Source organism: Emydura macquarii, unplaced genomic scaffold (assembly GCF_026122565.2).
Source record: "Emydura macquarii macquarii isolate MOO-44397 ecotype Brisbane River unplaced genomic scaffold, CSIRO-AGI_Emac_v2 contig_1451, whole genome shotgun sequence".
NCBI lineage: Eukaryota > Metazoa > Chordata > Testudines > Chelidae > Emydura > Emydura macquarii.
In genome coordinates, this window is record NW_027131588.1 from 5,051,232 (window position 1) to 5,173,127 (window position 121,896).

General features: G+C 39.9%; 4 protein-coding genes across 6 annotated transcripts; all 4 read right to left on the minus strand.

Moving 5' to 3' along the window:
- Positions 1-5,747: 5,747 nt before the first annotated feature.
- On the minus strand, positions 5,748-7,226 carry CER1 (cerberus 1, DAN family BMP antagonist). Its single transcript, XM_067553435.1, has 2 exons — positions 6,693-7,226; positions 5,748-6,038 (listed from the first exon to the last, which is right to left on the minus strand). Exons 1-2 carry the CDS (start codon positions 7,224-7,226, stop codon positions 5,748-5,750), a joined length of 825 nt encoding a protein of 274 aa, XP_067409536.1.
- A 5,709-nt stretch (positions 7,227-12,935) lies between these two features.
- LOC137156364 (FRAS1-related extracellular matrix protein 1-like) lies at positions 12,936-48,206 on the minus strand. 3 transcript variants are annotated; one of them, XM_067553111.1, is made up of 15 exons: positions 48,087-48,206; positions 41,798-42,265; positions 40,395-40,596; positions 39,634-39,778; positions 35,947-36,076; positions 34,240-34,312; positions 29,917-30,066; positions 27,753-27,991; positions 26,736-26,783; positions 26,293-26,475; positions 25,902-26,030; positions 23,253-23,368; positions 17,112-17,197; positions 16,034-16,195; positions 12,936-14,094 (listed from the first exon to the last, which is right to left on the minus strand). In XM_067553111.1, exons 2-15 carry the CDS (start codon positions 42,260-42,262, stop codon positions 14,036-14,038), a joined length of 2,187 nt encoding a protein of 728 aa, XP_067409212.1. In that variant the 5' UTR covers positions 42,263-42,265; positions 48,087-48,206; the 3' UTR covers positions 12,936-14,035. The 3 variants fall into 3 exon arrangements, with proteins under 3 accessions (XP_067409212.1, XP_067409211.1, XP_067409213.1); XM_067553110.1 differs by having other exon boundaries at positions 41,798-42,262; positions 48,087-48,171; XM_067553112.1 differs by lacking the exon at positions 48,087-48,206 and having other exon boundaries at positions 41,798-42,271.
- Positions 48,083-59,967, minus strand: LOC137156597 (FRAS1-related extracellular matrix protein 1-like). Its single transcript, XM_067553479.1, has 7 exons — positions 59,630-59,967; positions 57,502-57,698; positions 55,999-56,224; positions 53,997-54,141; positions 50,846-50,987; positions 49,043-49,238; positions 48,083-48,351 (listed from the first exon to the last, which is right to left on the minus strand). The coding sequence occupies exons 1-7, from the start codon at positions 59,808-59,810 to the stop codon at positions 48,083-48,085; spliced, it is 1,356 nt and encodes a 451-aa protein (XP_067409580.1). The 5' UTR covers positions 59,811-59,967.
- A 3,208-nt stretch (positions 59,968-63,175) lies between these two features.
- On the minus strand, positions 63,176-109,770 carry LOC137156599 (FRAS1-related extracellular matrix protein 1-like; the record flags this gene model as incomplete). The annotated part of the gene is made up of 16 exons (XM_067553480.1): positions 109,678-109,770; positions 91,420-91,925; positions 85,089-85,183; positions 82,547-82,848; positions 81,802-81,998; positions 79,929-80,252; positions 77,901-78,009; positions 76,781-76,912; positions 73,709-74,053; positions 72,927-73,069; positions 71,373-71,569; positions 69,213-69,303; positions 67,886-68,053; positions 66,478-66,686; positions 65,885-65,978; positions 63,176-63,289 (listed from the first exon to the last, which is right to left on the minus strand). Coding segments are annotated over exons 2-16 (2,751 nt in total), but the record flags the coding sequence as incomplete, so codon positions are not given.
- Between the last annotated feature and the right edge of the window lie 12,126 nt (positions 109,771-121,896).

A 121,896-nucleotide genomic window follows, 5' to 3' on the forward strand; every position in this document is an offset into this window, starting at 1 on the left:
TCTCAGGCCAGTGGACTGCATGGAGTCAGGGGGGTTAATTTCTAGCAGGATTCAAAGGCAGCTCAGGGAGGCATTGCTAGTTGCTCTCTAATTAAATACAGATGAACCTATTTAGACACAACACTTTCATCTAGGAGGAGGGGGTGAGTTGGGGCAGACTAGAAGACAGAACTGGGTGCGAGTTCATATTTTGCCTTTACCTGTTACAATCCAGGCCAATGACAAAATGTAAGATTTTTGCAACAGGGATTCTCTCTTTCAGTGTATGTACAGCACCTAGCACAATGGGGCTTCAATCTCAGGTGTTGCCCTGAGCTGCTGTTACAAGGAGGAATACTGCTAGAGACTTGTTAAATTGAAGTCAATTTTGGCAAACTAGCACACATACAGTAAACCCCACCCAGGAGAAAATGATCTTGTGTTCAAATGTGAAGCTCTGCTGTCCTTTCTCTTTCATTATTCTGTATCTCCTCCTGCAGCTGCTACAGTCTCCTGCCTTCCTCGGAGCAGTCAGGTTGGAAAGGTTAGGTGTTAGGTGATGTTACGATGGTTCTACATCTGTAAATGTTTTGTTATGACAATGCATTGTTAAAAGAACCTATATAAAAGCAAACACAAAGCCAGCACAAAGTACTTCATGCAACATCAGATTTCATTAGTTTTGTAGTAGGCTAGGTAGAATTTAGGTATCAATATAATATTGTGAGAAAAGAGGATTATGGGCCAGTGTTTGACAAGCAAATCCACTAAAACAGCCTTATTAAATTCTCAGTTAAGAAAACAGATACTTAAGATAGTGTTTCCTAAAGGCAATTAAAATAACCAGCACTTCCACCCATTTATTTTTAGGTATGGTGCAGAAATGGCACACAGTTCAAACTATCACAAATTAAAATAGAATGGAAAATTTCTGAAATGCTATTTACAAATTTCAGATGTGATTGAATTGAAGTTGCTGAGTTCTCTTTATGACCAGTGTACACTTGTCCTCTTTAAGAGAGCAAAGTCCTGTTAGCATCTGAGCATAACTTGCTCCTAATATGGAATTTTTAAAGACTCTGAAATCTGATCCAATTAACACATTCTTGATACTGCAGAATACAGTGCTAATTACATGCAACTGATCTCTGCTGGGTTAATTAAACAGTCACCCAAAAAACTATAGCAGTAATCTAATTAGCAGTTACTACAGCTGTCATTATCTCTTTGCACCTACTTTTAAGTGGTGCAAATTCACACCAAGGACCCAATCCTGGAAATTCTCCACATGCTGAACTCTCTTTGACTTCAATGGTATTTTTGCACATAGAGGACTTGTAAGATTGGGCTGTAGGTACTTCACTCTAAGGCCCAACAAGTACAGTGCATATCCTCAATATTGCCAACCCAAAGGTTACATTAAAATATCATGAGTCAGGCCCCAAAAAATCATGAGATTGGCTTAAAAATCATGAGATAAAAAAAATCAGGTACTCTTAGTTTGCCTCCTTGGTTTTGAGCCTTTAAAGTGAACTGGAGTCACGTCTTGATTTTTCTGCAACCAGGAGGGCTAGATGCTGGCTTTTTAAAAAAAATGAAAGCTGTTTAAGAAAAAACACCAATTTACTGTCAGATTCACAACAACATTGTGAGAGTTAGTGACACTGACAATGGCTTGATAATGCTCTCTGTTTCCTCAGACTTTTGTCTGACAGAGTGGGGGATAAGGTTTGGAATGCTGATGTTCTCTTTTATTTTGAGGGAATACATTTTCTTCCTTGAACTTGGTTAAAAATTAACACTAATGAGAGTTGAACAGCTACAATGTTGCATGGTGAGTTAAAGGACTGTACAGAGGTATTCCCTGATCACCAAAAAAGCATGGGGTTCACTCTTTGTTTAGGTTTCCCACATGTGTGCAGTGCATGGAGTAATGAAGAAGCAGGGCTGGGGATAAAAGGCACAACCAGGCACTCAGAAGGAACACAGGAAACCATAAAATACCGCTTCTGGGGAAGCAGAGAGAGGAGTCCTCTGAGCAGACAAAGCCTATACCCAGTACTATTCATGTTATGCAAAAAGCATGTCTTCCTTTTGTTATAACTTGCACTTACTAAAGCTCATAAATTAAGCCCTGGAAAAAGCACTTGTGGTGAGAGACTTAATGGCAGACTGCTAGCTCACTCCACCAGCTTACACCTTGACAAAGTTGGTTATCATTAAAAAACTCCGATGTAAAGTGTAAAATAAAATCTTATTAGTAACAATGCTTTTTAAACAGGATCATGAACCTTTATCACTCTGTATTTTGCTAGTGAGATCTGTGGCATACAATCAGTCCATTCATGGTTGGCCTGCCACCATTTATACATTAGACACACTGGTGCAACAGGAGGGGGAGGAAAGGTTTGCATCTAGTAGACACTGCTTTTCATATGATTTGGGTAAGCTGCCTCTTTAAAAGCTCATTCGTATATACAGGAGAGTAATTACATGCTAATTGTCTGGCTGAATGTATTATCACAAACTATTGCTACAGTTCAGATCCAGGATCAGCAATTGAGGGATCATTCAAACACAATTTTTAGTAAATGTGCGTTCAGAAGAGCTGTAGTCCAAGGATATGGTATTATTTTTTTAAAGATAAGATTTACAATAGCACTGCAGTTCGTGTGCAGATGAACTCACTACTGCATGGTCGAGGTTGGCTGAATTACTTCTGACTTCCAACTCCCGTCATCCAACAGTGAGCTGTCGGCAAGGCAGCAGCAGGGGGTCAGGTCTGAAGTTCTAGGAATAATACAGGAACAGACTGCCTGGTCCTCCCAAGGGAGTCAGGAAGGGTCGGAAATTGGATGAAGTCTAGGGTTCTGGAAAGCATTAGAGAAACGGCTGGCTGGCTGGGGAGCCAGGGCTGCAAGAAGCAGCAGGAGGGAGAAGAGAAGCCAGAAGTTGGGCTAAGAGCCATTGATGCTAAGTGGGCTAGGACTAGAGTCAGGTCTGGCCTACCTAGAATAGTTTTACTAGTTATACAAGCATAGTGTACTGCTATAGTCCCTGGGCAGACACACCTTTCACAATATAAGAGTGGCTTTTTGGCTTAACTTAAACCCATTCCCAAGCAACATAAGTGATAATGAAAAAAAAGTCATTCATATCAGAGTAACAGGGTTATAACTGTGGAACTGTATCAGTTTATATTCACGCCTTAGGTTATACCAAAAAAACTCTTCCTTATAGACAAGGCTTCAATCTTATGGTTGGTACAGTACAGCACTTATGCCTGTCCCAAGACAGCTACCAGCTCATTGTTTGTTTAATGATTAACCATTTCACTGATTTTCAGCAGGACAAGAATACACAGCTGGAGTGTGAAACCTTTGAGAAAGAGTAGGGGAAAGTTATCAAATCCAATTAGTCAATAACCATATCACATGTAAAGATTATTGGGTTTGGTGGCAAGTCCTTTTATTGAACATAATACTCAGAAAATATAGTTGAAAGATTTTCCAATTACTGGAGTTCATTTGGTCTGTTGCAGATTATTTTCCCCAGAGCTATCATGCCACGTAGTTCAAGGTACCAGTTCTCCAGTCCTGGTGGAGTAACAGCTTTCCATCATCACAGGATAATTTTTTGACTATCCACAAAACCCAAACTAGCCACCTCTCTTGTCGAGCAGGCAGCTCTAGAAATGTAAGGAATGTTTTCAGCAGCAAAAGTAAGGATGGCTGACATAGAGATACATAGAGAATCAAAGTGATTTAGGCATATGCCTGCTACTTATAAGGTTTTTTATTAAGGGCCTAATCCTGATTCACCATAGTTTTACATTGGTGTCATTCCACTGATTTCAATAGAATTACTTCTGATTTATACCAGCATGAGATCAGAGTCAGACTCTAAATGCTTTATGAGTCATGAATGAGTCACAGTTAAAACAAATTATTTAAAAAAATATTGGTTATAAATGTTGGTTCAGGTTTGTTTACTTTGCAAAAATAGATAACAATCAATCCCAACTTTCATAAATATTGTATTTTGCTTCTGCAAATTCATAACATTTTCTAAGTCACCTTTCATTGAATGGGGTATCCCTTACAGTTATTCATATAGCAAGAGAACATATTCAAATAATCCCATTGCAGGGAAAAATCCTGTAAATTGCCCCCATAGAAATGACAACAAAGTACATACAGCAACATTCTATTCCTCCTTGTCAGGTTAGCCTCTACTTTGCACAGTAACTCAGTGTTGAGAAACATCCTTGATCGTTTAAAGTTGATTCTGGTAGCCTTATTCATCTGAAATACTCTGTTGATTGTCCCATTGCAAGGTACTTACTGAACATGAATGAGTCCTTAAATGCTTATTTAATCTATCTCACTCCCACCCAGTTATTTAGCTGTTTTCCACATCACCAGAAAGTCCTCCAGTGCAAACAAGTCAACAGCTAGGCATCTGCTTCATACTTTCTAACATTTTAAAATAATCTATTAGTAGTATTTGTTAGATAAAGATTCTTTTTTCTCATGTATTAGCATTAATATATAGGACCTGGTTCTCCTCTTACACTAGTGTAAATCAGGATTGATTCCTTAGAAATCAATGGAATTACATGGCTAGATTAATATCTGGCCCTAGTGCCCATCTTCTAAACATTTCATAAATATAATTTAATCATAACATTCAGGGTTCAGGAACTACAGTCAAAATCCACTTAATTATTAGTTTTGGATACTTCAGCACTTCAGGTGTTATTCCTTAACTGTATCTCATCTTCAACCCTGTTGTTTATGCTATGGATATTTCTCAGAGATTTCCCACCATTACTAACAGTCACCTCTACCAATATTAGCAATATTAGGAATACCTCTCGGATAGACAAGGTCACCAATTGCTGCCAAGTTAAAATAGAGATGCTTAGAAAATGCCAGTTGTTTTTCAAGCGAAATTTTTGTTCATCAAAAACCAGAAAATTTTGACCAAAATGAAAATCTTCAGCAAAATTTTTTGTTTTAAGTTGTTTTTATTTAAAAAAAAGAAAAGAAAAACAAAAAATGTATCGATGAAAATATTTAGACCAGCTCTAACTTTAAGTTCCATTGTTGCTTAGACTTAGGCTTTGTCTTCAGTGCCAAAAATATATATATATATATATATATATATATATATATATATATATATATATATATGTTTTTACATTGAGATAGCTAACTCAAGATCACCATCTCAGTGTAAAATCCTAGTGAAGACAAGGCACTGTAGTTTTACCTCAATGCCACATGGGGGTTGAACTTGACTAGCTGCATCAGAGCAATAACAACCTGTGCTGTTAATCCATTAGGATTTTACACTGAGTTGATAATCTTGAGTTAGCTATCTCAATATAAAAACACACACCTCTTTTTGCAGAGAAAAGTCTTATTCTGAGCAGGTCTAATGAACATGGTGCTTAAAAACAGTGGTAGGTAGCTTTTGGCTCATATACACTAGGGATCTCAACATTGCTGACCCAGTGGAACTGACCCAGTGTAGCAAGAATGGGACATTTTTGAAGAGATTAGACTTCCACATCATGCTCCCCTACTCCCTCCCCCTCTCTTTCACACAGAAACATCTGATATATTTCAGGTAATATTATACATGATATAAAGAGATAATCTACTACAATAATCCATCAACTGTTGATGGAGGTAGACTAAAATAAGTTATTTTTTCCTTGCAGGTGCTAATGATTATGGAGTTTAAAGGTGTTTTTGAGCAGGTTAATTGTGCTCATATACATTTGAATGCAAGTCTGAATGTAGGGGTCCTATTTCAGAATCTTTAATCTTCTGAATCTCACACTTGCATTCCTCCACGACCATGACCGCCTTAACAACAACAGACCTGGTACAGTTCAGCTCCAAGTGTTTCATGGTGAACTTGGAAGGCAAGCAGTGGGAACAAAAGGCGTAAAGACGATCTTCTGGGCCAGGGCCATGAAAGGAATTACACTTCCCAAAGCACAAGTTGTTCTGCACCACCACCTTTTCACAGTTCTCATGCACAATACTCTGAAACAGCAAATAGGTTGCAGTTACAACATAGCATTGACATTTTAAACACATGTTGTCCCTGATCCTCCATTCTTTGCACGTTCAAAACTCCCATGGACTTTGCTGGAAGATATGGACACAAAAATAATGCAAGATTGGGCTCAGATAACTAATATATAAGTTTCTTCTCTTACTGTTAGTTACTGTATCATTCACACCATTTACATATTGTAAGTAGCAATAGAATTAAAACAAGATTTTCTGATACAGTCAGTTTTCTAGTGACATTTCCCACTTACTTGGGCAGTGTTACTGTAATATATAACTTTATATTTCAGTGTATCATATTTGGTTCAAAGGGCCTTTATGTTTGAAAAATTACCTCAAAGTTTGAGTCATATCTGTAATATTAAGCACTGGTTTATACTAGAAGTTGCTCATTGTGTATTCATTCCATTGGCTTCCAGACCTGTGGTCAGACAACGTGACTCAAACTAAAACAAAAGGGTTTTTTTTCAGTACCATTGGATGTCTATGAAGTGCTAGCAAGTGGAATTGACTTGTATTTCCTTAGTCAGGGATTACAGATGACTCATGGGAGTGAAGTTTGTGATGGCAGAATGAAGGGAGTAAATGCTGCTATTGGGTCTCTTGTCTGGGACCTGTTCTTACCTGGGAAAAAGGCAGAGTCCTGCAGGTCTCCTGGTACATCTCGTTGATCTTGATTGGCAGGACAACCCCCTCAGAAGCTGAATTTTTTTTAAACATGAAGTGGTCCCAGAATTTTTTAGCATCTTTCCTGTAGGGGGGCTCAGCTTCCGCCTTGTTGGACGAGTGGGAAGGTAGGAAGCTTCTCGTATTTTCTGAATGGGAGATGTCTTTTTGTGCAGTCCAGCTTCCCAGATCTCGGTGCACATCGAGCTCCATATAGGGAAGGATAAATCTGGATGATTTTTTTTCGCCTTGCGTCTTGCTCTCTGCTGCCAGCTCTGGGGCTGCTACAAATGGGCTTGGTTCTTCTAGGATTTCTTCATAGTCCATGGCATCTTCCACCAGCAGCTCGCTAAGGCCTTGTTTTTCAGGCAAATCTTTATCTTGATAGGAAAGATGCTGAATTCTCCTCCTCTTGTTCCTTTGCAGCTCTCCACCTTGTCCTATTGCTCCAAGACCTGAGATCACGAGCAGCTGAAGCAGCAGCAGAAACATACTAATTTTATTTGTGTGCACTTTTACTTTAAACTTCCTGCAGCTTCAGGTGAGTGAAGGAAGCTGAATGTAGTCTGCTAGCTTTATAAAGGAGACTGAAGTCATTCTGTGGATGCTGTGTGTGGGGGGAGGTAAAGGATGCAAAGGCAAGGACCCCAGGGTAATCGTTTAAACTCATTTACCGTAATTATGATAAGGGAATTTGTGTTAATTCAACCCGTCTTTTACTCCTACGGCTGTGTGTATTAGAAGTTTCTATTTAAAACCTGGTTCCCCACAGGGGGGTGACTAGTTGGAAAAAAATGTTTGGATAATTTGTTTAGCCTGTAGTCTGGAAATGAGGAAATGTTTATTAGCTCATTCAACATGTCCTTTATATTTTTTTTCCACATACCATCACAGCAGAATCAAAAAGTCTTATCTCAATGAAATATCAGAGAAAGCCAGAGCAATAAAACTATTTCAAAACATGAAGACAGATGTGTAGACTTACACAAAGAGAGACCCCTAATTTAGAGACTTTAGATTTTCAGATCTATCAACTAATTTTGGGTGCCTTGGATATTAAGGTACCTTCTCTAGGCCATAATTTTCTGACTTTCTCAGAACCTATGGAAAGTCAGGTCCCAGGTATCTCAAGATGGGCACCCAAAAATGGAGGCACCTAAATTTAGTGCACATTTTTGAAAATTTGGCCCTCGGTGACTTGTCCAAGTTCAAATAGTGAATCACTGGCATGGATGAGAATAGCGTCTTGTGAATTTTCCACCATACCACACTGTCTCTCTTGCATAAGGGAGTATCAGAAATAACATGTTTGTACATTAATTAAATGGACATATGATACAGTTTATCTGTTCATACACATTCACACCTCCACATTCAGAGTAGCTGTTCAAAGTGGTGACATACAATTCCTGTAGGGCCTAGTCCTTCAGCACATAATCCAAAATCTGGCAAAACTCTCATTGACAATTAAGTCACGTAAATCTGAATTTTTTTTGATTAATGAAGCAGAAAGTGTTGTACCACCAAGACCCAAAAATGCTGTTCTTGGCTTATGTCACACATGACCTTTAACTGTTCCATCTGAAGTTTGTTTTGCCTCTAACAATTTATACATTGGATTGGATTATAAGAAATATTCAGATAGCCTCAGTTTAAGACACCATTGCTGTTCACATAATTTATTATTTATTTAGCACCATTATTGTCAATATACACCATGCACAATTTAAACTAAAACCTGCATAGTTTTCACTCTCTCTCACATCTTTTGGCAATTCTTTTTGCAAGCTAAAAGAGTAAGAAAAAAATTGTCCTTGATAGATATTTCCAACATGCCTGTAGATCCCAAGTTAGAGCAATAAAACAGAAAACCCTCCTCAGACTATAACACCTCTTATTTTTAAAGAGGAACTACCAATACTTGCCATTTTAGTACTACTATTTAATGTCCACACACCCTTTATTCTGCTTGAATATCATCAATAAACTGTTAGACTGGCTTAACTCAAAGTGCTGCCAATCTGAACATTAGTGTTAAAGACATAGTTGATCTATGGTAAATTCATGTAATTATTTGTCTTTCACCTCAGAGGGCTTAGCTTATTGCCCTCTAATTGAACTAAACCAATTGCCCTGGAAAGTTCTTGTGGGGCACTGACTTGCAGCATTTATTGTTGCTATGCATGTGCATTACAACACGACTAGTGCAAAGCTATTTGAGATTTAGACCTTGTCTTCACTGCAAGGTTAACTTAAGTTTTCCCCCTAACTCAAGTCCCATCCACACACAAAAAAATCTGTAATTCAAGCATGATAGTGTTTTCAACTTGAGTTGGTCAGCCCATTAGGGCACATAGGCTTCAGCTTACAGTAGCACAACTCATTAGCTGCTAACATGAACACACTGTAGTGTGGACAACAGAGTTGCTAGAATGTTGCTAGTCCTCCCATGCTTTCCCACAATTCCACCTATGTGCCCAGAAAGGCAAGACAAGTTTTCCCACAATTCACTTGGAATAAGATCATAGAGTGACTCTGCTCACTGCAGCACAAACCACCATAGGATATGCCCCCAGACGTCTTAGCGCCACACATTAATGAGTGAAGCACTGGTGTGGCCATGGCAGCTCAAACGCAGTGCAGCCACTCTCACTTGAACTCGGCTAACTCAAGAGGGGTAACAAGCATAGAAAACTTAAGTTAACTCATCAGTAAAGACATACCCTAAAATTCAGTCTTAAATCTAATTTCCTATTTTTAGCATCTACTAACTTTAACCAAAATAATGTACTCACATTTTTATCTAGTGTAAATTAAATACTAACCATTACAAATTAATTAACACATTTTCTGACATTAAAAAAAATCAATTATTTTTTTAAGGTTATTCACCTTGCTACAGGACTGGACTGGTAATTAGATATATTTGTGTTTTGGCCAATACACCAAAGATTGAAATAGAGATTGGATAGGGACCTCCAGAGCTAAAAGCAGAGGTTTACTGCAGTTTGCGCTAAAGAGCCAAGACTTATAGTAAGGGCCTATAACTAGGGTTACCAATATTGATTGGAGGTATTCCTGGAGATTTCATCACATCACATAATCTTTAATTAAAGATTAATTTTTAATTCCTGGAGACTCCAGGATAATCCTAGAGGGTTGGCAACCCAACCTGTAACAACTCTCATTTTCTGTAGATTGGCACACAGGGCACATCTGTAACACACACTCCTCAGCGGGTTATATATTCACAAATAATTGTAGGATGTATTTGGAGATATTTTCAAATAAATTATTTGATCATTACAATATATATATTTTCATAAGTATCACTTCAGAATTTAAATAGACAAAGATAGATAGGAATGTTTAAAGAAAATCCATTCACCCGCACTGGAATTTTAGCCAAGAGACAAAAAGGAGTTTTCACCAGCAAAGCTATTTTTCACTTGCTTTGTTTAGGCTGGGATAGCTCTAAAACAGTTTGATTTAAAATGTCAAACTTTGGCCTTGCTCTTGCAAATACAATTTTATGCAAGTTTGCAGGAGAAAGAGAGAATGTGCCCTGATTTAACTCCCCTTGAAGTCAACAGAGACTGTCAGCAAAGAACATACAAATGAGCAAAAACAAAGTAATGTATACACGCTGTGCACTCTGCTGTTTTATTATTACAATTATTGATAGTTCAGTAGCACATACAGGCTCCAACTGCGACGCTAAGGTGCTAGGCACTGTAAAGATACAGAGACAGTTCCTGTCCAGAAGAGCTTATGTTATGAAAAGACAAAGCAGAAAAAGGATGTGGTGAAAATTAAGATACAGAGAGGTGAAATGAACAGCAGGTTAGTGGAGTAACTAATATCTGCAATGGATATTGCACTGGGGAGACTGTCATTATAACCCAGTAAAACAACTGTCACAGTCCTACAAAATGCAATACAGTAATATATATATATATACATACACACAAACTATATTTTTCTGCTTCAGTATTTCGGTAGTGAGTATTTTTACTCCATTTTGGATGTTAAATTTTGTGGGCTAAATACGGTGCTCCAATTTGAACAGACTTTGACCCCATAGCAGCAATTTATTTTTGAGTATACCACATTCACTTGAACTAGTCACCATTAATGCTTTCCAATCATTTAAAACACAGATTTACAGATGACAAGTGCTTTATAAATGCAAAGTATTATTATTCATTTGCTTCAGAGCTGGGATTTGTTCAGTCATTATGGACATAAACTGAATAATTAGTTACACTGCCTTTTGATGCCTAAAAATAATTCTTAGGCAATGGTGGAATTATTTTCCTTCAGTTGAGGGTCATCGTAGTATAAATTAGGAACAACCCTTTAAACTTTATCCAGATAAAGCTTTTAAAAAACCTATTAGAAGACCTCACAACTAATGAATTACTACTTTACAGTACATTCCGCAATTATTATACATTCCAAAGAAAACCATCTTTTACTTTGGTTTATTGAGTTTTTTAAATGTCAGAAAGAGTCACATTCGTGCCTCTTATAGCACAGTTACAATAACCAACCCAATAGGCTGCTGAGAGATATAACAGGACAAAATAATCTGGTGGCTTTTAGATCTTAAAATGTATATACATCACCTATTTCCATTGCAATGAGGTTCTTACTTTTCTTGCTAATTTGTATAGCAGAATTTCATCCACATCTTTATATTGTTTTTCTCTACATACTCATCCCAACAGGAATAGAACCAGCATTCCAAGCCGATGCCAAAATTTAGATGCCCAAGTTTGAAAATTATGGCCTGTATGTAAAATGGACCGAATAGAATTGGCATCTTAAACATGTTGGTCCTTTAGCCTTACCATATGGTAAAAACCCCAACAATCTACCCAGAAATATTCATTTGAGAATGAAAGTAACATGCATAGCTCTCAACCTATTGAAGCCCAAATACAGAACAAAATTCTGAAGTGGGGAATACTAAAAAATGAAAGAGGGAGAGAACATGCAGGAACAACAAAAATAATTAGGAAAGAAGTTTGAAAGTGTGGAATCAATATTTTTAACAAATACAATTTCTGGGGTCAATTTTGTGATTAAACATTTCTGAGATAAGGAATAAAAATAGCAAAAAGTAGCATAAAGTGGTATTTGTATTGCAGCTATTTTAGTCATACTATTATTTTAAGAGGCTGTGCAGCATGCAAATATATGTGACTTGATGGGACATGTTGCTTTTAAGAACCAGAAGTGCAACTGATGTGGTAAGAAGCAGCAGCTGTCTGAACTCCTCAGTAAGCTTAGATTGTACATAATTCACCAGATGTTATTAGTACCAGAAGAATTTGTTATATTTTCTTCTTGATATCAATAAAGGGAGCAGAGTGAAGATCAAAATGGACATCATGGGATTGCTGATGCAGCAAGGATCAATGAGACACATGGTTAGCTCTCTCTAAGTGTCCCAGCCTGTTAGATTCTGTGCAGATGTCCACATATGATAGCATCTCCTGAGCAACACATGGAGGCAGAATCCATGTTATCATTTAACTGAGAATCTAACTCATCCCAAACTCACTGTGAAGTGGGAAACCACACTAAGCATTTGATTGGTTGCTTTGGCTTGCTGTGAGATGGAAGATTAAGAGGGAAAAGCAAGACATCTGGAATAGTTTGAGAGAGATTAGAATCTTGGGAAAAAAAACCAAACCTTCTTCCTGAAATACATAAAAGATGAGAGGGAGCAGTGGAAATTCTCTAAAGAGCCTGAAAAGACACTCGGAAGCACACTCCAGCACAATCTAAGCTTCTGTAAGAAGACGATGGTAAGACTTCTTATAGCCATAGGTTTATTGTTATAGCAAAAGATATTGAGTTATTGGTAACAGCATTAAGTATACAGTATAATTACCCATTAGAACAATTTACCGAGGGACATGGTGGATTCTCCATCACTTGCAATCTTCAAGTCAAGATAATATTTTGCTTTTTAAAGATATGCTATAGCTCAGACAAGTTCCGGGCTTGATGTAGGAATTTCTGAGTGAGTTTCTATGGCCTGTGTTATGCAAGTGGCTAGACTAGATGATCATAGGGTGGTTCCTTCTGGCCTCAAAATGGATGCATCTATATATCCATTTTTAACCTGACAGCATGCCTTCATCTCACTTTCCCCTTTCTTATATCTGTTGGCAAAGCCTGTGCCCTTCTTTAGATTTATTTCCTAAAATAAATATGCCAGTGCTCTTCTGCTTAAAAATAGATGCAGACTCATGAGTAATCCTACAATAACAACTCAACGTATCCACTCAAAAGAAGTAAACACATTAAAGGGAAACGGATTTCAGTAGCTGTATATAGAATACAATAGATGTATTGTGCTTATTACTTATAAACACATTTTTAATATGCTCATCACCACTCTCTGGGTATTTATGAAACAATTCCACAGCTATGCTATAGGATTTATTTTTATTAGTATACAGTACATATTTAGGTATAACAGTAAATATAGTGCATGTAACATGTTATTTTTGGTACATGTATTAGATTAGCACCAGTCTAGTGATTTAAATAAGGTAGAACCACAGTGTCGACAGAATTATATACATCATTCTCTCTAGTATTTAGAAAGAATGAAAAAAAAAATCAAAATGTAAATAAACTTCTCAGTTTCAGTGCCAACTAGAGGGAACTGGAACATTTTCTTCCGAAAGTCTGTTACCAAATTATTTTTTAAAAAGGCAAACGTGATCTGTATAAAGTTAATTATAAATTTTTTAACACAAATTCAAAAAGTAGGCTTTTTCCCGAGGAATACATTAGATTTTTTTTTCATTGAACTTATTTTGCACATTTTTTATGCTTGTGAAAGGTGCTGGGTGGATAGTGCTGTATTATTGTATAGAAAAAAAATTTAATAGCATACACAGTTTGCAAAGCCCTATCTTTATTCACAAAACAGATGTAGCTTGGAGGGACTACATCTGTAGGTAAGTGTATAAATTAATTCCATGCCCATTCAGTTCTTGACCTTTCTGTTGGACTCAGAAATTCTGATGGCAAAGTTTGAGAATTGAACAAAGAGCTCCCCCGCATCTTTAACAGAGTCAAATCCACAAGCCATTTAATTCAATGAAAACAATCCTAGTAGACTTCAGTGGCCTTTGGGTCAGGCCCATTGTTCATTGAACATCCCTGAGATGATGACTTTCTGTCACTACTGACATGGGAATCTATTCAAACCAGTGACTTAGATGGAAACATTCTATATCCTTCCCACTAACAATCCCTTGGTTCATCCAGTCCTCTCAATGACTTGGTTTGGATTCATTACATTCTTTGAACCTCAAGCTGTTCAAACTGTATCCTGGAATTTAGGGAAAGCCCAAAGAAAATTCAGGTATTACGAAATTATTAAAATTTTTCTTATATCTTACAGCACATTTCAGTGTTCTGTCAGTTTAGAAACATTCACAACACAAGAAAACCAGACTTTTAGCTGTATTATTGTATAGAAAAAAATCTTAATAGCATACACAGTTTGCAATGCTCTCATCTCATACTATTGTTGATGGAGCCATCTTAAATCCTCTTCAGTTACTTTAAGGCTGGTTTTAAATGAGAGTATGACACAAATATAGGGCTAAACCCTCCCCCACTCTTACTCAAGCATAACTCCCTTTGAGATCGCTGGGGGCTTTGCCTGTGTAAGGACGGCAGGATTTGGCCCATGATATTTTTCCTCTCATGTTATTGTGCACTCTTATGCTGAAATCTAATTCCCCCTGCACAAAGCCTCAAGATTAGTGGAGGAAACAAAGTGTGGGTGGGTGATGGAATTTACACATAGGAACACTTACAAAACCACCGGAAAGGAGGCAAGGCTGCTGCACAGTCTCGTCCACAGTTACTTCCATCCATACTGCTACCCTTCCGCTCTCCCTCGAAGGTGGTGCTAGGTGATTAGATTTGGCCTGGCCCCAGCAGCCCCATCCATGTTGGCCTATTCCAAACTGGCACAGAGACCCCACTGCAGAATTCTGGGCTGTAGAGACCCTCTGTGAGGCCACTCCATCCATTCCTCTTCCCTCCACATGGTAATATTGGGGAGCTTAAATGGTGCACTTACACCCTCATTGTACTGCAGTATTGTTCACCTTTGATGTCATTTTGTTGGTATTGAGGCAAAAGATTTCCTTGAGAGATTCATTAGACTCAGCAACTTTATGGTGTATGCAGAATACAACATTAAGAAGTTATTTTTCTAGCAGGTTTTTTTCCTATTAAATTCTGAGTTTTTAAAACTTTCTCAGAAATAAACTCAAATCCCTAAGGAGGCCCCAATTCTGCAATCGGGTCCAGATGGACAGATCTAATTAGGATCTAAAGTCTTTGGGGACAGATTGTGGTTGATGGGGAGAAGACAAAAGCAACCTTCCTTCCCCATGGGTCTCCTTCACTGTGGGCCTGATCCAACTCCCACTGGGATTCTTCCTATATACTCCAGTGAGTGCTGGATCAGGTACCACAATGCAGGAGCACCACAGAAGCGCTAGCATCCCTATCAGAGGTACAGGACTTCATGGCCAGCTGCCCACCCAACCTACTCAATATCAGCAATAGCGCTTACCCTGCACATGAGCGCATGTCTGTCTCCTCCCCTCTCCCCCCCTGCCACTCCTCACCTTATAATTACAAGCAAAAACAAAGCTAACAGAACTGTAGTTTTTATTGCTGCTGAATTCAAACAACAGACAATTTACATTCACCAATGAGGGAACTTGCAATTTGACTGTTGTGTTAGTTTATTTTTGTTTAAAAATAAATGAATGAATTTACATAGCAATGAGGTGTAAGCCCTAAGGCTTTAGTCTTTGGTAGAACAAAATTTGGGCATCTCATTAAAACAAATGACAGATCCAAATGCTTTGGGGTGTTTGAAAACTGAAATTGGATTCAGGTCTGGATTTTGCAAGTGGCCCCTATTGTTATAATGAACTCAACCCAAACCCAAGATCCTAACATTCTGGAATTTGGTGGTGCTTAAATTCTAGATCTAGACTGAGGCTTTCTCTAATGAGAATCTATTTACCCAACCCTCCCTTGCTATGCTTAGCACTGTGCTTCCCCATTCACTTACCCATCTACTTGATTTGACTCTAATATACCACAACAGGGATATAATGATGGTTTCTACACTTATACTACAAATATAAGTTAAACCTTCTGTGCAGAGAAAGGCCAGATTGGTTTGAGTGTCAGTTTTGTTTACAGCTTTCTTGAACATACATAGTTGTGCAGATTACCCTTTCTACAGTCTTTTGCTTGCCATTTCCCTCGCCTCTGCACCAAAACACAATTCTTTCCTTGCTTTGAAAGGCGAGATGGACTTCTTCTCCAGTTTGTGAAAGTGACAGATTCTCCTCCATTCCACTCCCAGTGCCCAGGATTCACTTGGTCATTCAAGCCTAATATGAATCAAAAAAGATCAAGTCATGATATGCATTTCACCTCCAGTCTCAAGGCTCCTGGTACAAAAGAAAGCATATTCTTTTATTCCTCTAGTGAGAAGTACACATAAGACTGTGTTGAGGGATGAGACCACACCAGGACTGCAAGTAAAACACAGTATAACTAGCAACTAGCACCATCTGAGCAAAGATACAGCATCCTTTCCCTCACTATCACCCACCCAAAAATCTCTTTCCATTTTGCTACACTTTATGCCCAAGTTTTTCTTGTGATATTTATATTAATTTCCCTGGTATTCATATTCTATTCAAGAATGCAGCTTCAAAATTTATCCTAGCCCTCTTGTGAAAACAAATTCCTGTCAGCCTTTTAACATTCATATGGGCCTTGTCCAGACTAAGAAAATAGGTCATGTCTGAAAACGTGTTGGCTAACAACTTTAGACATGTCTTTTCACCTACTGCACCTTTAAACATGTTAGTTGGTTCACCCCAAACTCAGAAACACTGTTTAAAATAGTGTTAGCTAACGTTCAGACATATACTATTTTCCTAGTCTAGGCAAGGGGCCAGATTGAAATATATGAATTCATTAAATTTGTTCGACCTGATTCTCTGCTCCATTACAACAGCTTTACACCACTGAGGTCAATGGAATTGTGCTAGTGTAAAACTGATCATCAATGGGGGATCAAGATGAAATAACTCTCTATGATACAGAATTGCAGAACTGGACAGGTGCCTTACACCTTTCCTTTTATACATATCTCTGAAGTATTCAAATAAAGCAACTTAAGGAAAAAGGCTCATGGAACCGTTTGGTCTGTGTTCCTATGTTCCAAAATAAAGCCCATAGAAAGACATAGATAGTGCACTCCAGGAGACAGTCCTACTTAACATTTTGTATACTTGCCTATCCAAAAGGGCTTCCTTCCACATAAGTCCCACAGCCAATGCATGTGTTGTTTAGTGACTACACTTGCTAGACTTCCAAGGTATCTAAGCTCAAAAAGAGAGAATGGAGTAATCAGAATTATGCAGAGTCAGACATCTTTCCAATGAACTTTTCTGTAATGAGTGTTTATTCTACCATAAAATGCACATTACAATTTCACATGAAAACTGATGTTTGGATCAAAGAATACCTTTTACACATGTTTATTTTTAAAACCTGTGTGCATCTGGACAGAAGAATTTAGAGGCAGGGATTTTTGTTTCGATTGTAAAAAATTAAATAGACTGTGTAATCACTAACAAATTACTTAAAGGTAATAGATATTATATACTCATGTGATATTTTAAATCCAAATGTTAATTCTTTCACAAGAAATTCTTTAACGTGGCCTTAAAAGTACATGTAATTTTTGGTAGGTGGATTGTTTTGCAAACAAGAGCTGTCTTTTGTAATAGTAAGCTAAGGTCCATCTACCCTACAAATACAACCTGTGGAGGGATCTGGTCACTCCATTTTGTAGTCCAAACTCTCTTTTAACCATGTTCCCAGAACTATGCTAAAGCCTTGGATAAATACAGTCATTTACACTTCAAAATGGAACCTGTGTTATAACTGGATCAGGGACAACTGGAATATAAACAGATATATTCCTGACATGGTTAAAACTGTAGTGTAAATGAGGCTTAAATGTCTTCAGAAAAGTCCTAGCAGAAATTTTTAAAAGACTTGTTTGATTTACAGTGCTTTCCACTTACTTAATCAGCAGTTGAGCTGTCTGCTTATATATGTTCTAAACTTTGGAACCAAATAATTTAATTTAACAGCAGTATAACTCTATCCTTTGATTGGTTTATGAAAATTCAGTAAAATTAAATCACTGGCAGTAGAAAGTTGCTTCACCAAGTGATATGAAACCTGTGATATATACCCTGGTGATCATAGCGATAATGAGATCAGCCTGTTATTTCAATCCAAATGATAGGAGCACCTGGTTGCAGGGAGAAGAAAGCAGGGGTGTGGCTATAATAAAATCTAATCTCAAGAGGGGTCCCTTCCAAATACTGACTAAAAATCATGCTTGTATGAAAAGACATTTCTAATCATTAAGTGAAGTCAGGGCTCTAGACACACTGCGAGAAAATGAGAACTGTTCTGAAAGTACTAGTATGATAATAGCATTAACCTGTACCCCTAGGCAGGGCCCCAGACAGGCAGGAAATGACAAGATAATGGTATTTATGGAGCTAAATGTAAATCTAACCAACCCCTAATTAAAAAGTCTTTACTGAAGGGGACATACTGCTTTATTTAAAATATACACAACACTCATTCTGGTGCCAAATATGTCTATTTACAATTATTTCTGTAAAAACAACAAGAGTCCTGTGGCACCTTAAGACTAACATATTTGTTAGTAACAAAATTTGTTTGTAACATATTTGTTAGTCTTTAAGGTGCTACAAGACTCTCGTTGTTTTTGCTGTATACAGACTAACATGGCTACCCCTCTGGAATTATTTCTGTGTGCTTTAAAATCTATACCATAAACTCAGAAGAATCCATCACTTCAGCGCAATCAGTCCCACCTAAGCAAACGTTTCAGCTAAAATCAGTGGTTCCCAACCTTTTTGGCTCAAGGGCCACAGATATCATTTTTACAACCCTGAAGGGCCAGCAGTCTCTGCCAGCAGCCTCCCACCACCACCACTGCAGCCAGACGGAAGGAGTTCTTTCCTCTCTCATGGTCAATCTTGTCAGAATGAAGATATGGACAATCCTACACACTGTAAAACTATTAATGGACCGTATTATGGCTTAGGATCTGTATTTATGGCTCCTAAGTGGAATCCCAATGTGGCCCAGTATTTTCAGCTGAGATAGCTGCTATTAATTTGTTTGCTCTGTCTCCAGATACAAATAGGAGATATTTGGTGCAAGGATTTTTTCAGAAAGGGTCATTAATTCAGTAACTCACTCCCAGTCCTGCTCCATCACAACCTGAGGTATGATCTGCATACAGTGTTTGTACTGGTATAAAAACTACATTTGTGAGGAGTGTGATTTTTTTTTATCATTATAGTTATACCAGTACAACTGCTAGTGTGGATACTGTTGCATTTTTGGCAGGCTAATTGCATCCCCATTAGGTGGGTTGCACTACTTTAACTAGATCAGTAGAGTTAAACCAGTAGAAATTTTGTGTTTAGATAAGGCCTGAGTGTGTTGCTTTTTCAGGGACTCTACAAAGTCTATTTATCTAGCCAAGTCTGGGTAGCAGATATAGGGTACATATTTATTTAAAGAGGATGAACCTTAGGTGGAGTCTTCCTGCCATTGAGACAGCTTGGAAACACTGTTGCTTAACCTTTTATTTATTTATTTTTTTAAATTGTATATCCACCAACACCATTTCTTATAAAATTTGAAAAAAAAAGTAAATAATCCATAGAGCAGTTTTCCCAGATGAAAACCAGGCTGCGAAATGATATTTTACAGTGTTCCGAAACTGGCTATTTCACTGTAAACTCATTACAAATCTAACTTTTACATCATCAGTAAAATAAAAAGGAGCTACTCATGCATTACTTGGGAATGCAGCTGCTGATCTTTTCCATTAACAGAGAATAGAAAAATAAAACCATTTATTAATTTATCTTCCAAGCAGCACTTCAAAATGAATTAAACATGTTCTGAGACTGGGACCTGCACATCTGTAAGCCATTTGTAGTAGAGGTGGGAGGGGCACTCATTTCATGTGATAAAGCCTCCTCAACCTGAAGTATCTGGCTTTAATTAAATTATCGCAACTCATGAGAGATTTGTTTGCTTGTTAATTGGCTGATATACTTTGACTCTTCCTCTTGGTGTTCCCTACCATCTCTTAACTCATTCAGTGTTCATATTACACACAACTTTCAAGCAGGAAAGGCGTCTTTGCAGCTGCTGACTCACACACAAGGTGGACTTCCCAGAGAACAGAGGTCTGACTAATGTAATTCAGGGAGGGTTCCCTCCTAGCTACTTGAACGTTAAAGTGATTTCAGAGAAAAGATATCAGGTTCTGCTGACCTGACAACTTTGTTTGAGATGTTGTCTGGAGGACAGGAAAAGGTCATCATACAGCTTATATTACTTACCAGGCAAAACAAAGTCATAATGAATATGTTGTTGCCAATATAAATACAGCCAGGGGAAAACTGCCTCCAACAGCTTTAGAGAGATCAGGAGAGGGAGAAAAGCTCTCACTCGCCTTCCCAGCATGGCAGCAATAGTGGTGGGCAGGATTTCTCCCCCTTTCACTTGCAGGGAGGGAGAAACAGTTTTGCCAACCTCAAGCTTTCAAAAAATCACCCACCAGATCCACTGAAATCATGAGACTCACCAGAAGTAGGTTTCTTTTATTTGCCTGCTGATTTTTTAACCTTTAGGGTGCACTTGGGTCACGCCTTCCCAGCTTCTCTGTGCAGCCAGGAGGTTTAGAAACTAGCTTTTAGAAAATGGAAGCTGAGATTCTGATGTAATGACTTAAGCCCAGGAGCTGAAGCTTTAAGACCACCACCATGAGACTCGTGATCAAAATCGCCAGAGCTGGCAACTCGAGGTGGCATTTTAGTAAGGTAGGTAAATCGGTCTGGATGATATAAGAACCAAGACCTAACCTTTGCCAGTTACCCAGAGCAGACTCAAACTGGCATGAAGGACTGGAATCAATGAAGAAGCCCTTTATTCTCCATGCTCTTCCTGCTGCCCTCATTGCTCAAAACACATGTTCCGATTCATTCCCCATTAACCTATTTCACCTCTGGCCTCCCCTTGCTGCAACCTCTATTTTACAGAATCGTTGCAGGGCCCAGCTGCAGACATGTTCGGTCCAATCCACTTTCAGTTCTCCCACCCCTCTCCACAATTCGTTACCCTCCAGCAGGCTGCTGGAGTGGTCTGGATCGTTGTTCCTGCACCAGAAATCCAGGCTGGAGCTTTGCTCTGGCACTTGAGAAACCTGTGCTCTGGCAGTTGTGCCTTGGCATTTTCCAAGTCTCAGGGCAGGTCTACACTGCAGCTGGGAGGCGAGATTTGCGGAGGAGGTAAACTGACTTTCGCTTGCTCGGCTTGAGCCAGCATGCTAAAATTGCAGCGTGGATCTTGCGGCATGGCTGGTGCCTCGGGCTAGCCACCCAAGTTCAGACGCAGGAGGTGGGATGGGCTTTGACTCAGACAGCTAGCCCAAGCTGCCGCCCATGCTGCAACATCCACACTGTTAAATTCAAGTGAGGGACACAGACCCTCCCTTTCCTACCCCGTCATCCCCCAGAACCTCAGGATTGGGAAGCAAGCTCAGAGTCCATTGACCACATCAAGGGATATGAAGGAGGTAGCTCCAGTAATGGGAATACAGCAGGATGAGAGTAGAGCATAGAAATGAGGGAGTAAAGGAAGGGGCCAGGGAGCCAGAGAAGCAGACGGGAGTGGGGTGGGTCATTCTCTAAATGACCAGAGGAGAGTTCTGGAACATGCAGGCTGCTGCTGCTGCTGCCCTTGCCACTACGGCCCCAATGCAGCAGTCCCTGGAGCAGCGGCATTTGCAGAACTCCATCGCAACCCAGATCCAACTGTGAGGGAAGGAGCAGAGGGAGTTGGGCACAGAGACAGTTTCTGGCCCCTGTTCTGCTCAGCTCCAGAGTCTGGCAGGGGCTCCAGAAGAAGTAAGTCTCTAGAGGCAAGCAGTGCTTCCCAAATTCTGTCCCGCTCCTGCTGTGCTGGCCTTAGTGCTGCGAGGTCTCCGTGCCTGCTCTCTGCCTTGCTGAGGACAGCCCAGGCCAGTGACTGTGGGGCAGTGGTCCCAACCCCAGGGCTATACCCTCGGCTGGGACACAACCAGCTCCAAACCTGGATTCTCCTCTGCCACCTCTTCTGCGGTGAGCCTGGTCCCAACCAGCCCTCACACCAATCATTTCCAGTAGACCCCTCTCTGGTCAGCCAGTTGTCGCCCTCCGCCCTGTCCCATCCTATGTTAGTTCTGAGTCCCTGGTTCCTCTGCTGTCTTGTATGATGCAGAGTCTTTTGCTTCGCCACAACTGACTCCACAATTCTGCTACTATTATCCATGCCCCAAAGCTTCTTATCCACGCTGGAATCTGCACTCAGAGGGCTGCTATGGACAGAAAGGGATCCTGGAGAACCCCACCTAGGGTTCTTGGGGAATGACCCACCCCACACCTGTCTACTTCCCTAGCCCCTTCCTTTTCTCCTTTTCTTCCATCCTCTTCTCCTCTCCTGCTTCAGTCGACCTCTGTTGTTGTTTTTAATCAGAAATTGTGAGCCCAATTAATATCCCTTGGATGCATAAGTATATTGTAAGTCACTGACTGTGCCCAACTCGCCAGTCAGTGATGCTGTGGGGGAAACAGGCACACCAGCTGGGTGGGGGGAGGAGTGGTAGGTGTGCAATTGGCCCAGGGGCTGGCGATTAAGAGGGCCTGGGTGGATGGGGGGATATATATATATATATATCCTCCTCTCCTCCACACCCCCTTTCCCTACTGCCTGCGTTTTCTGCCCCTCCCCTGAACAGAGTTTATTTATTTTGAACCATGTAGGTTCCTGGGTGTCTGAGGAGGTGGTATCTGTTATTCAGCTTCCCGGGTTCATAGGTAATCTCCCTGGGGAGTCCAAGGGACCCAGGAAGCTGAGTAGCAGATACCACCACCTATGCTGCCTGGGAACCTGCATGGCACATAATAAATAAGTAAAAAGCCCACTCGGACCTCACCCATCCCTTCCTAGGGGGGCCATTGACTGTTCTGCCCTGGGACCCAGAATTGCTGTCAGGAAGCCTGGGGTGAAATGTCTCCACTGCAAACAGAGTGTTGCAGGAATAGAAATCCTGAAGAAGGTAGAATAAGTATCCAACAAAAACATTTTGAGACCAGCCTTTCTTGGGCTTTTATTTTTATATTAGTTCTTGGACGGGGCCACAACCCTGGTCTGTGCAGCATCAATGAAATGGGGGTTAACAGAATCAACTGAGCATAGGAAGCAGCTCAGTGCAGGAGCAACACCTAACTACCAAACAAAACGATTAATCTGAAAAAGCCTTACTGTTCCCGGCAAGCCCGAGCAGCTGTATTCCAGGTGACTTTCTTATCTGTGATCAGGCAATAGCAGCTGCCGTCATAATGGCTCCATCCAGATGGGCATATTTTCATGCTAACATCCTGAAATAAAAAGATTGTTCATGCTCAGAGTGACTTATTAATAGCATCAGCTTTCTGAAAATGCTGCTTTCAGGATCAAAACAAACACATTTATATATTCATGTAATATAATATTGTTTATATTAATAAAACTGAAGGGACTTTTTTTAATTCAACATCTGTAACTTCAAAAGATTGACCGTGTGAAACGTTCATCTAGTGGAGTAGGCATGCACAGGATAAAAGCAGCTACACTGTATTGTTTGTGACAGCTTGACCACTTAGCTTGCCTAATATACCTGGTATAGTTCTAGGGAAAATGCACCTCAAGCCCTGACCTCTATGTACTATGCCAAGGGCTGCTAATGCCAACGATTCTATTGCCACACAGAGGATGCAGTGAAGAAGTTAATACTGCAAATAAACATGCAAGTTCCTGCTTCTGGATTGCTGCTTCAAATCTATGCTGGCCTAGTAGTGAACATCAGCTTGCTCTTTTGTTACTAGATAAAGTCAAAGATTTATTAAGGCCAGAAGTGACCATTATGATCATCTACCTCTGACCTCCTGCACAACAGGTCATAGCATTTCACCCAATAATTCCTGCATGAAGCTCAAAAACTTGTGGTTGAACTTGTGCATATACTTTAGACAGCCATTCAGTGTGGTTTGAAAGACTTCAAGTGACTGAGAATCCAGTACAGCACTTGGTAAGCTATTCCAGTGATTAATTATCCTCACTAATAAAATATAGACCTTATTTCCAGTTTGAATTTATCTAACTTCAATTTCCAGCCACTGGATTTTATGTCTTTATCTGCTAAATTAAAGAGCCCTCTGATATTGATTTCCTGTGTGTGTGCTTAGAGCCCATGATCAAGTCAGCTCCCAACCTTCCCTTCAATATGCTAAATAGACTGAGCCCCTTAAGTCTCTCACTTCAAGACATACTTCCCAGGCCTCCAATAACTCCTGTTCCTCTTCTCTGAATCCTTTCCAATATGTGTTACAGTAGCAGTCAGGAGCTCCACTGTACGTTATGGGCATGTACGTTATGGGCATGTCTACATTTCAATTAAACAACCGGGGCTGGCCCATGCCAGCTGACTCAGGCTTAGAGGCTCTCTATAGTCCTTTCCACAAGGAATTTTAGTTTATCGTAATACAGGTTTTGTGTTTGGTTGATGCATTCAGGCTACATTTTGGATGAGTACCATAGTCACGGGGTCCCAGAGCTTGGGCTCCAGCCCAAGCCCAAATGTCTACACCGTAATTAAACAGCTCCATAGCCTAAGCCCTGTGAGCCTGAGTCTGCTGGCACAGGCCAGATGTGGGTGTTTAACTGCAGAGTAGACATACCCAAAGAGTTCACAGAACAGTCTTTGTCCCAAAAGGTTTACAATCTAACTCATTTTTTATGACCTATACAAGGTAAAATGAGTTGCAATTTCACATAGGCCAGTGAAAAGTGACCATTGGGGCCATCCAGTTTCCTCAGAGACTTAGGTCCCGATTCTCTGGTGTGTCTGAGAAATACTCAGTGTAAATCTTAGGAGGTGTGTGCACAGATGACTTTATGGGCTTGTCTAGATGACCAGTGCGTAGCACACTGGTGTGTAAAGCTACAGCACGCTAGCACGTTGCGCACTAACTGTCCATGTGGATCCCGCTACTGCACACTGAGAGTTCTGTAGTGCACATCAGCCTACTCTGCTCTGAAACGGAAGTAGGTCAAAGCGCACGATGGGACTCTTAGTGCACAGGAGCAGGGTCCATGCAGCCAATTAGTGCCCAGCTCACGAGTGCTCTGTAGCTTTACAGTCCAGCTTGCTGCATGCTAACTCTTCATCTATACAAGCCCTAAGCCACCTTGAGGCTTCATTGAAGCTAGGGCATCAGAATGCCAAAATGCTCCGTAGTATAATTTAGAGCAACCTGGCTACTATAACCTATGCTGACTGCCAATGGCAGCTGGGGATCAGCTGCGTGCATGGATCCCTAGCCACACTGTGTCCATTAGGAGGCAGGAAGGGGGTGGCATGGGAAACCACTACTGCTATGGTACACCACTCCAAGATCCTTCTATGTAGGGGAAGCCCTGGTAGCCAGGTGTAGGACTGCTTTGCACCACCAGAGCAGAGCAAAGCATTCCTAACATACAAATAAATCAGGGCCCTTCCCTTCAGCTCAGATATTCATTTCATACCAACATGTTAAAGTGTGTCTGTTGGGGTTGCATGCATCTGATAGGCACCCGTTCCTGAGGCTTAGTGATGAAGCAGCACTAATGAGACTACACCTGAAGATATTTAAGAGCATCATGTCAAGAAACAGTATATTGACAGATTTTTGTTAAGGCTTTTTGAAGTGTTTTTGCTTAAAAACATATTACAAAGAAACGTTCCCTTTTACTCATCCAAACTGTAGCCTGAATGTATCAACCAAACACAAAATCTCTATTACAATAACCTAAAATCCCTTGTAGAAAGGATTATACAATTTAACACTAGAGAAGCTTTAAATTAAATGCACGCCAAGGGCAGCAGATAGTTACCTTGCTTTTTGAACTCCATAACTTCCATGAAATTCCATCACACTGAAATAAATTTTGGGTGCTTTCTTCAAAATGCAAGAGCCCCTCTAAATTAGGTGTGCAACTCTTAGAAAAGGAGAGGACCAGGTCCTGAAAAAGGGAATAACATTTGCACATTGAATCAAAATGGTTCAGTGGAATAGAATAAATGGTCAGTTTTTACTTCAAGAGATTGTGACATGCAAATGACGTATGAGTTGAGTTGTTAATTTATCCATGTATTGGCTAAATTAGTCTAAAGAACTAGAAGAGTAAATTTTGGAAGGGGGAAGTGGACTGGAGATCTCAGAGGTGTTAAATCTTAGATAATAGCGAGTGGTGAAAACTCATTTGAAACAAAATGTTTTCATACCTGTTGGCTAGAATGTGATTCAGACATTAACTCTGCCTTATCAGCTTGTGGGACTTCTGTTTTCCTGGAGGAGACCACATTTATCTTTTGCTGCCCTTGGTTAATTATTGACTTGTTAGCCTTCTTGTTTGCATTAGCTGATGAGGTGTCATCCTCTACTCTGAGAGATACCAATCCATGATACTTGATTTTTAAAGTAACCAAAAAAAAAAGAGGATTACCATTCATCAGCAATTTCAAAGTTCTCCTCACAAACATGGAAAGGAATTTTGAAACACAAATTATTGTAAATCAAGGGAAAGAGACCCCAAAAGAAAAAGACAAAGAGAATGAGAAAGTGCATGTATTAACTACATCAAATTACTAAAGTTGTTGTACATGCAGCTAAAGTAAGATACAGTAAGGAAAGAATCATATAAGCAGCCACATCATAATATTCTTACTTTAAAAGCCATATTGGTTCCGTTTCTAAACACAGATGAAGGATGAACCTGAAAAGGCCAAACGTGAAATGAGTTTGGTGTATCTACACAATGTAGAAACAGGTAGCTATCTGAAGCTTTTCATGAAAGTCTTATTGGGATTGCTAGTGGTGGATAACCTAGGTTAGCAAACACTACAGATTTTATTCTTGGTTTTAATTTTTTTCCCTACAATGAAGGTGGACAACATCTGAAAGTGGGCAATTAAAACTGATGCCTTGTCTACTCTACAGGGACTATAGTAGTATAGTTATGGCATTGTAGACATTCTGGCATAATCCTATAGTATAGACACAGCCTACAGCAATGGAATTGGTTTTTCCTGTCACTGTAGAACTCCGTCTCCCTGAGCAACAGTAGCTGGGTCAACAGAAACATTCTTCCATCTACCAAGCTGTGTCTACATTGGGGGTACATTGGCACAGCTACCGTGGGGATTTTTCACATTCCTGAGTGCCATAGCTATGTCGACCTAAATTTTAAGTGTAAACCAGGCTGACACACAAAGATGTGCTCAAAGTCTGTTTACATGACCAGTTAAAGATCATAACTGGGTACATGAAATCTGCCCACTGAGGTGTCTCTACTGTTTTTTTTCCAATTTAAGTAAATGTTATTTCTTTATTTTCTTTCTAGTTACCTTCAAGACCAAGTGCTTAGCTCCTGTAAATTGACCTATTTTCATTAATTTCAATAGAGCTCTGATGATTTACCCCAGCTGAGAATCTACCCCATAACTTGGAGTCTGCAGAATTATTTTGATTTGTTGTTTGATACACATTTCCTTCCTCAACTCCGTCTGTCTCTCTCACATAGACAGACGCTCAGTGTCAAGGCTTTTAAAAGATACCGTATATTTTTAAAAAGCTCTTACATCTGAATAGACAGATACTTTCTAGCTACAGTAAATCCAGGTAAAAATCACTATTTTAAAAATGTGTATCATCGTCCCATCACCATACAATAGATCTGCCTTACTGTTTTGCCATTTCTGACAGCTCTAAGTCTCATCCTTGACAGATTCACCAAGTTGAATTTCTGTAACACATCCCCTCTATGCACCATCATCTCTTTGGAAGAGGACAGTGGGATTCCTTCCAACTGAAGAGTGCCAGGATTGGAGGGCGATGAGAAGCCTGAGGAAACTGGAAGCAATGTGCCTGTCTTCCATAAGTTGTGCTTGTTTTGGCCAGCAGAATGGAAAGAGCTGCATTGACCTGAAAGCATACAAGATGGCAGATGTTCAGTTCTTTATACATGAACAGATAACTGGTCACATTGACTAGGGCACTGAAACAGCTTGTCATTAGAAGTTGGATAATTTTTCATCTGATATTGCCGATTTGCTATTAAAGTACTAGTCCTCATTTCTCCGATTTGTTTACCTAGAGGAAAACAGCATTCATTTATAGTACGGTCTGTGACTCATAAAAGTATAAGAAATTTAGCACAAGTAAATAAAATCTACTCCCTGCAAATCAAATGCACTAAGAGGTACCCACTGAAGGTACATGTTTGGTCCATAGATTTTCCAGTATAATTAACAATTTTGGTAATATTTATGCCCTAACAATTTTCTCTCTTCCCAAATGAAATTTTGCTGCCCTGTAAATGAGCACACATTCTGCAGCAACCCTTTCTGACCCTCACATGGTTCTGCAGCACCTGGCCTCAGCTGCCCTTCACCCAAGAGATAATCAATAAGTACACCAAGGCCTGTCACACACTCTAATGCCCCTTCTTGGGGACCAGCTTATTTACCTACAATATGCTCAAACAGTCTCTTTCATCCTAGTCTCCCGTCAGGTACAACCTCGCCTTTCCTGAAGGTCTGTCTATTTTGTAGCTCCAAATACAGTCTCTCAAGGTCTTTCACTGGGCACCACGCTTCCTTTCTGAAGTCTGTAATTCCTTTCACAGTTCCTCTCCTTTGAGGTCTTGCTTCAACTTCCCCAGTTATCACAACACGTCAGCCCTTCCTGGCTGCTGCTTATTATCTTTCGTTTGGAGTCTTCTAGGCTACTCAGCCCCTTTTCTTGGACCTCTGCTCTGTGAATCCTCAGGCCACACCTTCAGATGGCTCCCCCAACTGCTTCTCTCAAGTCCTCAGGAGCTCAGCACCAACTCAGACAGCTCCCTAGTTACTCCTCTCTCTTCTCTGTCTCCAGCAGCGATCCCCATCTGTCCTGACTATTTCTCACAAGAAGCTCTTTCCCTTTCCTGTCCATTCTTCCCTGCCTTACAAAGCCCAGGTATCTTTCTTATCAATGAATCGGCAGCAGCCAGTTGGTCCCAGGTGCCTTTCCTATCAGTCATTTGGGTAACAAGCAATCAGTCGTAGGTGTCTTCTCTTTCATGCTTTGACATGGTCCTATTTTCCTCTCAAGCCAGTTTTACACTGATGTATCTCTGACTTCAGTTGAGTAATTTGTATTTACATCAATGTTACTAAACAAAAAATCAGACCCTGAACCTTTAAAAATGACCTTTGCAAAACTAGCCCAAATTCATTTTCACATTTGTTTGGGTAATGCTGTTCTGCAAGGCAGTCAGAGAGAAAAAATATTCTCCAATCTTCAGAGAATTCAGCTGCCTGGACAATTATTTGTATTTTCTTCAGTTGTTTCCACATTAAAGCACTGCACACTTGATCACTGAAAAATACTACAGTATTGTAGAAAAATTGCCAAAGCACTGCAATAAACATGTCTGTTTGCTGGACCATGATTGTAGGATACTACAGAATTTATTTTAAGGACTGGGTTCAATTTTTAGATTTTTTTCCTGACATCTTTCCCAAAGGAGTGCAATAACTATTATGCAATCACCAAAAAATATTTTAATGGACTTTCAAAATAAATTTCTTTGAAAATAATGATGAATGCTGAAATCTAACACACTTGTTGTTAGCAAAGATTTTTTTCTTTTGTACTTGTTGCTTTCTTCATGCTGTGTTTCCTAAGAGCAAGAATACAGTTGTGTGAGAGAATAAATGATCGGTAACTGTCAATTTTGTTTTCTTTTTTAAAAAATTAAGCATTTTGCTTTGAAGATAAATGTTAGCAACACTTGTTGTTGAAAGTAAGTAGCTACTCAGCCAAGATTGCTCCAGATTTTAAAAATGAAGATCAAAAGAGAATACCTCCTTTTGAGTCCAAAATTTTCACTATAGCTTTTGTCCTGGTGCCAAGAATTGCATTCACAGGGGAGTTCAGAATTACTTCAAAGACCTCATCATCTTCCTCTAATCCGTCATAGGTAATTGCTATATTCCACGTCTTGGTTGACATTCCTACCAGAAGTAAACATTTTAATTACTCTTTAATTGCTATTTCAATCAATCTGGGTGTCAAAAAATATTAATTAACATGTCTACAGCTAGAATGAAATAGCTTGTGTATGCTATTGTGCTCATACCAACTGACTGGACTCCTGCTGTTCTCCCAAATAACACTAAGAGACCAAATTTGTTCCTGGACAATGGTAATTCAGTTCATGTGCATACACTGTAACAAAAAGCTGCCTTAGACATGGGAAATGATGGTTACAATACATAGATTTAGGGGGTTCAGTTGCAATTTTAAGGAGAAATGTGATGTATCCTTTTTATCTTGGAATCTTAATTCTAGAGATGCTACAATTATTTAAAATATTTGCATAATCAATCAAAAATTACATTGACTTTTAGTACTACACTTCAAAAGCCAGATTATGTTCTCAGTTACAATTTTAGCATCATTGGCTGGCTTTAATTGAGTTACTTCAGATTTACACCAGTGGAAATGAGAACAGATTCTAGATCTAATGTAAAGGGCTATTCTCGTTATTAGCTGAAAGACCAATAAATAATCTTACATTAAATGGCACTGTGTAAGTATATATATATATCTATTTACACATACACACACAGAACACAGAACACAACAAAAGGCTTTAGAGATGAATTCATGATAATATGCAAAGATTTTCTTCCTTTAAGCAATTCCATTCACAAAAGCTGCATTTCAGTTGGTCAGACCCGGATCCCAGCCTGGCTATTGTCATAGAAACCTCTCGGATTAGTACTATTTTTGTGTACCAAAGTGACTCACAAAAAGTTAAGATGGATGTTCAGGATGAATGCAATAAGATACATATATTCAGTATTTATTTGTATCTTGCCGATGTTGGCCTCCCATTTGTTTTGGTCTCCATTTCCTAGTTACCTTTCAGTTGCTTCTCCAATCTCAGATTATGGGCCTCTTATCCAACACACACTGAAATGAATGTAAAAACTTCCACTGACTTCAATCATCTTGTATTGGCGGTTATGCTACCGTTAACTTTCATTTGTAATTTATTACTTTTATTTACTGTGTCATTCACAGTGGTCTCTGAGTAGGTTTTTACAATAAACATCAAATTAGTTCATCCATGTTAATTAATTAAACCTCTCCCCACAAATTAAAAATAAACCCAAGCACCAGCATGGTTTTGCACAATGCCCTGAACATCACCAGATTTGGGGCTTGTGTCAGTGTAAATCTAGGCAAAGGACCATCAAGGTGGACAGTCTGCCAGTGGGAAGGGGAATAAGCCAGCATGGAAAGTATGTGGTAGAGAGCTGATGCAGTCCAAAAAGTGAGGGGTGCTGGCTGGGGTGGCCAGGGTAGCTGTGAGATATGTTGATTTAGCATATCTCCCAAGCAGCCTCCCCCTGCAGATTTCTTATCAAATGTCATCCAAAAATTAAAGCAGGCTCCACCTCTGGCAGGAACCCCAGGGGATGACAACAACAATAAAGTGGCCTGTCTTGCCTCAGGGTGAATCAATGTACACTTCCCTGCACAAAGTTCAGAGCATCTGCTTCCCAGACTAGCTGGACAATGGGGGGGAGCATATTCCAGTTAAGGGCCCTGCACTGCAAATACTCTGCCCATAACCTCTAGATCTGTCAGTCTAAGGAATGGTAGCTTGAGTGCATCAGCTGATCTTAGGCATTTAGTGAAGGAAAGGTGGCCTCCTGGGTAGTTGGGACCCGAAGCATCTAGGGTTTTTGCTTTTTCTTTTTGAAAAACACCAACAACATCCTATATTGCATCTTTTAATTTAAAATAAAAAGTTTAATGACAAGGTCTTTGGTTCTGCACTGTTACGCAGAGTAGAAGATGCCCACCCTTCTGCCAAAACTGCCACAGAGGGAGTGCCCTTAATACAATTTTTTTTAATCTACTCCTACTCTGTTGCTGCTATTCCATCCATCTCTTTCTGCTTCTCTGTACTGAATACTCCCATCAGTCACTGAGAAAAATCACTGATTTCAGAGGTGTGCTAGGAAAGTGAACGGATTCCCCTATCTAGTGTGTTTATTGCTTTATGACCACCTACCCTTCTTAATCTGTCTCTAAAAAAGACCAGAAGTTACTTGTGCTTCCCCATTATGCCAAAGCCAGGAGACAAATTACAATGAAACATTTCCAGCAAATTTTAATTTGTTGATTAGTCTTTTAACTGAACTGTCACAAGTTTTCCTATGTGATAGCCAGGCAAAGACAGCAGTCCTATGGAATCTCTGTAGCCAAAAAAGCTGCTTGCATTGCCTTTTTTCACAACAAAAGATGAGATTCCAATTGAGAGATTCCCCACTGCAGACTCCACATGGCTGGGTTGGAATTTGCTTATCACCACCCCCTTATCTTCTGTTTTTCAGATGCAGATAAGTGCTTAGACTATTTTCCCCATGAAACAACTGTTTGTTTGAGGCTGCCACAGATATTTCTCATTTCTTTTATAGTCATGGTGATGTTTTGTAATGGAAATATTACATTTGGCAGCATATTTTCATTGAGCATTTCAGGCAGCAGTCTGAACTCTGTGGGCCAGATTTTCAAAAGTCAAGTCCTAGATTATGTCTACAAATGTGCATAGGCACAGTTAGTACTCACAACCCGGGCCTGCATCTGCAAAGGAAGTAATTCTGAGAGCAAATGGGTTTTCATGCATAGTTACTCTTTGTATATGAAAATCCAGGTTCTTAGAGGCACAGCACTGAACTCAGAGCACAGGCAGAGATGGAGCTAGGGTGATTTTAAGCCATCTTTGCACTCTCCTGATCCTGGGCTGCTCCACAGCGCTAGGGCTTATCTAAATTACAGCAGCTTCTCTGGGCTGCCCTATGGGCCTGGAATCCCTACGTTAGGATTTGCTAGGTGGTTCTTATGGCTACCTTCTGCAGTTCCTTGCCAGGGGAATCCTCCCCAACCTATATCTGGGGCTTTTAGGGTCCTTAGCTGCTATTGCCATTTTACCTGACATAAAAGGGACAGAGTGGGGTGAGAATCTCAACCTATATGATAAAGATTTTGGTAACACAAGAAGTCTGTGGGAAAGTCAGGAACTCAATCCAGACGTCCTGAATCCCATTCTAGTTTCTTAATCACAGGACCATCCTTCTTTTCACTACCCATTTAGCCATGCTTCACACCTGAATTGGCACTGCAGTGTAGCTTTTATCCCTCTACTATGTAGGACCCTGTTACATTTACATTTACATTGTTCAGGTACTGTCTTAACTAGATATGGGCCCCAAGCTGCAAAATTCAAATCTGGATCTGAACCCAAACTTCAGACACATTCATATCTGCAATTTTGGTTTTAGGCCTATCTGCAATCTTAATGTGTTATTAACTATACTTTTATGGAGAATAAATTACTGCTTATAATTTGATAGAAATGTTCTCTCAGCAGAAATGCAGTATCGTATGAAACCAAACCTACATGGTCTTCCCAGCTACATGAGCAATTTGATAAAGTCAAGAAGATATGCTTGGTGTTTGCAGCTACAGTAAGAAGTTAATTTCCAATCATGGAGAAAGTTCAAGGCATTTATCATCTCGGTAAGGGAGTGCTCCATAGGGAAGCTGTATGAAGTGCATCACAAAATTAAAATAGCAAGTCAAAAATACGTAGATGATAGTGGTTATTTTGTTCTGCAGCATTTCTTCCATTTCTGTTATTCACTAAGCTACCATCCTGTACTTCTGCAAAGGATAGCAGATAAGCATCTGACTCTTTAGGAAGAGTATAGTAAAAATTACACCATCGCACTTCAGAAAATAAATATTGTGTCTGTCATTTGCAGTTCTCTTCTTAGAAGCAATTCTAGGGAGAGTCCCTCCACACAATTTAGTATTCAGACACAAATGATAAAAATGTGAAAGCCATCAACAAAGCCTCCATTATGCTTGGCAGTAATTGCCACCATCTTTGGCAGTCTCAGCAGAGCGGCCAAGGAATGAATGGAGATGGAAACTGATCAGTCCTCTTCTCCATTGAGTGTTTTGAGTTTAGGGTGGGGAAGATTGCACTGGCAATGACTCTGCTTTACCTTTTCAGTTGATGAGTAAAAGACATTTGGTCTCCAGTATGGCACCTTTCACAATTAGTTAATTCATTGTAAAATTAGAACTCATATGCTACCACATACCTGGATCAAACTGAATAAGCTTAGAGGGAGTCACAGTAAAATCCTTTCCCAGTGTAGCAGACCCTTCATTAACCTAAGAAGAAATTAAACAGAAATACCATACAATGGAGAAGCTCAATCTTTCTAAATCTTTTTAGCCTATTTAACCAAACCAATGCATTCTATTGTATGCTGCAAACTATTCATCACCATACTCTATCTATGAGGTCTCAAAAGCACACACACTATTGTACACTACGCTGTAAGACTTGAGTGAGAAAAGAAATAGGAAGACAAATAAATCTTGCCAGTTTAAACCGGGGGGAGGGAGAACCAATTCCAACCTAGCCTTTGGGTTAAAAGTCATAATATAAAAGCTTATTATTTATCTTGTCCTCCACCTCTCAAATCACTATATAAATAGTATCAATTAGCATTTCTATTCTGCAAAATCTGAGGCCCTAGTTATAGCTGGCACCTGGAAACAGACACAATAGCTCCCTGAAAGGGTAAGTGTACACCATAGAGTTGGCCTGGGTGATTGTACTTGGGTCTGAGCACTGGGGTTAGCCTAGCCAAAGTATAAGCATCTCTACAGTCTTCTTGCATTACTGTGCCCTCACTGTTTTTGCACTCACCTGTGTGTGTCTGGGAGCATATCTCCAATACTTCTGTGCACTGATACACTGGGACTCTTTCCCAGTCAATTGTGTCAATTGCAGGAGAATTTGTCTGTTCCTTGGTGAAATTGTGGGAAGGACTTTTGAGGATTATCAGCTCTTGAAAGATCTTACTAGTATCCTCACTGCAAAATTGGTGGGTTCCAGCCCAAGTTAAAACACAGCTTGGGTTTCATTCAAACCACACCCCCAGTTCTGCAAGCAAGCATGAGTTCAAAGTGCAAATAAGCACATGCTTGAAGGCTTTGTGTGTGGATGCTAGGAGATGTGTGGTAAAAACACGGGTAGGAGCACAGGCTAAGGTGTAGATAGAACCAAATAGTGCATTGTTCACTACAACATCAGCATTATTGTGCTCCAACATCCGGCCTGTCACGTACGGCCCTTGAGCTCCTATTTCTATTGACAATAGAAATAGTTTGTGTGCAGGGCTATCCACAGGCACCATTGCCTAGTCAGGGGGGCATATACACGTATATGCAGAAATAGGGGGAATCATGGCCCTACATGACTTTTCACAGGAGGCAGAATTTGGGAGGCCAGTTTCCATCCTGTATTCTTACTGCTAGGTTCAATCTGTCTGGCCTACAAGCGTCATAGGCTCAGTACTAACCAGAATACGGCCCTTAGAGTGTAAACAATCCTATGCAACAAAAGGAAAAACAGTCTGAGATGAACCGTTATGGATCCAATCTTGCCCCCATTGAATTCAATGGCAAAATTTCCACTGACCTCAGCAAGGACAGGATCAGACCCTATGTTTTCAGCTAGGAGTATTTACTGCCATCAGCCTACAACTCCTAACCTAGCTGTGTTGTAAGCTGCTTAACAAAAACATGCTATGTTAGCTAGAGAAATTGCATTAGTGCTGTACTTGCAGGAACATGGTCCTGACAAACATGGCTTGAACCGTAGTCTTTTTTCTGATACAGAGCATGATTACTTGATTACCAAGCCAACCAAACAGCTCATGTAATTGTAAGAAGGAAAGTAACTGCCTCAGACAATTATTCACTTCCAACCCAAACTTTATTTTTTTTAACCTTACCTTCACTGCAATAAAGGCAGAGTCTACGGAGTACCCTGATCTGGTGATTTTCAAAGGCAACATTCCCACATTCTCACACACTTCATACTCAGCCTGTTGCATTTCAATTTGAGACCACCTCAGTTCCAGACTGTAGGGAGGAGAAAAGAAAACCTATGTGAAAAACTGTTTACCAGTCCACCGTGATCCCTCCTGCTGACTTTGGCTTTGGTACAGGTGACATTTCTCTCTTGATTGTTGATTCAGTGAATACACACACACAGTTTCTATTTTTAAATCAGTGGGTTTGTTTGTGAGATTGTATTAATTAGAGATGGGAGAAACAGTTAAATGAATTAAGAATTCCAGCTAAGTCTTCACCACCTGTCCCCTGAATCAAACGTGAACATCTTCTCAGGGCCAAATCCAGTTCCCAGTGAAGTCAGTGGAAGCTTTGCCATGCACTTCAATGGGACCAAGATTTGATCCTAAGGTCTGTTTGGCTAAGCCAGGCTCTCTCTCTCTCTTGCTTCCATCTCCTTGATTTCAAACAAGGCCATTGTTTCTTCCACCCCTGTAGTTTTATTTTACTGTGACTCTCCAGTGTTCCCCCTGTATCCTCGCCTCTCCTTCCTGCAGCTCTGCCTGGAATAATCCCGCTCATCCACTCAACATGCGCCACCCCAGTGATCCCCTACTTCCCCAGGCAACTCTGGCTGACTTTCAAATCAGCCACCAGAAACTGCTGATTTCAAATCTTGTATTAAACACAAGCTAGATTCACCTTGGAGGGAATTGGGCTGGACTTATTGTAGAGTCACAAGCTGGGAATGGTGGTGGAGCAAAACATGGGATGAGCCCTCCCGAAGGGTTGGTTTCAAAGAAGGGGGTGAGTGGAGAGTCAGAGATGAAACGAGAGAATGCCTCTGCTATGCCACTTATGAATCCTTATCTAGAAAGCTTCCAAACTTTTGGGGGTATGACTATCTCTAGTGTTATTGGATGTTACCCTTCCTCTCCTGCCCCCAACCCCCAAAGCCTTGGGCACTAATGGAAAAACAAACCCTTTCGGAGCCAATTTGTGAAGTCTATAATGTAAGGACTGTCTATAGCCAGGTGTAATATTAGTGCCAGGGCTGCTGGACATGCTTTCACAACAGAGGCTTAAAGGATAAAAACTGATATTCCAAACATATATGTCTTGAAGAAGAGTAATGTGGCCGTTGCATATTTCAGGGGTGGTCAAACTGTGACTTGTGAGCTGCATGTGGCTCTTTTACAGCTAAAGTGTGGCTCACGGAGCCCTCTATGCTCCCCCACACCCTTCCACACATTCTCCGCCTACCAGACTGGGGTGGGGAGCTTGGTGCTTCTGCCCTGTGGCAGGGTGGTGGGGCTAGCTGGGTGAGGGGCCTTAGAGGGGTTAGTAAGTTTGGACACCTCTGGCTTTGGAGCACTGGGAGTGCCTGGATGTATTGGTGAGTGCTTTGAAACATTGATGTCAGTCATCCATCATTCCTGCACTGAACTCCTCTTTGACAATGTCTTTACACCTTACCGCATCTGATGTGATTTCCTTAGTATCATTCTTGTCTAAGGGGTTGTCTCCATGGGGAAACTGACCAGCATAGCTATAGCACAAAAAGGATTCCGACATAGCTATTCCAGAATAACTCCCATGTGAACACTCAATTCCAAAATAAGGTGATTTTATTCACCTAATTAATTCAAAATAAAATCACTTTTATTTCAGAACTCAGTGCCCATACAAGGGAGTTATTTCAGAATAGCTAAATTATGCAGGACAGGTATTGCAGAATAGTTATTTCTCTACAGCTAAGCCCGGAAATTCCCTTAATGTAGAGAAGGTCTAAGTTACATGCTAAGAGTCACATGACAGGGACTTTTGATTTTTTATGTACTGTAAAGCACACTGTATAGCAGTAGGAATAAAAATAGTCACCCTCAGCCTATCCACATTTCAGGAAATGTTCAAAGTCTGATCCTGTGATCCTGTAGTAATTCAGCATCATTCAAATAAATGTTTGTGCTTCCATTGAAATGATATACACTTTCAAAGCACACTCAGAAAACTGTGATGACATCACTGGATTACACATTCAAATCAATCCAACACCACTATTTTAATGCAATGTTAAATTTGGGGTTTTTCATTTGAAAACAAACATCCCAGTGTCCTGGCCAAACTCCAGTTCAGGTAATTACTATACATTCTATCTCTCTAAAATTTCCTCTGAATTTTAAATGTGAGAAGCTATTATTCTTCACTTGCCTGCATTGGTGCTGACATACAATAGCTCCCAGGTTTCGCCCCAGACGTGGTTGCATGGAAGTGGTGGGTAAGTGGTCTTTATATACACAATGAAAAACAATGTGTACAATGATCACTTATCTTTGGGAATGTATAGTGCTATAACAAAGTGCTTAGGTTAGTTAGATTAATATGAGGTTGACCACAGAGACATCTATTGATATAGCTTGGTACTGCAGTAACTTTAACCCCAACTATTGATGCCTTATCCCACTACTCCAGGGTGAAGCAGAGTTCAGATAGTTCTTGTGAAATCAACTGTCTCTTCTTTTCCTTCTTTTCTCTTCATGAAGTCTGGTTTTTAGACACCAGGTGTAGCACATGTAGAATAGCGCCAGCCATCGTTCTTGTTCAATTCAAATTAAACAAATTAGCTGAAAACGTAGTCAAATTTTTAGAAAGAAAATAGAAACATATCTTTCCAAATAGAATTCCATTCACTAAGGATTTGTCTACATGGGAATACACAAAGGTAATCTGAACTAAAGGTGTGAATGTAAACTAAATTAGATAAATTTCATTAAACTCTTGTATGGACACTCTCATTCAGAATTAAAATGGTCTTGATTCGGTTTAGCTTAATTAACTTCCAAAGTGATGCTGTCTCTCTCGTTGGCTATTGTTATCAGAGAGCTTTTTAGCTGAAATGAGGAAAACAAACGAATTGATTCCCCAGTCTCTCACCCACTAGTACGTACACTCTGGATTCATGGGGTTTAACACAGGCTAAGAGGAAACTCGGGAGGGTGCCTGTAAAAATATTGGCAGCCCATGATTGGGAAGAATAGGACCCTTGCATTTTCTCCCTTCAATATAGCTATGCAAAATATGGCCCATACGTTTTTTATTACTTGATGTTTTCTATTTATTGCTTTGGAAAGGCCATTGCTGACAGCACAGGCCTAGAGTGACCTCCAGCTGCAAGAGGATGTACCTAAAGCTGACAACCTTATCTAAGGTAGTATTTGAACTCTAAGTTTATGGACGTTATTCTTATTTACATTAAGGCCCCTTTATACCTCTTCAAAAAGCAATCTAAAGGGGAGAATAAGAGCGTGTGTACACGTGCATGCGGTCATGTATTGTGAGAAATGTGGCATTTGACTGAAAACTGGTCCCTTTAGACAGTATTTCTTCTGTCTAAAGGGACCACAGATTCCTCATTGTTTTACAATCATTCAAAAGGAATATCTCTTTACTCTTTTACTCACAGTTTCCTGAAAAAATGCTGCAATATGAACCCGTGAAACTGTATCTACATTCTTTCTTTCAGCTTCAAACCCACAGTGACTGATTTGACCTAAGGCACAAAGTAGTTCCAATGCACAAGTAGTGCACAACATATTAAACTGAAAAGGATGGAAGATCTAAGTTACGTTTGGGGGGCAGCAGAGTTGCCAGTGGGATCTGTGACTTGAAACTCCAAGCTGTCTGAATTCACTTCCCAGGATGGATTGATGACATAAAGTACGATTTTGCCATTTAAATCCTTTTGGCTAAATCCTTCCTGGATAAATCCACCTGGGAAAGAGGGGAAACAAAAATTAATCAAAATCCAGTTAAACAACAGTTAGCAAAAGCCACATGGTTTTAACTGATTATTATAGAATTTTCTCTTTGTTAACTCTTAGAATTCTGAAATATACATAGATCTTCCAGAAATCCACCCTTTCCTTTGCATAGTGCCACTTCAGTGTTCACCAAAAAATCTCTGGTAATTAGCCAGTTCACAGGTGACATCACATCAAATGACCTGGGTACACATTAGCTTCTTTTGTCCACTATTTATTATTGATTTATCTGCCATTAAGCTTATAACATGTCTGTGATACATTGGGCTTTGTCCCTTTCTACACAGATGTTTCAAGCTGCTTTTGCAAAAAACAGTTATTGAGTTGTAGCTACAAAATATGTTACCAAGGTGTTTAAGAATTCATCACTGACATGTATTTGGGTGCTGGTACTGAAGCTTTCTTATCATATTCCAGCCCCCTAAAGAAATTTGGAATCAGAATTCAGTTTTTTCTATCCACAGCTGAAAGGTTCTATATTTAGATAGGGGCACAGGATTTGAAATCTGCCCATGTGCCACAAGATGTTTTAGATCATCATATGAAGAGATTAGAGAACACAATACCTGTGGTTGTATTTTCCAGGTAGCCATAATGAGGACCTCGTAAAATCTTAAAAATGACTTGGTCCTCCTCTGTATCAGGGTCATATGCCTTCAAGGACCTGGCAGTAATGTAAATCCCATAATTGCCATTTTTCAGGAGCTCCACATCTGAAGAACAACGGAGGTGAACAATTTTTGGGGCAGTTTTGTCCAAATGGTCCACCTGAATCAAAGTTAAAAATAACAAATATACATTTGTTTCACAGAATCAGACCTTAACTTTTTATTGTTGTTGTTGAGTATACAGGTACCAGCTGAAATCTGACTCAAAACTTTGGGTAATCTTACCCACCGACCTGATCAAGATATCCTCCCCAACCTGAGGTACCTTCGCATCTCTATCCCTAACCATATATTGACTTGCATTCCTGCCTTCAAACCCCCACTGTGGCTTCTGCGCCATCTGCCTCCCATGATCTTCTCACGAAACTACTGTTCTTATCCCCACCCAGCTTCCTTGTGAACAGGAATTACAAGGCTTCTACTTTGCTAGATTCCAGCATCTGTACTTCAAAATTTCTCATGCTTTGCTATACAGTGCAGTCTGGGTCACTTGATACTAAAATATGCCAGATTATACAAGAATGCTTAAAGGTGGGGGAAACCAGACACCAAAGAAAAGTTCACAGTCTAGAAAGGAGGAACTGGGTCAGACTAATGGGAGGCAATTTATAGGGATTCCAGAGTTCACGGCCAGGGAAGGATGAAAATCCAGCTTGCGAGCAAAGGGAGTTAAATATTAAGATTGGTGAGCAAGAGAGGACTCCCTAAAGGAGCAAAATTGTATGAAAGGTTCTGGTTCAGTTCTACAGCAGGGTTGAAGTTTGAACAGATTCTTGTAAGAACTATAAAACATACCTTCCATCACAGAACAGTTATAAACTATCAAATTGAATATTTTCTCCTGGAAGTGGCCAATGACAGATGCTTCGGTAGTCCTAACACCACCCCGCCACACCAAATGCAGTTTATTGTGCAATATACCTTTGGGGAAAATGTGGGATTTCATCCTCACCATGGCTGGAGTTAACTTTGAGGCCCTAATACTTGAGGATTGAAAAATTGAAAACCCTGATAATAATATTCATCTCAACTAGTGTAACATAGATGGTGTTTTTTCCTATCCTTATGTCTAACCAATTTTTGAACTTTTCACTTCAGTAATACACTGTGGCAATGAGTTCCACAGGTTAATTATCCTATTAGCCCATCCCTACCAGTTCAATCCTAAATTGCTGAGTCCCTGAAATTGAGCCGCAAGTAAGCACTAGCACTATTCCAGTTAGAGCCAGTATTTTTATAACTATTGATTAACCTTATTATTTCATTCATCTTTTTTAAACAGGACTGTTGCCCATACTTGCCTGAATGGTGAATGCTACAGGCTCCATTTGCAACTTTCCATCTACAATGAAGCCATCATTAGTTCTATCTGTTGCAACAAATGTAAATCTGTCAATCTGGGAATCCCCTCCTCCATGTCTATATGCTATGTCCATGTTGTCCACATCTTGCTGGGTGAAATTGTGCTGCAGCAGCACAGCCCCTCGGTGGTACAGATGGCCATATTGAGGGAGCTGTGCCAAGAGGAAAGTAAGGTTCTTTGAGGAAGTGTCTGGGTCTGAAAGCTGCAGGACATCAGGAGAAAGGAGTGCCATAGTGCCTTCCACTAATCGTAACCCCGTGTTCCTAGACACTATGGGCAAAGCTTTGTCCACTGTCTCCAGCATGATCTCGAACATTCCATGTTTAGTCTTCAGTCCATTGCTGATGATAAATCTGGCAAAGAGAGGCAAGGCAGCCTTCAGCATGTGTTCTTGATTCACCATCTACTGAAATGAAATGATAATACACACCTTTACTAAAGGATTTGCCTTGTGGTGACTCTGAAACACACACAAAAACTGGAGCTCTGAGAGTATCCTGCATTTCTTTTGATCAAACCCAGACCAAAGATGGGATGGTTATACAACTTAGGGTATCTCTATTCTGCAATTTTTCTGTGCATGAACTACACAGAATGCTGATGAAAGGTTCTCACTTGCCCAAGTCTTCATTCAGTTATTTTTGTCATTACCTAACTGGCAAAGGCCTTCCCTTCACTTAGAAAGCTCAGTCCTCAAGTGGCTGGATCGCTTCGTGGTATGGCTCTCACTCAGAGGTCCTGAGTTCAAAACCCAGAGGATGTTGCACCAAGGACTACACTAGCCACTTAAGTGCAAAGATTTTTGCAAAGAGTTGTTCTCTGTGGTGATACATTTCCCTTATCCACACCTCACCCCCAAAATATACTGTGCTTTGTGTGCATGAGTTATCATGCTCACAAGTTTAAACTGATATGGGAAAGTACAAATGATATTTCAGACATAACTACAGATGCATCCCCAGTTCACTGCTTTTCCTTTCATCATTGGACTGACATTTTACTTAAGACAAATAAGGAATAGTCGACATTTTGATAATTTGTCTCACCTTGATTTGGAAGTTGAGAGGCTTGTAAACTGAACTCAGAGAAGTATTAAAAGAACCAAAGGGTCAGAACTAGATTGCTGTGGTTTACCTTGTTTATAAGTGACCTTCAGTAGGTCATGGAAATGGCTCACAGTATTACACAAGCTGTCCAGCTAAAATCCTTCACTGCCTATGCCAATGCCCGATGATTTAGGGGCTGACCAACATGTAAGCAGGCACTATGCCATCAGACATATGGGAATCAATATAGGCAGGCCAGAGACTATATAGGAGTCAGAAATACGTTTACTGGGGGTAGTATTCCTTGCAGGGAACATAAAGGCAGCTGTCTGTACTGATCTGAAGTTACTGTGCCAGTGGTAAAGGGGATGTGCTATTACTAATTTAGCTGGATGTATTATACAGCTGGAATAATAATACCAAATAATAAATATAAACGTTTCATGGTCATGCAAGACCTTTTTTTGGCCTTATAGAGACAGGAAAAGTGCAACTGAGAGATGCAAAATGACATATCCATCTTTTCTGGGTCTCACTGGAAGGTCCCCTGGGAAATCTCTGAAATCAATATTTAATAAAAAGATTTAGGAAGAAGAGTTCACGTGCATGAAAAATGGATCCAGAATCTTTTACAGGACACTGGACCGATTATGTGACCCTCTTAGATATATAAATAAGGCTTAAGATTACATTGCAGATGTAACTTGATCTGGCAGATAATGAAGCAGGTTGTGTCCAAGAAGTACCTTATTTTTACACTTCAGTTTTTTGTTTATTTCAGGTTTACTGATGCTCAGTTTTCCCCCCTAGGAATGAAAAGCAGCCAAGATTCTCATCACTCTGATGAAATTTGGGGGACAACTCTCAGGTTTAGTTAGGAGGACATGTCGCATGGTTTGATTTCACCATTACCAAGGTTTTATGCTTTCTGCAGTTCCATGGCAATAGAGTTGGCTGCAGAACCTGCCATCTGTCATGGCATTTAAAAGATAAAAATGGAATTATAAATAGAGCCAGCTCATTACAAAATCGAGCCAGCGTGTCAAAATGGAGGACATTAGCATGTTCTTTTAGCATCCTGCTGCCAGCATCTGATGTCAGGTTGCTAATCATTTGAAGTCATCTGTCCAAACAAGCATTGCCAAATCTTTCTTCCAGGCCAGCAGCACCAAACAATACAGGGAAATTTATGACTGAAGAAAGTACTTTAGTGGAAGGTAAAAATCTGATCATTTACCCCATCCCCATATAATTAATGTTACCATTCCTTGTTTAAAAAAAAAAAAAATCTGCCACAGTATTTACATCCCGAGACACAACCAAATTCTTTGCCAAATTCTAACAGAAAGGAACATAAATTACAGTGATTAAAACTAACACACATATTTATTAAAACACCACAATCTTACTTATATTAAACCAGCCTTTTTAATTTGGTTCTACTCCACTGGCCCAGACAGAAGACTTAGGTCTTGTCTACATGCAGAGTTGCACCAGTTTAACTGAAGGTGTCATTTTAAACTGATTTAGTTAAGGCAGTGCAAAAGAGTATGTGGACACTTATTTTAGTTTAAGCTGGGTCTATTTCAGTTTAGCTTAAGTTATTAGGAACAGGTTTCAGTTAAACTGAAATAAGCCACCCAAACTGAAATAAGTGGGTCCACACAGAGGTTTGCACTGGACTGACTTAAACTGTGCAAGTTTGTGTTCTACACAAGACCATATTGCTTCATGACTATCACAAAGCTTCACAAATGCTTACTCACTGGTATTCTCTATTATAGAAATATGTGATCATAAGACAGATCTCACAACTAGAGCTTCCACCTCACAGGAAATTCAAACATTTCAACACTTGTTTTTGTTTCAAACTGGGACAAAAGGTCAAAATATCAGTTTTTTCGGTGGAATGAACAGCTTGGATTCAGAAATGTCTAAACATTTCATTTCAGCTCGGTTCAACGTTGAATTGTGTCTGCCATAGAGCCACACAGGACTTGTAGTTTAGGTGTCTCATGGCCTTATTCTCCTCTATGGGCCAGGCTTCCTGTCTGGACTACATCCCCCATGAAATACTGCAATCATAAGAGTCCCATGATGCATTGCGGCAGTTTAGCCATATGAAGGAGTGATGCATCATGGGTGATGTAGTCCAACCTGGGAGCACTGGTCCCTACAGGAGAATGGTGTCATGGAGACACCTAAACTACAACTCCCATAAGGCACCATGGCAGCTCAGGCAGACAGAGTAATATAGAATTGACCCAAAACCAAATGTTTCTGTTTGGTTCAACAAACTATTATATTCTGATCTGGGTAATCCAAAATGAACTACTTAATTTGATTTTCCTAAAGGAAAATCAACAAATTTTGGCAAAATTGAAAATTTTCTGTGGAAGATGTTTATTTTGTGGAAACCCCATTTTCTGTTAAAAAAAAAAAAAAAAAAAAACGAAAATGAACATTTTGATGGACAATTCTCAATTGGCTGTACTCAAAGCTTATCATTATTTCTTGCAGAATTTTATCTGTAATTTAATCTGTAATTTATCTAAACACCTCCCCCACAAAAGGCTGTGTGCAGTGGTGAACTTCCCTCTAATGGTACCCTTCTTTTCTATGGCCCATCAGGGTAAATTATGAATACCATGAGGAATCCTTTCTTTCCAGACAGTTTGCCTTTAGAGAGTACAACTCTCTGCTGGCCTGTTTGGCTGGCTCAGGCCCTGAACCCAGATCTTCCATGTGACAGTGCATTTGATTGTCACTAGACTGCCAAGCTGGCTCTAAAGGTGACAAACTTTTGTCTGCAAATTCTGTTGTATTTATTTATTTCCTTGGCTTGTGGCACTAAAATAGATTAATGCTCATCAGTGTGCGAAAGAATCACTATAGAATTCAAAAAACCTGTGGTAGAATTAATGTCACTCACTGAAGATTGAAAAACAAAACCAAACATCTATTGTATTGAAATAAGAAGCACAGAACAAGAGGATAGGGCACAATCTATATGTATCAGGGAATACATTACCGATAGTCACGTACACTACTCTTCCACCATATAACACTGCTGACAACAAGAAGGTTAAGGCAGAGGTTAGTTAAATGGTTAAACTGCATGACTTGTCGGTCACCAATCCGTTCCAAAGAAGGCTGTACAAAAACCTGAACCCCAATTCTCAGTCTGGACAATTATTTGGTGGGAGCACTGACTCTAGTATGAAAGGAATCCGTTGTGATGCCATGAGATTGAGCGCCTTATGCTAAAAGTGACACAATTAGAACTAGTGTTCTAAAAAATAATATACTAATATCCTCAGCCATAGCTCTACTGAAATCAATGGAGCTATGATACCAGCTGAGGATCTGAGCAACTGAGGAATTTTATTATGGAGGCTCACTAACAGAATTGTATATTAGGTAGGGTGACACTTCCTTATTTCTTAGAGAGACAAGAGTACTGGGAAGGAATAAATGATGTATGCTGTTGCCATGTAAATCAGCTAAATGTATGATATAAATCCTGAGAGATTTTGGGGTGGTATACCAATAAGTACCAATAAAGAGGTGTTGGAACATATAAGACAGACAATGGCAAATTTATATTTTGATGAGTTTGATCCTACCTGCCTGGATTATTATTAAATTGGCCCATGGAAGCAAATCATCCTTAATTTTGGCAAAAATTCAGGGGGACATTACACTGATATGAGACTTCAAATTGATAGATTAAACTGGCACCAAAGTATTTAAATTAGTTTATGACTGCTCAGAAAAGAGAGCTGTGTCAGAGTATGTAATCTGGCTACTTTATTGGTATATTTATGTATTAAAGCTGGTTTTATAACCAAAGAGATAAGTAAGATATGTTAATAACTGAGGCAGAGAGATCTTATGGATTGAACCACTTATCTTAAAGCCATAGATAAAACAGCTGGATGGTTCAGCATGAAATCTTCAGTAAATATGAGCCAATAGAAAAACTTTAGTTGAGGGAGATGAATGTAATGAATATGATGCTCTGAAAATTCTTCCTTAGGAATGTCTATAGCACCTGCCTTTTCTGAGGCAAATCTGTTACACACAGAAAAGGGGCAGAATTGCAATAGTTGGGGGGGGGGGGGAGAGAGAATACCTCTTGTGTAAAGCTCAACTTCCTGACAGTTCCCAGTTTGCAAGTGGGGATGGGGGAAGGAGATGGGATTGCCAAAGATGGAGGCTCCACTTTAATTCAGATTCTTGTATCTTTGCCGCTCCACAGTAGTTTGCTACATGTGCCCTCCATAGGGGAAACAACGTGGGCTGGGGCAGAGGAAATTATTTTGCCTCAAGCCAGCCATTGGGTCTAGATGCTTTGTTAAAGATTTGCCCTTTAAATAAAACAGCCACTCAACGCAGCCAAAAGACTTTTCTGTGCCAAGTGAAATGGGAAGACCTGGGAATTCCATGGGCCTTAGCAAACTGTATGACACTGAACACCAGGCATATGCTTTCCGCTGCTGCCTAGCATTAATAAATCCCATCTGATCTGGGAATAATATGGATGGATTTCCAATCTGCACTGCAGCAATTTGGAAATTAGAAAGGATTTCAATATAAAAGGGATACTAGTCTGCATCACCTGCAGTCCTGGGGAACTTTGCCCTCGTCAGTGATAAGAGATTGTGCTGCTTCAGATGGAGTGTGGAAAATTGAAAGAGAAATTAAATAATTAATCTACCTTTTTAGGAGGGGACATAAAGAATGTGTAGTTGAAAAAACACAGGGTACTGAAGGATTTTAGGTGAGTCTTACAAGAAATGTGCATCCCAGCTCTGTCCCCTCCTTACTGAAGAATTTAATACTGAGACCAGTGGTAAAATTAACAAGAAAAACTTTATAGTTTGAGGTGAAATTCCATAAGTGTTACTGAGGCCCACTCCCCTGACTTAGTTGTTATCAGCCATGTATAATTGAATGCTATAAAAACATTTGAACCATTATAGGCAGATGAATAGAGCCCATGGTTTTAAAGGATGAGAACTATTTGCGTAGTGTCAGCCAAGGCTAAATCCAAGATAGAGGTAATACCTCTTGTCATATAAACATTGACTATTTAGTACTAGCACCCCCACTCCCACCTTTCCATCAGTTTTGTTATTAGCCATGGTAACAAATAAGAAGGAATTCTTCAGAGCTTACCTGAACAGATCTCTGGAAGCAGCTGTCTTGCTATTGTGGACATAGCAGACTGCGTGACCCGCTACATCCATTTGGTTGAAACTTGTAATGGGGACTCCAGGATAGCTGACATACTCTATCTGTCCATACTGGGGTGGGGAGGTTATCACATAGAGGAGCTCTTCTGGTTTGTCAGTTCCATCAATTGTAAGGAGGACATCAGTTGTCAAGTAACCTCTGTCCCCCTTAGATATAGTAAGTGGTCTTACAAAAACAGCAATGTCCCCTGCAAGATACATGAGACCAGGTTAAAAGTGTCATATTGGTATCTGTATTTCTCTCTTACCCTATTGTTATAACATTCTGCCTAATGTAGATAGATGCATTCATTGTTTTAAGAAGTGATTGTTTAGTGTCACTGTAGTAAAAGATAAATCCAGAATAAAGGTAACATCTTTTGTAATACAAATCTAATGATGGAAGTAAGGTCGCATGATTATAGCGCAAAATTGGGAGTCAGAAGTTCTGAATCCTACTCCCAGCTTTGCTGTTCTTGTTACATGCTTTGAGCGAGCTACTTACCATTTTTCTGTCCTTGGTTTCCCCATGTACAAAATGAGTATAATACCCACTTTACCAAGATATTGTCAGCCCAGTTAGTCTATATTTGTAAAGCACTTTGAGGTCCTATGAAGTGAAGGGTAAAGTATTAACTGAGTGTACAACCTTCTGGAATCCTAGGAAACCTCCTTCAGAAATAATGAATAAAGGACCAATCCTGGAATGACTTTCATGCAGGCAGATACTTCTGCCAGCATGGAGCCTCACTGAAGATAATTGAACCCTGTTCAGTGCTCATTAAAAGGTCAGGGCGTAAGAGTGGATCATAAGTGGCAATTTAATTTTTTGTCAGATTGTCTTGGTGCAAGAATTAATGGTAGACTCATGGTAGAATGGAAAATTAGACATATATTTACCTTTTTCCATATCTTTGATGGTTATGTAGAATTCCAGTGGTGGGGATCTGTTGTCTCCATCCCACAGATGAAATGTGAAGCTGTCCTGGTTCCTGGACCCTATAGGTCCTGTATGCACATATCTCACAAGGTTCATATCTATTTCCTCCTGTGTGCACTTCATTTCAGTTTGGAGAGTCACCCAGTTTCTGCCTACCTAAAAAGAACAAAAATCTGTCAGCATCCCATAAGTTTTCGCCAGTTAATTTTGCTCAGTTAGTAGATATAGTTCAGTGATTTACACCATTGCCAATGATAGCCTCCCTACATTCCCCTTTCACACTTTGGACCTCCTTCCTAAAAGGTTTCAGGAGCAGTAGCTGGCAGGAGCTTTGCAGCCAAACAGCCAGAAGGCTAGCGAAAAGCAGATGCTAAGAATCTAGCAGAGCTCACTGCTAGGAAGTGTTTCCTCGTATTCAGCCTACATTTTCCATTTCTTAATTTCATGCCCTTCCTCCTAGTTCTGCACAGGCTCACAGCCAGACAGGCATAAGGGAGGAGCCTGTGGGGAGTTAGAAAGAGGCAGGGAGAATTAGAAAACCACAGGGTCCTTCCCTGGAAAAATTTGAGATGTCAGGTGCAATTTCCTGCATTGTAGAAGATTTCAAGGTATTTAACAAGAAATATGCTAGCTCAACCAAAATCCGAATATGTGGTACTGTGCAGGAGTTGTGTCCCAGCATCACATGCTGCAGGAGCAAATGATGTTAAAATATCAATCAACACAACACATCAGAACCATAGGCTTCAGACACACACCTATATTCCTTGTTAGACACACACAAACCTATATAAAATATTAGGAGAAGCCAAAATCTACCTAGCAGCTTATTTCCCTCCCGGATGTATGGGACACTAGGCTCCCATCTCCAAGACACTCATTCTGAAAACAAGCCCCACTTGTCTCTCAGAATCATGCTACCTGGAATACAATATCAACTTAGTGAATGTGCTTATTGCTCATGGCAGCCAATTTTCTACAGAACAAATGAACAAGAAAAGGTGATTGTGCCTGCCTTGCTTTTTTTTCTGATTGCTCATCTTTGCCCCAGAGGAGCTGGCGTAACTCCCGTCGACCGCTATACTTCCGTTCTGCGCGGTGTCCTCACTGCACTGAGCCCCTGTCAACACATCGCCACGCCACTTGAGGAGGTGGTTTTACTAGGGCGACTTCCTGATCGATTGATTGGGTCTTCACTGACCGCTCATTCGATCCAGAAAGATTGATCTGGCAGCGGCAACTTTGCCACTGTCAGTGTAGACATACCCTCAGTGTCTCTTTCTCTCTCATTAACGCTTTTTTTCTGACCTTCTCTCCCTCTTCCCTATCTATTTTCTTTCTTTCTCACTGACAGGTTCTCTTCCATACCATTGGGGAGTGTCTCATTTGTGAGGTCTCTCTCACTTTCTTCCTGGTTCCTGAATATCTTCCCATCTTCTGTCCCTGGGATTGTTCTTTCTCCCACTTGGTCTAACTCTTCTCTCCTCTTCTTCCCATTGGGTTTCTACCTCTCTAGGTTCTCCATCATCACCCCAAGAAGATCCTGACATGGTTTTAACCTCCCCTTCACCTACCTGAGGCTCCCACTTCTCATATCAAAACCTCTGATTTAGCATCTTGCATGATTCAGCTACCCCAGTCAGCTACCCATGGCAGTGTATTCCAAAACAGGAAAGACATTCAGGATAAAGGAGAATCAGTGTCTTTCTAGTCTAAGAAGAGAGAATTGTTTGCTTGCTTTTTGTGTAAGCACAAAGACTAACCTTGAGCTGAAGCTGCCCATTTTCTGGAATTCTTTCAAATAAATAGTAAATTCTCTTCCTGGGGGTGTCTTTATCATCAGCCGACAGAACAGCACTAGAAATTATTCGGGTTTCACCCATGTTCACCTCTAGCTCATCCTTTCTGCAAAAAGAAAAAACTCATGCATTGATGTGAAAACAGAAAAGTAACCTTTCCAACAAATGATGATACTGCCAGGATATGGATTACCCAGAAGCTGACAGGAATAATAACTGCAGAATGACTAAAGGAGAGCACATGTATCTGTCAAACAGCAAGCAGAGAAGACAGGTTTCTCATAACAAAAGTGAAAAGCAACAACAACAAAACAGATCTGAAGCAACTTTGGATTTAACAGCAGGAATCAATTCTGTCTGTCCCCTTCCAGAGTCATAATCTGGGTTGCTTTAGATGAACAACATGAAAAAAAGTGCTCATTACTGTTATTACAGGTCATAGCAATAACTGCACCATTGGACCTCTAGGGTCCTTAATTGGCTGGCCAGCCATTGGCTGACTGAGCCCTGAAAAAGAGCTTGCATGAGGAATAGGGGCCCTTTCTGCTGCTTGCCTATGATTCCTTCATCAGACTTCCCATTGGCCCACCAGGATCAAATCACTGCAAGGTTGTGCTTATGGCCTTTTGCTCTTTGGTGACTGTGGCCCTATGCATGATAAAATAGAGTCAGGTAGGATGGAAGTCCCAAAATGTTTTTAAACTCCCCCCAGAGACTTAATCCAGCCTAATTCTCAGCCCCTCTCTCTCTCTGTTTCCCTCCTTTCAGATAGTACCTACCTCCTAGCTCTCCCTTCACATAATTTTACTATTGTTATTTATTACGTGAATACTAGTAACACTAACTATATACTAGATACCAACCAGCTATAAGGAAAGACACAATCCCTGCCCCAAAGAGCCTACAATCTAAGAAGACAAGCAACAGACAAAGGGATAAGGAGATGAGTTAAAAACACAGCTACTATAAGTACATTTAAAAAATGCTAAATGTCATCTGACCCCAACTCCTCATCAACCTAGCAGAAATCGGTTGGCTAATTCTTTCTGGTATCAGAGTAGTGTGTTTTGAGGAGAGGTTTTAAGTGTGGGTAAAGGGGAATGTAGTGACTTTACATTCAGGGAAGGTGTTCCATGCAGTAGGACTAAATGGAAGAAGGTGCAAAATTGATTGTGCAGTACTCATAGTCATTCAGAGACATCAGCTGTAGATCAGGAACGCTCTGTCAGTTCTTTTCAAGTTTGCTTACTTTCCCAGCTGCATGGCATCTGCAGGGTATTGGAGAATGGGGACTAGGAGGAAAGGTGATCCCAGATCAAAGGGTGAGCAAGATTCCCTGCTGGGGATGACTAATTATAAGATCTAATCACTGCCTGTCAGGCATGTGCACAAAGGGGGGCAAGCAGGGGCACAGCCCGCCCAGTAATCATCTCTGCCACTGCCTCCAGTTTCTGCCCAGGCCTCCCACCCCAGGATTCCCTCCCCCGAGCCTGTCCTTTCCCCTTTCTGCCAGGGTTGGAATCAGGCTGAGCGCAACTGAAGGGTGGTGCCTGGGAAAGGCACTGCAGCTCCCCAGAGCAGGGAAGCTGGGCTGGCAGCACAGCTCTGCCAGAGGAGGCATAAGGAGGGGAAGCCTGCTGAGTGCCATCCCTTCCTTGCCCGCAGCCTCCAGTAAGTGTTTGGAGCCCACCTGGAGTGCAAAGAAGGGAGCTCAAGACAATGGGTGGCGAGAGGTAGCGGCACACGGGGACATTGAGTGGGGAGCCCGGGGAGGCAGCCAGGCCACAAGGCCCAGGGGGCACTGGGTGGGAGGCTGGTGTTCAAAGTGCCCCTCCAAAATAGTCACATTTAAATACTTGTGCACACCCCTGCTTCAAAGGCAGCAACACAGTTTCTGAGTTCATCTGGGCACAGAAGAGGAAACACACTTGTCTGCATTCACCTCCATACCTCACAAGAGAAACGGTGGGGCATGACGTACTGAACTTTATCCAAACAAGAAAAACATCAAGAGACATTTGATCAATAAATTATGATTACATCATTTCATTTTACTAAAATATCAACTGTATCCTTCTCGCTAATGTCACTACTCTTGCTAGTGTGTACTATATACCTCATTGTGATCTTTTAATTGAAAAATTAACTTTTGTATTCTTTGTTTTTCTCTGGGTTGATAAAGATACACTTTCTTAAAGTCTATGCCTCTTCATTTAGCAAGGAGTTCTAGCAGTTTAGGAAATATTGTTTCCTAAATAAACATCAGCAGTTAAAGGACGAAACTTTTCACAGAGAGATCAAGTCAGTGGAAAGTTTCCCTCAATCTCCTCGTCAAAGTAAAAACAAACCATATTTGCTTTAAATGCAACTGCGGTAGTTTACTTGTAAAAGATCAGGAGTCAGAGTGAAATATCAGTTATGTGTGTTCCCCCATATGGGTTTAAACTCATATCCTGGGTTTAATTCATTTGTAAATCATAGTTTTGGTGAGAGGGGAGAAAGTTAACTCATCACTTGTCTGTAAGATGAATTATGATTGAGAGAATATTTTTAGAAAACGGAATCTGCTATGACTGTTCAGAGCTTACTCTGTAGAGTCTTTTAGTGATGTGGGGTGATCTCAGACTATCAGGAATGGGTTCTCTCTCAATCCCCAAATCCTATGCTATTTTCACATTGTTAGCTGATGTATACAATGGCCAAGAGAAAGGGGAATATGCAAGATAGCTAAAGTCAATCCCACAGTATGGGCTGGCCAGCAGAGGGAGTACAAAGATCAGAGTTGCTTTTAAATAATATTTTAACTAAGGTCTGACAGACAAAATGAATATGTGCCTACATATATATCACATCTACTTTTTATTATTAAATAAAAAACAAACATGAAAACAAAGTTTGTGATTTAGGCATTTTTTTTTATCAGCCATGACTTATATTGGGAATGCTCTTGTTAAACAGTCCTATGGTGGTACATGCAGGAACATCTTTGTTGGTGTTAGTCTGTGGCTATTTATGGCAGAACAGCCCCATTAATCACTAATTTGCTGTTCTGATCACTGTTGAATCATTTCACCTGAACACATCTCACAATTTGGGATAGGAACATGTGGCTTACTTGCTCAGCATTGGTTTCTCGTCATTAACTGGGATGACCTTTACCAGAATGGTTCTGAGGACTTTATGTTTCCCATCTGACAGTTGGAGTATAAACCTATCAGTGAGATTTTCAGAGTCATCATGCATGTACACCAGCCTCATTCCTGGGGAGAGAGGGGGGAAAAAAGAGAGAAAATAAAATCTGTCTCCTTCAAAATCTCTTTCACGTCATGTCCCCCTGCCTCTATCATCCTCCCCCTCTCTCCAACCCACCATGTCGTCTGGTCACAGCCAGTTTGTTTCAGCTAGCACAGGACGAGCTGTGTAAGCAGCAGCTGTTCATTAATCCATCAGTACACCAGCGACTCAAAGAGAGCAGCATGACCCATTAAAAGAACGGAACTCTTTTCCAAACTATCTTTGTTCTGAAAAAGTAAAAATTTTCCATCCCCTCCCATGCACCCGAATATAAAATTTCTACTTGACTGGGGGACAAGATGGTCAGATATCACTCCTCTGTGTCTAACTGATCCTTAGGGAGGGCTTACCCATCTTTAGGGAGGAAAGCTGTCCTTGTGGTTAAGACAGTGGATGGGGGATTCAGGAGATCTGGCTTCAGTTCCTGGCTATGACACAGACTTTGTGTGACCTTGAACAAATTATTCAATCTCTCTGTGCCTCAGTTCCCAATCTGTAAAAGCATGATAATATACAATCTTTCTCCCACCTTTTATCTGTCTTATTCGCTTAGATTGTATGCTTTACAGGGCAGGGACTGTCATGTTTATACAGTGCCTAGCACAATGGGAACTTGATCCCAGTTGCACTTCTAGGTGCCACCATAATACAAATGAATAATAATCAAACCCCACATGTGAATTCGCATAAACTCTGGAGAAGTAATTTAAAACATTACATGATTTGGGCTATTTCCTCTCTAATTAGAACAATGAAGAAATAAGCATAATGGATAGCTTAAGTGTATTTATGTCATTATCACTACAATAGGTCGAACTTCCATAACATTTTTTTTACAATGATGTAAAAACATAGTTTTAAAAATAATAAAATGCCTTAATATTTTCCTAGAGCAGAATCTGACCTATTGTTTTTGTCAGTTTTTACATTTATACTTTTTAGTCTCATTTACACATTGCCAAAAAGATTGCAAGAATTTAAATGAGCAAATTTATCCAGTGCATTTAAAAAGCCAAACAGAAGAGGACTCCATAAAGTTACTTGTTAAATCCAGATTTATTTTCACTTAACTGAATGAGCTATTTTTCCCTATGCCATATCCATTTCACATGTAGGTCCATGGTTTAACCCATGCACAGTTGATATTTGTGTGTCTACTTTCTGTGGAAGGTGCTCAGATACTTTGGTGATGGGTGACCTTATAAAAATAGAGGGAGGATATATTTCTTTTCAGTGCTCTGAGGCCCAAATTCTGATCTGAATGCCTACATAGGCTTAATGTATTGAAAACATATTAATTAGTTCATTGTTCTCAATAATATCACTGTAGACAAAGACAATCAGGTTTCAAAACATGTTAATGGGTCATGGTTAACAATACAGCCCCCATCTCCTACCACTAGCATTTAGGGTAAATTTTATCCATGACCAGCTAACATGTTCTTTAAAATGACCTAGTACCTAGAGTAGCATACCACATAAGTGGCAAAAAAAAGTGTTAATTAAAACATATTGGCTCGCACATTTTTAGATCACTCATTTTCCAATACGGATGACCTCCACTAAAGGTTAGAATACTATATTATCATCCTCACAGGAAACTTGAAGTGTAGGCTTCCCAGGATGAACTTCTTGAGGGATTCCCAAGGGATTAAATACGTTAAATTGAGAAAATGCCATTCAGATTTAATTTACTGCTCTTAAATTTTCATATGAAACTACAGTGAATAAAAAAGCAATGAATGTTTCTTACTATGCCACTTTGTCAGGTATGAATTTTTAAAGGAACAAAAACACTGATGCAAAAAAAATGCTGCATTTACCATTCTTAAGAAGCTCCATGGAAAAGTCATGCACAGGAAATTCATGATTGTGGTGATTGTTAATTAGTCTTTTGTAACTCATAATATCATTGCCATAAACACCATTAATGAGGAATCCATGATGGGGTTGCTGAACAACGGTAAATATCAAATGATCTTGAGGTACATCCAGATCAACTACATTGATTACAGAGGAATCCAGTTCTTTCATTTGGCCCTCTTGCACCTAAGCAGCAAGATGAAAAAAAGGAAAATAAAAAACAGCAATGAGTAGTAGGGTTTTTTGTTTGTTTAAAAAAAAAAAGAAGAAAGAAATAGAATCCTCATTCCGTCACAGAGAATGACCAGGTTCCTTCCTCCCACAAATCACCAGAGGTTCCTCTGAAATCAAAAGGAAAAAACAACCCTCCACCTCCTTAGCAAAGATTCTTTTATTGTTTAAGAGTCTGATTCTTTGAGCTCTTACTTACTTACTAGCGCAGTGCTTACTATTATGGCAGCCCTACTGAAGTCAGTTCACAGTAGTAAATGTTGTTATGCTCAGCAGTAAGTATTTGCAGGAATTGTCCCTTAGAGATCAACAAAACACAAGAAACCAGCTCCCTGGTTCTCCCCTCTCCTGTATACAAGCAGAGCTCATCCATAGGACAGAATCCAGCCGGCAATGAGTAAAAAGATGCCATTTTTAAATGGTCATGCTTCTGACCACAAGCACTCTTACATACATTAAGAAGAGGCTACATGGGAGATCCACACCATTTAAAAAAATTCAATATTGTGACACATTGCATATGCACCAATTGCAAATAAATTCTGTGGGATTGATGACAATTGAAAATCTGATTCTATTGAAGTCAATGGCAAAACTCCCACTGACTCCACGGGAGCTGGAATATCATTCTATGTTTCCAAGGTAACATTACTTTTGCTTTCTTTTTTTTTTTTTTTTGTCAGCAGAAAAGAATGCAGGAAAGTTCTTTTTGCCATTACAATTTCTTGTACCAGAATATTGTAAAGGATACCGAGAATCATGCAAATCATCAGCGAAGTGACTTTTAGCTCTGGGCATGCTGAGTTTTGGGGTCATGAAATGTATTGGAGCTACATTTCTGTGTGTATATGCATAAATATGTACATGTACACACATGAGATTAGATAAATTTACATAGACATTATTGTAATTTATAAATCATGTCTTCTGAGGTAAGTAGTTAAAACACTACTAGAGTGGGTAATTAGTGAAATTCATTCTTGTGCGGAGCACCAGCACAAGGCCTGTGCACCACTAAAGACTTATTTTAAGGGCTGACATGGGACCTATGTGTTGAATAGGCCTTCTTTTCCCTGCACTGGATTGAATTTCACTCAGCATGATGGTGTAGACCAAAAGAAGGGGAATAGGTCTTAGAAAGGTGCTAATATGTACATTAAAAAGTAGCCAATGGATACGAATTTTCTGGCATAGAAAGTCATTAGAGTCTGGCATTTTGTATCCTTCCTTACAGTAATGTTCCTTGCTATGAATTCTGGGACTTCATCATTTGTTGGGTTGATCAGGACATAAAATGGGGTCTCCACTGAATGATGCTTCCCATCAGTGACATAAATCATAAATTGGTCTGAAGTTGGTTCTGTCCTCATATGCCTGGACTGCACATAATTTATATGCAAGGCTTTCAGGTGTTTCTGCTGAAATGAAGCTAAAGAATTCAAAGAGATGACAAGTTAACACAACATTTATTCTGATCCCCTTTCAACAAACACTGTAACCCATTAAACATTTGTAAATCAATGCTAATTCCAAGTACAAATCATTTGGGTTTTACATCTCTTTAAGCATTCCTAATGCTGAAAAAGCAAGGGGATGTGGGCACCAAATAAAACACACTAAGTTTGTGTTTACACTATGGAGACTGTACCAGCATAACTACATCTGTGTAGCTACACCAACATAATTCCATAGCATAAACGTAGGAAGGATTTTTCCATTGGTATGGGAACACCATTTCCCCAAATGAAGTTAGCTATATGTTAATGGAAGCATTCTTCTGTCAACATAGCTGTGTCAACATGGAGGGTTAAAGTCGGCATAGTTATGTCGGATAGGAGTGTGGTTTTTCATAACCTTGACCGACGTAGCTATGTTGACCTAACTTTTAAATGTAGACCAAGCCTAAATAGCACATCCTCCTTCCTAGAGAATTTTTAATTCTCTGATCACAGATTGAAGTTACACCAGGCATGAATTTGGCCTGTCATGTTCAATTTCTTTCAAATCCAACATAGCTCAGGAGGTTTACAGGAAAAAGAAATGCACACTTTTCCCAACAGAGGTAATCTCACATCACTGTGAACAGCTTCTTGCTGCTTCTTACAGTGCAATTGTAGAGGTAAGCCAAAAGTTGCAATCCCAAACCAATCAAATCTGCTTATGATAAATCCAATTTGGGAAGTGGTTTAAGTAAATTGGACAAGGCAGGGACAGATCAACATCACAGTCTCTTAACTCTAGTGTAGATTTCTTTTTTATTTGGAGCCAAAGTCTGCCTGCTCAAGGTAGCACAGGGACTGTTCTTTCTCTATTTGTCTGAGGTGCATAATGCCCCCAAAGGAAATATGTGGGGGAGGGAGGAGGAAGAGCCATGGCTTCATTCCCACCAGTTACAAACCAGCTCTGTTGGCTAGTCACACAAGGCATGTCTATATAGCCCACGGAAGCAAGCCTCCCAGCTTTGGTTAACAGATTTAGCCTGGTGGGGCTCACACTAGCACTCTAAAAGTAGCTGTGTAGACAGTACTTTAAAGTCATGGCTTAGACTGGGGCTTGGCCTCTAAAGCCTAGGGAGAGGAGTGGGCTTCAAGTAAACATAATAAATAAATAAGCAAGCAGATAGGAAAAGGTTTACCTAAACAGAGACTTTGAGTGGGATTTTCAGAAGTGCCTAAGCGACTGAGGAGCACAAAAGCCACTGGAAGTCATTGGACTTGCATCCCTCAGTCACTTAGATGCTTGTGAAAATCCTACCCTTTGGGTCTACATTTTCAAGAGTGACTAGTGATTTGGGGTGCCCAAACTGAAACACAATTAAGAGCCCTGACTTTCAGAAAACGTTGCACACTCATGCACTGAAAAATTAGATCCTTTAAAGGGTCTGAAGGTGGATACCCAATTATCAAGGCAATCAAAATCACTAGTCATTTTTGAAAATGCAGGCCTAGAACCTAACTTGAGACATTCATTTTTTAAAATATTGCCCGTCTTATTTTTCTAAGAAAACCAGAAGTGTACGTGTGGAGGGAGGCAGTACAGGAGAAATGTGAAGTGGCGGGGTAGAGAAAATAGGTCAATATGTTGTCATTTCTAACACAGACTGCAACTCAAACGTGTAAAACTTAAATATTCTTAATTTATCTGAGTGCCAATTCTTCATGTTCACAGAGTTACAGTCTCTCTTTGAATCCCTCCCATACAACCGCAGTGCTCCTTATTTATGTACACCTGTCCCCCAGTAAAGACTATATTAATGCATGCACCTGCAGTGACAATACTTCAGCCTACTGCATGGCAGTCCATTAATCTTGTACGTGACATCTACAGTATTGATGTTATTGCTGTTGTGTCTACACATACCTATGCTTATACCAATGTTGCTCTTCTCAAACCCAGGGGATGGTAGGATATTTTCAATGTAACCAAACTGGGGAGGAGAAACCAAAACAAACTCTAAGTCATCTGCAGCGGTGTCGGGGTCAGTAGCAAATAAATTGTTAGCGGTAATCACAGCTGAGAAACCCTCATCCACAACAAACATGGCACCTGCACACAAATGATATGATGATGAGCATTATTACTTATTTAACTCAACTTACTGGGATATTTTACTAAAGAAATTGGCACAATAGCTGATGAAACTGTACTACAAACAGGCTGGTACAAATGTTTTCTAATCATGCTATCAACTCCACTTTCTCATCACGTAAGCAAGTTGAAGGTGGGGAGGGAATCACAAAACAATTTTACTGATAAGCCATTAAGTATGGTTTATGTGCTGCTCAAGATCAGTTGTTACCTCTGTTTGTCAGAGCATTAATTGCCTGAGAGCTGTTACGAATTGATCATAATGAACAATTTTTCATGCATCGGTGCTTAATTTCCCTGCTGGGACAATACTTAATTTCCAGAACATTGCTTGGGTGATAGGCTGCAAATTACAAAGCTACTCATACATATGTTTAAATGTTCTCTGAAATACAGAACATATACACAATGCTTACAGTAAATGGCATTAAAAATGACATTATAAAAGAAAAGATAGGTTCACAGAAAATGTTTCTTTATTACATGCACTATGGGCCTGATCCAAAACCCATCAAAGTCAATGGAAAGTTCTAACCAGAATCCGTTAATGGATTAAATTTAGGCTCTCCACTACAAAACAACTTCTTTTCTTTACTATTTGTTTTTTGATCCTTACAAGAACAATTGAAAGTCTGGCTTCACATATAGTAAATTAATTAAGTGTACAATGTATTAAATGTATTAAATTAAGTGTAGAATTCAGCTTATCTTTGTTCTGATTAATTAACAGCATAAAGTGCAAGTACTACAAATATTACCCCTATGGAATATTACATAGATATGGAAAAGGCCAGTTTGTAAAGTGAATGCGAAGAATCTAGTAGGATAAAGTAGAGAAATATTTATGGTTATGTTTTTGTTTTGTGTAACCCTGACAGTTATTTAATCAGGATCCAAATTCAGATTCTGAATTCTTGTGAAGTTCATGGTTGTTTGGATCTGTATTTCTGGTTCAGAACCATTTCTATGATTCTATTTATTACACAGAAGCATTTGGAGTACATTTTCAAATGGCTGAAGTTCATTTTTTGCAGGCATTTGGAAGAATAAAATGTGAGAGCAAATCTTAGTACTTGAACCTTTAGCTATCTGATTTGCACATTGAGTCAAATAGCTAGAGGCATTTACTCAGATTTGCACCTGAAAATGAATTCTAGGTGCAAACTGTGCCTATAGAAAAGAAGGCTGAAAAACTGGTCGATATGATCTAAAACTTTTGCATGTTTGTCTTCCTGGCTGGTCTGTTTTTGGTACTAAAAACACTGAGAATCTAGCCTCTAGCCAACACAGGGTTATTCAGGATATAAGATAATAGATTGTAAATAAAGAAGCACTTTTCACCAATTGCAATAGATGGTGGCTGGTTGTCCACTGGAAATAAAGTGACATTAAGGTCATATACTGGAAATGAATCATGAAGTGGTACTGGAGGAGGAAAAGGTCCATCATAACAGCAGTCATTCACATCCAGGCCAGCTTCACCATCAGAGATAACAAAGGTTAAGGTGTCGAAGCAAGGATTCAAGCCAATCTCCCCACCTGGGAAAACATGCTACAGATGATGTTCTACAATAAGAAAGCAAAACTCAATGAAGCAGTGACTTGTATTAATTATGGACAGTCCACAATATTTTCAGGGTGAATCATAAGACAAAGACAGGATAAAAAACAATAATATTCAAATGAAAGAGCAGAAACTGCTTGGTTCTGTGTTTTTCAGAGATTACAACCAGAATCTATATATAGCCCTTCTCTGTTATAAGAAAAAGAGGACAAAATGGTATCTTTATCAATGCTATTTATAGTAAATAATCTACTTTGTATCTTTTGCCTTTAGAGTTCTATTTTGTACATGACCGATTATTGCTCAAAATCCTCTTTGTCAAGGAAGGGAGCTGTCTGTTGCAAATCCCCTGCGTATCAATGGAGAAACAGGCCTGTAATTTCTAAGACATTGACAATCTTCTTATAGAGGATGGAAATGTCCATGTCCTGGACAGAATCGACAGAAGGATGTATGAAGAAGATATAACAACATCATGCCAGGATGTTTTTCATGCACTTAGAAATATTTATATCCATAGATGCTGCAGATCCCCAAAAAATTGACTCTGGCAAGCATGATGATTTACTGCTAAATGGATAACTAAGCCTCCAAAATAACCTCAATTCTGTCTGAATAAACTCTTGGGGTGTAGAGTAAATTCCCTGATTCCTCTCTGATGTTACAAATATGTATATCAAGAGTGGCCACATTCAACTGCTTCCCTCCATGCTCAAATTACAACTATTCCTTTCACTACAGACAGAAATCATAGTTTAAAGGTCAGGTCTATTGTTACTTCTAGAACAAAATTATGAGCTAACAGAACTGGAGATTCTGAAACAAGAGTTGGAACAATAGTGTACAAATATGTATAGAAGCAAAACGTTTATTATCCAGGGAAAATCCTCGAAAAGAACTCTAATGACCAAGCTTTCGGGAAGCTGCAATTGGTCTTGATTTGCATGTGCAGATTTGCGAGTGCAATCACTGGTGCTCTTTTGACATGCAAACACCTGGAGCACAAAATATAATCAAATGAAGCCAAATCATCTATGAAACTGATAGAGAAGAAAAGTTGCTTTGATTTTAAAAAAGAAAACAAAAATAACTTGCTAATATTATGGTTTTCTGTCAAACCACAGTATGATTTACCTTATAGTGCAAAAGAATTGTAAACTCTCTAGAACAAGAGTGTCTGTCTACCACACTGACAACTGGGGTTGTTCTATTGAATCTCTATAATGCTTTCTGGAGTATAAAAATAATCTAATTTATCCAAATACAATTGTGAAAAAATGTTCTAAGCCTTTTTTTTTTTTTTTTACCATGTTAAGGAACCATATTGTAGCCTAGGTAACAAGCATGGTTAAATGTATTTAGAAAGATTAAACTATGGCTCTGTAAAATGGCTCTGAGATGACTTCCCATCCAAACAGGCAATTAAAAAGTGTGTTACAACATATTTGGGCCACAACTACGTATTACATATGGTTATGGTTATTTATATACAGTAGTATGGATGCAGCCTTTCAGCGTCTCTTAGTGATGAGCTGCCAGAATTATCTGGATTTAAACAAGATCCCAAAGCTATCTGACTGCACCTCCAATTGAATGTTCTTCTAGTTTAACTTACTAGTATGCTTGTAGGTCACTGCTCCAGAGACAACGTCAGCTTGGGAGAAGCGATCCACAATGATACCAGCTTTCCTCACAACCCCATGATAGGGCTGTCGAGCCAGCATAAACATCAGTTTCATGTCATCAGTGTCTGTGTCAGTGGCATAAATGTACTCTGAGGTGATGATCACTTCCTCACCCTCTGAACATAGTATTAGAGGAATGAGACCCTCTTTCATGATAGGTGGCTCATCATTTACAGGTAGTACCTAAACAGAAAAACACAAACAGTTTCATGTAAAGTACACATCACTTCATGAAAATACTAAAAAAATAAAGACAGATGTATATGGGAAATATTTAAAGGCAAAATAAATAAATAAAGGAAACGAGGAAATGTAAGGTACTAGATTTAGCTCAGGCAGTATGCATTACCAATCGTTGTATACTAACTCAGTGATAGCCAATCCTTAGTTTATAAATGGATTGAATCCTGGGTACCTCATTTAAGACAATTTCACAATGAAGTCACAGTAGTTTGACTGAAGTCAGTGGGAGTTTTGCCTGAGTAAGGAATTAGTAAACACAGCAGGGTTCAGTCAGCCACATGACTTCAGTAATTTTTTTCTGAAGCAGCAGTGCCATTCATAACCCATCAAAAACTAAGCAACTAACGCAATGCATCTTTGATAGAGCATTGATAGTGACCTCTGGACATACAAGACATATCCTGATAATTCAATGCTGTTGCAGGGGTGGAAATCAACAGAGAATACAGGCCTGGAATTTTGGACCAAATTCACTGCTTGTCTAAGCCAGTGCAACTCCACTGATTTCTATGGAGATGCCTCAGTGTACAACAGTGGTGGAGATGCATCAGTGTACACCAGTGATGAATTTGGCCTTTCAACTTTACAGTAGTTAGGAGTTTAATAAGGGGCAGGAAAAATATGCCTTTTCCAAGTAACACTGTGGGGTTTTATAGGCCTTCAAGTTGTATAACAAAAACAATATGAAGCTCAGATGACACTCTTTAATGGATTAAGCAAAAAGAAAGAGGAAAAAAGGAGAAAAATTCCAAGCTGCATCTACTATGGTCTAATGGTTATCACCAGATACTGACAGGACGCTGTCAGCTGGGCTACCAACTCACTGTATGACCTTGCCAAGTCATTTCACTTCTCTGTGCATCAGTTTCCCCAGCCATAAAATTGGTATAGTAGTTATCTACCTCAAAGGGATATTAAATTTGGTATTAAATGGATGGGAAGTGCTTTGTGATTCTCTGATGAAATATAATATAGAAGTATTATCATCATCACTAAAATTAATTACAGAGTCTGCAGAACCAGTAGGATTATTGAAATGATCACTTAGTGCAGCTGCCTTGATTCAGGCCCAGCCTGAGAAACTGCATGCACCTGGGTGTCTATGTATGTATGTATGGAAGGGTAGACTGCTTCTACATATGGCAATTCCTCATGCACAGACACATGGACAGCTCAGTGTTTCCAGTTCTCATGATTCTTGTCTCACAACATTGGATGTTTTCTTCCTGGAGTCATGTGATCACATGTGAACTTTCATTAAAAAGTGAATTTCTAACTCTTATGATTGCAAAGAAAAGCTTGAAAATGTGCCCTGAGTGTGGCCATCCAACCTTTGCTACTAAGGCGGCACACCTGAGCTGCAGGGATCAGGTGGTTCCCCTATAAAAGCAGTAGGAAGCTGAGAGAGAGGGGCGATGTTCAGAGGAAGTTGTGGCAAAGACTGCAGAAGAACTGGAGTGAGCAGGCTGACAGCCAGGGACAGCAGACTCCATGGAATTAGAAAAAGTATCCAGCCAGGTGGGGCTGGGCGTGGCCTGTCAAGGCAGGGAAGAGCTCCAGAGAACAAACTCGGGGAAGTTAAGAAGCCAAAGCAGGACCAAGTTTTGAAATCGTGTCTTATGCTAATAAATTGGACCCTGGTAAAACGGGCATTATTAAACAAAAAAGTCTGTATCGAGTTTTTAAAGAAACCCATTGAAGGGGGAAATGAAGTAGGGTGCTGCAGTCACCTCTGGCCATGGAGGGGGCTCTGTGGGGGCTCTGGAGGGGGCTGTGTGATGATATATCCTTTATCTTTACAAATAAAGAGTACAAAGATCTTAGAGGGACACTGTCAGATCAAGTCCGGCCTCAAATTTAGGTTTTCTAGAAACAAACATTTACAAAATCTAATGGACAAAAGGTTTTGTGATTTTTCTTTAAAACATATTGGTTTAAATGCTTCCTTGCAGCTTTTGCAACCCAATCCTGGCAGTTTTGTGCTAGCCTATGAGAACAAGAAAGTGAAGTTAACTTGAAATTCACTATAAACAAAATGAAACAGATGAGGCTAGTTTTACTACCACTGTTCAAAGAAATACAAAAACCTAAGCAAACAATATAAACAGTGAAAAGTAAATGAGATGCTTCAAATCTTTCAGTTCTATCATTCTGTGAAGTTATTAGGGACACATATAAGGAAGGAAAGTTTGTTTTTAAAAAATAAAAAATATGACTTTGTGTCCCTCTCATTGTGAAAGAAAGAAAACCATCTCCTTCACTAATCAGATGCACTCTCCACGTTTAATTCTGGGGATTCATTCCTGACAGTAGTGGCTAAGCAGGAGCAGGTGCAAATGTCTCATAACTAGTACCTGCCAAATTTGCTCTCTAACTAATATTGTCACATAAGCTCTGAGGCTAAAAGCAAAAAGCCCATCTAGCCCAACTCCTTCCAATTTCTGAAGAGCTCTGAAGGCTTTCAAAACTGATGCTTTATCGTTTTCTACATGGATGAATGCTCTCTTGAGTACAAGCAGGGAGCAACACACTGACCTTGACCTGTAGGACAAACTCTAAAGAATTAATGCCATCTGTGGCTGCAAAGAGGATGTCATCATGCAGAGTCTCAGAGCCATCGTGCTGATACCTGTGGGAATTAAGTTCTGCACTAATTTCAGATGGCCAACATGTCTCTCCATCAAGAAGTACATCATGCATTACAGGAAAATGGTGAGTGTCCCCAAAATGGAAAATTCACCCCAGTGCAAAAAGACCTATGTGCTACTTATGTCCCTTGTTGTGGGTTTATATGGTGTATAGGGCCTTACATGGCCCCCTCTGCACTGGGAGTGACTGTACTATCCAACTCCCCACCCCAATACAACACGAGTCCCTGACTCGGTTTTACTGTCTGCGCAGATGTGGCAGTTCATTCACCATGTGGTGATGATTTTTTTTTAATGAAAACTTAAGAATCTGCAGAATCTGAAAGATAGATGCTCAGCTGGTATAAATTTGTTGAGTTCCATTGGGGTCAGGCAATGCCAACTCACACTAGCTGAGGATCTTGGTCTCTCTGTAATTTAACACCAGTTTGACAGTGAGAACTAACAACAACAAAGGAAAAAGCACGACTCTTTTCTCACCTGACTTTTAAATTGTGCAGGTCCTCGCAGGTGAATCTGTCACCTTCGTTCATGGGAAATCCATCTAGTTCTACCATTCCATGCAGTGGCCGCCTCTGGAGGTAGACGTAGAGGTTCTCCTGTTTTGTGTCCACATCTGACATCAGAATGTGGCTTCCTGTTATGGTGCACAGTCCCCCTTCTTCCACTTTCAGGTTGTTTGTAAATACCTGAATAGAGGAGAAGAGATTAATTGCCATTTCCCTCTGCACCTTTAAATTTGAACTAGAAAGAGCTTTTGGATATGCAACACAACAAACATCAGAAATCCAAAGACTTAACTCTTGTCTATCACATGCTGGGAGGACATAAGGAACTTAGCACAACACATACTGCAAATCACAGAATCATAGGACTGGAAGGGACCTCAAGAGGTCTTGTCATCCACTCCTCTGCACTCAAGGCAGGACTAAGTATTATCTAGACCAACCCTGACAGGTGTTTGTCTAACCTGCTCTTAAAAATCTCCAATGATGCAGATTCCACAACCTCCCTAGCCAATTTATTCCAGTGCTTAACTACCCTGAAAGTTAGGAAGTTTTTACTAATGTTCAACCTAAACCACCCTTACTGCAATTTAAGCCCATTTCTTCTTGTCCTAGCCTCAGAGGTTAAAGAGAACAATTTTTCTCCCCCAAACCCTTCTAACAACCTTTTATGTACTTGAAAACTTTTATGTCCCTCTTCAATCTTCTCTTCTCCAGATTTAAACAAACCCAGTTTTTTCAATCTTCCCTCGCAGGTCATGTTTTCTAGACTTTTCATCATTTTTGTTGCTCTCCTCTGGGCTTTCTTCAATTTGTCCAAATCTTTTGTGAATATTTCCCCCAACCACCAGTCAGTAACAGAGGGATCATTACAGCAGTATTCTATCTGTCTAGTAAAACCATTGTTAATATTCAGAGATTCAAGTATGAGGAAATGCACCAAATAATAATTGCAGGTCTGATTCTGTGATGTACAGAGTGCCCTGGAGATCTGTTTACCTTAGTGGGAATCAATGGGATTTGGGAGTATATAGGTCCTCATGGAAGTGGGTCTTTACATACTTATAGTCAACTTTGTACATTCAGTTTTTTCATTCTGAAGAGTCACCTTCCACGTACTCTGACTAAATTTTATCCTTAGATACAACTCTACTAAAATCAATGTGACAGATGTGAAAGCAGAACTGGCCCATCTGAGTGAAATCCTGGCCCTGTAGGAGTTTTTCTGTTGACTTCAACAGGGCTAGGATTTCACCTGAATAGCATCCTTTGCAACATTTGTACCAATAACTGGATGTAAGTTTCTGTTCCCATTTAAGTTTTACCCAAACCAACATCTAACCCTTCCCCGCTCCCTCCCTGCCACCAACCCACAGATATACCTCTGGAGCTTGATTGTCCACTGGAAGAATTGTAATATTAAAGCAGATCCCATACAAACTGCCTCCATGCTGATTGCTGACCGAAAATATAAACTGGACATGCTGCGGCTCAGGCCCAATGTCCTGGATAGGGGGCATATAGGCAACTTTCATATAGTTAACAGCATGCTGCAAAAAGTGAGGAAAAAAGGGGAAAAAAGGAAAGCTGTCGTTCAAAACTTTAGGGTACATTTTCAGAAGGATAAGGTCTGAGCCCACAAGGTCTGAAGCCCACAAAATTCAGAAGATCTGAGCCCACAAAATTCCCTTCTGAATCTTTGCACCCACATTTCAACTATTGGCACAAATCTAAGTATCTGCACCTCTAACTGCAAATTAGCTAGATAGAGATGCAAAGACCCAGATACAAACAGGAAGACGGGGGCCTTTGCCTGGCTGAAGATATACCCCTTGGTATGCCATCCCCCAAACCCTTTTTATACAATGACTTTTAAATAATCATAGTCATCAAAGTGTAGCTTTTAATAATACATTCACTACAGGATCTGTAAATCTCTGAGTTCCAGAGATGTCTGAATTTGTCATTAGCAATATTTATTAATTGCACATCCCTTGTTTCTCCAAATGACAAGTCACTAAGGTTGACTAAAACTGTAAGCCAAGTCTTCCATCCAGAAACTGATCTTATGCACCTGATTGAGTACTTGCAGGTTCAGGACTCCAATTAGGAGGCTATAATGAAAACTGCTTTGCAACATTAACCACACAGTAAAGTGTGATGGCCAGGCAGTTTTCAAAGGTTAATAAGAATGGAACTTTTTGAGATACAGCATAATAGAAAATTACAATACAATTTATTTAAAATTAAAACAAAAATGTGGATGCACAGAACTACTCCAACAGAGTTCAGCCAGTGTGAAAGACTCTTAGAGGCAATAAGAAATCAGACTGATGAGGCTTTGCAAAACCCAGACTATCTCAAAGTTCCACCCATCTCTTATCCTGACATTATGCGCAACTCAGGTCAATATTTGGGGCCAAATTCAGCCCTACCACAAGCAAGTGCAACTCTTTCTAGTTTCAATAGAAGCTACGTCTACTTATATGAGGGTTGCAGCATGGTGGACACTTCTATAAAAATATTAATTGAATTGGCTGAATTTTGAGTTTGTTAAACTGAGACAGTGATAGCACCGGACTAGGGTTGGATTCCACTTCTAAGCCTCATGACAGCCTGAAAGGAAGTGTCTTGAGGAAAAATGACAGCACCACTGGAGCCAGTTCTTAAACAGGGCCTGGTCCTAGGATATATCACTTAGTAACAAACCTGAGTGAATGCCCTCAATGCTGGAGCAGCAGGATCCTTGATTAGTTTGGGTACGCTATCCACCATAAACAACTTCCCTGCATCTGAGTGGCTGTACAAAGACACACGCACATACAATGCACTGATTAGTAAAACTTCTAAAACAGGAGAAAAAAAATCATACAATTCAATCTTGTGCTTCAACACCACCACCCCACCACTATCTGCATAGAAAGAAAATTCATTTTCTTTTCTTTTTCATTATCATAAATGTCTATTATGGATTTCAAACTGTGACAAAAAATGAACAAAGGAATAATGAGCCATGGACAGGCAAACAAAAACTAATACATACTTTACAATGAACAAAGTCCTGGACTTCTAAACTAATGTGTCCCCACACATCTCAAGCACTATGATGATTTACACTGGCTGAAAATCTAGCCCTTCACATAGCTATCACTTGAAATCTGCATTTTTTTTTTTTTAAGATAAGAGAAAAATGCTTTCTACATCACATCAAATTCTTAAAAAGTTGAATTAATCTTATAAATAAGAGGCTCATGTGAAGCAATTTCTGCCATCTCAACATTCTAGTCCTTTAAAAGTGAGACACAAGGACTTTTCCACCTCCTAAAGACCAATCTCTTGGCACAACAAAAGGCAGAGGCAACCCATTTATTTTTTTAAAATAACTTATCTCACATACTGAAGACAAATCACACAGCAAAAATAATTCAGCCTCAGCTATCTACTTATGATATTTCTATAACATTTCAACAGAATTTTCTAATACTGGGACATTGTCAAACAATGTGCATCAAAATTACAAATCTCTTGTTTTAAAATCCCCTCCAAAGGGACCATTCCTTTGGGAGCTTCAGCATAAACCCTACAGGCTAGTCTGCTTAACTTCTTGTAAACAACTTCTGCCATTTTCTTTGTAAGGCCTTTAAAAATACTTGCTCCACTCCCCAAGCCATTATTAAGATCACATAAGCTCTTCTTGTTCCTATAGATATTAGAAAGATGTCATTCACACCTTACGAAACAATTTGGACCCACTTTTTTCCCATTTTATGGTCTTGAATATATTGACTTCATATCACACGCTCATATCACATATTAAAAGGCCCATCTCCCTCCGGCCATCATCAGCACCTGGTTTCTGAGTTCTCTCCGGCCCACTACAGGGCTTCAGATGTGGTTCTTCTGATTATAGCCCACAGTTTGTTCAAGGTTATTAGCCATAGGCCCGCCTGACTGCCAGCTATGCCACTAAATTACAGAATGATTCTCAGCTGTCCTGGCCCAAAACTGAAAAGTGTTAATCCTCAGCCTGAGCCACACAATGATAGTAAGCCAAACTCGTTCCCCTGGGGTAAATTGTAGAGGGTACTACTGCTGAATTCACCAAATGGGCAAAACATCAAGAACATGTAACCCTCTGGTGAGTATAAATTACAGGTCCCTCTCTGTGCCTGATCCAAGCTGTGGTAACTCAAGTTTTTAGCTCTGGATGTCCCTGGTGCAATCCCTGGTGCATCAGCTAAAATGGCAGCTGTCAGGGATGCATTGGACACAAAGCTGTGGGATCAGAGAATAGGCTGCTGTGAAACACAAGGTGAAGACAAACAAAAGTAGGGAAAAAAATCTGGGTCTGTCTGTTCTCTGCCTCTCTCTTTGTAACCACTTGATGTTGCCCCTCACTTCCTGTTGCTTTCACCTACATGTGTATTAATACACTAGGTCCCGATCTTACAATTAGCTCCACACAGGTAGGCCCATGCAAGCACGATCGGGGACTTAGGCCATGTCTACACTAGCACTTATGCCGGCAAAACTTGTCGCTCAGGTGTGTGAAAAAAAACACACCCCTGAGCAACATAAATTATGCCAGCATAAGCCCTTGTGTGGACAGCGCTATGTTGGCGGGAGAGCTCTCTCTTGTTGACATAACGCAGCTACACAAGCGCTTATGCTGGCAAAACTTATGGCACTAAGGCATGTGTGTTATTCACACACCTGAGCAACAAAAATTTTGCTGGCATAAGTGCTAGTGTAGACAAGGTCTTAGTGTGTGCACTGAGGCAACAGCCTTATTTTGCCACCAACCCTTCCTCAGCTACTTTGTGCCTGCCCATCTCCCATGATGAGGAGTGTACATTCAGTCACACATACCCATGAGTAGAAGAGAAAAATGGGGGGGTGGTTACTGTGTACATCAGTTCCCTCTCCTGTGCTTCCATGTCTATGAAATGGAGATGTTTCTTAGTTAGATGAGCTATCTTAGTTTCCTCAATAACTAGGTGACGTGTAACCCCGGAAGCTTCTTTTGGAAGCTGATCGTCCACAGGAAAAACGTGCACTATCACTACCTAGAGTAAAGAATACAGAAAAACATCATATCATTGGTAGAATACTGGAAATGCCCTAAATGCTTGCAGAACTATTAGAATCATGCTCAGAGGAAACCATCACAGTTTATTTAGTTCATATTTAAAATTTTTGAACAAATACTTTTAAATGGAAGTAAATTTTTCCATTTAATTTTTCCTCCTTCACACATACAGTTGTAATATTAGTTATTCTTCTTTATTCTTTGCTTGAGGACTTTGCAATCAGAACTGGTTGAAATTCAGAATTTCTGGTTCATGGGAAATTTTGACATTTTGAAAATTATTTTAATTCTGATTTGGAACTAAACCAAATATTTTTGAAATTTTCTGCAAACCAGAATCAAAAGACAAGATGTTTCAACCAGTTGTAAGTAGCAGTTAATCTTAATGATTTTAAAAATAAAATAAAAATAACAGAATCTATCAACCATTATATTATAATGAAATAATGTAAAAATAATATAAAATAATGTAAAATAATTTAAAAACATACGATTTTAAAATTCTGAAATGAAAATTTGGAAATCTGAAATGAAATTCCAAAATTTTCCAAAATGATTTTTTGTTTAGAAATAAATATCTTTTACTGCAGGAATTCAAAATGGATATAATTTTCAAAATGTTTCAATTTATATTAAAACAGCATTTTCTGTCAAATATATTTTGACAAAAAAAATTCTGACCAGCTTGACTTACAGTTTAAACTGTTTTGCTACTGTAGAGTTGTGCATAAGGACTGGGTGTCAAATATTTCTTAAGGACAGGAGGGCACTGAACTTATTGTTCTGAAACAGCCACATACAAAAATAACTGATGGACTTATGTATAATATATGACAGAAATATACAGCAGGACAAATTAAATGTACAAATCATGGCAGTCTGCCTTTAAAGCCAAGGAAAAGTTAAATTCAGTCAGCACAATCCTCAGGTGGTATAAAAGGGTGCAAATCTATGGACTTCAGAGGAGCTACTGCCAGTTGGTACTAGCTGAGAAAATAGCCCTTAGAATAAATTGGGCCTTTCATTTTAACACCTCGTACAATCGCCATTAATGTCTTTGAGAACTGACAATATTTTTCACTTAGATGAAGATTAAAGAAAATCGGATTGCTGAGTTATAAATGAGGGGAGAATTTGGTCTGGAGAATTTTATTATTGGTAATAATGTACATGTGGGAAAGGACCCAACTTAGTTTTCACATCCTAGGCTGAGCTTTTAGGACTGACAGTTAGAAAGAGAAAAATCAAAAGGTTTTCAACAATCTGTTGTAGAAAGGTATGCTGGTGTCCTGACATTTACTCCACACCCTGCAAGAGATCCTCAAACGTCATACCTGTGGCACTGAGAGATTGGGAGGGTCATGGCTATCACACAGGACAAACTCAAAGGAATCCTCAAATATTTCTCCTCCTAAGTGACGGTAGTAAATTACTCCATTAAACAGATCTCTCTGAAGGAAGCCAGTGACAGGATACCCTGTTGAATCAAAGAATAAAAGAACTGTAAAAAGAATAAAAGAATTCATAGAACTGTTTATAATTTTAATCACTGGTAAAAATTATTCCCATCTTCATCCTCCTACGGGAGAAACATGTTATAAGATTTCTTCTCTTTGTCCCATGCATCTAATGAAGGGAATTATAAACTCCCTCTTTATAATAGAAACTTTAATATAACTTCATGATTGTTCTATATGAAAAAAAAAGCATTCCCAGTAATGATTCCAAAGCCCAGTGATGAGGAAAAATGGTGAATTTATACAAATAAAAACTCTCTCTCAAATCTAGCAAAGGGATTCCGTGTTCAGGTCTGGAATAAAAGAACCCCCACCCTGACTCACCATTTAGCACTATCAGTGCCATCCTTTAACTTTCAACTTGCTAGGAATCATTGCAGCAAGAAAGTCTCTTGACAACCCAAATTCCTCTAGCTAAGAAAAGTACAACAGAAAAATATTCTTAGATTTAGGTGACTGAGTTAAATTCTGCTCTCGGTTACACTAATGTAAATCCAGAATCACTCCATTCAACTCAAAGGATTTACACCAAGGTAACCAAGAGCACAGTTTGGCCCCTACAAAAGAAAGTTCATCTTGCAGTGGATTTCTTAGGTTACCTATAAGGTTTGGCCCTGGTTTCTTCATGATTTCTCCAGCCTGTGGTAGTTTGGTAATATTAAAAAATATGTAGTCATCACTGGAGTCCATGTCAGAAGCTTGAAGCATGGAGCCCTGGATCAGAATTGTCTGCCCTTCATACAATTCAATTAGAACGTTGCTGATAAGGAAAGGGGGGCTGTCATCTTTAGGCAGGATATTGATTGGAAACTTATGGCGAATACTATGGCGGCCATCAAAGATCCTAAATACCACAAAATCCTTTGTAGAGTCACTGTCATCGTGGTGGTAGCGAACAACCCCAGCCCTAAGGTCAGAGATCGTGAACATGAATCCTTTCCCTCCTGTCAAAACAATGAATGAAGATGTTTCAAAGATGTGTAATTCAGCCTCAGTACCAATTTTATTAAGGAGGGAAAAACATGGATGAGTTAGAAAAACTCATTCAAAACCTATCTAAACTGAAAGTATTAACACGGTCCAGCACAGTTAATAAGCAATGTACTTTGCTAATGATTACACAACAGTTGTGGCAAACAAAACTCCCCCACAATGTCAATTCTGTCGTATAGACCATTTGAAGACATCAGTGTTTTCTATCAAATACTGTTTCTTAAAGCATCACTCACTATTTATTTTAAGCTCAAAGAGTATATGCTCTGTGATTACAGATCAACATTTCATGGTAGGCAAAAAGTAACATCCATTATTATTATTTATTTGTACCTAGAGGTCCCAGACAGGGATAGGACCTCCATTGTACTCAGCTCTATATGTGCTCACACAACTGTTCATTTAGGTGAAATGCCGTGAGGGTCAGATTCTGACCCAAGGGCAGGGAATCTCTTCAGGGCCACAGGGATTGACTACTCTCCCACTCTAAGGCTATGGGGCAACAGCACAGCCATCCACAGCTGCAATAGTATTCGCAACCCTACAACTCCCTGTTGGAGAAGGATTTCCACCACAGCTGTGGATCCAAGGGTTGTGCACACACCTCCCCACAAAAAGCTCCTTGTGGGGTGGCACAGAGAGAGCTGCATGCAACACTTCTTTACAATGCACAACAGGAGCAAAGTCCACCTGAGGACTCTCTCTCTCAACAGCTATCCCACCTACCACACTGTAGGACCACACTAGTTCTCTGGCTTCAGAGGTCTTCTTTGGTCCATAAACAGACCCTATGATTTGGCCCTTAGCATTGCCAAATAATATAACATGGCATACTAAATAGATGGTAGAAATTTTGAGCCAGTTCGATGCCTACTGAGGTTAACAGGAATCTTTCCATTTATTTCAATGGGCATTTCCTTTTAGCAGTCTCTATCAAACTAGCTATGCTTACCTGGAATGCTAAACTCCAGGTTGTCCTTTAAGGCTTGGATATCTAATTCACTTCTATAAGGCAAAAAAGATATCTGCTGAAAATTTTATTGAGGGCAAGGTTGTCGCTTGTCCTGTGCGCCCATGGAGTGGAACCAGGAACCAGATTGTGATTCTGAGTCACAATTCCCTGATCAACTGCTGGGACAGTACAGCTGCACTTTCCTTGCTCATGGCTAATGGTAATCCACAGCCCAGCTCTGAATTTATGTATTATAGGGAATTCTATGAAGTAATTTGTAAAACTACAGTAATATACAACTATACATATGACAAGACAACATCTTGCTGGAATACAAGACATATTTGCTTTTGAACAGTTTATGTATTGCCTCTTCTATTTATATATCATTTCGTTTTTCCTCTTTTCTTTTAATATTTATTTTATTGTCTTGTACATATGTATTTAGATGTCATTTACATTTTTGCATATCTGAAAATTCAACAACATTTTTAAAAAGTTTAATGATTTTTCTTTTATTTCAAAAACAGGATGGATTTCTTTTATTTAAACAATTTCCCAAATACAGCAGCATTGTGCTAGTGCATAAAAACCAAAATGTAAAACCGACAATCACAATGAAGGTGAAATGAGGCAGTCTCATTTCATTGTCAAGCCGAGCGAAATGTAATAAGTATCATAAATAGCAACATAGCATAAATGGAGAAAAATTTAAGATTTCTGGAACCTTGCTCTGATCTTACTTATCAATGGAGCTACACTAATGTAAAAATGGTGCAATGGAATAGAGAATTAGGCCCATAAGTTTTTAAAGTAATAAAACTATTCATCAGCATTTACTGGTACTAGGAATGCTTAAGGCATATTGTAATGTCATGCAAAAACATTCATTACATCAAAAATTAGCACCCTGAAAAGTCAAGTTTGGGCTTGATTTACAGCAATATTGTAAAGGAGTTTAGGTCCAAAATTGATTTTTGTTTTGATCTATAATCCTTTGGAAAATAAGCTCCAGATTCTAAATAATATCTATATTTACTTAGAAGCTGTCCTTAATTAGAAATTTCCACTTTTTTGACCTAGTCTTTAACACATTAGTGGCAAAGAAAAATAACTACGTTCGAACTAGGCTACATTTACTCCGATTGAGTGAATAGTCTACTGAGATATATATATTATTATTATTCAATAGCAGTAGAAGTAGCCAGTTAGCAAAGGGAGCAAAATTGTTAGGTAAAAAACAGTTTAGTAACAAAACTGCTCCTAAAATAGTGTTAATATAACTAAAACATCATGGAGGGTGCTTTTAACAAATAGGGAAGAAATAAAACCATGAAGAGAAGTACTGTGTTTTTGTTCCCTCAATTCATATGTTGGTCATCTTAATGTTAACTGAAATCCTGTAGAGAATATAGTTTCAAAGTCTTTTTAACCAGATACTGGTCAGTCATTTAAATCCTTGGGCCTGTCAGTTAACCATCTATAGAGTTTTTCTGTTTAATGTATTTTTATTATATATGCATACACAGGGTCAGCGAAGGGAACTTAAACAATTGTTTATACCAAAAATAAATAAATAAATAAAGATTTTCACCAATCTTTTCCACCAGTGGGGCCCATTGATTTCAATGGGAGCTAGGGGCTTAACTACCTTTGTGCATTCCACCTTTAGTGGATTGAATACAAAAAATTGTTTCCAATCCCTAAAGAGGAAATGGCAATTTACCTCTTACAGTGAGCCGTCCATGCTGTAAACCATCAATTGTAACCAAGCGAACACCACTGATGTTGTCATTGTCTACTATTTGAAACTGTTGCCATGTGATTGGTCGGGACTGCCCTTCCAGGAGATCGAGACCTACAAAGAACAGAGAATAGTTTCAGCAAAAAGTGTGTGTTTATACCTGGCTGACATTCAAGTCTATCCAGTGTGCCTATTATAGCGCTTTGGGCAAATGATCAGGAAAAGAACAAATTAAATTCCATCAACATAATTGCCTGCAAACAGGCATTTCAAAAATAACCTAAAGCACTATCATCAGCTTTCATTCTAGGCACCTTCACTTTACTCAATGGCCCTCAAATCTCTGTTATAGAGGAATAATACAGTCTGGTTCCCAGCTATCTAACTGACTAAAATAGAGACGGGGAAACAAACAAATTTTCAGACCTACATGTAGGAGAGTAAAGAGTTAAAAGCTGGTCAGGCCTAAGTTACAGGGAACAGGGTCATAGCACAGACAAACTGTGTTTCTGCTAATTAGTATGAATTCTAGTTGGAGTCTGTTATCTCTCTTCTTTTTCTCCCTTCCTGGCCATCTGCACAGGGGATGAGGCTAACAAAATAACTATCTCCCCTCCTGTGCAAGACCTTTGGTGGGAAGAGGGCATTATCTTCTTTCCCTCCCTTGCATCTTTTAAAGAATGCTAGTTTTCAAGGTAATGTACCTGCGCTCTGTGAGGTAATTCTGTAAACAACAAACAGGGGTGGATATAATTGTATTCATCATATAATTGTTAATATTCATTTTATAGTTGTTAATGTAACCAAGTATGGGTCTATGGGGAGTTGCTGGAAATGTATACATTTACATACTGTTATGGATAAAAGGATTGTAAAGTAACCCCTCTCCACTCAGGTCGCTCACTCGCGGCGTTGAGGTGGAATGAGCAGGCAATAAAGGGTAGCCATCAACTCAGTCTGCCCATGGGACCCCCTGTTTCTTATCTCTAACACTACACACCTCTGAGCTTTAGGCTTCGCAGGCTGTGGATCCAGACCTGAAATTTGTACCTCAAATTTCATCTCTGCATCAAAGTATTCACTCAGTGAAATACATTCTCACCTGTATTCCATGAAACCCGAGGAGCATTTGTATCTGTTGTTCTGATGGAAATGTGCACAGTGATTGGTGAACTCCTTTCGAAGTAGAAGTCATGAACTTCTAACTCCATCTGTTATATAAAAGGACATATCATTTGTTGAAGAAACAGATTGAAATATCTTTGTCTATGTGTGTACGAAGTGTATGCAGCATGCAGGTAACTGAAATGGAAAACTCCATAGACTTCAAGGGATTCTGATAATATGACAACCAAAGAAACAAATCTAAAGTGGTTCAGGATGTTATTAGAATCCCTAGTTTTCTGTACCACCTTCTAGCTCTGTTTTCCTATGTTGTGTTCTTTACAGTTAAAGGAGGGAAAAGAAGATTAAATATAGTTGTAAATTTATCTAAATTAACAAGAAAGACATACATTTTAATTCCACTGGGGAGGACTATACTCACACAGCGTTTTTGAAACAGTAAAAGAAGCCTTGGGATACATTTCCTTGCTCAGCTGTTGGTTTTTAAGTCCATCAGACACAATATGGTAAATAAAAATAGGAGGAAAATTAAGTACAAGTGGTACAAAAAATAAATTTTTAAAAAAATGTTAGCACTTCCCAAAGTTTTTTGCAGGTGTTCCCAAAAATGCTGAGTGTAAAATGAAGGATAGGAGCTAAACCGTCAGGCAGATTTTTACTTATAGTTTCCTCAGGTAGCTGCTATTACTGCTGGAACTCCTGTGAGGGTCACACGACCCTGCTGAACTAAAATAGACATGCCCTGTCTGTCTACTTTGATCAGCTTCAGGTACCACAATATTTTACGTATGGACCTTGTCTCTCTACTTCCATGCCCATTCCTTCTTCATCCATTTGTCTAGCTCTGACTTCCTGTCTCTCACCACTGTTAGAATAAGCCCCTTTCTGCATCTCCTAACACCTGGAACCATCTACCTGGATCTCTTCCTGGAGACTCTCTCATATCAAATTGCTTTAGAAAATACATAATTTCTCACCTCTTCCTCTTTCTTTCTCCCTCCCACAGCTGCTAGTGTATTATTATTTAACACTGTATTTATATAACACTTAATACCAAAAATATTTATATCAAGAAAGACTTCATACAAAAATAAATAAAACAAAGTGGCACAGACCTGAAGTGAGGAACACAGCTAAACACAGTTATGGGCAGTGTTGGAAACAACGTGCAATTAATTTCTTGAGGATGTAAAATATTTCTGTAATCTTAGTCTCACAAACTGGCATTTCTGATGTCAGATTGAGGGCAGGTCTACTCTTAAAAATCTGCAGCAGCGCAGCTGCACCTCTGTAGCACTTCAGTGAAGATGCTACTACACTGACGGAAGAGCTTCTCCCATTGGCGTAGTTAATCCACCTCCATGAGAGCTGGTTTCTAAATCGACTGGAGAAATCCTCCTGTTGACATAGCACTGCTACACAGAGGTTTAGGTCAGCATAACTGTGTTGCTCAAGGGGGTGGATTTTTCAGTCAGTGGAGTTACCAAGGTGAAAAAAAAGATGTAAATGAGAGCACAATCAGGCCTATAATCCGTATATTATACAAAGAATTTGTTGTTAGGTTGCAGAAGTGATTTGCAGTGATAATAGGGGCCTCGGTAGATACAGAGAATGTGACTCTTGTACTGCGAGAAGAAAGAATGAATGAAAACATCTGTGAGGAAATCAGTGCTCAACAAATGATGTAATGAGATGGGATCTCTTAAGTGATATATTTTGGTCATTCAAGGTTGAGCACTACAGTAGACTGAGGGGACATTTTAGGGGGTCCATGTTAGCTGGCTAAGGTCACAGTATTCTCTTTCAAGGAAGTCCCAGCAGTAATAGCAGCAGCCTTCAAGAAAAATGTTATTAAAACATACCTCACATTTTAGTGAAGTATGTTTCATATGAACAGAAAAATTCATTTTGCTCATAGATACCAATTACAAATGAACACACCTATTTACAACTTACTGAATGCTAGAGGGGAAAGAATCAGAGGCTCTGTATGTCCCATTGTTACCTCATAATTCCGCCTCTCTGTATGGCTGTTGTTTGGAGGCTGATATGCTATAAGCATCTCGCTGAGATCTTTCCATGTGAAGGAGCTGATAGGTTTGGTGTGGTCTAACAGATGAGTGATGTAGCCTTGTGGGGGTGGCTTGGTAATGTTGAACACTAGCAGGGATTTAGGTGTTTCACTGTCTTCAGCATCCACTGTTGTTGTCGTCATGGGGCTCAAAATAAATTGGTCCACCTCCAAGATAAACATAACCATGAAAGCAGCTCTGGGGATTTGGTTGGGAATGGCACCTTTGATTCGGACGGGGAGCCATGCATGCTCTGTCTATGAAAGGAAAAAGAGTCAGGGCAAAATATAGTTCAAGTAAGATTTGATATGAGTAAGGTCTTGATTCAACAACATTCTTAACCATGTGCTTAGGTCTCATTGACTCCAATGATATTTAAGCATATGCTTAAGGTTAAGCACATGCTTTTTTCCTTTGTTGAATAGAGTCCTGAAGAGCTAACCCACTGGTTTTCAATCTTTTTTATATTGGGATCCCCTGCCAGTTATGGAAAGGGCAGGATAACCATGACCCCCACATTGAGAACCTATGAATTATTAAGGAGCTGGGGTGGTCCTGCCCCCCCCCCCCCCCCCCCCGAAGCTGAAATCATGCCAGGACTGGAGGAGGAGTTAAAAGGGGGGAGACTCCAATCAGATGGGTGCAACCCTGGGAAGGTGACTGGCTGTTGAGCTCCCCATTTCCCACAGAGAGGTCTACCAGCTAACAGAGCCTTTGCTCTTGTAGAAAGGAGAACATAGATCCCGTGGGCTAAGAAGTGGGAGGAGACAGACTTATACTGGAGACCTAGAGGACTCTGGGGCAGACCATGATATCTCCAAGGCCCCGTGAAGTAAGAGAGGCCAATGCCCTCATTGACACTGCCTATAGGTTCTTTCTTTTCCTTTATGCTTTTATTTAACTTCGTTTGCTGATTGTGGACTGTTTTGTTTGTTTCACCTGAGATCCAGAGAGGGGAAGAAACAGCCAGAAGGCCTTGGCTGGTGGGTTGAGCCCTGGCCCCTCTAAACCGGCTTGCCCCACAACACCTGCAGGTGTGTGGGCAATTACAGCCACTTGCTACTGCCCCTCCATGTAGCTCGGGAAGTGAGTGCTCTGCCAAGGACAGATCCATGACAGCATCTCAAAGCAGTTTTGCTGACATCAAGTAATGCTCACTGCCCAACTGTGATGTAGGTTAGTATTATTATCTGCAGTGTATGCATGGGGGCACTGACTCACAAAGATGTTAAAGACACATTTATAATCTGGGGTGATTCTGTTTTTGGGTGCTCAATTTGAGACTCTGAGGGATTGTTTTTCACATGTGCTGAGCATCTGCAGCTCCTGTTGCCTTCCGTTGAAGTTGTGGGTCTTAGCACACCTGGAAATCATTTCTCAAGTTGAGCACCCAAAATTACTGCTAACTTTTGAATAACTAGTTTTACGTGATTTGCTGAGGAAGGTCACATTAGGAATCAGTAGCAGGGCCAAGAACAGAAGCTTTGACCTTGAGTCCTGTACTTTAACTAGCACACAAGCTCTCACTATGAGGTTATTATGCTAAGTAATTCAATTACTGATAGTGATGTCATATATAATCATTATTTCCATTTCTCATCATCCCACTTCTCCCCTCTCCCCCCTTCTTTTATACTGAGTATACATCTCTGAGTATTCAAGTTACTGGACCACATTTGTCTCCAGTGTAACTCCATTTACTTGAGTGGAATTATGGCAGCCATTAATTTGGCCTGCTGCCTACACAATGAACACAGTCATGAACACAGCAGAACAGCAGAACTACAACACTCTATAAAACTCTACCTTGTGCAAAGTTTTACTTCTGCTGTCTGTGAGGTCCAGCCTGATGGGAATGTAATCAATGTTGGGTGAAGGAGGGTCAAGATGCTGATATCTAATTCCCATCAGCAAAAATTCCTCACAGCTCATTTTGGTATTCTGAATCATCTTCAGTTTTGGAACACAGTTTCCACTCCTGCACCTTTGGTCCGTTCTCTGCTCTATAATCCAATAGAAGCCGTAGTAAAATATTTGTTTAAACAATAAACTTGATAAACAGTACCAAAAAGCTCTATCAATGTAGCTAAGCTAAAAGTGCCCATAAGTTAAATGGACAATGTGACATAGTATAGGATTCCTTTCCCTCCTCACTCTTTCTAAATAACAATTGTGTTGGGTTGACTGATATTTTTCAGCTTCACTTTCCTTGTTGTGTTTCTGGTCAAGTAAGCCTTTAATTCTGGCTCGGATATTAATGCAACAATACTATGCCCAAAGCCTAGAAGTTTAATTGTACATCTTTGGACAAAGATAGATCCAATCCTTTGAGGACTGAGCACCTTTAATTCCCATTTTATCCTCAATATCCTCTTCCTCTCTCTGACTCTTAGTTGCAGAGATAGTTATTGTTGTGCATTAAACTTTGCATAACCACATCCATTTTAAGTAATGGATCTTAGCAACATGTATGAAGGAAACTATTGTGGCAGGTATTCTGTCCGCTCTCTTTGTAAATGATGTTAATACAAACAATTAAAGCATATCATACTGGATTTGTGGAAGAAGCTATGACGTTGATCTCCACGAGGCTCTTCTTGCTGAGGCTCTCCAATGACAACTTGACCATGGGCTGGTAGAAGGGTTTCTAAAGCAGCTAGTCTGATGGTGCATTGCAGGTTTATCTTTTTGTCATAGTCAAAAGTGAGAACATTCTTGTCAATCACTCTGGACAGGCCATAAAACTCAGGGACCTCCAAGACATTGGAGCTCATTTTGATGACATTACAATCTGGTTCAAGTAATTGCACCTGAAGGATGAACGTTTCTGTGAATGTTTCAGTTTCTGTAAATCTGTCGAGGATTAAAAAAATAATTAGTAATATGTCATTCCAACTTCCTTCGGGGCCTGTGAACTCAGCATTATCCTCAAATTCCCCATGTTTTCAAATCTCCTTGTCATCACATAACTAGGTTGTCAAGTTCTATGGCCCTGATAGAGATGCAGAGCTTTTCTCCTGACTCACCCCGGTATTAAGTGCTCTGCTTGGAGGTGCAGTTATTTCCATGGACTCATCCCAAACCATGTCATTCCTATTTGTTTGAATCCAGGATAATAAAGGATTTGATTGTCTTATAAGACAGATAGAATTTAGGGCAAGGACAAAGGTGTCTTTCAGGGAAAAACCATGGGAACAATCAAGCTCAGGGAATTTTATGTCTGCTGTCATGTAAGTGAGCTATAAAGGAATCCTCAGAAACACATGTACTATGCTAGGAAACACAGGGGGGGAATGCTACCTACTTACACGCCACCTCCATGACATTGCCATTGTATGCCACTTCTTCAGATTTATCACAGCTGAAACTTATCGGTGCCTTCTCACCTTGATTATTTCAACTCCCTTCCCTGAGGCATCTCCAAGTCTCAGATCTCCGGACTCCAGTAGGTGCAGAATACTGCATCCTACCTTTTCACACGAATAAAAAATTTGACCACACCACCCTCATTGTCAGATTCCACTGACTCCCTATTCATTTCAGGATCCAGTTCAAAATTGCTCTCCGTGTTTTATAAAACTCTCCGTGAACTTGACCCACTTGGACCTTATTTCTTTCTCTCTTCCTTGCCCCTACACTCCTTTTCCAGTTTCCTCATTTTCCAATACTGGCTTCTACTCTGGTTCTTCACACAGCGTTGCCATTGCTGATCCAAGATCTTTGATCTTCTTTGTAACTCTTGCCAACTGGCTGTGCCTTCCTGTACCTCCTCCATCTCTACAAGCTAATGAGATTAATTAGAAACCCAGTATCCTCACCTCATCGATTTGTCTTCCTTTAAGATGGATTGTGTGATCTAACATTACCACTGTTCAAATGTTTATGGAAGCTAGACCTGCACCCCTGATGTGATAAACACTATCACACCTTTAACAACAAAATGGACGCAGGACTCTAAAAGACTTGAATCTCTGGGAGAAAGGGAGGGGAAGGTTAATGGAGCTACAGATTCCACCAAGGGACACATTCTATCCCATTCTGGGCCCTGTAATCCACTCCAGTTCCCATCTGCCATTCCTCTGGTGCACGGACAAGAAGGATGGTCCAATCGTGAGGGAACTATGGTCTAGGAAGGCCCTGCTGTGTTGCAGACTTCCTGTGTAACCTTCGGAAAGTCGCTTAGCCTCTCTGTGCCTCAGTTCCCCATCTGTCAAATGGGGTTATAGTACTGCACTATTTCATGGAGATGGTGTGCGGATAAATACATTAAAAACTGTCACCCAGTTACCATCATATCTAAGAACCCAAGTACCATAAATAGACAGAATGTGTTAAAGTGGCAGACAAGCAAGTTAGATGTACTTTTTTTTTTTTAAGAGGAAAAAATTATTTCAAGCCCCAGTGCAAAGGACAGAGACAGACCTGTCGTGCATGGCACGATGGGGATTCTGTGCCTGGAATGGAACAGCTGTTACAGCAGAAAGGGGCTGCTCTAATTTATACCAGAGACTATTTAAGGCCTTGCCAGAGCAGAATCCAGTGGGCATAAACTTTCAAAACAATATATTTTTGTTTCCCATCCAGGAAAATGCTATCTAAAGAGGGATCATGAGGATTACTTATGGCCTGATAGTCATTTCCTCACTAGCATTGAATAGTATTTTACTTGACAAGAAGTCCCATTGAAGTCAATGGGATTATTTGTGGAGGAAAGTGCTGCTCAATGGGAGTAAGGGTAGCCCTCAATGTTTGTGCAGTGCTTTGAGAATGTAATGCGCTTTGTAAGTGCTGTTGTTAGTATTAACAGGAACAGTAACAAGAAGAATCACTCAGGTTCTGTAATATACAAATAACACAATGTTTAGTAATGTCAACAAATATTTTATCAAATCATTGCTTGTATATATTTTGACAGATAATTTTATAAATAGGTCACAGCATGGGTTATTGGTTAATGATGCCTTCCAGTGTACATAAGTAGTTACTGCAGCTGTAAATGGGAGAATATTTTTTGCCTGAAAAATGAACTGCTTTTTCTTCATGAAAAACATTTTACTCGTGATAAAAATGCATAATGCTCCAGTGCCACTTACCTGTACAGCCTAAGCATGACCATGTCTTCATCTAAAATTGGACAACCATTATGAGTATACTTGACTTCATTAGGAAGGAAATGACAGTCAAATACCTATTGAGGTGGAAAGAATAGATAAGTAAATGCTGTAAAGAATGTCAGGCTCTGGAGTTTCCTCCTTGAGTTCTCCTCTGATTGTCAGAGAAGTGCACTTAGAACAAAGGATGCTTTTTAATTTGTATTTTGTTTCTACAAAACGGGAGTCAGATTTTTGTGGTTCAGTGTGTGACAAACTAACCACATGCTGAACAAACTTAATTGTATAAAAGTTAAAATTTACTGAATTAAGTTTACCGTTTTTGGAGTTCGTTGTATTATAAATGCAAATGTTTATGAACTACTGTGAGATTGTAAGGAACTTTATCTGGAAGATAAGACTAATACAATCTCTGGAAGGTATTAGAAACATCCAGAATCTTTTTGGAACGATAAGTGTGAAGTGGATTTCTTAGGAAATATCGGAGTAACAAGAATGCAAATTCTCTCTTCCAAAGCCACACTTTTGTAGATACCCATTGGTGTATGAGCTATCTGTTTCTTAAGAATGAAGTAGGCTTGCATAAGAGGTGCTGTGTAGTTCCTTATAACTATAGCAATTACATCTGTTAACCATCTCTGAAGGAAAAGCAAGCAGGTGGCCTTGGGCAATCTGTCTGGGCTGGGAAACACACAGTGAAGGTAGGGAAGTGTGCAGCCTGGAAATATGCCATTCAGAAGAGAAAGACACGTTTCTTCACCCTGAAAGGCAACAGCTGGGGAGCTGGAAGCCTGAGAGTGGGTGCCTTTGCTGGACCACTGAGAGGAAATAGAGATGTAGCAGTTGCCCTGAACCGTAGTACAGTGTTAGCAAAGGAAGCGGAGAAATATTGGACACCAATGGTCTACTAGTATTTTACAACTTTAAAAAGAATTTTTAAGAATGTAAAAACAAGATCGTTTCAGTCAGAGCCGTCTGGCCTCAATTCAGCAAATCATTAAGCATGCATTTAAGTCCCATTGACAGGACGTGCTTGAGTGTTTTTGCAGAATAATGGACTCGTGCACATACTCAAATGCTTTGCTGAATTAAGGCCTGATTTAAAGACAAAGATGCATGTCATCAGTGTGTCTATCATAGGAGGAAAATCTCTCTTAACAGGATTGGACCTTCCATAATCAAAAGCAGCAGCTCATCATCATTCAGCCATAGGTCAAACCGTAGATAATAGAATAGTCATTTGTTATTGCTGGATAAAACTACTGCTTTTTGTTTCTCACAGTAAATTCCACGGAACTAGAATTTATATTATTTTTATATTGTGAAAGCATTTACATTGCAACAGGTTGTCAACATTTAAAAATACAATGTGAATTTCTGCTGAATGTTGTTCTTTAGATTTGAAGCCAGGTGGTAACTGTCATTTGTTTCTGGGGGTCTTCAAATATATCCCCTGACTTTAATTTTCATGAAGTGCATAGAATAGCAGAGAATAATATTTCAGTCCAGTAACTTAAGGGATAATTTGTTCTCCAAGCAGATGCAGGTGGGGCAAGACAGACAGGCTAGAGTATCCTGGAAATAATCAGACCAGATTCATTGTTGCAGCAAATGTTCTACCTTTTACTTGTGTGGGAGCAGCTCGTGAGAAATGTGCTAGTTGAGCTACTGGTTGAATCTCTTGTTCTTTTGAATCCCTCTTCTATATCTAAGAAAAACTAAGCAACCCTTAAAGGGGTGCATTGTGAATTTTCAATATGTAACACAACAGTGAACAATTTTGTCAGCCTTAACCAGCCTCTCTCTTTTCTTTTTTAGTGATGACTTTGATTAACATACTAACATTAATAAAATTTTTGTGAAATAAATGTTCTTTATTATAGAAAGGAATGATATTTAAATATTATTTTAATTAATGAACTAGAACGTGTTAACTGAAGTTCTCAAATCACTATGTTAAGAAAGAATACTCAGCTGAAGTTAGGAGCATTACCCTAAACAATATGCACAGTATATAAGTAAAAAAAACAACCCATCCTGCGTGTTCAATGTTATACATTAAGGGTCAGATTCTCAGCTGGTGTAAATCAATATAGCTCCTTCAAAATCCATGGCATTACACTGTTCAACACTGGTTGAGAATCTGGCCGAGTCTGAGAACCCGGTTTTCACCATGCATCTCTGGTTTTAGGCTGTGAGATACACTAGAGGATAAGGTTTATCTTATGAATAAACATTTTTACAAGACATCATTAGTTCCTGTTCTTAACTGATAACAAGGGAGATTTAAAACAAAAAATAAATTAAGGACCTTTCTACACAAGCCTCCTACCATTGACAGATAGTGATTATAAAATAAAGGCACAATCTGCTTTGCTAAAAGAAACATCTGTTTTATGTTTCCTAATATGTTTTCCTTTTATACGAACAGGCAACTGTAATTGTCTATAAATTTCCTAAGTAAAACAAAGGAGAGCTAAATCTTTTCCTAATTACTGACTAGCTTTGTTTTTTCCACTTCAACTGCTTTTCAATTACAATTTATAATTAAATTGTCACACATTCCTAGTACATTACTCACTTTAATGGCAGTAAACCATATCAAACTAAAGACAGTTTCTGACTGCAGCATTTCCTGGCCAACAAAGCATGCTCAGCACCAACCAGGAGCTAGCTTAATACCTTTACGCAGGATGGGTTAACACTTTAGGCCTATGTCTAGGATTCTGCCTCCCAAAGTCATGATTAGATTAAAATCTTTCACTTCATTAAACTTTCAGTAAAAAAAAAGTTTCTAGCCCTCAGGTTTGCAAAGAATAGATTGAAAACATGAGCCTAATGTAAGTGCTGCAGTGACATCTGCCTGAGTTTGCAGACAGCCTACAGCAAAAGGATGAGCAGCAGAGATTAGAGTCAAGAATGAAGCTACGTGGCTACAAACCCAACACACAGAGGATCAGGCCCCTCTATATTCGACTAGACCAAGGAGGCCTTTATGGTGCTGCTACAGCTCTAGGGTGTGACCCTGCTGCTTGTTGATGAAGAGGGCCTACTTCACCAGTCCAAGGAGGTGCTCTCCCAGCTCCTCTGGATATTGGGGGATTGGAGAAGAAGGCTCGTTGCGTTGGTTGTTGCCTCCTCCAGGTAGTCAAGGTAGAACAGGAGCAACTTGCCACCTCTTTGGAGTAGGAGGCCTTATGACTAAGGCCCTGGTCACTGAAGGAAGGAGCCCATTAGGAAGTCCAACTACCTTCCCCTATTTGTTTAGGGCATAGTTTCTCAACCTGTGGTACGCGTACCCCTGGGGGTATATGGGACACAGGCAGGGGGTACACAGCAAAAAACCCAGTGAAGGGAGGCGGGCGGCAGCCACCGGCTTCTGGGGATGCTAGGCGGCAGCTGCCAGCTTGAGCAGCAGCCGCTGGCTTCTTGGAACGCTGGGTGGCAGCTGCCCGTGTCCTGCCCAGTCCCAGCTCCCAAGTGGGACCCAGGTGGCAGCCTCCCTCACCCTGCGAGCTGGGCTCGCAGCTGGGTGGCTGCCACCCATGCCCCGACTGAGCCGAGAGACAGCCTCCCACGCCCTGGCTTGGAGATGGACAGCAGCTGCCTGCTGTCTGCCTACATCCTCAGGTCCCAGCCTGCATGAAAGCCTTCCCCGCCCCAGCTCAGAGCAGGTGGCAGTCGCTCACCTCCTGGGTTGGCAGCCAGGCGGCAGCTGCCTGAAACTTGCCCAGGTGGCAGCTCCCCTCCCCGGCTCAAAGTCCGGTGCCCAGAAAGCCAGGCGGAGAGCCCAGCGGTTTGCCCAGTTCTGGAGCCAGGCTCTACCCGCAGGCTTACTCTAGCACTTACTCCTGCTCTAGCTGAGCAGTGAAATTGACAACTATGACAGCCCCAGATTTTACCAGTATAAAAATCTTAAGAGGGGCCCACACAGTGTGATTTGCCCCAGGCCGGCACCCCCGTAGGGATGGCCATGGGGAGCACTGCTATCCACTCTGGTGGGCCGCTAGTGCCTGCTCAGACCTCACAAGTTCCTGCCTATGTGTGGAGAACACCACGTGACCCCACTATCAGGCCATAGTGATTGGCTGGCATTGACCTTTGCTCCTATATGGAGGAAGGGGAGGAGGAAGGAGGGGAGAAACAGCAGGGGGTTTGTGATCTGCCACAGCCACACAGCACTGCAGAACTCAGAACTCTCCTGCTTTACGAGAAATATAGTCATACAGCGGTAAAGGGGGAAAAGATTGTATTTCTCAGAGTGGAAAACTGAGTGTTGGGGTACTTATTAAAATTTTCAGAAGTTAGGGGGTACTTGCTACTTAAAAAGTTGAGAAACACTGGTATAGGGGATATCTTCCCTTATATCCACTATGTCCTACTCTGGGTTACCAGGGAACCTTATCCCCTTTGTAACAAGTACCTGCATTGGACATCTGCCACAAGGGGGCACCAGCAATTAGCTTGGCTGACCTCCCACCCCTACTCCAGCTGGGTTCCCAGACAGAGAGGGACTAGTTAACTAACACAGGCCAAAAATATGTACTCTCCTCAGTCAGAGAGGTGTACCCCCTCATCCCTAAATTTTTAGGAGAAGGTGAGGGTGAGAGGACAGCTGCTGGCTCTGTTTTTCAGGTGTCCAGGAAGTAAGTTTCTGGTGAATACACATTCCCTGGTGCTCCTGGAGAAGGGGCTCCAATCTAGGGCTTGGCAGAGCTCAGGGTAGGTACGCAAGGGTGGATTTATGTTGCCTTCACTCCCTGGAGCCTATAAACTCAGGCAGGCCCCAAAGTCAGTTATAGTGTCTTCAGGTCTGCTCTTACTTTACACAGATGCCTTCCCAGGAAGCTACTCCAGCCCTGGGGGATTCACTAGGGCCCAAGTCCTGGCTCCTCTTTTCACCTACACATGCCCCCAGTATCAGAGGGTCCAAAGGGGAGGGGGCATGCAGAAGCTAGTATAGGGTCTCTGTGCCACACAGGGGTTTTTTCCACACTGGGGGAATCCTCCATGAGCAGTTAAACCAGTTCTATAACTCCTTTGAGTCAACAGAGTAGCACAAAGAAGCTGTAGTGGGAGCAGCATGTACAGGAGTAACACCCCAGCACCACTACTCCAGGAATGTGCCTTATCCTTGGCCCTTACAGCACAAGTAGTCCATTATTTGTTATCAAGGTCAAAATTTTTGGTGAAGGTCCAGACTCCAGAGAAAATAATACAAAGAACCAATAACAACATCAACAACAGGTAAATAAAAAGATTTTTTGGTCCATTCAAAAGTGTCAGGCAGTCCAGATTTGTCCTGCGATCCACCCATTGACTACCCCTGCCTTACCATCTGTACATGTCCAGGATCCTAGAGGCAAAAATATAACTCTCAAAGTTTTGGTCCAGTTTAGATAAACAACTCTGGTGTGAAAAAATGGTTGTCCACATCACAAATACTTCAAGAATAAGATTTTTTCTGGGTAGTTTGATACTTTTGTTTGCAAAACCAGGAGAAGATCATACATATATCAGACTGGATATATTAAAGTTAACCAGACCTTTTCAAATCTTGAGCGGAAATAAGGTTTGATTATGGTTTGTTTTGGATCTATTCATCTTTTATCAGTATCAGTTTGTCCATGCTTATTACTACCAATAGCTTTATTCTACTAAACTCAGATGGTGGAATTTACCAGGAAGATTAGATGAAAGGTGATACATGAAATACACTTTGAAGTTGCTACATATTAGACATTTAAAAAGAAAAGAAAATCATTTTATAAACTTACATCTGTTAGTAATCTGGTTGTTGAGGAGCAGAACAAATAATACTGTATGCAATGTGCTTATTGTATGTGATCATTATTTTTAATTGCTCCCCATGTAGTGACTGCGTGACTAAAATGTAAAGAGTTTTAGCCTTCTATGCATTACCCTAGGGACATTGGTTATCCTCACTAAACACAAACAAGCAGCTGCAGACTGCACACTAGCTCCTAACAGAAAGCTTGAAAGACCTGCTGATTTAGTTCACCGCAGTGGAAACCAGATACTGGTCAACTCCACCTTTATGTGCAGGTGTTACTGTACTCATGAACAAATGTTTTAGGCTACAGGGATATAATTCTCATCCGGCCAGCTATTTGTAATGAAAAACTAAATCTCACTCACAAAGGTAGTGTAATGTTATGCCTGTTAATTACTAACCCACCCTTTCAGATGACTGTTTCTTACAATAAAACTATTTTACATCCTATAAGACACACACACGTACACACAAACAATCAAAGAGACAACAGTGCAGTAAAATTTTGATAACACATACCTGTGGAGTTAGTTTCCCAACCCTCTGTGTTATTGGCTCATTAATCACAACTTCCACTTTGCAAGCATCTTTCTCTCTGGGGATGGAAAACTGCAGATCATCTTCTGACAGGAAGACAGACTGGCCCTTCATCACTTTCACCCCAAGGTTGACACTGATAAAGGAGGAGCAGACGCATCTCAGGATAACAGCGAGCAGTGAAAACAAACAGCTGTTCTCAAAGGGCTTCATAATGGTAGGGGAATCCAGTTCCCTTCAACTAGTAAAAGTCTTAAACAAAAGAGGTCTTCTTTTTGTCCTCCAACAGAGTTTCACCATATAATCAAGGGGAACATCTTCAATCACCAGCAATAATGTACTGTATGTTTTCTATTAAGATATGCCCCTGTGATTGAAATGTGGCCGAGGGTGCCTTTCAAAGTATTCTTGGGCTTTAATAAAACTCGTTGATCAATTGTGACAAAATGATGGATGTGCTTTCAGAGTACTTTAAATGTCTGCTAATCCTGTAAAAGACAGAGGAAAAAATGGTATGAAGCACTGAGCATCTATTGAAAAGACAGGCAAAGAGATCTTTCATCAGTCCCACAAATGCAGTTAATTTCAAACAGTAAACTAACTTGACCCCATGCAACGTTAAAGGCAGTGATGGTCAGAAAATGGACTATTTAAAAATTGCACCATCCTACTCAACAAATCTATCTGCTCCTTATACGAATTCTGAGTTGTACCTGCTAACTTGAAGCATACATATACACACACACTGAATCTTGAGCATGTATAGCATCCTATGTATAACTACTTTTTACTACTATTAGCACTTCAGAGCCAACACAGCTATGAGACACTGAGCTGGATTCTATTCTGAGTAGTGTATCAAGACAATAGCTAAGTAGGTTCCAAACAGAGATGCAAATAGTTCTCCAGATTCAATATATCTGAATGGAGGAGCGTGGAGCAACTGCCTGTTGTTAAATCTACTACTGCATTGCCATGATATATTAAAAAAACCATTAGCCTCCAATTTAATAGACCCTACTGAGACCCAATGCTCTATCCTCCCTCTGCTGGCTCTGAAGTAGCAGATTAACTAGCCTGGAACATGAAAATAAGTATATGGCATGATGTTGCACAACAACATTGAAATTGTTGCTGCTCCCATCAAAACTGAGACGGGGCTGAGGCAATCTATCAATGGAAAAGGAAAATATCTGTAGTGAAAATGAATTATTTTCAAATGTATTCGTGAAAAACAACAGGAAATAAAAATGAGGTCTCTTAAAGCCCTTAGAGTTAACCTTCATCCTTCTCTGCTGGATAAACTGAGTACCAGGAAGTTTATTTTGCTTGTGGCTCTTTGAATGCCACATTTTTAAATAAGGACCTTTTAAAAAAGCAGCTTTATTCTTCTGAGGAAAAACAGACTTTCGAATGTCAAAAAGTCCATTTAGCTAGTTCAAATTTCCCAAACTAACCAGAGATGTTTCACAAAGTTTAGAGAATGATATTATTTTATTTTAATTAAATCTGATAAGGTCTTTCACATTTCCATGATGGTAAAGCTCCAAGCTCCAATAAATGCTCCTTAAGTTTCTAGGAGAAATTTTCTAATGCCCTCAACCCTTATTTATACAGAATGTCCAAACTAATGAAAATTGTACCACCACTAGTTGTCTTTCCCCCAAACAAAAAAAGATCCAGAACTGCAAACCTCTTATTGACTCACTTTCATCCTTAATGTTGACAGTTAAGTCCTTGCTAAGGTGTTTCCCAGTAGATAGGCCCCACTGCTCCCTACAATTATACATACTGATCAGTCTGGTTTTATATTTCACAAGACTGATCCACTCACTTTGGCCTCAATTCAGAAAGAAAGATAAGCATGTGCCTGGCTTTAACCATGTGACCTCGATGGAACTACTCACATTCTTAATGTTAGGCACATGATAAAGTAATTGGGCCCTCTAAACTTCAACTCAGAGAAGACAGTTGACTATTGGGTTTTTCTTTGTTTGTTTTAATATATATTTGCAATCCTAAAAACTTTCATTTTTGGTCTTAAATTATATGCATGGGTCAGACCAGTGTTTCTCAACCTGGGGGTTGTGACAGTTTTAGAGGGGTCACAAGTGCAGAGCTGGTATTGGGGGTGGCAAGAAAGGCAATTGCCTGGAGCCACAAATGCCCAGCCCCGTGGGGGTGGGACTATCAGGGGTACAGTAGTTTGGAAAGGTTAAGAACCACTGGGTCAGACTATTTCAGCAAAATCCATCTATGACAGAACTGGCTAAGAACATACAACCTGATTCCTTTAAGCTTGCAAGAGGGACCAGTCACAGTTTCTCATTAGTCCCATAATTGTGTGCATTGGTCACTGAACCCCTAGCCATTGCCCTTTGGTCATCTTCATTTACTGAAGAAGTTAAAAGTGGCAACCACAAACATAAGCTTTCACTCTTGGTTAACGACCAACTAATACACTTCACTTCTCCTTGAAACTTTTTAGGAGTCAGATCTGAGATCTGCTTTCTATTTTTGGGAAGTTATCCAGCCTGAAAACTAATTTAAATAAATCAACAGCCACCCCCACTAAATTCCTGGACAAAAGATACCAATCACATCACCAGCAGCCACTTCTTCTCTGTTGGAGAACAGACAGAGGAACAATAGGAAATAGATGTGAGTTTGTATAAATTCTGTCTTTTGAAGTGCCTTAAAATCCTCTCATTAGCAAGATGTAGCATCAGGTCCTTCTCTCTCTTCCCCATTTTGTATTCCAACCCCACAAATTCTCCAACCTGGTCAAGTCTGAATAGGCATGTGGGTAGGGAGCACCAAGGATATGCCCCTACCTACTTCCACATACAAAGGTAAGCCTGCATACAAACGTGCGACTGGCTGGGGACCTGACTGGGGACAGAAATCCTTTCCAAATATATTTCTTCTCTGCTGTGTCTCATCACCACAATATGGTGAAGTGCCACATCACCACATAGCAGTGACACCCATGAAAACAGCCAGTGACCTGATGAGCCCCCTTCTCCCAATGTACTTTAAACATTGCATCCAATGTGCTCTGCAGTACTTGGCTGCTGAGCTCCAATCAGTGATGCAGTATGTTCATTGTCAGGAATTAGTTAATGCGTACTGTCCTTAACTGGATGAAATCAGACTGCTCAGCTGCATGTCATAGCTAGCAATTCATGGAGCTACTTCTTTAGCTCAAGAGGTGGAGATCTCTGTTTCCACAGTAGGAGGATCCTACTAAGATCATGTGCCCACTACTGATGTGAAGTTCCAAGTGACCAGGGTATCCAACATACGGTAATTGTGAAAACTTTGGTGGCAAAGATTTGTTACAGCATGATTTTTAAAGTATGCTGGCCTCTCTTTGGATTAAAAAAGATGTTCTAGTAAGTCATCATCACATCAAATTCAGCCCAAGTGTCAGTATAGCTTCACTGGCTTAACTAGAACTGTACTGTCTCAGGTGAGGCTCCTGACTGAACACGGTCCAAACCCCACAATACCCCATGGTGGATCGCGCACATAAGAGGATCTTTTCGAACTCTGCAGCTGTGAAGGAGGATGAGGGCTGCAGCAGGAGGGTTATCTTGCCACTGGGTCCGGGTTTTCCTCCTGTCTAGGTTTTCCTCCTTCGTGTGGTTACCACCTGTGCACCGGTTTCCCCACGTTAAAAGGTTTCACGTGCAGGCCTCTGACAAAGGGCTCACACCTACATAAAGTTCTGCGATGATGGACAAGTGGTGGTGAAGACAGAAGCAGCGACCTCTGGGAGTCTTCAGTCACAAATTTGCATGCAGGCAGCAGCTGTGTGATGGTCATCTTGTGCTTGGCTGAGACAGAAATGCATTTTGGCAGCAGTGGCTGTGACTAAGCAAGCCTTTTTTAGGATCCCCTCCGGTCACTCCAAACGGGGAGTAGGCTAGAAAAGGTGCCCCCAACATAGGTTGTCTCACACTCCTCTAACTGGATGACCGCATCCAGTGGGATCACTCAACTCTGAGGCCAAAATAAGAGATAAAAGACAATAAATGTTGCCACTTGGAATGTCCTCACCCTTATGGACTCTCAGAACAGTGAATGCCCAGAAGGAAGAACTGCCATAATTGCCAGAGAATTGGAAAGAATAAACATTGGCATTGCAGCCCTTAGTGAGACCCGCCAGTCCGATGAGGACCAATTAAAAGAGGATGGTGGCGGCTATACGTTCTCTAGAAAGGAAAGCCAACCAAAAGAGACACATCCACGGGATTGATTTTGCCATAAAAATAAGATCGCCTGTCAGCATTTGGAGCTTCCTGGGGGGGGATCAACGAGCATCTCACGACTCTTCAACTTAAGCTCAGAAACAACCACTATGCCATGGTCATCAGTGTGCATATGCCCCAACACTCAATGGATGAAGAAGACAACAAGGAGCAGTTTTACTTCGCTCTCAATGCAGCCTTCACAGTCACACCTAAGGAAGACAAACTCATCCCCCTGGAAGATTTCAATGCCAGGGTTGGACAGGATTCCCAACTCTGGCGCAGCACAACAGGCAAAGAAGGGGTGGGAAATGTAAACTCCTGTGATATTCTCTCTTCCTCAGCAAATGTGCGGAGCATGATCTGCTCATCACAAATACCATCTTCAGGCAGAGCAACAAATTTAAGACCACCTGGAAACATCCTCGGTCCAAACACGGGCACGTCCTCGACTATGTAATAGTCAGAGCCCAAGATCATACTGACATCCATATAACACGAGCCATGAGAGGTACAGATCATTGTTGTACAGATCATTGATTAGTAAGATCAGCCATGTACATGCAGCTCGCTCTACCACACCGCAAACACCCAAAGACTAAGCGAAAGCAGTACAACATCAAAGCAATTCAAGACCAAGCCAGTTGCAAGACTTTCTGGCAATACCTGTCTGAGAAACTCTCTAACTTGTCTGATAACATCACTGACATTCAAGAGCACTGGAATCAATTTAAAAATACTATTCACAGTGCATGTGATGAAACCATAGGATATTTCTCTCACCAACATCAAGACTGGTTTGATGAAAACAATGAGAAAATCCTAACATTAATTCAACAGAAAAGAAATGCATTTTGTAACTGACAAAATGACTCCTCTAACCAACAAAAACATGAGGCCTATCACCTCAAAGCCAAAGTCCAAAGGAGATGATGCGACTTCAAAAATAAATGATGGCAAGAGAAGTTTTCGTAGACCAGAATGACATGAGAAGCTTCTTTCAAGCAACAAACGCTATATATGAACCAAGTTCCTAAGGCCCAACCCCTTTATGTTCCCAGGATGGCTCCACCCTCCTTTAGGACAATGCAATCATTAAACAATGCTGGAAAGAGCATTTTGAGAGCCTACTAAATCACAAAACCATGGTCTCTGATGACACTATTGAGTTTATTCCATACTGTTCAGCAATGGAGCACCTTGCTGATCCCCCATCTTCTGAGTAAGTCCGACATGCCATCACCCAGACAAAAAAAATCACAAGGCACTTGGCCCAGATGGCATCTCAGCTGAGGCTTTTCAAGCTAGGGGCACAAAGCTCCAGCAAAAACTCCACCAACTCCTTGACAAAATCTGGACCTGCGAAGAAATTCCACCTGACCTTAAGAACGCCAACATTGTTAAAATATTCAAGAAAGGGGACAAATTTTTATGTGAGAACTACAGGGGTGTTGCCCTCCTCTCCATCACAGGGAAGATCTTTGCCCAGATCCTACTAAACCGCCTCCTCCCCCTTGCTGAGGAACTTCTCTCCGAATCACAGTGTGGCTTCAAGCCATCTTGAGGTACAACTGACATGATCTTTGTGGCACAACAGATTCAGGAGAAGTGCAGAGAGCAACACCAGGAACTATTCATGACATTCATTGACCTAACCAAGGCCTTTGACGCGATCAGTCACAATACCTTATGGAAGGTGCTGTGCAGGCTAGACTGCCCATAGAAATTTATTTCCATCATTAGACCACTCTATGACGGGATGACTGCCACCATTCTGTGCAATGACTGAGAGACCGAACCATTCATCATTTGCACTGGTGTCAAGCAGGGCTGTGTCATTGCTCCAACACTCTTTTCCATTTACCTTGCCATGATCCTGATTCTCATCTGTGACTGTCTTCCTGACAACTCTTCAATCTCTGACATCTCCAAACAAAATCTAAGATCACGAGAATTGCATCATTGACCTTCAATATGCAGATGATTGTGTCATCCTCGCACACACAGAGGCTGACATGCAAAGCACCCTAAATGTTTTTGCAGATGCCTATCACAGCCTGGGTGTCTCTCTCAACATTGGAAAAAACCAAGGTACTCTACCAGCCCTCACCTGCACAAACTACTCTTCATACTCCACAAATCATCAGCAGCAGAGAACCACTGGAAAATGTGGACCATTTCCCATACCTTGGCAGCCATCTCTCCCAAACAGCCAGCATCGACACAGAAGTTGAATACAGGATCCGCTGTGCCAGCACATCCTTCGGAAGACTACTTAAATGAGTCTTCAAATGACAGAGATCTGCAAACAGGCACCATGATCTTGGTCTACAAGGCAGTTGTTCTCCCCACCCTCCTCTATGGGTGTGAGACCTGGGTGACCTATAGATGACATCTCAAGAGGCTGGAGTGGTTCCAGTAGCGCTGCCTTAGGAAGATCCTCAGGATCAGTTGGGAAGACTGACGCAATAACATCAGCATTCTCTCTCTAGGCAACATCAGCAGTGTAGCAGCACAGGTCATGAAACACCAACTCAGTTGGGCTGGCCACTGTGTATGTATGCCTGACACTCACCTCCTGAAGCAAGTCCTCTTCTCTCAGTTAAGTCAGGAAAGGAGGGCTTGTAGAGCGCAGAGGAAGCGCTTCAAAGACATATTGAAAGTACACCTTAAAAAGGGTGGTGTCAATCCAACAAACTGGGAGGACTTGGCACAGAACAGAACACAGTGGTGCCATGCCATACACCAAGCCTCAGCCCATTTTGAGGAGAACAGACGTGCTCATGAGACAGAGAAGTGACAAAGGAGGAAAGAAAGGAGCCAGTTAAGTTACTCTATTAAAATCATGGATGCAATAGTATAATTATTGGCTTCCTTGTGGTTTCATTCATAGCAGAGGCAAGTAGACAATTCCTCAAAAGATTGTAATACCACCTACCTAGCTGACAGCTGAAACAAATTTCCTTTGAAAGCTCTGGGATGTCTTGAATTATAGGATGGCAAGTGGGACAAAGTGCTTTGATCCACACTCAGGTTCCTGGTCTGTTTACATATTGTAAATTACATTTTGTTTTCTCTCCAAGAAAAAGTCCATATAACATCTTATTTAATCATGGGGAGGCAGCTAGCATTGTAGATGCCTTGTTTCACTTCCTGAGTTCCCATTTGCAGCTCCTACAAGTGGTGTTTCCAAATCAGCAATGCCTAACACACACAAACAAGGGCATCCCAGGACAAAAATAAATAACCATAAGAAGTGCAATTATTCCAGACATGAACAGAAATATATTCTCTTTATTCATAACTATGTACATTTGTAACTTGTTCTGAAGAAAAAAAACCCTCTCCAAATGTACTTACATGCAGTTTATTTAAGCAGCTAATTAATCGATCTGGACGTCTCTTTGGACTTCAATTTATTTACTAATCTGAATTGTTTCTACAGTACATGGCGCTTTATGGAAAAATAAAAGGAGACAAAGTCCCCACAGCTAAGAATTTACAGTCCAGGAGTGGAATCCTACAAACCCTTAAAAACTCATCTGCAAGATTAGGCATTAGATTACCATATACAGATGGGTAATGGATGTAACAATTTAATCTGGATTCCTGTTGTTGAAGTTTGGCATGTATCTTGCTGTGCTAGGATTATTCAAGTATATCGGCTGTAACCGTATTCTTAGACCGTCATCTCATCCCAGACTTTAAATATCAATTAAATGAATCTATAGTGGAGACTACTAGGAACCTTCCCTATTGCCACATCCTCTCTGTGCTAGAGGACATTGGACATTGGCAGGGGGGGCGGAGGGGAGGGGAATGAGATATCTCCCTGGCTTCCATCTTGAGGAGAAGCTTCTAGGTCGGAAGACAGAAGTCTTCAAAGGGAGATGAAGAGACAATGCCAGTTCTAGCAGGGCCTTTCCTATCTCACTTTTAACTATTCATTAGTGCTGCCACCCTGCAGCATTTAAAGCAGGGGTTTTCAAACTGAGGGTCATGACCCCTTAGGAAGTCTGGAGGTTATTATAGGGGAGTCACAAGCTATCAGCCCCCATGCAAGCCAGTAAAGATGGCAATGCATGGGGGGGAGTCATCACTTTTGTTAGGGGGTCATCACAGCCTGAAATATTTTCAAAGGGGGTTCCACCAAAAAAGTTTGAGAACCCTTAATTTAAAGTGACCACATGTGCATTGACTGCCAAAAGACAGAATGACTGTGGATGAGGGGCATAACATTGTCCTCTCTGCAAGCCGATGCAGAATGAGTGAGGCACAGCTACTGTAGATCTGAGACTGCTTCTAACCTTCTAAACCTTTGTCCAGTTACAGAGAAGCTGCCAATTTCTTAAGCCACAGAGGTTGTTTAGGTAGGAAGAGCATAACTACTGATTTTAGGCTTTGACCAGAACATTAACTATCCCATAACACTTTGTCAATGACCGCAAGGAATCAGGCCCCCAGGTTTACAACTGACCTAACTGATGGCATCTCCAGTAGTTCAGTGCTCCCTGACATGGAGCAGGAGCATTGGTTCACACTGAAAACATCTCTTTTAATCCACAGACAGACAAGATACAATCGAAGATAGGGATAAACAGATAGAGGTGTCTCCTCAAGTATTTAGCTTGCAAGACGTGATGGAATCAGAGTCTGGGCAGTGTGACTACAGTATGAGAACTAATTAAAAATGATATTGTTTGGGAATGTTATTGTTTACTTTATGTGCCCCCTGTGTGCCCGCAAAAGTGAAGAGCCCACTGTTTCTCCAGATAAGTGTTTCAAGAGTCTGGATCATAATGTTGCTTTCACCACATCATACTTAGGTGTATTTCTTGACTCTGACTAAGAGCGAGCCGATCTATTTTCTGTGCTCCGGGCCGCTGTCCCATAAACTCAGAGCAAAGGCACAGGTAAATCTCTCATGCAGAATTAATTGCCCTGTGTCAGACAGCCAGGTGTGTGTGTGGTCGGGGGAGAACTAATTAGAATTAGAAGCTTTTGCCATTATTCCTGAAAAATATGAGTGAACAGCTTGACTTTTTATGGGAGGGTGGAGGGTTGGGTGGTGGGAGGCTTCTTCTCTATGAATGCTGGGTGATAAAGCTGTTGCCCTGGTGTCCCTGTGTGTTATGGGCTTGTTTTTATATCAGTGCACACATATGTTCACTCCATATGTTCCTGCAGTTGGCTCCCATTTGCCCACTGCAATACTGTCTCTTTAAGAATGGTAACCTTGTTTTTTTCCAGTCACTTACACGATGGCTGCAAAAGGAAAGGACTTGAGGGAGGGTTTTCCGTTACACACAAGCATAAAAATGAAAGGTATTAGAGTGAGTCCTGATACTGACGTTCTCTATTCAGAGGAAGGCCAATTTTAAATCTGGGAATTATTACTGCAAGTCATTCAAGCAATCAGTGGATAAAATCATCTCAAAGTAGGATGTCTTGTCTCAAATCAACAGGAGCCCAAACATTATTTTGAAACAAGTCTGCTCCTTTTTAAAAATTTGTGCCATTCTTAAATGCTACCAGGTGTTGCTATGCTAGAACTATGCACTCCAGCTACTACAAAAGTGTATCTGAAATATCGTAGTATCCCTCCAAACTTGTAGGCTAATAAGGCTAATGCTTCCCCTAGGCTACACCTGTGCAACTCCCACTGACGTCTCCAGGAGCTGAGCACCAGCTCTGAGGGAAGAATTTGGCCTCCAAATGTCTTAAATCCCTTTGCACAATCAAATAACAGGATTCAGGACATTCTTTAAATAACCAGTATGTAATTTAAAAGAATCTGTAGGAAATATTCCTACATGATCTTACTTATTTAGGCCTTGTAAATGGTACAGAAATCTTTATGCATTCTACGGGCCTGATCCTAATCACAGATAGTCTCATGTAAATCTAGATTAACTCTATTGACTTCGGTGGATTTATACCGGTGTAAAATCACCATAAGTAAGATCAGAACCTGGCCCAATGGCTCCCGATTACAGCACAGAATACTCTACAAAAGAACTTTAATCACTGCGGGCTTCAGGCCTACTGCCACTGAAATCAGTGGGAGTTTTTCCTTGACTTCGGTGGGAGTTGGATCAGGTCATAAGATCTGCTCCGTGTGGGACAAAAATCTCTAGATGCCTGGGAGTTTTCACTTAGCAATTGTTTGGGTTTTTTTTAAATGGGAGAGAGTGCATGTAGAGGGTGGCTAGCTAGACTGGGGTAGAAGTAGGTTTGGTTTATTTGTAACGAACAATATTAAGAAAGATTTATGGATAGTAGAAAAAATATACTAGAAAAAACAAAGAATTTTAAAAACGAAATAAGTTCTAAAATTCCTTTAGTAAAGAAAATGATTATTGCACTAGTTAAAATTTAGCCAGGGGCAATGGCAAGGACTCTGAGATGCTAAATTATGTAGCTGTCACCTTAGAACATGCAATTAACAAAAGCACTGTTCTGGCCATTTGTTGTTTAATGTTCTAGTCCCATACACCACAAACCGATTACAGGCCATACAGAAATCAGATACTTAGCATAGTTTTTCACTGAATTTTGTGATGCTAGAAAACAATACCCCTCTTTTTTCCCTTTCTAAATAGCCCTTATCTGTGTATGTAACTCCTGTATGTCACTTGATATAGCTAAAATCAAAGGACAGTAAGTATTTCAGTGCATGATGCTTTAATTATTCTTTTACAGCAATCTTCTTTCTCAATCAGGGAAAACAGCCCTAAGACAGAAAACTGTATCAGATATAGCCATCCCTCCACTGCCATTCTGATCTAGATCACAGAATTTAGAGATAGAAAGGAGCTATTCTGCCCTTTTTTGCGCTACAACTTATTTTAAAATGAGTGAATATTGTATATATAAACACTTTGCACCCTCAGTAGAAAGCTTTTGTTATTTCTGATTTCTTGTGTTCTCGGCGTTTAAGAGACTGACTGCAATGAACATTTTTTCCATTTAATTCACAGACTAGCTATAATTAGTAGACGGCTGAGTTGTTAAAATAGATAGGCAACACCAACAATGCCAATGATTCCCTATGTTTCATCCACACTTAACTTGTTTTATGTTTATTGAATTACTCAATTTACTTAATATCACACCATGACAAAATGCAATGCAAATGTCTCCAGAAACAAAAATTTGTGCACCACCCAGGCAAAGTTATGCTATTTTAGGATAAAACTGAATTCGCATTCCATAATAGCTCAGTTCTGGGCCTCTCCCAAGGCAGAGTGCCAATTATGCTCTATTACTTGGATTTGTTCGTTTTATGAGGTGGAGTCCTAGTGGGAGGAAAACCCATTTCAATTAAAGTTTCTCTCTCACTCTCTCCATGTGTTTAATGAAGTTAGATGTATAGCGGCTGCACTTAAAAACTTGCCATTTTCCTTAAGATAAACATAGATATGGTTGCTTCATTATCTGTGGAATTCCTTTATCCTACTCTGTACCTACTGTAGTCTAGCAATTACTGAGGACAGCCCACTACAAACACAGATTGTTTTTCTGGAACATTTTAAGGGTCACCACTGTACAGTGTTTAAAAATGCATCCTGAGTTTATTTATTTTTTGTTGGGAGACCATTAATTCTCATGTTACTAATCTTCAGGCTTGGTTATTCTCGACATAATACAGCACATAATATTGTTCACACAAGCCTAAGACATTAGACTAATCAAGAGACGGAATGTTGGCCTGAACACTGAGGTTATACATAGTGTCATAGGGTCTTTAAAGTTCTATCAGGGGAGCCACCAAAAAGTGATGGGAACGACTTGGGTTTAACATCATATTTGAAGGATAGCCCAGCCCCATATTATTGCACTGTAATGTCAGTCATAAGCACATGAGCTTAAACCCCAGTGTGTTGAACTCAAACGCGCACCTTCCTATGTCTTGGGTGACAGCTCTACCGAGAAAGCAGTATTGTCAATATTGAAGAGGATATATATAACTGAAGAGCAGAATAATACAGAAAGCAGCATGGGGAGAGAGAAAAGGAGAACAATGGGGGGAAAGAGTGACAGCAAAGGAAAGAGGAATGAATCACAGAACGTGAAAGAAAAACTGTAAAGTATTTTCCAATAGGTCCCTCAATATCCCTTGTTGAAGCCTCAGGGCTTGTCTACATGGGAGAATTCATGGGGAAGGTATTGCAAAATAGCTAAGGTGTGAATTTAAAGGTCAACAGCCATTCCACACAACTCCTTGTGAAGACATTCTTATTCTGCACTAAAAGTGCCTTTGTGCAGTTTAGCTTAGTCCTGAGAGCCCCCCAACTACAATAAGAAGAGATTCCAAAGACTGGATAGACTCTCCCTAAGAGAGAAGCGCTCCATTCCTTCATCATCAAATAGAGTTCCCGTAGCTTTCTGCAAAGTAGAAATAGAAAGAAAAATGAAGAGGAAGGAGATTTCTCTAAATCAGGAACAGATACTTTAAACTTTATCTAAACAACCCAACCCTCTAAAAAACAAACAAACAAACAAACAAACAACCCACCACAGCATCCAGTGCAGTCAACAGTGCATTGATGTTAAAAGGGCACTGTGGATAAGTAGGTCATAGTGTCTGACTGAGACTAACAAGCATGTTCTACCCATTGCTGCCTCCCCTCAAAATCATCGTCGTCCCCACAGCTCCTTTTAGTGCATTGTTTCTCTTCAAAGTGTTACGTTTATTTGTTCATACTGTTAGAGGGTTTTAAAATTTAGCTATAGAGGTTGCATTGTTAAAAAGAGACATTTAATGTACTGAAGATAGTTGGAGAGACCAACAATTAAAATCAGCTCTGGCTTTTGTGTTTTAATGCATTTGGGTCCCTACAGTTCAGAGTAGAAATTAACTGCTGGATTGCACTGCATAGATACTGTAAATATTTTTTACATAAGAACTTAACTAGGAAGTATCTGTCTTCTTCTCATTTAACTCCAGAGAAACAATTTATCCAAAAGAAGCTGAGAATGTAAAGATTAATCCATTTTACTGGGTCTCTTTTCATATTCCGTTTCTCCACATATAGAAAGCAACACTCTCTGAACATTCGCATACCCATGTTACATATATTCAATAGGATGAATACCATGAATACTATGCGCAAATAAATATCTGTATCTCCTTCAAAGTTGTTGGAAAGAAACTATATATTCCAACTTCTGGAAGAGTTTGATTGACATCATTGGTAAAACACTACTTTCCACATTATCCGCCCTTCCTCCTTTTTAATCCCTGTGGAATTATGCACTGACTGATTTCCTCTGTACACAAATGGGGACGTAATGTTACTGTAGATGGTTATTTGTAGAGATGGGCAAATCAGTCTGGGAGAAATAAGAATCTTTCCAAATCTTTGCCTATTTCCCAATCACACACCAAACTTTTTGGAAAGTTTGAAAATTCTCACTTAAAGCCTTCCCCCCAACTACTCCCTCCTCATCCACTTCTTATATGTGGTTATAGGTGGTTATATGTGGTTATAGGTAGGTTATAGGTAGGAGATAAGAGTAAACTGGGGAAAAGAGGGGCAGGAACTTTATTATACCTTATTTTTGGTCACCTCATCAGGGCATGCCTCACTTTTGGGGATAAAATCAAGTAGCCCCTCCAATTGTCCTACTGGTATCCCTATTTTAGAACTGAGGAATGATCTGGAACTTCCTTACATGGTGTTAAAGGACTGTGAAATTCTGGAGCATGTCCGATCCCTCACTTCTTTTCTGTAAGACTGACAATTCTTATGAGGAAGGCAGGGATATTGGGCACTCTGGGTTTTTGAAACCATGCTATGTGCTTTGGATTATAAATTGAGGGGCACACTCAAAGTGCCATTACATTGTACAGCAAGGAAATTAGCTAGGATAACAGAAGGGTTACCATGTCTTGCGGCACAAAAGCAGGAAGGTGAGCAACGAAATGCCTCCTGAAGGGGAAACCCAACACTGGAGAAGGAAGAGGCCCGAATGACAGCATGCGTAATTGTTTGTCCTGGTCTCTCCTTCATTCCTCAAGAGCGTGATATAACAGATAGACAGAAGCGAGGTCTCTTAAAATGGAAGTTGTAAGGGTTGAAAGGAGTCAGGTAGATGGAGGACATCCTTTCCATAAGCATTTGAATTTAACAAATAACTAACGATGGATGAAAGATCAAACTATGTGCTGGCAGGCAAACTGGGATTAGTCATTGACCATCATGGTTTTGTCATGACTGACACATGCTCACCAAACAGAATTTTTTGGTTCTTCGCTAGTTTGAACTTCATGCCTCTTTGTTAGTCAGTTCAGTAGGTGCAAACAGAGAATCTATAATGAAATGGAATCCAATACCTACATCATCAACAGTCAATTTAGTTCTCCATGGCCTTTGCAAACTATATCCAGCTCTCATGGTGTAAGCATCTCTATCAGGCAATGTGAACAGTTCTAAACCAATGGACACGAGGTGAGGAAGCCATTGAGGAAAAAAGGAGAAAAGCAGCTGCTGAGATCTCTCCCACAGAGAAGACAGGAACCAGAAGGAGATGGAGAGAGTGAGGGAAGCTGTGGAGGGTGATGTTGCTTCATCATGTCATGATGATGTGGGGAGATGCTATTGTGATGCACGTCATTAAATAGTGATACAACAGGATATTGCCAACAGCCCATTCCAGCAAGTGGTTGAGCACTTCCAGAGAGTTGCTCAGCACTTTATCTGCTCTGGAATTTTATATTGCCACCCATCACCAGCTGAGCACCTTCCACATAAAATAGATAGCAAAAGCGTAGTCCTTAGTGGACTTCACGGAGTCTCTGGCACCTCTCTTTCTGGATAAAAGCTCTGATTGGGGCAGGGTTTTTGCTTTTGCTTTTTTCAGATTTTATTAATCTAGCTCTTTTTTTGTTAAGGGGCTGGGGGTTTTGGGGGTGGAAAGAGATGTCAATGTTGTGAGTGTCATTCTTATGGAAGAGAGGCCTTTCCAAAGAGGAAGTTTTTGCAATGTTTCTTAAAGACAGCCATATTCATTGAGTGTACTACTCACTATCTCACAGGGCTAAACTAGAGAATAGTGTGTCAGCTGCATTGCCACCCTGAAGATCAGCTTTAGAATGCTTGAGTGTTAACATTAGCGAGTATCCTGTAAAGGGAGGCAGTGTCGTCTAGTGGACTGAGCAGGAAGTGCCCAAACTTGGGCTCTATTCCTGACTTTCCCACTGACTTACTGTGTGACCTTCAAGCAAAAAACCAAACTGCTCTGTGCTTTATTTTCCCCACCCAAGGAGTAAGAATAATACATACCTCTCTTTGCAAGCAATTTGAGGTTCTCAAATGAAAGATGCTCTATATGTGCATAGTATAGTTATGAATAATTGCAAATTCTAATTCACCTACAAAGGTGAACGCATTATTTTAAACAGTTATTTACATTGTCTCTCATCAGAATTATTCTATACTGGTAAATGTGGCAATTTGGGGATAGAAATGTGTAATGCATAATTATTTAGCAAAGTATCTATCATATATATGTATTTTATATATATATTAACTGTTCAAGATGCTTGCACAATGCACCTTCATTGTGTCAGTTTCATGTAATTCTCATGATGGCCCTAGACAAATGGAGAATACACTTATATGAAAATCAGATGGCACACAGCTACTGTTTATCTTCACATCCAGCTTTTAAGCCCTTTGAAATGCTGCTGCAGGTATCAGAATAATGGCAGTTACAGACAAAATAAGACATTTCATTAAGCCTAGTCAGGTTTTTCACTTAGTTGCACAAAAGACAGATGAATCATTCATAAAATCTCATGTTGTAACCTGTGAAGGAGCTGCTGCTATCAAGTTCTGCATAGACCACCTAGCTACAATAACTGGTTCCACAGACAGCCATATATATGAAAGAAAGTTATCCTTGTGCAAATTAGACTATTGCAGAATCACTGCTATCATGGTAAATAGAGCTGAGTGAATAATTCTCAGTGCACAATTTAACTTCTCTTTCTGCTCACAGGATATCCACAAGCACAGCAAAATTTCCTCTAATTTATTCATTATTCAACTAAGAGCTTTCTGTATTTTTTTACCCTACAGATTGATCACGACCATGTTGCTTACATGTGATTGGTCAGATCAAATGTTTCTTTTCCCTCACTGGATGAGCTCACTTCTGGTGTAAGTGCTGAAATTCACTTGCCGTGAACATGTGCGCTATTAATCTGGACCGCTTGAATTGCTGCAGAAAGTGAATACAACAGATTAATGAACACAACTGAGGCATATTCATTTAATAAAATTAATTGATATCCATGGACACTTTTGTCTGTATTATTTGCCTATTTATGCATAGAGCAGAAATCACAGTAGAAAAAAATCTCAAAGCTGAAAAACCTCAGATATAGAATTAAAACCTAAACCAATTCTCCACAACTCTGTATGTCATCAGCATGTATTTATTCCATACACTATAGATAGCTAAGGAGGATAATAGTGTGGGAATTCATTTTCTGAGAAAGGTCCCCAAAAATGGCATATCACTCCATAAAAGTAATCTGTTTCTAATCTACTTGTATTACATTTTATCCTTAATAGAGAGGTTGCTATTTTTGCACAGGCAAAGGAGGGGAGCAATTAAACAACTTTATAATCTTTATGTGAAAGATGAATTTGCGAGATCATGCTCTCATCAACTTTTCACACAGTGTCTATTAAATCACAAAACATTAAATTAACTTCTAAACAGGGTTTTATTTAGGATTACAAGAAGCAGAGAAATTTAAAGTAGAGGCTTTTATTCTATGTTTCAGCACTGGGTGAAAACATCCCCATCATAAACCCTTATAAATGATAGAGAAGGATCATAATGGAAGGGAAGGATCATACCGGAAATGCTGACAGACCCTTAGCTACAATGGGACATTAGTGGACACTGTTAGAATAAGAGAGAAGAAAGAGGACAAATGAACTTAGACCATGAGCTCTTTCACTATTGAAACACAGCTGCAGCAACAGCAGAGCACCGTCAAGTATCAGTGCTTCTTATGGACATACTATGGTAGAACTGGAGATGCATTTTGCTCATTGTACCTAGCAAATTATACAGCACTGAATCAATTAATTTTCTCACTTAATACATTTCTCCAGATCATAAATACCAAAAAGTTTTTGAATACTCCTTTCAGGATGTACTGTATAATTATCAGCAGCAGCTTGGCTGACTAATACATCTCAGCACAACACAGAATGTAATTGAACAAGACAATCAGAAAGTTGAATTTTGGAGATTAGTTCTGTATCAGTGTGGAAAAAGAAGAGCTAAGAGCGTCTTTAAAATATTACAAATCAAAGTGTGTAAAATTGAGGTCAAGAGAGAAGACAGTTATACAAATACAAACAAAAAATGTGAAAACTTAAGTCTCAGATTTCTACTGCAAGATAAAAATATATCCTTAAAATATACTTCAAAAGAGCAAGAGTCTCCCAACTAAAGCAAATTTCTGACGGGCTTTACACTGCTTTTAATTAATATTGAAAGCATTTTCAGTTTTTGGTGCCACATTTCTCTATTTTAGTGTGTTTCACTAAAAAAAAAAAATTCAAAGAAACCTTGCTAAACAAACCCTTAAATTTCAAGGGGGAAGTAACAAAATATGATATTATAAAGTTTTATTAGTGCACAGGTGGTGGAGTAAAGACAGTTTAGAAATATCTATCAATTAGTAAAAAAATGGCATTTTAGAATAATATGGTTTACTTGGAATCTTTCACTTCTAATCTTTAAAAGTACTGGTAAACCCACTGGTAAAACTTAATGCCTCTTTTCCATCTTAAATTAGAATTAAGCTTTCATCCTGAATACTGTAAATATTGTCTGTATGCCTTCTTGCAACATTCAGTAGAGGCACTAAATAATACTACAAGCATAAACGTTACCACATTCAATTCATACAACAATATATTCAATAGGAGAGAGAAGACACAGAGAAGGTACTTACAGGTAGCAATATTCCTTCAGGAGCCTGAAGACAAGAGGATACTGGTATAAGACGGATAATGAGAGTCACTGACCCAGTAATCTCTGATTTAAAGGGCTTGCAGAGAGAGAGAGAGAAATCCAATGAGGGGGCGAGAGAGAGAGCTGAAATTCCAGTCTTTCTGGTCAGCTTAGTTTTAGTTTTCTTTGTACTAAAAATCCACATTAAAAAGTATCTTTTCCCTAGTCGCCTGCCAGGCTGCTGCTGACTTGAAAACTTCCAGAGTACAAAAGCTTTGTGACTCCCTATGATAAGGGCATTCTAAAGATGCCTTCAGATGTTTACACTAAGTGATGTTTCTCTGGCAAGGAGCCCCAGATCTTCCCCTTCTGCTAGCTGAGTCTGCTGGAACTAAAAACTGAGCTCCTGTCTGCTCATTTCCCTCCCCCCACCTCTGGTTCTGTTAGACTATTTTGTTTTTCACTATCAGTTATGTGCTAATGCTTTATACCAAATGGCTATGCTAGAAATTTCTCTACCTTAACCCCTTTCTCCACTACTAAAAGAAAAAACAAAGTCTTTATTCAAATACAGATAAGAACATAGCCTCCATAACAGGATAACCCGGCAGGTCTTGAGCTTATGTCAGGGTGGTTAGTAAAATTAAAATCAAGTCCATTATTATTTTAGAATGTTTAGATGATTACAAAGTAGATTCTTTCACCAGCTGAAACTTTTCAACTGGCTGAGAGTGAAATTCAGATTTCAGACCAAATATTAAAACCTGTTTATTGCTAATATTCTTTCAAATTACAATAAAATAACAATCAGTAACGATTTCACATTATCCCCCTACCCCCATCTGAAACTACAGAAGGAAGGAAGGAAGGAAGATATGCTCATTGGGCCAAATCTGGCAAGGTGTTGAGGTGCTTAGTGCCTCATGGGACTGGTTCCCTTCACGTTTCATCTCTAGGCTTGCAGTTAGACTCTCTCCCAAGTCAGTCATGGCTAAAAGTTGTTGCCATATGATGGCTTTTTTGTGCTTCATGACAAATGGGTTTAGTATCTCACTCCTGTTTCCAATGGGTAAGGATCCATGTTACAAAGCCACCACCATCACATTTAGCATTAACTGGGAACTATGCTGGTAGCCTCAGTAGAGAGGCCAAGCACTAAAAGAGCATGGAGATTTAAATACTCTCTCAGTCCACAGTATGGGGAGTCCCTCTAAACCAGAGGTGGAATCCAGAAGAAGGACAATATGGGACACTTGCACTGCCTCTGCTGCACACAGACTCAAAGACCATAAAGTGTGAAGGGACCATTATGATCATCTAGTCTGACCTCCTGCACAATGCAGGCCACAAAACTTCTCCCACTCACTCCTGTAATAGACCCCTAACCTAAGACTGAGTTATTGAAGTCCTCAGATCATGGTTTAAAGACTTCAAGGTACAGAGAATCCACCATCAAGTGACCCATGCCCCATGCTACAGAGGGAAGCGAAAACCCCCCAGGGTCTATGCCAATCTGCCCTGGGGGAAAATTTCTTCCTGACCCCAAATATGGCGATCAGCTAAACCCTGAGCATGTGGGCAAGACTCACTAGCCAGACACCCAGGAAAGAATTCTCTGTAATAACTCAGAACCCACCCCATCCAACATCCCTTCACAGGCCATTGGGCTTATTTACCACTAGTATTCTAAGATCAGTCAATTGACAAATTAGACAATTAGGCAAATTAGGCATTATACCGTCCCTTCCATAAACTTATCAAGCTCAGCTTTGAAGCCAGCTAAGTTTCTTGCCCCCACTGCTCTCCTTGGAAGGCTGTTCCAGAATTTCCCTCCCCTGATGGTTTGAAACGTGCATCTAATTTCAAGTCTAAACTTCCTGGTGGCCAGTTTATATCCATTTGTTCTTGTGTCCACATTGGCACTGAACTTAAATAACTTCAATGTCTCCCTCCCTGGTATTTATCCCTATGATGTATTTATAGAGAGCAATCATATCTCCCCATAGCCTTCTTTTGGTTAGGCTAAACAAGCCAAGCTGAGTCTCCTCTCATAAGGCAGGTTTTACATTCCTTGGATCACCAGCACCTTGTATATCAGTATTAACACCTCCCTATCTCTACTGGAAATACCTCGCCTGATGCATCCTAGGACCGCATTAGCTTTTTTCATGGCTACATCACATTAGTGGCTCATAGTCAACCTGTGATCAACCAACGTGCCAAGGTCCTTCTCTTCCTCTGTCAATTCCTACTGATGCGTCTCCAACGTATAGCAAAAGTTCTTGTTATTAGTCCCTTAATGCATGACCTTGCACTTTCCACTATTAAATTTCATTCTATTTCAATTACTCCAGTTTACAAGGTCATCCAGATCTTGTTGTATGATATCCCAGACTTTTCTCTGTATTAGTAATAACTCCCAACTTTGTATCATCCCCAAACTTTATTAGCACACTCCCACTTTGTGCACCAAGGTCAGTAATAAAAAGGTTAAATAAGATCGGTCCCAAGACCGATCCATGAGCAACTCTACTAGTAACCTCCCTCCGGCCTGACAGTTCACCTTGCAGTATGACTCGTAGTCTCTCCTTTAACCAGTTCCTTATTCACCTTCCAATTTTCATATTAATCCCCATCTTTTCCAATTTAACTAATAATTCCCCATGCGGAACCATATCAAATGCCTTACTGAAATCTAGGTAAATTAGATCCACTGCATTCCCTTTGTCTAAAAAATCTGTTATCTTCTCAAAAAATGAGACCAGGTTGGTCTGGCATGATATACCTTTTTTAAAGCCATGTTGTATTTTGTCCCAATTACCATTAACTTCGATGTCCTTAACTACTTTCTCTTTCAAAATTTTTCCAAGACCTTGCATACTACTGAGATCAAACTAACAGGCCTATAATCACCCAGATCGCTTTTTTCGCCTTTCTTAAAAATAGGAACTATATTAGCAATTCTCCGGTCATATGGTACAACCCCTGAGTTTACAGCTTCATTAAAAATCCTTGCTAATGGGCTTGCAATTTCCCATGCCAGTTCCTTTAATATCCTTGAATGGAGATTATCCGGTCCCCCTGATTTAGTCCCATTAAGCTGTTCGAGTTTAGCTTCTACCTTGGATGTGGTAATTTTTACCTCCATATCCTCAAATCCATTAGCCTGCCACTATCCCTAAGCTCTTCATTAGCCTCATTACAAATGGAGGCAAAGTATTTGTTTAGATATTGGGCTATGCCTAGATAATCCTTAACCTCCACCCCATCCTCAGTGTTTAGCAGTCCCACTTCTTCTTTCTTTGTTTTCTTCCTGTTTATCTAGCTATAGAACCTTTTACTATTGGTTTTAATTCTCTTTGCAAGGTCCAATTCTACTTGGCTTTTGGCATTTCTCACTTTGTCTCTACATGCTCTGACCTCCAAGAGAAAGCAGAAAGCCTACAAGGAGTGGAAGATGGTAGGAATCAGCAAGGAAAGCTCTCTCTTAAACACCTGTCTGAGATGCTTGCTCATCCAGCTTGGTCTACAACCCTTGCCTATGAATTTTTTTCCTTTGCTTAGGACGCAGGCTTCAGATAGTTCCTGCAACTTTGACTTGAAGTAATTCCAAGCCTCCTCCGCATTTAGGTCCATGAGTTCTTCAGTCCAGTCCACTTCCCTAACTAATTCCCTTAATTTTTTAAAGTTAGTTTTCTGTTTATCTAAAGCATGGGCTTATGTCTCCAGGATTCACAGTAAACAAGCTCAGGGTCAAATTCATCCCTGCTGTTACTCCACTAACTACCATGTATTTGCCCACATTTACTTCATGCTGAATTTGGCCCCCATAGAAGAAACACATTTGCACTTTAAGTACACACAAACAGAAGAGAACAACATTTTCTAAACATTAAAACCCTAGAACTATTGTGAAAGAAAAGCTTCCACAAACGTTCTTGTTGCTCAAGTGGCGCAACTCAAAGGCAGATGAAGAAAATAGTGTTTAGAAATTAAAATGGCCTGAGAAAGCCCTGCCCAGTGGATTGTAAGATGGTACCATTTGAGCAAAATTTGTTTTAGGAAAAATACTAGACACAATGCTTTTTTTACTTCAGATTGTCCTAGTGGAAAAAAATGCCCTGGTTTTCAGAACTGTAAAAACCTTCAGATTTTATCACTTTGCAGTAAAATTTGGAATGAATCTTTCTCTTCTGAGTCATATCAACGGTTTCAGTTTAATTTGCTTCAGCTGCTGAATCTGTCTGCTCACTAATATTTTACTTCTAATTCAGGGTGATGGATGGTCTCTGCTTTGCACAATGCCCATGCTTGGGGTCTGGTTAGTATCCCCAGAACAGTGCTACATGTATGCTGACCAAAAGTGCAATTCTACTAATGAGTATGGTTTTAAGGAGTATCATCATTATCCCTGGCCAAAATCACATCTAGCATAAGTGCAGGCAATTCCTTTCAACTCCATGTAGGTTTCATATCAGCACCAGATGTGAATTCGGAGTCTTGCACCTTTATCAGTCACTGAAGTTTTGAAACCCTTTTATAAACAAATGCCAGAATATGCGGAGGAAGGGGAAGGAAATGTACATCCTATATATACACACATATACAGACAGACCATTTTCATTTTAACATTTGCCTAAATAGTAAGGGAATGGACTATATCAGTTTATTGTATATGAAGGAAGACATACTCTGTTACTTACATACAATGTATCTTTCTTGTTAATAATTAGCTACAACATGACTTAGAAGGATGGTGTGAATGTGAGCAGCCAGCGTGTTTTTCAGACTCTTTCTTTAAAGAAGACAGTTGTTTTTTTTGTCCCCAGCTTTTATCTGTAACAGAAAAAATGCACCTGATGCACAATAAAGCAAAAAAACCAAACTGTTCTTTGTCTGAGTTTCAATGCCCTGTGTTAAACAATAGCTTAAGTAATTGTAAGATGAAGCATCAAACAATACACTGATTTTCACATTTTATTAAGGGAGAAATGCTGTTCTTTAAATGACAAAATCCACATAACCTGAGAAGTGCAGTGGGTTCTGCACAGATGTAGAGAAGAAAAGATCTTCTCCTTTGGTTGAAAGAGGCATCAAAGCTGCTCTGTGACCATCACTACAAGGGCCTGTTAAGTCATACCTGCACCCCACTACATGGAGAGCAGGAAGTAGGAGAGGACTAAAGAATCTATTTAGCTGTGAATCAGTTACACCTGCCCTTCCATAGCGCACACTCCCTCCATCCCTAAAAACTCATGGTCTTCCTGGTTATTATGTAAACACAGGAAGCAAGACCCATCCTAACTGCACTGAATTAGGAATGCTATTCCTAATATTAATATGAAAGTGAGAACAAACCTTTGCATGGCATTGTTGTAGCCGGTGTTGAAAGGTACTTATGTGCCAGATATGCTAAACATTTGTAGGCCCCTACATGCTTCGACTTTTACAACTCTAGCTCTGAAACCCTCCCCCCAGACAGCTCTCAGATCCCACCACTTCAGACCAAGTGGGAATATCTACACTGTTATTTTTAGCCCCATAGCATGAGCCCCGTGAACCCGAGTCAGTTGATCCAGACTCTGAGACTCACTGCCACAGGGTTTGGGGTGAGGTTTGTGGGGGGTTTTTTGGGGGGAGGGGACAGTATAGCTGTACCATGTGTGACCATAGTCAAATCACTTAAACTCAGTGCCCCAGCAGTAAAATGGGGATAATCATTTAATAACTGAACCAATTCTGACTGTTATGCCATGGAGAGTCATAACCACAGAACTCTGGAGCTGTTTTTGTTAATGCTGTTGAGCTTTACACTGCATAATAAAAGGGTTTAACCTCTCCTGAATCAACAAAAAAAAAGTATCACTCATATGTGCTAGTTGCATTCAACTACTGTGGTTCCAAGCTAATGAGTTCCAAATGAGGGTGATCACGGCCACTTCTGAAGTTTCTTCCTTGATAAGTATCAAAAAACATTCTTTTCAAAGAACTATTGTCATAGAAACCTAACAACATTTTAAAAGATCGCTCAGGTGCCTAACCTTTGGAAGATATTTTCAGCTTCAGTGACAAACGGTTGACCTCTTAATTCATGAACCATGACTTTGCTGTGTTGTCTGAAAAGCATGTAGCTGTGACCTAAAGTGAGTTTTAACATGGGTGTATTTCCATTAAAGAATAAAAGCATGCCTTTCTATCACTCTACAGAATGAAGGAAGTTACCTGTGATACAACTGCTGACAACAGCTCATTATCAAACATTAGCAAGTTGATTTTTAACCCCCAATACAAGTTTCAAATCAGCAGAGGAAATATTGCTATAAACAAAGTCCGTGAGTAAACACTTTTAGTTAAGTTATTGTTTAAGCTGTGTAGAGAGTTTGGGCCAAAATTTGTGCAGGCATAACTCCCTTGATTTCAGGGGTAACTTCATTTGTAATGGGTGATATATAACATTTGGAGCTCCTAACACAGAGCACAGCAAGGGAGAAAGGTCAGTCTGCAAGTTAAGCACAGTACTGGAGTCAGGAGCTCTGGGTACTAGTGCCAGCTCTTATACAAACTTCTATGCAAGTTTTTTGGGCTAGTCAGAACCTCTGTGTGTCTCAGTTTCCCTATCAAATAGGGAGAATAATGTTTACCGACCTTCCTGGTGTGCTAAGAAACAAACAAAATTCTACCCTCATCAGACTGGTACAATCTCATTGGCCTCAATAAATTTACATTAGCATAATTAAGGGAAGAACTTGACCCAATAAGGTCCCACTTCTATACTCAGTTGGTAACTTCATGGACACAATATGTTTCAAAGTTTTTCATATGCTTGATTGCCAAACTGGGACCTATATTTGCAAAGTGCTTTGAGATCCTCAGATGGAAGGTGATACAGGAGAGCAAATATTTGATCTCAAAATCCCATGGAAAATGCAAAAATGATTGAGTTATGTTTATGAGTCAGAAGCTTTGTTCTTTAAAATAAATTTCAGTTCTTTTGCAAAGAATTAACTAAAGTAAAGTGGGGAAACTGAAGCAGTGTGTTATTTTTGCCTTCTTTTACAATAGACAAAAAAAAAGGGGTTTTCATTAAGGAAGTGTTCTAAAAAAAAGTTCTTTTGGTAAAGCTCCACTATAAACTTAAAAATTATATTTGCAAACAACATTTCCTTATCTCTGTTACTAAGAAAGAGAACATGCATCTTTTTGGCTTTGCCAATGGACATAGCATGAATATCTCTTTGATGTCCTCTCCAGCACTCCCTTTGCTTATTGTTGACCATAACATGGTAGAAATGTTACCCTGTGAACCGATCAGGAAATCACTATGCTTGTAAAGCAAGACAAACACTGCAAAAAGAACAACATTACAAATATTTATTTGAATAAAAACTAAAAGCTTGTTTTGTTGGCATTCTCAAGTGCCATTTGCTAGTCACCATCATTCCCGTGAGCAAATAACTGTTCACTAGAAAAAGTGTAGTAAATACTCATTCACATGAGAAATCATGATGGGAAGATTTACATAGCCTTCTTGAAAGTTGTGCATGTCTTTTGGAGTCATCTAATGAGGGAGTGACTGCACTGGCCAACCACACAGTACAAATGTTGAATACTCAATATAACACTCAAAATGGATAGTTTGAGAGGAATCAATAGAACTAAATATTTGTTACCCATTTGCCATATAACAAAATAATAAGTATCAAAGCCTGCATGTGAAGAATTCACATACAGAAACAAAAAAAGCAGCTAAATTTGTCAAATCATTCTCTGAAAATAGTTCACCCAGCTCTACAAAGTCCATAAGGAACAACCAGGATAAATACATGATCTAATTCAAGAACATAAATACCTAGAATTTGCTTGTCACCACCTTGCTTTTATATCTGATGCAAGTAATATGTTGCTGCCCAAGAGACTAGTTTATCGCTGCATCCTCTGATGATTTAACAGCACCATGTTGTGTTGTGGTGCATGCAGAAGTAAGGAGCACAGGGAGCCACATGTAGTGGCAACAGAAGTAATGGCTTTAATAGTTATCCATAGATTTGAAAGCCAGAAAGGATCATTGTGATTATCTAGTCTGACGTCCTGCATAACACAGGCCGGAGAATGTTCTCAAAATAATTCCTTTTGAACTAGAGCATAACTTCTCAAAAAAAAATCCAATCTTGATTTAAAAAATTGCCAGTGATGGAGAATGCACCATGATCCTTGGTAAATTGTTCCAAATTAGGTGTTTGTAGTCCTTGTGCTTCCAGACAAGGGGTACCAACACTTTTGGGATGGTGAGGGAGGGCCGTGGCCCCAACTCCCTTCTGCACAGGTCAGTTAGCTGTTATGGTGTGGGAAGGAAAACATGATACACAGAACTCTGTATTTGCATGGATCCTTCATCTCACCACAAGCATAGTTGACAAATGACATTACAGCTGTTTGCACTTAACTATAGCAACAGCAACATTACTGTGAAAAAGCACTATATAAATTGATGTTGTATTCAGTATAATTTATTCACTCAGAGTCTGGGAGGATTCACAGACTAGAAGACAAGCATGGTAGATGCAGGAAAAGAGCACATGGTTTCTATTTTATGTTAGGAAACAGAAATACAATAGAATGATTCCACAAATAAGGTCATAATTAACATGCCTGCACATAACTCATCTTTACAGTGAGTGGTCCCGGGTTAAACAAGGACACAGCATTTGCTTCTGCAAAGACTATTCTGTAATTATATGGGAGACAACACCGCACAACTATCCTTTCTCTTGACCAACAGGAAGAAGATTGGGTCAATAACAATATAAGTCAGTCAATGATAAGGCCAAGTTTTCAACTAATACCTGGTCCTCAGAGGATCCACGATACTGTGTATTTTGATATGTTTTAGATGCCATGTGACTTGGATAAGTGACCATTCCCTTTGTTTTTCCAGGACACTAGTCCTCTGACACAAATTACTTGACCACTGACTTCTAGTAGCCAAACTACATGTTCGAGATCTCCTTAGAATGACTCCAACTTTTGATTCTCTCAGGATAATGACCCATTTATTTCAATATGGCTTTTTGCACAGTCAGGTAGTAGGAAGTTAAGGATGACAGAATGAGGCCATCAGTTAGGACGTTAAACCCTTCCGCACTTTCTGTTGTCATTTTGTTTTTTTAGTACCATTAATATGCACCAGCGAGTCACACTATCACTGCCAGTTGTTGCAGCTAAGCATGGTTTGGGCTTAGTTATAACAACTGTCTTCTTGCACTGAAAACCAAATATTTATCATTTGTATCCAATGCCAATGTCCATATTCAGTGTCAATTTATATTTTTTCTTAGAAAATGTCTCTTTCAAGGTTTTATTTCATATATTTTAATTTTATAAAAATACATGTAAGGTCAGGGAAAGATCCTTGGCAAGTATAAAGTCATGTAGCTCTGTTGAAGTCAATGGAGGAATACTTATTCACTCCAACTGAGGATCTGGCTGTGAACTGAAAGATGCAATGCTTAATTTGTGCCAGGGTTTACCAGGGCTTAGCCCCAGCACTTCTAAACTTGGCAGTTCATAGCCCTGGCACCTCTGGGCTTGCTACATCAGTTATGAGTGTAAAAGAATTGCTTGAGCCCCAGCACCACAAATTGTGTAGTGCTGGTCCCCTCTTAAACACGCTTTAAGGATGGAAAAAGATGACAAATTACTTAATATTAAAAGTTAGAGGAAAGAGTGAACTATTCCAAAACTTGTCCAGTCATCTGGAAACCAGAAAATAGTGGGAAGAATCACTGTTCCACACTGATTTGCCCAAAACTATGCTCACATTCTTTGGCACAACTATTCTCAAGCATCTTTAAAATATGTTGTTCTTGGTCTCTGTGATCACTCTACCAAAGGCTTTCAATCATATGACTTTCACCAAAAAAGTCCCACAGATCATTCCTGTAGGGCCTGGTCCTGAACACTGAAGACAATGCAAACAGGATTGGATTTCAGAAAAGATGAGTACAGAAAATTTTAAAACAAACCTGAACTTGGGGGGAAACGGGGGAGGGAAGAGTTGTGGTTTTTTTTAAATGAGGGTTGACTTTTCGGTATTTGACTTTAAATATTGCTGTTCTTCAGCAATACGCAAAGTCAACCCTCATTTACTCATTTACTCATGATCTACGCAATCTGTACAACCAAGCAGCCAGCCAGTTTACTTCAAGCTGATAAAGCTTTAGGAATTTTACACTACTGGTATTAGTTTAAAAGAAGAGAGGTAGAAAAGGAAAAATAGTTGTAAAATATTTAGAAAGCATTTTTAGGTGAATAAGTCACTTCCAGACCCCAAGGTTTCCATGCTATCAGATGTGAGAAATAAAAATAAGGTTCAAAAGCATTTTAAAGACCAGCTAAGCATGAGTTACACACACATAAAACACTACAATCCTTGGGATTAACCAAAATGTTAGAGTGTAGTCACACTGACCAATTTGTGTCTGTTTTATCCTCTTACTTCTCCATTTGTAGGTTTTTGAGGGCACAGCTACAGCAGCTGTAAATTGTCATAGCTCCATTAAATGTACTTGAACTGAATCAATGGAGCTATGACAAATCACACTATTCGAAGATCTTTCCCATAGTTGTTGGACGTTGTAGGATCTTTGCGGCTGAGACTGTAATTTACTGTGGGTTTGCACAACACTTCGCACAAAGAGACCTTGATCCTGGTTGAGGCTTCTGAATACTAAAGTTATAGTTGTGTTTGCTTTGTTCATTTTATGGAGGTACTCCTGCTACCACTGAAGATCAAAGCACTGCAAAGCCATTTTGAAAGACCAAACAAATTGTTTTGTTTTCTTAGGAAAGTGTATACCAATGCAGCAAAGCAGCATAGTATGCAAGAGTTTAGTAAGCTTGCAAATGTTTCATAGGGATGGACACAAAGTTAGAAGCATAGTACCCAACATACTCACTGCAGACTCTAGCTGTAACAGACTTTTTAATAGCTCAAAAGATAAGGTATTATTTAGAAGGTTTTAAAATGATCTTTAACTAAAACACCATGCATGTAAAGCTCTTTTGCCTGAAGGCCTTATTGATATAGAGAGAACTATAAACGTTTGGTTGTCTTATAAGATACGGTCTGCTGCAAACATGCAGTTTAAACATAATGGGATATTTAGGGATCAAGGTTATCATTTTTTCAACCACACAAGAAATGTTGTTATGTCAGTGATCTTTCAACACTGTAAATTTCAATATTGATGGGAAGATTAAAGCATTTGGCTTGAGTGTATTTAAAGGGAGGATTATGGAATGTACGGTTTCCACGGCTGCGTGTTAGACAGTACAAGCTTTTATATAGGTGGAATTCTGAATCAAACTGTTAAACATTACATTTGATCTTCAAAGAATTTGCAGTTAAGGCCCCCCAGTTTCTCCTTTCAGTCAATATATTTTCAAATGCTAAAATGGACCAAATATCATAGTGAATTTCAGAAACACTTAAGTTTTCCTGAGCAAAAATAAAAGGCTACCCTACAACCCAAAGGCACCCTACTGAAGATGAAATGCACCAAATGTATCCTCTTCCCTTAATTTTTTCCTTAATATATTGCTAAAGATATTTTATTCTTGAAAGAGATACTTTTACAAAGGACCTGGAGGGGGAAGTTTTGGTGCCTTGATCCCTGCCATGTCTTATTACCTAAAGACTAGGTTAAACCATTCAGCTAAACCAAGTGCATATAGTTGCATCATACCAGAAGAGCTCTGGAAAGTAATTGTGCTTCTTATTTTGATGGGGAGTAAGTTACTTCACCCCTTTCCAAGGCACAGCTTACTCCCTGCCATGTGACTGGTCAGCTACACTGACCAGTAAGAGAGGGAACAGAGCCAAATCAAATCCAACTCAAAGCAGATGACTGGATGAAAGGGCATTAAAGGAACCTCTGTGCATCTACCAATGATTTGGGGCTCCAGAATGTCATGGCTAGACCTGAGGATAGTACAAAAAGACATTGCCTGATCCCTGGAATGTATGAAGATTTTCCCATTTCCTTTTGGTCTTGGCCTCCCACGGCCTTGTACCTTGTTCTGGTTAGTTTTCCACCAGGATGCACAGTTAGTTTTGTAATTTTACCTAAACGCTAAAGCAAGACTGCAAAATATTTCACATTTCACTCAGGGAAGGGGGTGGGGGGTAAGAATCACTGAGCTCTACAGACCAGGAAGTCCA

What these genes read in the sequence shown, in the direction of transcription:
- CER1 (XM_067553435.1), bottom strand. Translation starts at nt 7,226, where the DNA reads ATGTTTCTGCTGCTGCTTCAGCTGCTCGTGATCTCAGGTCTTGGAGCA. An exon ending in GGACTCTGCCTTTTTCCCAG is followed by an intron (nt 6,039 to 6,692) that starts GTAAGAACAGGT and finishes TTGCTGTTTCAG; the next exon opens with AGTATTGTGCATGAGAACTG.
- LOC137156364 (XM_067553111.1), bottom strand. Translation starts at nt 42,262, where the DNA reads ATGGTGAATCAAGAACACATGCTGAAGGCTGCCTTGCCTCTCTTTGCC. An exon ending in CTGTAGCATTCACCATTCAG is followed by an intron (nt 40,597 to 41,797) that starts GCAAGTATGGGC and finishes ACTTTGATTCAG; the next exon opens with GTGGACCATTTGGACAAAAC. An exon ending in CTGTCAGAAATGGCAAAACA is followed by an intron (nt 26,784 to 27,752) that starts GTAAGGCAGATC and finishes TGGCCTTTTCAG; the next exon opens with GTTCATCCTTCATCTGTGTT.
- LOC137156597 (XM_067553479.1), bottom strand. Translation starts at nt 59,810, where the DNA reads ATGTTTGTTGTGGATGAGGGTTTCTCAGCTGTGATTACCGCTAACAAT. An exon ending in CAACATTGGTATAAGCATAG is followed by an intron (nt 57,699 to 59,629) that starts GTATGTGTAGAC and finishes TGAATTCTTTAG; the next exon opens with CTTCATTTCAGCAGAAACAC. An exon ending in CATGGAGCTTCTTAAGAATG is followed by an intron (nt 54,142 to 55,998) that starts GTAAATGCAGCA and finishes CTCTCTCCCCAG; the next exon opens with GAATGAGGCTGGTGTACATG.